This window comes from Macaca nemestrina, chromosome 4 (assembly GCF_043159975.1).
Source record: "Macaca nemestrina isolate mMacNem1 chromosome 4, mMacNem.hap1, whole genome shotgun sequence".
NCBI lineage: Eukaryota > Metazoa > Chordata > Mammalia > Primates > Cercopithecidae > Macaca > Macaca nemestrina.
Window position 1 is genome coordinate 73,892,493 of NC_092128.1, and position 144,179 is coordinate 74,036,671.

Below are 144,179 nucleotides of genomic sequence, written 5' to 3' on the forward strand. Positions count from 1 at the left end.
ACATCATCACAATTCAATAATCAAAAAAAAAAAAAAAAAAACCCTCTATCTCCTAACATCCAAGTACAAAATCTGAACTGGGTTTAGACTAACGCTCTGAGATCGGTCCAGTGCTTGGACCAATAGCTATAGTCAGACGTAGGAACCAGGTAGGAGGTAATCCTGTTTTCTTTCATATTTGGATCTAAGTGGTAGCATCACTTTTTAGCTTCCTGCAAATTCCTTTGATCATTGGACTTCAGATAGGTTCATGTTTGTTGGATTCCCTTCATTGTCTATTCCATTCCTAGCTGGATCAAAATGGAAGATTCAGAAACCTGGACCAACTCACTTCTCTGTACCTAGTTAAGTTGGATCCTTTCCCCTGAAGTGATTTTTTTTTTCCATGTTCACTGCTCACAGATGAATAACTCATGGACACAAACCTTGTTTCATCCCATAGGTCTGTCTGGTCCTTTCCATTATGGTCTATTTTTCTGTGTACTCACTCCAATTGGGATAAATGATAACTTTCCAGAAAATTTGTCAGATACATTAACGACTTCTATCATGCAATCTAGCACTAGAAATTCACCACATAGAAAGAATAAAATATTCAGCACATTTCATCATGCCTATTGGTTTCCCCATCGTTTTACTAGGGAAAGGCTGAAGGAAAGGACTAAAATAAGGACTGAGATGACGAATATAAGTTTTTCTTTTGCAATGACCACAAATAATAAAGAGGATATTTTAAAGGTTAATAATTAAAGGCAACTCCACCCCCTTCCCCTTTGGCAGACGAAGAAAATAGGCAGTGAGATGGTGTAGCCTGCAATACTGTGGTTCTGAAGGAATGAGTGCTAACGTGGCCTCCTCCCTCTTGGAACCAAACCTATATCATTTGGAAAACCTTTATTCATTATGCAGAAGCTAAGAGACACACAATATTCCAGCTGGTTTCAGAAACTAATGTTAACAGCCACGTCACCTTTTCTCACTCCCTTCGTCTTTCTCTTTTTCTCTTTATTTTTCTCTCTCTTCTCTTGCTTATTCCTTTCTTTCCCCTTCCTTCCTTCCAAGTAAGTGAATTTCCAATTTCCTCTGTTATTCTTAGTTCCCATAGCTTGTTCTTGGAAAACTTTTTTTTTTTTTTTAATGAGAGCAACCAAACCTTATTGAAGACATTCAAGAATTGGGCTTTTTCCTCCCAATCAACTTGCTTTGGTGCAGTTAAGATGAAAGAAAATAATTCCTCTTCGTTGGGCTGTTACTACTATTCTAGAAGGTCTGACCTTTGCAGTAATAACCAGGAGACATGGAGTAGAGAGGCAGTATCCCGCTCCTGGGAAACACGAACTGCCAAGAATAAGGAAACTTTCTATAGCCAACTGAGATCAAATTCCTCAAGCTTCTGTGTGGAACCCTATGCCCAATTGGAGGAAGAGGTCAAGAATGTGACCTGGAATGATTGGCCAGAAATAAGAAGGAACTCTATCATTTCAAGATTATGTGTTTGTGTGTATTGAAGATAAATAACTTTCATAAGGATAAAGAAATTTAAAAAAGAGATAAAGTTAAATTCTAGCTAAAGGAAAAAGCATACAAAATCCTGGGATTTATAACTGAAAGTGTTTGTCAGACTCTACAACTATTTATGAGCTTTTAGTCTTCTTAAAAACCTCCCTAGTAATAAAGAGAAAAACATTATGAGTGTCGAGTTTCTCTAGCACAGCTGATGCTGGTCTGCCTGTCTGGAAGCACCAACAGTGGTGACAAACGATTTCAATTTCAATTAGGTTCACAGTTCCACAAAAATATGCTCTCTACAAAATGGAAAAAGAACTAGAATAAGTACCAATGTCACTAAAGATCCTTTGGTTTATCCTTAAGCATTTTAGTGCATTGTTCCTGATAGACTCCCAATAACAAGACAATCACATCCCCAAAGTCTCAACAAGGCCTAACTTGGAACAATACTGACTGATGAATGAATGAATGAATAACATTAGTCACATGATCCAATAGGAAATCAGATGTTGAATGGTCGTATTCTGGAGAATCTGTGCTTTCATTTTCTAGGTTCCCAGGCTTTGCCCTGTGGAGAATGGTCATCTCAATCTCATTTGCTTTGTATTCTCAAAGGAATTTGATGTAAATTTGTTAGATAACGCCTCAAAAACATTTGAAAACAACAGAAACATACATTTCAAAGCACCATGACTCTGAATAACAAAATTAAATCAGAATACTTTTATGCCTCTCAGCTGCCACTTTCATGAAGAATAAAACCAGAAAATGTCATTTTTATACAATCATTCTGGTTAATTACATAATCACACCCTAGATTCCATAAGTAGTTACATACCTAGAAGTTACTGCTTACAAAATATTATTTGCTTCAATACTATACAGAAATAGTCTTTAAGTACTGATTAAAATTTTAGTTTAATAATTATGTACAAGTAGAGCTCAAAAAGAAAAAATGACTTGTTAACTTGATAATTTAAGCTGGCTGTTATTCACCAGTATTCTTTGTGAAGGAAAACAGAAAACTCATCTTTCTCAGAACTGAAAGCACTAAGCACATTAGACTGGAAAAGAGTCTTCCCTCCAAAAACCTTTTGAATATTTACATTAAAATATTCAGATATCTATGATTTTCTGATCATTATAGTCATACATAATAAAACTCTCAATTCTAACAGGAATCTTTCAAACACATGGGAAGGAAGTAACTGCTGAGTGTATGCATTCTACTTTGTCTTTTTGCATAACCATCTAACACTGAAAATAAATGCACAGGTATGTTTCTTAGAGTCACACTTATTCTGAACTCTGAGGTCTCTGTGGTATGAAAGCGTATGAACAGAACTATAATAAGAAATATCTACAATCATACTCACTGGGAATGGTGCCATGCTACCCAAAGCCAAGGGAGTTTGTCTCTAGTCATCAACTCGCATATGAATATTTTATTAGACCAGTTGAAGAGTCAATCACAACTATGAGGGAAAAAATGTCTGATTTTCCTCCTCTAAAGGAAGAATTCCTAATCTCTAAAGGAACTTGGAGATCATCTAGTACAGTATCCTCATTTTATGGATGAGGAAACCAAGACCCAGAGAATTCTATTTCCTTTTTTAAGGCTTCCCTACTCTTCAGTTAGTCAAAGTGACCTGGGGCAAGCAAAAACAAACATACTTTTAAATTAGACTTATTTCAGAAATGCAACGTTTGCCTTAGTAAACATCTCATGCTATATTTAATACTTCGTACAGGAGCTGAGTTTGGGGAAAATGTGACCTGTATCTCCTTCACTGATAATAGACTTTCAATATCAAGTCTAACTACTCAGTTTGGTAGGTTCAAATTGGTCTCATAGAATTTTTAAAATATTAGAGCTCAAAGGTCTTTATGGAAAATTTTGTTGATATCCCTAAATGTATAATAAGGAAGTTGAAACCTAGAGAAGATAAACAAACTATCCAAAACACGAATAGAACTCGTGAATGTGAACATAAGATATGCTGTTTCCACTCTAGAGGCACAGACGGTAATTTTTCAAAAGGGCATCAGGGAAGCCCTCATTAAGATGACAACATTTGAAGAAAGACTGGAAGGAGGAAAGAGACTGAACCATGTGGGTATCGAGTTTTTCAGGCAGAGTCATTTTCCAGGAACAGAAAGGAGGCCAGTATGGCTAGAGCTGCATGAACCAGGTAGAGAGTAGTTGGAGACAAAGTCAGAGAGGTAATGGAAGGCCAGATCATGTAGAGCCTTGGTAGCCATTGTAAGGATCGTGGCATTTACTCTGACTGAAATGGAGAGCTACTTGAGGTTTTGGATCAGAGGAGTGGTATAATATACCTTTATTTTTAAAGGAACGGTCTTGTCGCTATGCTCAGAATAGACTGCAGGAGGGCAAATTTTGAAGCAGAGATTACTCAGAGGCTCTTGTAGTAAATCCAGGCAAGGAATAATGGAGGGTCGGACCCGACCAGTAGAATGAAGTGGTAAAAAGTAGTCAGATTCTGTGTACATTCTGAAACTCCATGGATTGAGACTAGGGAAAGGGAAGAGTCAAGAGTAACTTCCAGGGTTTTGACCTGGGCAACTGGAAGGGTGATGTTTTCATTAACTGGGATAATGAAGGCTATGAGGGGAATAAGAATGGATCTAGAACTAGAAATGCCATTTGACCCAGCAATCCCATTACTAGGTATATACCCAAAGGATTATAAATCATGCTACTATAAAAACACATGCACATGTATGTTTATCGTGGCACTATTCACAATAGCAAAGACTTGGAACCAACCCAAATGTCCATCAATGACAGATTGGATTAAGAAAATGTGGCACATATGCACCATGGAATACTTTGCAGCCATAAAAAAGGATGAGCTCATGTCCTTTGTAGCGACATGGATGAAGCTGGAAGTCATCATTTTCAGCAAACTATTGCAAGGAGAGAAAACCAAACACTGCATGTTCTTACTTATAGATGGGAACTGAACAATGAGATCACTTGGACACAGGGTGGGGAACATCACACACCAGGGCCTGTTGTGGGGTGGGGGGATGGAGGAGGGATAGCATTAGGAGAAATACCTAATGTAAATGACGAGTTAATGGGTGCGGCAAACCAACACGGCACACGTATACATATGTAACAAACCTGCACATGTGCACATGTACCCTAGAACTTAAAGTATAATTTTAAAATAAATAAATAAAAAGAAAATGTGGCACATGTATATCATGGAATACTATGCAGCCATAAAAAAGGATGAGTTCATGTCCTTTGCAGGGACATGGATGAAGCTGGAAACCATCATTCTCAGCAAATTAACACAGGAACGGAAAACCAAACACTGCATGTTCTCACTCATAAGTGAGAGTTGAACAATAAGAACACAGGAATAAGGAAGGGGAACATCACCCACTAGGGTCTATTAGGGGGTGGGAGCTAGGGGAGGGATAGCATTAGGAGAAATACTCAATGTAGATGATGGGTTGATGGGTGCAGCAAACCGCCATGGCATGTGTATACCTATGTAATAAACCTGCATGTTCTGCACATGTATCCCAGAACTTAAAGTATAATAATAATAATAATAATAATAATAATAATAATAAAGAACAAGATCATGTCCTTTCCAGGGACATAGATGGGAAAAAAAAAAAAGAAGAAGAATAGAGGTGAGGAAGGCCAGGAACTCAGTTTTGGATGTCTGAAGTTTGAGCTGTCTATTGCTGTATTATGCAGTTTTTACATTGCTATAAAGAAATACCTGAGGCTGGGTAAGTTATGAAGAAAAGAGGTTTGATTTGATCACAGTTCTGCAGACTGTACAGGAAGCATGGCACCAGGCACCTGCCCAGCTTCCGATGAGGCCTTCGGAAGTTTACAATCATGGCGGAAGGCAAAGGGAGAGCTGGCACATCAGACGGCAAAATCAGGAGCAAGGTGCAGGGAGGTGCCACATATTTTTAAACAACCACATCTCTCGGGAACTCACTCACTATCACAAGAACGGCACCAAGTGGATGGTGCTAAACCATTCACGAGAAATCCACCCCCATAATCCAACTACCTCCCAAGAGGCACCTCCTACAATACTGAAGATTACAATTCAACATGAGATCTGGGCAGGGACAAATACACAAACTTTATCAATTACTATACATAAAGTAGATAAGTCAAGTGTACAAGTCTGGAGTACAGGAGAAAGTCCAAGTCAGATATGCAAATTTGGGAATTGTCCATTATATTTGGCACAAGTGGTATTTGAATCGCTTTTCTTAAGCTAAAGAAATACAAAAGCAACATGCAATACATGAATTATGTTTAACTGTACTTCAGTGTCCACTTAAGAAAACAGTTAACAAAAATATCATGAAATAATAAATCAACCTTTATTAAATTTTAGATTCACTTTGTGCTGGGTTTCTTTGGGATTCTAAATATTAGCAAATATTTTTTTTTTCTGGATGAAAATAACAATCAGTCTACAAGGTATCATTGGGTTGTCTCCTTATTCTTTAAACAATTTCTTTGTGCATATGCATTAGATTGGCTTTTACTATTATAGTCATTATATCAAAGATGACCCCATTCTGAATACTTACATGAAATGATGTTTTAATTTGACAACTAATTATAGTTTTCTTCACATCTCACGATCTGAGAAAATCAAGAGACCCAGTGTGGGATATGCAGAGAGACATGAGACCCTGACTGCCTCGCCAACCGTTAACAAGGTTTGATTTACTATACGTAACATCTTGCCTTTTTCCCAAGACAGCTGTTCAGAAAATACACAAAAGATGTATTTTGTAAGTATATAATACCCAGTAACAAACAATTTAAAGATCAATCAATTAATCATCAAATTTTCCCTATTAGGTATTTTGGGCTATATCTCTATGGTAAAGTCACTAATGAAAGTCACATACACTGCTGTTTCATTTCCCTTGAGAGAATACATATCAAATTTAATTAGCCCCCTTTAAGTATATTTAAATCTCTTACATCTAGAATATTTTAAATAAAAGTTCCCACTTAGGCTTACAAATTCCCCACTTTAAAAAAAAAAAAGAAAAGAAAAAGAAGTGGGTCCAAGGAATACATATTCCTGGAAGGAACATCCCTGTGATGATTTTATTTTAAACTGAGTAAATAAAGAATAAGTAGGATGGTGTTGAAGAAGACACTTAGCATCCAAAGAATCTTTGGGAAAGAACTGAAGTAAGTTAGTTCCACCGCTAGACATCTAAGAGTAAATTATTGTGCTAAGACAGGATTGACTTACTCGGTTTTCTCTGCAAATTCCTTCCTCCCCAGCAAAACATACCTAGGATATAGTTAAAGAGATGGGAGATTGTAAAACAATACTAGAGGCAACACAAGTGGAGGCAGCTGTTGGCTTTATTTTATTTTAGCAGCATAGAAAGGTAACTAAAAACAGAAAGACATATGGAAGTGGGAAAAAAACAAAATTTACAAAGGCATAAGCCATTCAAATGAACAAAAACACACACTAACAATCCAAACACTGTATGCAGAGACCATGATCAGTGAATAAACAATCTGTACATGACATGTGTTCCCCTTTTCTATTTTTACTGTAAAAGACTCAACTGTCATGTCATTCAGTCAACAAATATTTCTAAGCTCCTCCTCCAACCCTGCACGATGCTAGGCATTGAGAACACAATGGGGAACAAGCTCATGAAGTTTTCAGTTGAATAGGAAAGATGCATAATAAACCAGGCAAGTGAGGCAGGATGAATGCTTGTAAAGGGGAACCTCAGACATCTCTGCTTTCTGTCACTCTCTTACTATCACCACCTATCACAAATGGTTCTTTTGCTAGTGTCTGCCATTCTCCCTCAACTCTGCAGTTGCCACTTGATCATCTAAATGAGTTCAGAATTCTACTGTGCGGGAAGGAAAAGGTAAATTTTTCATTTAGTGGTTTATCATTGCCATGAGTTCTCATACAAATCCTTAAATTCATTAAATTCATTCCATGTGTACCTATCTCTTCCTAGTTACAAGCCAAGGAAAGCCCAGAAATAACAAGCCATGTTCTTTGCTCTTATGAAGCTGACCCTCCTAAGAAAAGACAGATATGAACATGAGTCATTCTCACACATATCCATATGATAAAACATCCAAAGTCATGTATAAAGAGCATTGTTTTGAGAGGCCAAGGCTAAGGAGGGAAACAGTCAACACAAATCAAAAGACTACCAAATGAATTAATTATATCTGAGATGGAACATAAACAATGCTTAGAATTTCAACAGGCAGAAAAAAAAAATAAAGGACAATCCAGTCTGTAGAGAAAAAGATAGCCAAACTCACAAATATGGAAAAGTAGGGTGAGATGAAGAGACAACAAATGGTCGAGAATAACTGGAGCATGGAAGGAACACTTTACTTTGTCCGTGTTGTGTTTGCGTTCACTTGTGTGTCAGCGAGTGCTTTTTGTGCATTTCTTGCATACGGACACCCCATTCCTTACCCAAAAGTATTTCAGTTGTGAAGTGCCAGCCTTGGACTTAGAAAACCTAAGATCCAATCCCAGTGACTGTGTGATCATGAGTAAGTCATGTTATCTTTCTGATTTCCTCTTCTTTCTGTAAAGAAGACAATCATATCTTACAGAAGAGTCCGAGTGTGCAATAAGATAATGCCTTTGGAAATATACCACACAGTAAAGGCTGTGGAAATGCTTACAATCTTTCCTGGGACTTAATAGGTGCTCACGAAAGGTTTTGTTGTTTCCTAAGTCAGTACAACTACAGCCACAAATCTTTATTTAATTTCAAGTTACCAGTTTCACTTGACAGTATCATCAGAGATCACTCTGTCACAGCAAAATAGAACCCACCATTATTCTTCTAAACAGATTTAGTCTTCACAAAGGAATGACAGAGATATCAACATCATCTATAATGCTTAACCATATTTTAATTTTTGGCTTGAGATTTCTGTTAAGGAAAGATGCTGTATCACTTTTATTAAAAAAATCACAGCATCTAACATAGCTGTTATCGCTTTCTACAGGAATATTACAGTTTATGAAAGTTCAGGCTAGCACTATAAATTCTTAAAATTAAGAAGGATAAAAAGAAAGTGCAGAGAGGATAAAGGAATAGTTAAGAGGTGATGCAATTTCATTTCCTCTCCATGTCTGGAGGACAACTCCCGGAAAATACACAAGAATTTCAAGAATTGAAATAAGAGATTTACTGTTTTAAATTCATATATAAACATAAACTTAAAATATAGATTTAATAAAGACTCTATTACTTAAATCTCCAATTAAAATGTTTGGGGTTTTATTTTTGCCGAGAGTGCCATTTTAGTATATAAAACATCAGAAATACACAACCACTCTAAGTGTTACATAATAGAATGTTTCTGTGAACTTCTATTATTGCTAAGTGTAAACCAATCTTTTTTGAAACTCAAATTCAAATTGCATTTCAATTTCATGTAATTCTAGTGCTCCCTTCCTTCCACAGTGGCAAGCATACATTATTAAAATGTATTTAATTGTTTAAATTGAGTATTCCATTGAAAAGAAAGGCCTAAATCTTGAAATATACAGTATTTAGTGTGTATAGTGCTATCGAAAAAACTGAACTAATACTACTTGGTATGAGCAAATAAAAGAATCACCTTCAAAACTGACTTGGCTCCTCAAGTATGATGTAAAGACAAAACCCTTGTCACTGGACTTGTGGTGAAATCTGATATGATGTATAATAAATCCAGGTGGAGTCTATGGTGTTTGCACATTAGGTAGAAGGCAGTAAGATGTCATAGAAAAAGCAGTGGTTTGGAAGATGGAGAATCCCTGCCCTCTTCTCAGTTCATATGAAATTGAGTCAGTCATAGAACTTTTCAGGACCTTGTTTTCCTCATTGACAAAATGAAAGGCTGGCTCTGGACAGGGTTCTAAAACACACATGCACAAAGAAAAAAAAAATATTCTAAACATCATTTACTTTCCAGTTACAAATAGGAGGAGCCCCACAGCAGATTCCCACAGAAAGTTCCAGAAACAAAATTAGAAAAAAATCACATCATTAGAACTACAAATCCTCTTTCCCTCATCTTTTCTCTCCTCTGCACCCAGGAATTTGTATGGGGATGGCAGGGAGGGAGGATAGAATGGAGGTGAATTGTTGGAGTGAGGCTCTGAGAGGATCCTGAAATATTTTAGAAAGGAGTAAAGCTATTTGGTTTGCTTCCTGTTTGGTTCCAAGTATGTCTCCAATAGTCAGCCTTTGATGTCTCACTCTGTAGCAGCTGTGTCAGATGGGAGCATGTCTCTCTCTTAGATTGAATACAGTTCTTAAATTGTCTCCACGGTGAGTTTTTCCCGCCTTCATAATTCTCTGAACACTTAGTATATACTGACATCATTATAGGATATTTTTAAGGTATAAATGTTTCTTCTTAGATGGATTGTAAATCACATTTTGAGAAATACAACACATTATATACTCTTTGTTTTTGCATTTGGGACCCATCTAAAACCTTAGTTCATAGAGCAAAGCTTTTCTTGCATGTCTTTAATAAGTATTTGCTTATTAATTAATAAATTAGTATTGTAGGAGGTTCTATAATAGTTCCCAGTGGGAGTGACTTCCCACCTACTGATACCCATGCCCTTGTGTTATCCCCTCTCCTCAACTGTGGACTGGATTTAGTGACTGGAGTCTAATGAACAGTATACAGGAAAAGTGATGGGATATCACTCCCAGATTAGGTTACAAAAAATGTGACTTCCATCTTCTTTGACAACAATCACTCTTTCTCAGAGCCCTTAATCTAGGGGAAGCAAATGATTATGTTGTGAGTACCCCTGTGGAGAAGCCCACATGCAAGAAACTGATGTCACCAGCCAACAGCCGTCAGGAGTGTGCCAACAACCACATGAGTAACTCTGGAAATGGATCCTCCGCAGGTAAAGCCTTGAAGTGACTAGAGCGCTAGGCAACACTTCGATTGCTATACTGTGAGAGACTCTGAGCCAGAGGAACCAGAGGAGCCACATTCAGATTTATGACTCACAGAAACTGCGATTAGAAATGTTTATTGTTTTAAATCTCCAAATTTTGGGACGAGTTGTTACACAGCAATAGATAACTGCAAAGCAGATGAGAATCTCCAAAAACATTTAGAAATGTAGCATCCAAGGATGTATAAGCTTCTTGTACTGATTTGCCTTGAAGGAATATTGAGGGAAAATCCCTCTCCCTAATCTTCCTTACTGTCTACACACATATAAACCTTCAATTAAAATGGGCCACAAAACTGTTCCTGCACTTGTCAGAATTTTTTGTTGGTTCATAACCATATTCATGCTGTTAAAAGATCAATCTTTGAATCAGTTTAAAAATCTTTTGCAAAGCAAACAAAACAAAAGGGTAAAGACACAAGCCACCTCATGGGAGAAAATATTTGGAAATTATATATTTGAAAATGGGTTAATATCCAGAACATATAAGGAACTTAAATAACAGCAGAAAAAAATTAAAATGGACAAAAGACTTTATTAGATGTTTCTCTAAAGAAGACATACAAATTACCAACAGGTACCTAAAGAAAGTATCAACCTTATTAACCATCAGGAAAATGCAAATCCAAACCAAAATGAGTTACTATCTCACTCAAATTAGAATGGCTACTATCAAAAAGAAGAAAGAAAACAAGTGTTGATGAAGATATGGGGAAAAGGGAAGCCTTACACACTGCTAGTGGGAATGTAAATTAGAACAGCTAATATGGAAAACAGTCTGAAGTTTCCTCAAATAACCAGAACTATAGCTAGCTTATGATCCAGCAATCCCACTACTGGGTATATATCTAAAGGCAATGAAATCAGTACATCAAAGAGATACTCGCATTCTGATGTTTACTGCAGCACCATCCACAATAGCCAAGACTTGGAATCAACCTAAATGCCCGACAACAGATAAATAAAGAAAATGTGGTATATCTACACAATGGGATACTATACATCCATAAAAAAAGAATAAAATAATGTTATTTGAAACAAAATGGACAAACCTGAAGGAGATATATTAAGTAAACTAGGCCAGGAAGAGCAAAATGAATACCACATGATCTTACTCATATGTGGAATCTAAAAAAGGGTTGATCTCATAGAAGTAGAGAGTACAATAGTGATTACAAGAGTCTAGGGAGTGGGTGGAGAGGGGAGGATTGGGAGAGATTGGTCAATGGATACAAAGTTGTGATTAGATAGGAAGAATAAGTTCTGTTGTTCCGTTGCACAGTAGGGTGATAACAGTTAACAGTAGGGTGTTGTGTATTACAAAGTTGCTGGAGCAGGGGAGGTGCTGGGTGTTCTTATTATGCAGAGATGGTAGATGCATGAGGTGATGGATATGCTAACTACCTGATTTGAACCCTACAATGTATAGATGTATCAAAACATCAAATTGTATCCCATAGATATGAATAATTATAATGTGCCAATTACATTTCTTTAAAAGAAAGATCAATCCTTGAAGTAAGAAGCAAACAAGAATGGAGAGGTTCACATATAATCTTCACTAATGAAATAATTAAAGATATAGTTCATCCACAGGCACAGTCCATTATGACCCGGATGAAGAGGCTAAATGGCTGTGGCTTCAACTATCCTCACAACCAGTCAGGAACTGAGTGCTTGTGTCCAGAATTCTCTTCTCAGCACTGGTTAGAGGATACAGATGCGATAATGCGAAATGTATCTCACCTCAATTCAATGATTCAGTCTGGACATGTAGAGACATGAAGCTTTACACTAATTCCTCCACTTTGAGTTAAGCCTCTAAGTCCAGAGAGAGGAAAACATCAGGCTTGCTAGCAGTTAGCCCATGGAAAAAGAAGAGCATATTTGGGAGGAACCATGAAAACTCAAAACCTTTAAATACTTTTTGGGAAAAGAAAAAGAAAAAATAAAAAGAGCATCTGGGATTTTCATTAAGGCCAACATTTTCAGAAGGCTGGCCATTCTCTGCAGAGATTCTGCTACTATATGCCAAAGGATTCTTTGTTGTCATTGCAGGGGAGGGTGTGTTTATTTTAAAGCTTTCTCAACTCACTGCTTGTACCTCACCCATCTGGGGCACTTTCTCATGCCTCTGTGCAATATTGTGGAAGTAGTATGTCCAAGTTTCACCACCTTGAAACAAAAAAGCCCTACCCCAAAGTATGGCAACCACGACTTCCTGCTTTCCTAAATGAGCAGGAAGTCCCTGTTTCTCCAAAGTTCCACAACCTAGGTGTGTATAAAAGCCCCAGAAGTAAGAGTCAGGTGCCCTTGGTGCTGGCTGGCTCCTAGAAATCCACACAAGCTGTGTGTGCTAAAAGCTAGTGCAGCTGAAGATTAGCACAACAGGACCAGGCCTTTATGTAGAGATCCACAGCTCAGGGTTTAATGGGCAGAGACTCAAAGAGCATCTTTCTTAGAGGCACAGTTAAAAATGAGCAGTAATAACAGAGGTACTACACAAAGGTCACAGCCCTAGAGAGATATCTCTTTTGCTCTCACCCTTCTATCTTGATTCTTCTTCTCCTTTCCTCCCAACCTATATCTAATCTAATTCAGAGTTTATCCTCAATGCAGCCACTTCTCACCATCCCCACTGTGACCACCTATACCCACATGAATGGCTCCTTTTTCTTTTCTTGCTTAAACTAACGCAAGTTCTCCACCCCTGCCACCATCAGTTACAGTGTCAATGATTGTTCAGAAATATAAATCTCACCTGCTGATAGTTTCCAGACTTGCATGGCTCTTTAGGATCCATTATTTACTCACCTCTCCAGCGCTGTCTCCTGCTACATTCTCCTTGTTCTCTCTGCTCTCTGCTCTCATGATGCCAATCTCCTTCCCTCCTCAGGCTTTGCACTGCTTCCTCCGTGGGGCCCACTTTTACCCACATGCCCATGTCCCTCTTGCTCTGACTTCATTTCGTTTTCTGCTCAATATACTTCCCTCAGAAAGGCTTCCCTGGCCACTCTCTCTCAGATGAACCCCCCATACTCACAGACTCACTCGCACCCTACCTCCTTACCCTACTTTGTTGGGTTTTTTTTTTCTTCATGGCAATTATCTCTACTCGAAATGATATTTTATATGTATTCATTTCTAGAAAATAAGCTCCATGTGGGCAAACATTTTGCCTGACTTTTTACTTTTATATCCCAAGTAATGAGAGAAGTGTCTGGCATATAGTCGATCCTTGATAAAGAGCCTTGACTAAATGAAGTACTGAACAACACTCCAGGGGAGCTGCGCAACCTGATGGTCTCACTGACATATATTTCCAACAGAAGCATTTGCCCCTGCTGATCCCTGTGTCTCAGTTGTTATCATTTCTAACTTGGAGACTTACTGATTTAAAAAAAAAAAAATGCCGCAGGTGGGCCATCTACTCTGTGCTCAAACCCCCTAACCTATAACCACCCACAACAGAGAGGCAGGGCTCTGCCAATTCGTCACAGGCATGGTATTCCCCTCAGTGTGGAGGTGGTGGAATCTTCCTTTGATATTAGGCTCACTCAAGAATGCTTCATGCCAAACCTGGCCTTGATAGTTTTAATATAGCTCTTCAAATTCACTCACATGGCCACTTTTCTCGGAGCTAAGGCTGCTACCAAGAGAGGGGCCAGGATGGACTCTGGTATCAATTGCCACGAGGAACCAGTAGCAACTCTTCAACTTTTCGCTTCAACCCTTGACTCTCAGTACTGAACACACCTGATATACACCCTTCTTCCCAAACTTTGTTCATTCAATTCTCACAAGAAACTCAATCTTTAAAGTGAACAGTTTGGAGCCTGATCATGTTTCTCCTGGGAGCCATGCCTGCTTTTTATTTAAACCTGTGGCATCAAATAACTCCACTGAGTGGTTTCCTAGCCCCATATATCACTGGATATGAATATTTTAAAATTAAGTGACATGCACCTACACAACCCCAGCAAAAGGCTTAAGTTAAAAAAAGTTTTATTACCCATGGAAAAAACAGGACACTTCAAAAAAGCGTGACATTACCAAATGTTCCAGATTGAAGGCCCACTTCATAATCGTTTCTTTGCTAAAACAAGGGGGATATAAAGACAAACAAATTATCTAGTTTGCCCTCCATGAGCTGACCCTATAGTCAGAGAGACCGATATTGTGATATAAGTGCAAACCCAAGTATGAGTTAGATAAAAATTGCACCCCTGAGCAAGGGGAGGGAGAACTGTACAGAGGGGATAGTTAAGCTGAGTCTAAGAGTGGTAGGAGGCTGCATGGTGGACAGGAGTGGAAAGGGCATTTCCAACAGAAGGAACAGCCTGAGTAATGGCCTCAAGGGTCTGACTCCAGCTTCACCTTCCAACACAGCTCGCTCAACCACTTCTGCTCTAACTGCGATGAACTGCACACTGTTCTCTGAATATGAATTGCATGCTCTTTCTCACCTTTGAAAATGGTGTTCTCTCTGCCTGAAGCAGTTTTTCCTTGCCCTCAACTCCTAAGCATCGGTGGAAGCTGAACAGCACTTCTCAACCTTCAGGTCTTAACTTGGATATAACATGTCTTCTTTGACCTCTTCAAGTCCAAGTTAGGTATTACTTCTACATCCCCTGAGACCATGCCATAACTTCCCTACTGTAGCGCTTAATACACTCTAGTCTAACCTCTGTGGATTTACTCCATAGTTTCCTGCAGATTACACATTCCAGGGGGACAAGACTATATCTATCTTGATTATCACTGTATCCCCAAGGTCTGGCAGAGGGCCTGCCAAATAGTTGGCAATGCATGCAGAACGGATCAATTGTTCAAAATTTCCAGGCACAGGATGGGGCTGGAGAAAGGACTGGGATAAGATTAAGATTGAATTTATAGATTAAAACTAAGCCTGAAAGACGACGTGTGCCCTGCTGTGTACATTTGTTATCCTCTCTTCCAGAAGTCATGGAAGTGTTAAACACAAGAGGAGAGTAGCAAGTCAGCAATAAGAAAGCCTGAGATAACAGCAAGGGACTAGGGACTAGAGACAAGACTGATGGCAAAAGATACAGTATTTAAGAAGTTGTAGCTCCAAGACCTGATGATTTATTACAGGGTTAGGTAACAGAGTAGGAAAGAAAGAATGACTCACAAAATTGGTAAAATGGAAGATCTGTGGAGAGTATCTTTATTTTCCTCTTACATGAGAGAAATGAGTAATATAAACAATAGGATGGCCCTGGGTATTCAAGACTAAAATGTATCTGTTGTTCATTACTGTGTGTCTTGATATTGGCAATTCTATAAGCTATGGGGACATTTGCACCCACACAAAATTTGAAGGAACTGCTTCATAATTAAATTAGCAGAGAAATGGATAGAATGCTTTTTTATAAAAATAACACAAAATAAATCATCTTTAAATCTTTAAAAACTGGATAGTAAGTGGAGGTTAAATCACTAAATCTTGACTTAGGAAAATGACAAATTATCTGCCTATTTTTCTCATTACTTCTCACCTCAGATCACAAAGAACTTTCCCAACGTTGCAAACAAAACAACAAAAAGCCAATGTCTTTAAGGAGATGTTTATCTAAGTGGAAACACTGAGGAAACAACACTGTAATAGAGATGGGGAAAGATACACTTGATAAGTGAGAAAAAAAACCTCTGAGGCTGAGAGAAGCAACAGTTTTCAGAAAACACTTTGAAGAGATGAGAAAGGACACAAGACAATAACAAAACACTTGCATGGGGGTGGGAGACAGGATTTTGGAAGAAATCAGAAAATGGAGAGTGCTGAGAGAATAATTCTTAAGAAAGACTGCACAAATAGAAGGGGGAAATGGAATCAAACATGTGGTTAGAGAAAAAAATAACAAATCAGCCCCCCCAAATCTCACCCTGAGCTGGGAAAGACAGAGAGGTTAAAAACAGGATTAGAATACTGTCAGTTCTTTAACTCAGTGATCTAAGTAAGCCTTAGTTTCTTCATCTATAAAGGATTGCATTAGTCAGCTCAGGCTGCCATAACAACATAGCATAGACTGGGTGACTTTAGAAAAAAATTAATTTCTCACAGTTCTGGAGGCTGAAATTTCAAGATCAAGGTCTGGCAGGATCAATTTCTTGTAAGGGCTCTCTTCCTAGCTTGCAGATGTCCACTTTCTCACTGTGTCCTCATATGATGGAGAGAGGGGGCCCTCTGTGTCTCTTCCTATAGGACCACTAATCATATTGGATCAGGGCCCTACCCTTAGGACCTCGTTTAACCTTAATGACTTCCATAAAAGCCTTGTTTCCAAATACAACTACATTGGGAAGTAGGGTTTCAACATACAAATGTAGGGGAACATGATTCAGTCCATAGCAAGGTTGTTATAAGAAATATGAGAAATGATGCAAAGTGCATTATGCCTGGCACATAGCAGGTGCTCAATAAATGCTAGCTAATGTTAGCTATAAAATCATCACTGTAATAGGCATCATATCTGAAGTAGCTTATGCTTTATGTATTTTTAAAGGAATGCTGCAGATGGAAAAGCCACGTGTCGCCTACTGCCCCCCTGAAAACTGCCCAGTTGCTCAGTTAATATGGTTTGGCTGTGTCCCCACCAAATCTCATCTTGAATTGTAGTTATAAAAATCTTTTTGGGTTACTATTATTATTATTATTATTTTACTATTTCACAAGTAGGTAAATCAAAGAGCTTGCCCAAGTTTATGTAACTAATAAATGAAGGTTCGAATTCAACCCATGTATGACTGCAAACACATCTCTCCTTTATGCCAGAATCATCATCATCCTTAGGTTACAGGGACATGTGAGTATGACTAGGAAAAAATGGGTCAGTAAAACACAAACACACACACACACACACACACACACACACGTTGGCATTGATTCTTAAATCAAAGTATTTATTTTCTAATGTCATTATAAGTATTTACTCAAATTCTTTAAATCACCTGAAAAATGTCTCTCAATACTGAAAAATTGCTCTACCATTCTAGTCATATGATAACATAATGGGCTTTTTAGTTCAGATTCTAGAGCAGAAGATCTGGGTTGCAAATCAGCATTGCTACTTCTAAACTGTGTGATTTTGGGTAAATTGCTTATCCCCCCCTTAGCATCCATTCTCAAGGGAGCATTGTTGCTCATGTCACAGGGAAATTTTTAAAATTACATAAAACGCAGCCTGCAAAAGCATAGTAAGCTGCCACATTACCACTCAGTGTCTATATTTTAAAAGTTAATGAAAATTTTGCCAACTTCTCTATTTCTGAATAAGGGTAAGCAAGAGAGACTAAAGATTTTTACAAAGAATTCTAAAGCCTGAGAATTAGGACTCATTGCCATGTAAACTCCAGACATAATCAGAGTTGTTTTCGAGCTTCATTGTTCCAATCTAGTTTATCTCTTTTCTTCCCCAGTTATTTTGATGGGTGTTGCACAAACTATGCAGACTTCAATAACTCACTCTCTAATAATATACTCTGGATAATTGTTAGCTTCATGAAATGCAATTGCCTATACTTTAAGTTATAATTAGAGGAATTACTTAAAGCCTCAAATGGCCTTTGGAAATCTGAAAATGGAAGCTGAATTTATAAACGCTAGGAAAGAATAGGAAATCCCAGAATCCTAAATCACCAGACTCAAATTCATGTGAACTCACTGAGAGATATCCTCTTGCTTTGGTTATAACCACCAGACTTACACTGACATTAACACCAATGCTACAGTTACTAAATGAGAAAACTGAACTCACAGAGATCAGTTTTTTAATGTTCAATATATTTACCAAAGAAAAGTCTTTGTGACTCAGCTGAACAAAGGAAGTGTAGTTTTTAAAACAGACTTGTTGAGTAAGGGACAACTCTAGTCATAAGATGGAAAATTAGCCTCTGTGGCATCTGATTCAATGACAATGGTGAATTTTGCAAATTACATATCTAAGACTTGGTCAGTCTGGGACCATTTGCCTCCATTTCCATCATATTACTGGCTGTTGTTAGAAAGTGACCTGAATAGCCATATATAGAAAGACCCATAAGTTGTCGCTATTATAGACAGTTTGAGCATTGTATCGTTTTCTTCAGAGAACTCAGTAATTTGTCTACCTTTCAATAACTTTGTCAGATGAATTCCATTGCACCAACTATTCTAAAATGAAATTAAGATCATCTCACCCTAAAGTCCTGGTCCAAGCTCTACCTTCTTTTCCATCACTAGTTAAGCTTAATTCTCTACCCAATATATGTATATTAAGATAAACTACTTTTACCCTAACTTTTACCCTTTCTACCTACACATATCATTAAAATGTAAAATATAAGTCTCTAAATACAGAACTAAGCCCCTCCTCCAATGAACAATAGTGTTGGTTCTGCTTTCAAGTAGGTTCAAATTAATACACTAAAAAAATTTTTATGGCCCAAGCAGTGTATTTAGGGTCAGATACACTAAGGTGAATTAGCCAGGAACCCTATCCTCAAAGATGTCTACTGAAGACTTACATAATACCTCTACTTTGTGAAATGTAAATGTAAATGGTTCATACTCTTCCCATTTTCCAATCAAGAACTGTATTTACAGCTTTCCCTTATGTTATCTCTGACTACATTACTGCACAGAACATCATTGTTTTGTCTACTTGTTTTGGTACTTTAAAAAATAAAATTAGAATCAGATTAATAAAGCAGAAGGTGACCTGAGATCATTGATTTCAGACCGTGCTGCGGTCTGAGACTCTCATTTTATAGATGAAGAGAATGAAGTTTTACAATTCTGATAACATGGAGAATTGAGGAAACATGAACCTGTTCATGTTCAGCCATATAGAAATATATGATAAACCAGGATGAAAAAAAAAGTGTTCAATACATAGTCTGCCTCCAAAGAAAGAAAGAAGAATTCCTGGAGCCAACAGGAGAGAGGAATTTATTGTGGCAGGAATGGTAAGCTCCAAGTAACTCTGCCACAGTTCCTAGGGGTTTGGGACCTCACAACTGGCCAGATCTCTGGCTGCCTCTACTGTCTCAGCCACTGTGGCTTAGGCAATCACTAGCTGCACTGGCCATACAGGTGTGTTGCTACGATTTCCTTCAAGAAAACTGTGCTGGCAACTTAGCTGATTATTAGCTCCAGCTGTCACCTTTGGGATTCATGCTTTCCCTAGCTATCCCTAGCCCATGCCTGAGCATAGCACAGGGTAGTAGAGCTAGCCCATTCCTACCTCACACTGGACTCCTCCAACCAACAACCTTTGGTGGAGGAGTTCTCATCAGCCTGGGGTATATCATCTCAGAACTGTCCTGGGGTCTGAGTTTTCCGATCCAACCCTCCCTTTCCTCTCTTCTTTCACAGGTGTCAAAATTGCATTGACATCTCAAGACTCTCGCTACCACATCCTTCCTTCTTTCTCCTTCAGAAGCGCTTTCCAGAATAAATTTCTTATACATCTAATCTCATCTTTCTATCTGCTCTTCCAAGGACCTAAAGTGACACCCAGTCTGAGCACACCATTGGAGAACTTAGGAAGCTCTACACCAAAGAACTTTCAGACATGTGCACAAGAAGACCTATAAGAAACAATGTCCATTACAGCATGGTTTGAAATAGCAGAAAAGCAGCAACAACCTAAATTTTCAAGCATAGAGAAAGGGAAAATTTGGGGATGTATTTACTTAATGGTACAGTAGATAGATATAAAGAGTAAATAAAACCGTAAGTATCAACCTGGATGCATCTTACCAATATAATATTAAGTGAACAAAAAAGTTGCAAAAATACACAAACAATATGTTTCACAATTTGTTTACATTTCAAAACACATAAATAGTACTCTAGATAGTTTTTTAATTACAAGAATTTGGGTAGCAAGAACACACACCAACTTCAAGAGAGTGGTTATCTCTGGGATAGGAAGGAGAGAAAATAGGATAGGGTGGATTTTAACTTTTTCTGTAACATTTCATCCCTTTTTAAAAAGGATAACAACTGTTGTTAGATTTCATTGGTGGATAGATGAGTGTTTGTTATAGTATTTGTTGTTCTTTTCTATGTGTTTGAAATATTTCCAGATATTTCAAATGAAATAACATAAATATATCTTGAAAGAAAAGAAACTGAGGCCCAAAGAAATGAAATTACATGACCAATTTCACATACTTAGTTCGTGGCAGAGCAGCTGGTAGGCTCCTGGACTGGCCCTCTGGCCATCACATTTTGTTGTTATATACTTTTCTAATCCAGAAAACTATGGTCAACGTGTCTTTGGTATCCTTCACAGTGACTGGCACCATTGTGGGTGCAAGAAAGCACTTAAAATGTACTAGAGCAAATTGAACAATTAGCGTTCAACCTTTAATGCAAAATTATTTTATCACTGGAAGTATACCCCAAAAGAAAAAACTTCTTGCTGCAGTTTAACTGCTAAATGTTCAGAAATGTGTGGGCCGTGCACCCAGCAGGACCTAAGTCCTGTGGTCCTAATTCCTGGTCCAGATCTTGTCCAGAAACACCAAAAACTGTGTGTAAGACATGAAGATCAGCCATCTGAAAACTGTGAAAGTGTGCCTGTAGCACATAGATGATTTTGGAGAGCTTACATTCTTCCTCTGAAGATTCACATCTATAAGAGTCCCACCAGCAGCTGTACTCAGGAACCACTTCGTTTAGAATCTGGAAAATTAAACTGGCTCCACTCTCTACACTCCAATGGTGAGGTAGGCCCCTTCTTCTCCTGAACAGAAAATGAGGGGCGTACTACCCCTCTAGTGGTCCTACAGAGTCCAAATGAAGATACACAGTGCCTGCTCTCAAGAGCTACCTAATATACAATAGAATGCAAGGCCAACAGCAGCCAAAACAAAGCACCCTTATATATTTTAAACCTGAATCATGGGCTAAAACCACAAGCAGAAAAGAATAATCAGTATGTACATTTATTAGGGTCATCTTTATGTATTTCTATTGTGAAAGGCAATTATTTTTCTAACTTTAGTAAAATGTGACACCTTTTTACTAATTTTGATTACATAAGAATTTGAGGTGAATATATCCTTGAGGATAAGCTTTGACTTTTTTATTAGTATATTTTTAAAAGCTGGCAAAGGGCTTGGCACATTATTAATGTTTGTCGATTGAATGAAACGATGAATAAATGAATATAAGCGAAATTAAGACATATTTCTTACTGACAGACACTAATGACTAAAAAAGGCTTCCAACAAATGAGCAGAGTTGACAATTAAAGTGTAAATAGGAATCTAATGAATGTTCTAATTGATCTTCCCTGCTTTAAAATGTAGCCAGAATTTTTTAACCTTGAGTTACAATGCTCAGCAAATTAGGAGACTGTCCTTGTGTGAAAATCTCTCTAATCAATCTAATAGTTTGTCTACTCAACTACAGACTTTAAGACCTCTGCCGAATTAGTGTTTTGTTTTGTTAGTCTTAGCAAGAGTTACGTCTCCATAATAGGTTCACATATGAGGTTTAGCTTGGCACTTTGGACTTCTGTGAAAATAAAGAACATATGTTAAATTAAAAAAAAAAAAAGTCTTCAAAGGTAATAAAGCTGAGAGGAAAAAGGAAACTCATTCTTTCTTGGTGATTCTACCTACAAGAAAACAATAAATCCTTAATATCTGAATCAGATTTTAACAAGATTTTTTAAAAATTGATTATTTCTCTTTAGTTGTGCAGTGGCTTCAAGAAAATGAGTGTTAAGCATTCCTTCAACCCATCAAGAAGTTTGATACCATCTATACAAGGCTTGCTAAGAGGTGGCAAAGCAAAAAAAAAAAAAAAAAAAATTTATCCTGACCAGACCACTCCCCTCAAGCCTATAAAGGAGAATAGAGGCTGAAAGGGAAATTGACATTTACAAAGTGGATTTTGTAAGGGAGCTGTTAATGAGTGTTGAGTCCCACACAACTCCCATGGGGAGAAGGATTAGGGGTGTCTTCCTTCATTTCAAGCCCAGGGAATGTGGCTTCAATGGAATGGGACCATGTAGAGAGCTCAAGGTGTGCCCCAGGTACTGACAGAGGACAAAAGAATATGGGAAAACTCTAACTGACTAGTAATTCTGATCTGATGGAAGACAAAGAAAAGCTGACATGAAGAAAGGTAGAAACAGAATTTCCTGATGTAAAGAATATGCATAGTTATATGAATTTAACAGAAAAGAATCAACCTTGAGGTCCTCTAAATATTGCCCAAAATAACTTCCTAGAGGCACACAGTAGCCCCAACACAGGAGTGTACCACTAGGAGACTACCATGTAAGTGAGCAACTATAGTGAGGAACTTCCCTGAACATCAAAAGAACTGCAGACTAGGTACCCTAGTGATTCAGGATTGGTGGGTAGAAAGTTTTCAGATAATGCCCCGAAGTTTGCCAGCAGAAAGCGTCAGCTTTAAACAGCTGCCAAGCCCAGAGAGCACATCATCATTAGCTGAGAGACATCAACTAATTTCAATCGTGATCAACTAATGCCTTTGCTTTACTCTTACCTCCCCTCTCTCTCAGCCCCTTCCAATCCCAAAGGGGTCAGAAACTGCAATTAGCAAGCTGGAGGAGGAGGAGGAGGAGGAGGAGGAGGAGGAGGAGGAGGAGGAGGAGGAGGCACAGAAGCAGGAGGTGGAGAGCCTGAGACAGAGCTCATCATGTTTGCTCTCCCTACTTCAGGCCACCACCTCTTGCAGACCTACGTTAAACGAGATGAGAAGCCTCAACTTTGACTTCTACTAAGGTATTACATAGAAGCAGACATTCTGGGGGCCAAAATAAAACTTTCTGGGTGACTAGAAGAGCACAAAGGATCTCTCATTTTCTGAGAGTGGAGTGATCGAAAAAAGCCACTGTGCCATTCCTGGAATTCATTTAAGAACAGAAAAAAATTTGTCCCACTGAGTGGGTTAAAGAAATAGGGGAAAGATTAAAGCTGTCATGTGATTTCATTCCAGGAGACCTGCTTGTTCACTATAATGAGGTTATTTTCCCACATCAAAATAAAACTTCCAGTAAGTTCTATTTTCTAGTCTTGCAGTAGGTATTCCAAGAACAATGAGGGAATGATTACACTTAATTGTTTGATGTCCATGTAGTCCAGTGGAAGAAAATTTTGTCCAGGTTCTCCAGTCCCTACGTGCTGAAGCCGAGTCCCCAACTAACTCATTCAGGCAGGCAAAAAATACTGTTAATTCATTTTGCTGCCCTGAGTTCAGTACCAGCTGATGTTGGGATGGGTTTGCTCTTCACCCCCTGCCCATCATGATTTTTTCCTCTTGCCCACTATTAACTGACCAGTTTGTTTTCTGATGGTGTAATGGTAACCTGCTTTCCCACAGAGACCTGGATTCTTTGGCCCACATGCCCTACCATGAGCCAGGGTCACCTTCCCGACAGATTCATCTCTTAGACTCTCAAATGCACATCACCTGACATGAAGTTCTGTCCAGCTCTGTGCTTCCTTTTCTCTGCCCCAATGACCAGATTCAACCTCTTTGTAGCAACACCCACCCACATCAAAACTGGTCATGCCACACCCGTAGGGAGGAATCCCAGGCCTTCCCAGTTCTGCCTTCAACCTCTACCTGTCCCATCACCCTTTGCTGCTGAGATCCCAGTATGCCTTGCAATTGAACCCATAGAAAGTTGGAATGAAAAAAAGAACTAGGAGGGACTCATTTGCAACTATTTCTTGTGATGAAAAATGGTGCAACCATTAAAGGAGAAAGGAGGAAGGAAAAAATTGGGGTCTTAAAAAGTACCCTTCAGTTATCATTTAAGACTAGAAAAGCAGCCACAAAGTGTTCTTAATGTTACTCAATGGTTATCATTTCAAATCAGACTCAGACCAGGAAGATGCAAGGATAATCATGAAATATAAGGCACACCGCTGCTGAGCACCAGTTAGTTCCAAATGTGTTCATTTATTCATTTGCAGTAACAGCCTCGGAAATCAGTGGAGTGGTCTCTAGGAAGTAAAGGAATAAAATAATTTTCCAACTCTCATAGTCAGAGGGCTAATTCAAATTTCAAAAGGAACACTAACTTGCTTAAAGTACCATAAAAATAGAGAGGGGGCGGGGAGAGTGGAAATTCCATCCTGTTTTAATCACTGTCCCCTGCAAGTTTCCTTAATGATTTCCAGCTGCCTCCATTTAGGCTGTTGCTTTGACAGAACTTTCATACAAACTTGGAACATTTAATGTATCCAAAAAAAATTTTTTTTACTTTGCCCTCAACTGCATTCTAACCAAAAGCAGATTTCTCTTGGATTATATAATATGATGAGCTGGAAAGGGGCGGAGTGAGGCAAGGAGTCTGCCTCTGCTTTTTGCAGTCTCCACAAACCATTTCACAAGAGGCACAAAGGAAAATGTGAAAATCCAAGGAGAAGCCCACACCCTTGCAGAAAGCCAAAATATGCTTTCACTTCAACATACTACTGCATTCCGAAGAGAAACTGACTATTCAGAATTAGGCTGCCGCAAAATAAAAACCTCCAAATTTTAATATAGTTAAAATTTTAAGAGGGGGAAAGAGAAAGAGAGAGAGTGTGTGTGTAGTAAGTTAGTATGGAAATATTTATAGCCAAACTTGTGCTGACCAACTGGCCTGTGACCCTAAGTCATCCATTTTTCTGCATGGGGAAAGGAGCAGAGAACAATGGAAACATGGATATACAATATCGTAAAAGATTAGATATTAACACTTGAATAAGGAAGTTTATTAAAAATCATGAGCTTGAGGCTTCAAGACCCTTGAAGGTCATAATTTCCTTTCCAACAGGGTTGTATGCTCTTTAAAAGAAAAGAGTAACCATCTCTTAATAATTTTTGTCTTCTCCCACAACCGCTAGCAATAGGATCTTATATACAGAAGGTCTTCAATGAAGGCATGTTAAAGCGAATTAAGAAAAGCTTTCAGAGACTGATGTTAATAAAACGGGGGGATATGTTTGAAAAGAAAATGAAGACTGTTTGCAAGATTAATTGGTAGGCTACATACGGGTGTCAAGCACTGGTTTAACTTACATTGCGTTTCTATCTAGGGAGCTTGGGAAGTTAATTTCTCCCAAGCCATTTGGTGCTGTTACATTAAGGACCTATTTTTAACATATTTTTGAGCTTTAATTCTGAATCCTTCCAAGTTCTCTATATTGTTCTCAAATTCTAGTGCCACAGATTGTACAGAGAAATTCTAATGTGGGCAAACACAGTTAAAAATAAACCAATTCATCAGTTTTTAGCGGCTGAATTTTGCCTATTTGTAGACTCCAATAATTGTACTTGTTTTTTGAACAAATTCATTATTCTTTTGATTCCTTATGACTAATTTCAGCAGAGTGTCACCACAAGCAACCAATTTATTTTCAAAAAAGTGTTATGCAAATGAAAGGAATCAATAATACAGAATGGGAGTATATCTGTATTGAGCTTTCCTTTCTTTTGCCCACTTGTTTTATAAATTGCTACTCCTCATGTTTATTCCAGTATGCCATCTATTAACTATTTAATATATAAAATGTTATTAATAAATATTCCTGTACTGTACTATTCTTTTCTTTCATGGTCCATAGGTCTTATACCTTCTTTATTAGATTACAAATTTCTTAAAGACAGTGCCTAGTCCATTTTTGCATCCTGCTGGCCAGCATCTGGCCCTCTGAAAACATCAAAAATGGTTTGTTGAGTGAATGAGAGAATGCACTGAACCTTGAACCCTAGAAGAAAAGTATAAAATAAATCTTCAAAACTTTTATAAATGAATTCAAAAGCTGTTTCAGATAAACTATTAGTGAGTCCTCAAGTCTAACACTTCTAGAAGGCCCACTAGGGAGGGTCAACATAACCTGGTAAGGGTGTAAACACAGCTGTTGTTCTCTCCTGGATATGCTTACTTTTGATTTATTGCACATGTCCACCTGCAAGGCTTCTCCAAGCACACAGAGTCATAATATCCAAAGTCACCTAGTGACTAGTGAGTCCCTCAGCTCCATTGCTCACTTGGATCAGAAGCTCTCATTTATCTCTCAGGCAGCTCAGAACTGCTCCCAGCCTCAAGGCCCACGAACTCAGACTTTGTCAAATCAAATGGGCAATAATTTACAATATAAGTATCTCTTATAGAATAGTGAGTTATTTCTCTTCTTTGTCATCTTTTTTCCTCAAAAAATAAAACCCTGGAATTATAATTCCACATGTAGATTTATAGTTAGTTTTTCTTCTTAAGAAGGTGTGTCCATTACTATTTCATTGATCACAAGGAAGACGAGGTAGGTAGTTTAAAGGATTTAAATAAATATATCAACACTTGCCCTCAAAAGACTCAGAGTACATGGAATAGTTGCATATGGTGATGAGTTGAAGATTCCAGGAGAAAGGAGGGAAATCAGATAAAACCCAATCTTGAAATTGAAGTAGAAATGTAAAATTGGAAATTTAAAAAATAATCCACAAGGAAAGCCATGCTCCCTGAAGAGTTAAAATGCTAAATCCTGAGATGCTAAATTCTACCGAGGCTTTAAATCAAATCAAGCTACCTTGTACACCCATAATTTATCTCTTTGGTGATGTTTGTTCTTATTTTCAAGTAAAATAATGCATAGGTAAGACTGGACTATGTACAGAGAATGCCATAAATGAAAGGCAGACTGAACTATGTGAGTCTCCAGTGGAAAAGGGTGAGTTATGGTCGTGGTTATTCTACATGAAGAACACTACTAACAACATAGGGTTCCTGGATAAGGCATGCCTTGCAATTAATATTCTCATCAACACAGAATGCCTGTTCCCTTTCATCCTTTCTTAGCAGTATCTGCAAAGGAAGTATTTCAAAACTGTATATACCTGCTGATATAGAGTATGCACTGCCACCCACACAAGGCAGAAAGCAGAAGCAGCTACTGATTTTGAGGTTTCACACGATGATTTTTCTCCGTTACACAATAATAATAATACCTAACTAATTCTATGTATTTGGGAGCAAACTTTATTTGGTGAAACACTCAATTAGGAATGAAAATTTGTGTTCAAGTCTTGGCTCAATCTCTTACTATATATACATGATTTTGAGTAAAATACTTAAGAGCTCTTGCATTTTTTTCAACAATAAAATAAGTGTTAGTGATACTTGCCTTCATCACCGCCCCATATAGTTGAAAGAATCAAATGAGACGATATAGTTAATGTGCTTTGTAAATTCTAAAGTGTTATGCAAATATAAGATACTAATTAAACACATTCAGTAACATAAATTCCTTTCATAGGAATTTCCCTCTCGTCCTATGAGATGAAAAATTGCTTTAAATCTTTCCTATAATAAGAGAGCATAAACAAATGACTATAATGATACAGAAAGAGTTTTCTTGTGACTACAAACCATCTGTACCTACCAAAAACAGCTACTAAAACTACAGAAATAAGCAAATTCTTCCTGGTAGTTCCCTTCTCTTGTTTCATTGAGCTTTGGGGAAATATTTTTTAAGTTATAGTCTATTCCTTTTAACTTGTTTCTGATGCACATATGAAGGATAACTCTCTAGATGCTTACTCTTTCCAGAAAGTATTTACTTAGAGAAAATTAGAATTTAATTTATACTGGATGATCAATATAGACCTTTATGCATGCAATACATCTAATACACTGCAACCAGATTAATTTCCCTAGTCAGTGATTAATTGCCTACTCTGTCCCTGGCACTGGAGAAGGTGCCTGGAATACAACAAAGAGCATAATGGGCAGGGTCTCTGCCCTTCTAAATATCACGTCCATAGTCTTGTTTCAGAGCTCATCTTTCTCAACCTCTGTGATATTTGATTTTGTTGCCAATTTGCCTTCTCGAAACTTTTTTCTCTCTTGATTTTTGAAGATATTATTCTTGCCTAATATAGCAGACACCACTGGCAAAGTGCTCCAACCTGCATTTCCAACCCCTTCTCCTTCGTCACCTTCTAGCTTTCGGTGTGACATGATTTTGACCAATTAGACATAAAGTGAAATCTACCCTACCGTTTCTGCAAATATACAGGCATCACTGCTTCCACTTCCTCATTCTTTCTGCTAAAACATAGACATAATTACTAGAGTTGTAGCTGACAACCTGCATCCATGGAGAGAGGTCAAGAAAATGGCAAAACTTGGGGCTGATGTTGGTAATCTAAGCACTCCTAGTAACTATCCATGTTCAGACTTCTTGCTTTGTGAAAGAACTAATCAAACAAGAAACTCCTTTTGTTTAAGCCACTATGTTCAGGTTTTCTATTACTTGCAGCCAAACACGTTTCTAATTGACATACTCTGTTTCTCATTTACTTATCTGTACAATATTTATTTCCTCCAGAAACGTCACATTTTTTTCTGTCTATTCTTTGGAGGTCAATTTTCAGCACACTTCTATGTATTCTTCCTGGGAAATCTCAGTTCACTCACTCTACTTGTTCTTTCTTTAGTTATTCAACAAATAGAGATTAAAAGACTGCCACATGCCTGGCACTGCTCTGAGCACTAGGGATAGAACAGTGAACAGTAAAGCTTCCACCTTCATGGAAATTACAGTCTAGGAGTAAAATACAACCACCTAATTCTAATTCATTCTGAGTCACAGATTAAGTCTCTGCAGAGACTTCCCCAAACTTCCCAATCTAAATTAGCACATCCTACTAGATATTTTCATAGCATCCTGTCATTTTCCTTTCTATAGCATATATTTTTAGTTATATACTTCACTGTGTATTTATTTTACATCTTTTCCTCCAGTAGAAAGTAAAGTGGTAATTAAGTCTTTTTATAACTATCCTATATTCAGTGTTTCACAGATTATCTAGCACATATTACGTGCTCAGTAAATACATGTTGACATTTGATGACTTCTCTAGACTTATATTTCAAATTACCTTCTGGGCATCTCCACATTAATAATTTGCACTTTTTTTTTTTAAGATGGAATCTTGCTCTGTTGCCCAGTCTGGAGTGCAGTGGCACAATCTCAGCTCACTGCAACCTCCACCTCCAGGGTTCCAGCAATTTTCTGCCTCAGTCTTCCAAGTAGCTGGGATTACAGGTTCCCGCCCCCACACCCGGCTAATTTTTTTATTTTTAGCAGAGACAGGGTTTTGTCATCTTGGCCAGCCTGGTCTTGAACTCCTGACCTCATGATCCACCTGACTCAGCCTGTCAAAGTGCTGGGATTACAGGCATGAGCCACCGTACCTGGCCTGCACTGAATTTTTATCCCTAGTTAATGGCATCACCAAAAACCAAAGTCAGAAACTCCAAAATCACCCCTACCATTGACTCCTCCACTCCCTCTCATCTCCAACTGGTATCTAGGAGCTCTGTTTCTAGCAATCTGATATTTTGTCACTCTCCCCTTCATTCCCATTAGTACTGTCCATCCTTTACAGCAGATTCTCATTTTACCTGCATTACTACCGTATTACTATTACAGCAGGCTGCTCATTCGTCTTCCTGTGTACTTGAATCCCCTCCTTACTAATGCTCCTCAACTAACCAGGTATTATACCCATTTCGCAGATTGGAAAAACTAAGCCTTTAAGAATTTAAGTAACTTTTTCCAGGTCACCCAATTAGTAAGTAGCAAAGCTGGAGTTTATACTGGCCTATACCCCTAATCAAGAGGCCCGGGAGATACTTTCCAGACCTCAGCATGACAAAAACCCCCAATCCAGATGACCTAAATTGTAAAGGTATATTATACATGCATCACCCTCAGAAATCTACATATTTATTGGGAAGAGGTAAAAGGTCTTCTGCACTTCATCTCCCCCCACCTCCCACCTTTTACCCATTCTGCTCCATTATAAGCTATCAAAGGATTTTTGAGAGAAGAACGGGAGAAGGGGGAAATAAAGATTTTTAAAAAAGATGTACCCAAGGTAAAGAAATAAAGGAGGATCAAAGGTAATAAGACCTGAGGGAGAAAGAGATAGGAGGATAAAACATAACTCACTTTGTTTAGACTCTGGTTCAGAAGTTATGCCTTTGAAAAAACTGTTAGCTGGAATTTTGGCTGATGTTTTACTTAGTTCAGCACAAGGAAAATTTCAACTTGGCCTTCTCCCTGAGGAACATTTATGAAGAAATAAGAGTTATATGAAGATGTGAATGAGGAGTCAACTCACATATACCCTTACTCAAAGTGAAAGTTAGCAACTAAGTGCCACCAAGTAAATCACTTGTCTTCTAAAAGCTTTGCCCTCTCCCCTTCAAAACAATTAGAGTCCAAAAACCCACATCAATTTCTCACTTTTTTTTTTTTACTATTTTATGCGCTAAGAGTAATTTGGGACTGTATTTGGGACTGTAGCATCTCCTCTATAGCAACTAAAAGGCTTTCAATCTGATCATTAACCTACCATGCCATTTCACCCAAATAATCTTCTGGAAATTTACCAATGTACTCCCGAATATTTCGTAGGCTGGCTTTGCCTCAGCACCACTAAATCACTCAGGATCATGTTTCTCATAGGCGGCGGCTGAAATAAAATATGCATACTATGTAATTGGAAAAAGATTCTGTCTCATTTGCTCCGGCTGTTCTTCCTTGTTGGCAATACAGAGGGAAAGAAGGCAGTAAGAATATCTTCCTGCTGACAACTTAGAAGACAAGCCATCATCATAGAGCCACATCATCGGGGCAGGCCTGAGTCCTCTGAAAGCATCTGATGGGGCCGTTTGCCCTGGAGACCCTCATCACACAATCCCTTGATACTGAACGGGAGTTTCAATATGGTGTACGATTCCAAAACACATCCTGAGTGCCCTTACTCATTGGCCCTTTTGCCTTGCTCTTGTACAGCTTCTCCAAAAACAAAATGTTTACCTACAGCCAAAGTGCCACATGTGCTGGGAAGGAACACAATCTGTGTTTATTTTTTTATGGGTTTCCATAATCCTTGTAATAAAACATATTAAAATGAGAACCTTCTTCATTAGTCTGGGGTTTATACAGGAGATGATTTAAAATTTTATAAGTTTACAATCACTTTTATTTTCATTTCTCTATTATTCAGAATTTAATTGTTCAATTCATGAAATAATAATAGCTAGGACTTACTGTGCTCTCCATGTTCCAGGCACTGTTCTAAGTGTCTCATGTACATTAATTTTGTCCTCAAAACAATCCTATGAGGCGGGTGCTATTATTGTCACTCCTATCTTTACAGACAAGGTAGTTGAAGCACAAAGGGGTTAACTGCTGAGGTCATCAGATAGTAAATAGTGCCAGTACCATGTACTTCTTTCTTCTTCCTTCTATGTTCCCTTTAGGACCATTTTATCCATGTATTCTTTAAAGAATTCTTACCTTTAGAGAATGTTATTAATATATAGTAGACATGCCAGGAAGCATACCCTAAAATTATGGAACTAAGGGAAATAAAGCAGGTTTAGAGAATCCTTCAGAGCATGTGCTAGAAGCAGTCAGTGCTCCCTGAATACCTGCTGTTCCCTTAATTTCCTAGCTTTCCTTTAAATTGGATGAACCCATGTCACTAGTTCTGAGCAATGGTCTTCGAGCAGAAGTAAAGCCGTGTGAAAAAGTATATTTGGAAGACAGAGTGTTTGACTGTATCAGATGCCACGGATAGGTCAAATAAAGTGAGAATTGATTATGGGGTTTGGTAATATGGAGGTCATCACCAACTTTGAAAAGAATCGTTTTTCTATAGAAATTCATTAGGAGCATCACTGAATCAGAGTCCAAGGAACTACTTCACTAGTGAGTATAGAACTTAGGTCTATACAAATTAGTCAATTACTGACATGGAGTTAGAGAGCCTAGATCCTTCCCAACTCAAACCTATGCTGTTCTCTCACCTAACACACCAAAAGCCTGGTTTGCTTTCCTTGTTCCATTACACATCCATATACATAGAGGTCACATTATCATAAATTTTAATAATTGGCCCCAATTCTTTACTCTCCTCTAGTAGTGCTACACATCTGTAACCTTGCCATGGTCTTATGAATGTGTAGTGTACTGCTGAGCCCCGTAACTTTGTAGTTGGTCATATTATTTACATTGATCAATTGGACATTAGCAAAAACAACCTATGTGGAAAAACTGAAATTTGCTGGAGCAACTGGACTTTTCCTCTGCAAGTCTACATAACCCTGAGTCAGTGTACATACCCAAGATAGTTCACTGGTCTCATAGAGACACCCAAAGCTAACCACAGCCTGGAACCAAGTCTAGTCTACATGAGCCAAACTTCAGTTAACCTGCAGAAGCACAAGTGAGAAAGAGATGACTTTTTTATTAGAAGCCACTGAATTTTGCAGTGGCTGGTATATAGTATTGTTGTGAATATAGCTGATTAAGACACAAGTTGCAGTAGAAATATTTCAAATGTCCTTTAAAAATAAGTAACACAGTTCTTCCTGAACTCTTCTTTAATTACGAGCTTCAGATTGATCCCAAAATGCCAAGTTGCAGTAGAAATATTTCAAATGTCCTTTAAAAATAAGTAACACAGTTCTTCCTGAACTCTTCTTTAATTACAAGCTTCAGATTGATCCCAAAATGCCATGAAGCCACTCCACCCAATACCCATACCACAGTAAAATTGGCCACTCTCCTGTTAAGAATTCAGTCTTTAAGGACTAGAAGGGACCTAAGTAGTCATGCCCAATCACCTCTTTTTATCTCTGAGAACACCCAGGAGGTGAAATGACATATCAAATATCACATTACTAATCACTGAGAACAGTGATTGGAAACTAGATTCCTGACTGTGATTTCAGGCCTATTTCTACTGTGTCACACTGCTTGTCTTAATTCCAAATTGAAGACTCTCAGATTGAAGCTACAGTCAGAAACAAGAAATCTAGAACTAACATTATAAACACTCATTCTCTTGTCACCTACTGTAACATCTTTCTCTTTGTCTAAGCCCCTTTCTCTCCAGGGTCTGAACTACCACCACTAACACACATACACACACATACACACACACAGTTTTGGATTTGGTCTTTAGTCTTTGTTTTGATTATGATTATGCATCCTTAAAAAAATCTCTGTTCCATCAATAATTAGCATACATGTTTAAAATATTTTGCTAGAATCATAGATGACACAAACTACTGGAAAAGTATTCCATGCTCATGGATTGGAAGAATCAATATCACTAAAATGGCTATACTGCCCAACACAATCTACAGATTCAATGCTAAACCTATCAAACTACCCATGTCATTTTTCTCAGAATTAGAAAAAACTATTCTAAAATTCACATGGAACCAAAAAAGAGCCCAAATAGCCAAAACAATCCTAAACAAAAAGAACAAAGCTGAAGGCATCATATTACCTGACTACAAACTATAATACAGGGCTGCAGAAACAAAACAGCATGGTACTGGTACAAAACAGACACATGGACCAATGAAACAGAATAGAGAGCCTGGAAATAAAGCTACACATCTACCACCATCTGATCTTTGACAATGTCAACAAATATAAGCAATGGAGGGCAGGGCATGGTTGCTCACACCTGTAAATCCAGCACTTTGGAGGCCAAGGCAAGAGGATCACTTGAGCCCAGAGTTTGAGACCAGCCTGAGCAACATGGCAAGACCCTGTCTCTACTAAAAAATAATATGCAATGGGGAAAGGACTCCCTATTCAATAAATGATGCTGGGATAACTTGCTATCCATATGCAGAAGAATGAAATTGAACCCCTACTTTTCACCATATACAAAAATTAACTCAAGACAGATTCAAGATGTAAATGTAAGGCTTCAAACTATAAGGATCCTAGAAGAAAACCTGAGAAATACCATTCTAGACTCAATTTTGGGAAAGAATTTATGACTAACTCCTCAAATGCAATTACAACAAAAAAATTGACGTGTGAGACCTAGTATTAAACTAAAGAGTTTCTGCACAGCAAAAGAAGCTATCAACAGAGTAAACTGATAACCTAGAGAATGGAAGAAAATATTCTGAAATGATGCATCTGACAAAGGTCTAATTTCCAGCATCCATAAAAACTTAAACAATTAAACAAGCAAAAATGAATAACCCCATTAAAAAGTGGGCAAAAGACATGTACAAGCACTTCTCAAAAGAAGACATACAAGCAGCCAACAAACATTTGAAAAACTACTCAACATCAGTAATCATCAGAGGAATGCGAATCAAAATCACAATAAAATACCACCTCACACCAGTCAACATGGCGATTATTAAAAAGTCAACAGCAACAACAACAACAACAACAAAAAACAGATGCTGGTGACGGTGCAGGGAAAAGGGAACTCTTATACTGTTGGTGGGAATGTAAATTAGTTCAACTGCCTTGGAAAGTAGTTTGGAGATTTCTCAAAGAACTTAAAACAGAACTACCAATTTACCCAACAAGCAATCGCATTACGGGGTATACATATCCAAAATAAAATACATCCTTCTACCAAAAAGAAACATACACTCTTAAGTTTGCCACAATGCTATCTACAATGGCAAAGATAAAATCAACCTAGGTGCCTATCAACAGTGGATTAGATAAAGAAAACATAGCACATATACACCATGGAATATTATATAATCATAAAAATGAATGAAATTATGTCCTATGCAGCAACATGGGATGCAACTGGAGGCCATTATCGTAAGTAAATTAACACAGAAACAGATAACCAAATACCTCATGTTCTCACTTATACACAGGAGCTAAACATCAAAAACACATGGACATAAAGATGGCAACAATAGACACTGAGGACCACTAGAAGGGGAAGTAGGGGTGAGGGCTGAAAATTTTACTGTTGGATACTATGCTCACTACCTGGATGGCAGGATCATTTGTATTCCAAATCTCAGCATCACACAATATACCCATGCAACTAACCTGCACATGTACCCCCAGAATCTAAAATAAAAGAATTACCAAATAAAATAAAATAATTTTTGGAAGATGTTATAAAAAGTGGTATGCCCAATAGAAGCATAATTATTGAGCTAAAAACTTCATTTTACAGACAAGACAATTGAGCCGTAAAAAAGTAACGTGATTTGCCCAAGGTCATACAACTAGATAGCAAAAAGAAGGAACTGGATCCCAGGATTCCTTACTCTTCTGTGCCTCCCAAACCTTCCCTTTTATAACTAGCCATATATGTATATTTGTGCCATGGTGATTATTAACCTCATTACCTCATTCCTTCAGAAGAAACTAATTTTATATTATTTTTCTATATATTTCTTCTATCTCTCTTTCTAGAATGAAGACAGTTTTTATATTAGAATCTAATCCAAATATTCTTGAAGGATTTCAAAAGTCAATATGACATTAACACTTTCAAAAAGACAGTCTCTCAAGAGGATAGTGAGGATAGCAGTCTTTAAACTGCTGTGCTTTCAAACAAAAAGCTATTTTGCATACTTAGAAAACATCTTTCATTTTCTCATCTGTAGAGCTCAATACTTTAAAAAACAACTCATTAATTCTTTCTTACCTCTTGTATCGTTAGAAAAGAAGCAAAACTTAAACACTCAAAAATTAAGTCATTTGCCAAAGGCTATATAGGAATTCACCAACTAAGTACATTGACTATGAAAGGTTTTGGTATGAAATTCCACATATTGTACCACTAATGATAACTCCTGTTCCAGGCACAGTGGCTCATATCTGTAATCCCAGCATTTGGGGAGGCCAAGGAGGGAGTATCACTTGAGGCCAGGAGTTTGAGACAAGCCTGGACAACATAGTGAGACCCTATCTCTACCAGAAACTTCTTTAAAAATTAGCCAAATGTGGTAGCACATTGCTGTTGTCCCAGCTACTCAGGAGGCTGACATGGAAGGATTGCTTGAGCCCAGGAGGTGAGCCTTGATTGAGCCACTGCACTACAGCCTGGGTGACACAGCAAGAATCTATTTCTCAAAATAATTCCCACAAAACTAGCATTCATTGAAGTTATGCCATGCTCTATGCACCATGATATGGCTTTTGTATGCATTAACTTATTCCACGATAATCAAAATGTTAGTAGGTAATATTATTGTCCTCATTTTAGAGATGAGGAAGATGAATTTTAGAGATATCAAGTAACTTTTCCAAGGTGACACACCAGAATGAATATACCCAATTTCTGGCAAAGATATCATGTCTGTCTTACAAAGTATTACCAAATCAGAGTAAGGAAAAGATCTTGCTTGACTCCAGCACTGAAATAGTGAACAAAATGGGTTCTGAGGTTTTCATGGTGGATTGCTGTAGGTACATTTATTTATTTTTCTGGGGCATAGTGAATCTATTTTTTTTTTTTATGTATTTGAGCTACTTCGTGAAAGTAAATTAGAAATTAGCCTTTAATGTTAGCAGTCAGGATGGTGGTTTCCAGTAGAAAGGAAGGAGTGGTGATGACTTGAAGGGGAGCTCAAGGGTGACATTTAGTGCTGATTGCTTACATCTTGTTGTAAGGGATCACAATACAGTTGTGTTTACTTTGTGAACATTTGTTATGCTGGACACTTATGATTCATACAGTTTTCTTTATGTCACATATCATTAAAGTTCATATTAAAATTACTCTTTGAAAATATCTAAAAACATATTTGAAATAAGTATACTAAATACCTCGAAAAAAAACTGATTACATTTACCAGCTGTGAAACAGGTGAGGCAGTGTAACAGAGCCTATGCTTATAGATTTTGAAGATGATAGGTCTTGTTCATTTCCATCCCAATTCAAGATTTCTAAGCCTCAACATACTTGCCTATAAAAATAAAGGTACTGGCCAGGTGCGGTGGCTCACCTGTAATCCCAGCACTTTGGGAGGCTGAGGCAGGTGGATCACTTGGGATCACGAGTTTGAGACCAGCCTGGCCAACATGGTGAAATCCCGTCTCTACTAAAAATAAAAAAATTAGATGGTCATGGTGGCGTGCATCTGTAATACCAGCTATGCGGGTGGCTGAGGCAGGAGAATTGCTTGAAACCAGGAGGTAGAGGTTGCAGTGAGCCGAGATTGTTCCACTGCACTCCAGACTGGACAATACAGTGAGACTGTCTCAAAAATAAATAAATAAATTTTTTTTAATGAAGGTACTGAGATCAATGAGATCTATTATAGTATTAGCTTTGTCTTGGTTACTTCATCCTCCAGTGAAGGTTTCTGTGTGCCTTGTATGTTAGTGTAAAAAACAGATAATAAGATGGAATTAAATGTGCAATCAGTTTATTGGGGGAAACATCAGAGGAGGCTTGGAGAGATGCCCCACTGCAATGCAAGTGTGAATTTTGTGAAGGTGAGAGAGCAGAGTTCATGGAAACAGATTATGCTTTAAAAGAACCAGGTTTGGGGAGAATGAGATTTTTAAAAAGAATTCCATTTTGATATAATGAGCCTGAGGTATTTTTTAGACATCAGTTTTGCACTGTCATAGAGAAATATGGGTCTGAGGTGTGCTAAAGTTGGACATTTGTGAGTCATCTGCATATAGGCAGTAATGGAAGTCAGAGACATGAAGAGAAAGCATAAGATCATGATACTGAAGAAAAAACGGCCTCAAGCACTGAGGAATTCTGGCATTTAATGTCAAAAGAAAGAAGGAGAAGCTCACAAAGATAAGTCAGTAAAGAGGTAGGAACAAAGCAGAAAAAGATTGTGTTCAGGAAGTCAAGAAGAGTAAGAAATAATCCACAATGACAAATGCCACAGGAAGGTCAAGTAAGAGGAGGTCTAGAAATGCCCATTGCATTCAGAGACACAGCGGCTATGGGTGATCTAGCAAGAATAATTACAGTTCAGTGATGCGTACAAGCCAATTCCCCTATATAATGGTGGGGATAGGGGTGGGGCAGGAAGGGAGACAGAGGTGGAGATGGCATACAAATCTAAAATGCAACTGAATGTGTTAGTGTTACGGAGGATGCAAACAGCTCCTCTATTAAACAAGAGGAAAGGAGAATAAATTAGATACAGATGTAGGCAGTTATGTATATTTGGAAAAAGGAAGATGAGATATCCCAATCTTATATAATAGTTGCTATTTTCTCCTGAAAATATCATCTCTGAGAGCAATGAAAAAGGTAGAAAAGTTGGAGGACTATGAAGAACAGAGAGTTTGAAAAAGTCTTTTCAGAAAATGGGAGTGGGAGTTGAACAAAACATACAGCAATGTAAAAGGTTCATTTGCTGTTGTTGACTGTACATTTAGAGTAGATTCAATGTCACCTTGCACTGTTGGATGCAATCACAGGAAGTGCAGATCACTGGGTTAATCTGGTACTGACCTTATTTCTACAATGAAACATAAGGAGACATGTGACATGTTTCATTGAAGACAATGAAAAGCCAAAGGCAAATGCATTAATGATACTGGACATGATGTTCCTGAAATAATAGTGTGTGGACTCATGGTTGAGTAGTGAAGTTAAGAAAAGAAAGGAATAATGGGTTGGGAGAACGCAGGGAATCCTGGAGAGAACCCCAGTACCTGAGCTTTTTGACCTCCAACATTAAACAATTCTTACAAAACCAATCAATTCAGTTCTCAAGAAAAAGCTTGTTATACTTCTTACAGTCCAAAAATTAGCTACATTTCTGTTGGCAAATACAACCAAAAAACCTCCCTTGCCTTCATGAAGTTTGTGTTCTAGGGAAGTCATATTAACAATACTTATTAGAAAGAAATACTATCTAATAGAAATATAATATGAGCCATATATATAAGTTTTAATTTTCTAGTAGTTACACTAAAAGAAGTAAAAATAAACATATAGGTTTGTGAGTTTTAAGAAAAAACAGGATTATACTTATACTAAAAAGTAATCCTGTTTATCTGAAAATTTATCCTATTGTCATCATTTCTAATGAGCATGTCTGTTTTCTCTAAATTCTCTCAGGGTGTTTTTAGTTTTCCAGAGTGAAACCACCTGGAAATTATTTACTTCACGGTAGAGACCCAGAAGAAGAGTAATGGCAGGCAGAAAGCTCACACACACAAAAAAAGAAGGTTGAAGCTGTCCTTTACCTCGGGGAGAGAATAATCTGTCTGAGTGCAATGTAGTCATTTTTTCTTGCCATTCTTCTTATCTGCTGAAACTGTGCTTTCCTAGAGCATTCATCAAGCAGTACTTTTTGGTTAGCAGAGAGAGCCCTGTATGCATTCTAACTTTGCAATATAATCCATCTTGGAGAGAGGAAAATATAATGAAAAAGGAGAAGGAGATAATTCTCATATTGATATTTACATTTCCCAGAACATACAAAACCGTCATTTAAAATTAACTGCTCACTAGACCAACATCTCACTGAGAAAATGCTGTTTCATTCAGAGAGGAGATTGACCTGGAGCCCCTTTGAAATGGAGACACTATTTTAATTACTATTCTTTCTTTCCTCCCCAAATGAACCCCCTTTAATGGTTCCATTTGTAAAAAGTTCTCTTCCTTTGTATTTTTAGTCTGCTGAAGTTTAGAACTCATTATATCATTTTTAATTAGTAAAGAGGTTACAAGTTCTGACCTGCCAAAACAATAATTTCTTTCCAGTCTATACATGGATGTTTTTCCGATAACAATTACGGAACCAATTTCTAAAGTTTGAATCTACCTGTAGTAGTAAGGTTAGTGCCCCAGTTTGCAGGGGAGGACAGTATAAAAATTGTAATGATCTTACAGTGGTTGGGTAATGTTTGAACATTGGAAAGATGACAGCCGAAATATACTACTGTTAAATCAAGGTTAGCCTAAAGCTGCCTCCTTATACATTTTAGGTTTGGCCTAAAGGTTTCTCTGTACATAGTGAACTATAACAAGTGGAGGTGTAAACAGACCATAGCCTGCTCTTGTGCCTGTCACTGAGTTTGGGCCAATCAAATGTAGCCAACTGCTCAAACTATGTTCAAATAAGACAAACGCCAAGCTGTAACCAATCCAGCTGTTTCTATACCTCACTTCTGTTTTCTGCACCTCACTTTCCTTTTTCTGTCCATAAATCTTCTTCCACCACATGGTTGCACTGGAGTCTCTGAGCCTACTCTGACTCGGGAGGCTGCCTGATTCGTGAATCGTTCCTTGCACAATTAAATTCTTTTAAATTGAATTCAGCTGAAATTTTTCTTTTAACACTATCCACTGGTACTTTATTGAGGCATGGAGTCAGGAGCAATAAAAAGAAAAGAGAGGTCACCATTTAGAATCATTTATTTCCACTACTTATCATTACCAAGAACTAACAAGTTCTGAGTTCTTGAATATACTCAGCACATAAGCACAAATTTTCTCATCTCTTTCTTTTCCTCCTTACTTTCCCAAACTAGTATAAACAATCCTACAGAAACATAACATGACCTAGGATAGAATTAGGATTATGGCTGGAAAATATTCAATTGTCCTTTACCCTAAAAATGATCATTATTAGTTCTCTTAGAGGTACAAAATTGTTAGGATGCAATTCTTTGTGGGTCTCACATTTCTGCATATTTTTCAAGAGAAACACCAATTACTTTTTTATTTTAGGCTATATTCGAAAAGCCTTAGAAGAAAGAAATGGTATATCCCTCTGGAACAAAGGGCAGGCATGCTTCTCATCCAGTAAAAGAGAGATGATGCCTCCCTGCAAGCAAATAAAGGAGAACTTACCACCCAGTGTAAAATATTTGAGTTCCCTAAATTCAGTTTTCCTCTCCTGGAATCCAACCCACTGCATGTGCAAATGTCATTTGACCCATTTTTACATCACTCTATAGGGCTCAGAGAAGTATCCAAAAAATGTTTACTCTGACCGATACTCTTACTGTAAATAATAAACAATCCTTTGTCTCTGACCCAGGAGTCTTGTGTTTTCTACTAGTATTCATGAAACTGTGGAAAGTTTCATGTGGCAGGCTTACTTGTTAGTTTGCAAGCAGGATAAAATCTCCAACCCTTCATAGTTCTTCACAAGAATCAGCAACAGAAAAATGCATAAAGTTACAGACTTTTAACACTCATATGCCTACGTCTGAAATAGACCTTCAAGCTGAGGCTGGAAGTGGTCAGAAAGTGAAGGCTTTCTGGGGAAGTTTCTCAACTGGTCGCAGCACACTGGTGTACTGTTAACTCTTCATCATTGTAGAGTATCAACTCAATGTGCAAAATGTATTTTTGATGCACTGAGGAGATGTACCACCATCATCATATACATCAGATAAGATGCTGAGTTGACCCGATCATGCTGTATGATATAGAATATACCTTTTTGAGGGTAAGAGATGAGAGGTTAAACTCAATTCAGGTTAAACTCAAACTGAAAGGAAAGCTGAGCATTTACTGGTACATGTGAGGATCTCGCTTCATTCATATAAAAGTGTTGACAGAACATTCAAAAACTTGATTCAAACAGGGTCTAAAGCTGAGCGGTGACGAGCTGGAAAGTGTGGTAACTTCAGGAAGTTTTTTTAGTTTTCCAAACTTTTCCCTTTCTTTAAACCTGCTATTCACCTTTTCATCTTTTCAAGTGTGCTTTCTCCCAATCTAGAATTCAAAAAATGTGCCAAAAAACACACCAATAATGCAAACCACAGATATGCAATGTCCACAGCTATGGATTGAGTTGAGGCTGACAATCACGGTAACTGCAAGAAAATCCTCTATGAGGTTGATTCTCACAGGAATTTATAGGTCCCTACAGGGTCTAAACTCAGAGCTGAGCAGATTAGATAGTACCTATTTGGTGTCAAAATTTTACAGTGAGAAAAACCTTCTCTCTCCTTTAAGTTCCTCTTTAATCCTCAAAACTAACACAACCTAGGTACTATATGAAAAGATTCAAAGATGTATTCTTCTTGAGTTTACCCTAGACCTCAAATATAAAACATTACTAGTCATACCTAAGGGGTAAGAGATACATGGAGAGAGAGACTCAGTTCATGAGTCCCTGCCAGACAGAAGCCTCCAGAAAAAGGTCTTGACCTCTGGAGAGAAATGCCAAGATAGGAGAGGAATTCCACAGACCACAAACAAGAAGTGGCATTATGCAGGAAGAACCAAGGACAAGTCAGCTTGACAGAGCCTATCTCCAGCCTGCGCTATGAAGGATGAGGTGAACACTAAAGTGAGTGAGCTCCTTTAATGCAAGTAAGAACACATTGCCACCATCAGACATTTAGGTTTCCTCCCTAATAGCAAGATTTGATTTAAAAAACAAACACACCAGCCTCCATGTCCACGAAGTGCTGAAATCCTGGAGGTTGGGCTATAGAGAGGGTCCTCCTCTGACATTATCTGGAGAATAAAGAAAAAATGATTTATCTTAGGAATAACCTCATTCTTCACCTCTGCTGAAAAGTAGAAAAAAACACAAATAAATATTTTAGGTGGATATGCTACTTGACTGCCTATTATGTTTATAATTTTACTTTGTAAAGGAAAATCCTGCTGTCTTTCTACTTAAAAAAAAAATGCCTTAAATAATAAAGCTCTTCTCAGGAAAGTCCAATTTGAGGATGGCTATATGTTTTAATGAAGGCTTTTGACTCCTGGGAAATATAAGAAGGAACATCCAGAAATAGTGATAATAGATTTTCTGTCTTTTATTCCTGATGGGAAAGGCTATTTTAAAGAATTTCAATTCTTAATGAAGATACACAACAGATGACAGCACTGATTAACTGGTTAAGCATTCAATTCTTCCCCAGCTATCTAGTCAGGTTTGGATTCTCTATTAAAATTCAATACTTAGGTACACCAGTCAGGGAAGGAAGGAAAAGAATGTCTCTTGCTTCAAACTTATAATGGCCTCCAGCTCTGCTGTGCCCAACTTTAAGTAGATTGCTTAGTTTGGCCACTTCTACTGTTTTTTCTGGAAACCACTCACACTTCTTCTGGGTTGCACTCCTAAACCACTGGAAGTAGTCTGGCTGAGAAGGAATTAGAGTCCAAGTATCTTTTTTTCTTTTACCTGTGCCTTTTGAGCACCCTACACTTTAAAAAACATAGAAAACAAATTTATTGACAACTTCTTACAATTATGTCCTACAGGAAGATTTTGTCGTTACCCACTCCTTCTTTCCAAGTTTTACTGCGAAAGAATAAGCACTGTTAAATCCAGCTGGTGACTCCTATGGAAAAGTTTACCACAGAAACATTTGCAATCAGTTAAGACTTTGGTCCCATAATGCTTAGCAAAAGAAGCTGAAGATCATTCAGAACGGAAATGGAATTCTGTGTGCCAAGCCTTAGAGCTAAGCTTTAAAAAGTCACACATGAACGATGTGCACTTTTCTCTTTGTTTGGTGCCTGGCGAATGGAGACAACAATGGCTTTAAGGAGATTTTTATCCACTGTATTTGTGTCTGCATTTGTATAGAACATACTGTTTCCTTGGCAGGTCACCGAGACTTGCTCACATCTGTTTCTGCTTTCATTTCTATTACCCTATTCATTTCTGGCCAGGAGTCAAAAGAGCTCTAAGTTTACAAGTGCCACGAAGGCATTTGGTTGAGGAGAATATATTTTCTTTTATTAAACCTGTATTTCTGTTTTGATTTTTTCCTATTTTTCACTTAATCAGGATTAATCACAATGGAATAGAGGTTTTTACGAATATTCTGGAAAATGACATTTTAAAGGTGCAATTTACAGTGATCTAAATGCTTAGAAATTTTATGTTTCCTACTGATTTACAGACCGTATAGAGGGGCAGCTTTCTCATCTGTATATAGGCGATGAAAAAGAAAATTCAACATCTTTAAGTTGTGAAGATTAACTATAAACGCATGCTAAATGCTTGGGAAAGGGGGAGAATTATCAATGAAGAGTAGCTCTTATTAATACTTTGTGGCAGTAAAATGCAAGGTTCTAATCACACTCAGCAATTTTTTTGAAAGCTTGCTGGTTATCCTCTCTATGAAATCTAATTATTATGTAGTGGTTTTTCATTAGGACCAATAGCACGTCATCACTAATAATAATGGATGCAAAGGCTTACTGAGGCAAAGAAGTTTTATTTGCTTAGCATAGGCAAATGGTCTCGAGGACAACACATTTATGTTTGAGGAAACAGAAACAAATTCCTATAAAAGCCAATACCATAGTGAACATTTGAGAAAAAAATGCAACACTGGTAGATGTGAAAATAAGTCCTGGTACCAGGAATAAGGGAAAACAGTGGTTATCCACTGAAAACCAGATAGTAGACCTAAATAAAATAGACAGTAAGATTAACCAAAGGAAACTATTCTCCATCTCTCACCTCTATTATATTGATTATAATCAGCATTGGTTCTTAATCGAAGGAAAAACCAGACCCCACCTAGGTAAGACCAATGTCAATCTCAGTTAACCACTTGACATGACAAATGGATTTGCCTCAGAATGTCGATTTTGTTTTGACCCTGCAATCAGTAAAATTAAGCAGAGAGACTTATGTACACACATCTAGCCCAATCATAACCGTAAAAGATGCTGAAGTTTAAAATAAAGAATTTGAACAATATTTAAAAGACAACATTTTAGGCGTTCATTTCACTTCTGGAGTCAAGTAATATTGAAGAAGAAATATTGTACTATTTCGATAGGATTTACTCAACCAGCTGGATTTAAAGGTTGCTTCTTCCACATGGGTGATACTGTTTGCTGTATCAGGGGAGATGTTTATGATTCTTATCTTTAAAGCTGTGATTATTTTCCATACTTCCTAACAATTTTTCAGGTACCCCAAAGACAGCCACACTCATCTATCTTTATTCTCTAAAAATGTATTTTGTTTTTTTCTCGCTTAGGTGAGGTTGACTTTCATAAAGGAAGACAGGGATTCTTGTAAACATTGGAGTCTTTTCTTTAATCAGTTTTCTTGTCTCCTATTTGGTATCGCTTACTTCCCTCTGGGTCATTTCAATGAAATTAGACCTCACCATGCCATACCAAATAAAAGAAAAGAAAACTATGAATTAATGAAGTTTGGATAATGTAATTCTTTTAATGAAATTCAGGCTTATTGCTTTAAAGAACCTACGGTAATTAAAACAAGACTGAGAACTGCTTCGTTGAGATTCAAATTTAATAAATAACGAAGCGAGATTTGCAATTAGAATAACAGATCAGGCACCAGCCCAAGTATTGCCAATATTTGCTTATATTGTAAATCTGCTTTTTATTCATCTATTCATTCTTCCTTTCAACACAAACTTATTGAGCATGTATTATTTTTCAGGCAGTATGCTAGATGCTAGCGATAGAGTGGTTAACAAGAGAGAATTACTTCTTTACCTGCTTTATTCTGGTATACTTGGAAAAAATTTTCCTCTAATTAACCTTTTCCTTTATTATCTTATTTATATTATTCAATGTTTTCATATAATCAAAAACTCACAATTAAGATTAAATTAATGAGGTTTTGTTCTACTTTTTATAAGGGCAGAAACTGATCAGCAATTCTTCCTTTTTCTGCAGCTGTGTGTCTTAACAGATTAAAAGCTATTTGAATCTGTTTCTTTTTTCCTGACAACTTGCAGGAAATGGATACTTTTTGGCTAGAAATGACCAGAAATGGCAAATCTTGTCTTTATTTCTGCTATAACATTATTATAAGAGTTCGAACCAACAACAAGTTAAGAGATACAAAGTCAAGGAAATACTGCACAGTAAAAATACAGTGAAAGTAGATTTTGATAAGAAAAAAATGCTACAACCTCCAATAGTGCATAATAATATAGTTGTCTCAGGAGGCAAAATGACCTAGGAAAGTTAAGCACAAGAACGTAAAGCCTTATGGTGCTCAGAAGTATACCTGGCACCGCTGCAGGATACTTTAACCAGAAAGAGCACAGACTTCTGGATAAAGAACTGAATCTAGTGGTCCCAAGTTCTGCTGGAACCTTGGGTCTGTCCCTTTACCTCTTAGGGATACAGTTTACTGGATAAGCAATGGAGTTGCAATCAAAGCCTGATCAAATCCGATTGGGAGTTGTAACTGTGGCCAAGCTCCTTCCCTGAAGGGGCTCTTTCATCAAAATGATGAGGTCAGACTAGAAGTTTTCTAAAGGAAGCTTTGGTGTTGACATTCTTCATTTGTAAAATTAGAGTTAACCAAGAGCTGTTTCCCTAGGTGAAAAATTTATTTTTATTTTTTTTTCTGCATGGCACCTGTTCCACTCACTACCCTCCTATAAATACTCCTTGTAGGACCACCCGAGCATACAGGAAAAGTTGGTAATGCCGTGTTATGGGCTGGATTGTGTCCCCCCCCAAATTCCTGTGTTGAGTCTTAGTGCCTAGTACCTCAGAATGTGACTTTATTTGGAGATATAGTTTCTAAAGAGGTCATCAATTTAAAATGAGGTCATTAGGGTGGGCTGTAATCCAATATGATTGCTGTCTTTATAAAAAGGGGACATTTGGACACAGAGGCAGGCACAGAGGAAAGACAAAGTGAAGACAGAGAGAGAAAATGGGCATCTATAAGCCAAGGAGGGATGCCTAGAAGAATGCTCTTCTTCACAGTCCTCAGAAGGAACCAATCCTCCCAAAAACTTGATCTCTTGAGCTCTACAACTGTGAGACAAGACATTTCTGTTGTTTATGCCAGTGGTTCCCAGCTCCTAGGCCAAGGTCCTTGGCCTTTAACAGAGCCAAACAGCAGGAGGTAAGTCGAGGATGAGAACATTACCACGGCATTAGATTCTCATAGGAGCGCGAACCCTTCTGTGAACTGTGCATGTGAGGGATCTGGGTTGCGCGCTCCTTATGAGAATCTAACTAGTGGCTGATGATCTCAGGTGGAACAGTTTTATCCCGAAACCATCCCCCTCCCACCCCCGTCCCTGGTGCCAAAAGGGTTGGGGCCTGCTGGTTTACATGACCCACTTTGTGATACTTTGTTACAGCAGCCCTAGCAAACTAATACACCCCACTGAGCTAGTTCCAAGAAAGAAAGAAAAAAAAAGAGGTCTGACTATGACAAATATCAATAAACAGTGGCTTGGATCCTAGTCTCCCTGCCCCTTCTAAAGACATACCCCAGTTTGCATGTTTTCCTTTCATGGCATCTCCCTTTTTTCCTGTATCTCCCACTCCCCAAATCTGCCTACAGACATATTTTAACTAGACATAAGTAGGCCAATTCGATGCAGAGGATTTATAACCTAATTTGTCACACTCACCCACCCTACTTGCCTGCCTCAGAATATTTTTCTTTATGGCCTGACTTCCTCATGAGGGCCCCTTTTAGCTACAATATCTGTTGAAATGGATGTGGTAGGTCATCAGTGGCCTCCTAGAGATTCTGAGTAGAGGAATCACATGATGAAAAAGGTACTTTAGGAGATGATTAGTGACCAGAAAAGGAGGATGAGGGGAAGGAAGTAGATGCTGAGAGACAAAAATTATTGTCATTTTTCAAGCAGGTGATATGACCAAGTAGTCAACAGGAGTAGACTAGACCTGTGGTTCTCAAACTTGAGTGAACGTGGGAATGAGCTGGAGGGTTTGCTGAAACACAGACTGCTGGGCCAACCCTTGAAGATTCTGTTTCAATAGATCTGCGGTAGGGACCCAGAATTCCTATATGCGTAACAGTGCCAACTCAATGATAATTGATCATGCAAATTCTATCTTATTTTGTCACCATATTAGCCAGGAATTAGAAGCTGCCATGCCTAAAATTAAGGGAAAATATGAACTGATGCCCTCAAATCTGGCTATAGTCTTAAGTTATAAACGGAGGTGACTAACATTTCTATTCCTCCACTTTCCCCACTCCAGTTGGTAATCACTGATTTATAATTTGCAAAACCCTTACATGTGATTTTCTTTTTAAACATTTTTATTATTTTATTTTTATATATATATTTTTATTTTTCCACAAGTTATTGGGGTACAAGTGGTATTTGGTTACATGAGTAAGTTCTTTAGTGGTGATTTGTGAGACTTTAGTGCACCCATAACCCCAGCATTATATATTACACCCTATTTGTATTCTTTTATCCCTTGTCCCCCTCCCACCCTTCTCTTCAAGTCCCCAAAGTCCATTGTATCATTCTTACGCCTTTGTGTCCTCATAGCTTAGCTCCCACATATCAGTGAGAAGAGGCATCACACTACCTGATTTCAAACTATACTATAAGGCCATAGTCACCAAAACAGCATGGTACTGATATAAAAATAGGCACATAGAACAATGGAACAGAATAGAGAACCCAGAAATAAACCCAAATATTTACAGCCAACTGATCCTCGACAAAGCAAACAAAAATATAAAGTAAAGAACGGATGCCTTTTTCAACAAATGGTGCTGGGATAATTGGTTGGCCACATGTAGGAGAATGAAACTGGATCCTCATCTCTCACCTTCCGTTTGACTTTCAAGAGCAATTGATGAATTCACAAATAATGGTTCTGTTCATCATTCTATTAAATAGGCTTTGAAAATATTACCCCCAATTTACAGATGAAAGAAATGATGAGAGAGGGCATTTCACCCCTCTCTCACTTCTGTTCCTGCCAAGTTTTTAACAATTTGCCCAAAAAATTAATGTCCCAACTCTAGAAGTCGCCCTTAACTATACGATGGGAACAATATTAGATTGATCATTACATTCACACAACTAATTTAAAGCAAAGCACCACCCAATCAGAGTCCATTAAAAACAGCAAGTCAACCTTAACAGACTTCTCATTGATAAATTATGGATTGTGCTTGAATGTTCATCCTATAAAACTGATCAAGTTTCTGGGTTTTTTTTCTCTGTCCTTAGACTTCATGTTATATAAAGAAATGTCAGGCTATACATTCAATAAGTTAGCTCCTTGTGAAGTGAGGAAAAAACAAGCTTCTCATTTCTGATTTCCTTCAAGTTTATGAAGAGAAAAATCCCAAGAACTGTACTTTCTATTAAATGAGAAGAAAGATATGTAATGAGGAAAGAATTTTGTTCAACAATAGCAGCAGTGCCACATAGCTGACCAGCTGGAGTTTAACCTGGTGGTGGCTCTGCCACCCTCCCTTCCAGGGAGAAGCCAGCGTGGCTCAACCTCTCTCCGTGAGGGTGAGAGGCGCCTTCACAGAGGGAGTTTGCCCTCAGCCCTCATCAGAGAAACCAGCCATCCTTTCTGTAGTAGAATGTATGCACTTATAAAACTTTTGTAATCTCTCTCTCTCTCTCTCCCCCCAACTTCTACCTTTTAAGTCAGTTTGGTGGCTTTCACATGAGCATTTAAGTGTATTGGGTCCACCCGGGCAAACCTTGGATTTAAATGAGTTGCTTTTATTTCCTTGGGGACTTAATTTTATTCAAAAGATGAGGGTTACACACTGATGCTTTATGTGAGAGAGAGAAACAGAGAGAGAGAGAGGAGAGAGAGAGGCCATTCTGAGATCAACATTTCAACCTCTCCTTCCTGATTGCTATTTAAAGCACTTATTCCAACTTGGGGAGAATGTAATATATAGTTTCTTAATGTGTTTAGTTAAGGACTTCATGAATCATGTGGATTTCTCCTCAACTTAAGTGGTTATTATGCTGACCCAAGGGTGTGCCGTTTTGTGGACACTTCATTTTTGTGTCCCTGTTTATTTGTAGCAAGCAAGCTCAGTTCTGTAAGACACTGATTACAGGGACAATGGAAGTTGTTATCTACTGTAAATCGCATACAGCAAAAAGCTGCCAAGTGGTGTTCACATAATTGAAGAGGTAGAGCTTTCAGACTTGATTGTGATTTTGGGTTTGGGGCTTCCAATTCTAACTCAGGCTCTCAATAAGGCTAAGACCACTCCTCATCTTGAATTGTTCCTTTTTAGGAACAACATTCTAACTACAGATCTTGGAGATCGCATACAAGTTGTTGCATTTAAAACCTCTTTCTTAACTAAGACAATCTCTTCCTCAGTCTTCCTAAAGCTAACGAGTCCAAGCTGCTTCTTTTGCTTGCTGCTGGATATCAACTTTGCAAGGGATTTTACTAAGTGGAGAGAGACTATGGGGGATGGTAGTGGCAGTGAGTTACTTAGTACAACCCCAGGGCTGGGAGGGAGGGAGATGCTGTGCTTTCTTACCAGCTGTTATACTTCAAGAAGAAACAGGATTTTGTAACCCTTTCCTGGCATACCAGTTTCAAAACAAAGGCCAGACTCAGTTTTGACAAAGATTTTCTTGTGAAAATACACACAGCATAACAGTATGAATGCATTCCTATCTAAATATGATTAATAACATGTGACACTGTTTCTGTGTTTTGGATTATCACAAGAAAGTGTGAAAACAGAGGCATTAAACAGTGTTGGTCTCGTTGACATCCAAATGGCGCAGCTATTTGCATGTCCCTCAAGGAAAGCCAATCTTTTCCACTGAGGAGTAGGGAAAGAAAACACCAATCTGAAAAAGAAAAACTGGAGGGTTGGACCTCCTCTTGGTCAAAGCCCAGAAGCATATTCAAATGTGCTTCACTTAAGAGTTAAGCACAGGCACCTCCCAGGAAATGACAAATGGTCCTACAGCCACAGCTCTGCTAATTTCCCTGCCCCCAATATCCAGACTTCCAGACATCCAATGGTTAGAAAAAGTGTTTAGTTTGAAAAAATTCTTGAGGTTTAGCTTGCCTCACAAACCACATTCTTGTTACTCTTCTCCCCCAGCCCAGTTTAAAAAAAAGGCGGGGGGGAAGGAAAGGGGCATGCGTTGGAATTCTGACGATAGATTTTCATAAAATTGTCCACGTTGCTTGCTGAGGCAAAAAAAAACAAAGAAAGAAAAAAAGAAAATCTATATAAAGTTATGACTTTTTTAGCTGTTGGTCTTCAATTAGAGATATTTGTCTTCTATTTTTACTTCTTTATCTTCTATATTTACTTCTTTACATCTTGAATTTTTTATTTTTATTTTATTTTATTTTTTGATAGAGGACCTAGTTCTATTTCTCAGGCTGGAATGCAGTGGCATGATCATGGCTCACTGCAGCCTTGACCTCCTTGGGCTCAGGTGATCCTCCCACTTCAGCTCCCTGAGAAGCTGGGTCTATAGGCATGTGCTACCACACCCATCTAATCTTTTTACTTTTTGTAGAGACAGGGGTCTCACTGTGTTGCCCAGACTGGTCTTGAACTCTGGGGCTCAAGTAATCCTCTAGCCTCAGCCTCCCAAAGTGTTGGGATTACACATTTGTGCCACTGCACCTAGCCACATCTTGAATTCTTGTTGTAGTTTTCATTTTGCAATTTTTTATTCCGACAACCTAACTGCATATTTTCTGAAGCTCAAGTTCTCTGAATATACCAAAACCCTTGAGTCAGTCTGTGAGCAGTTTTTAACCTACAAATGCATGGGGCCCAGCCTCAGAATTTCTCATTCAGGCCCAGCACAGTGGCTCACATCTAATCTCAGCACTTTGGGAGGCCGAGGCAGGTGGATCGCTTGAGACCAGCAGTTCGGGACTAGCCTGGCCAACATGGCAAAACTCCATCTCTACTAAAGATTAAAAAAATTAATTGGGCATGGTGACACATGCCTGCAATTCCAGCTACTCTGGTGACTGAGGCAAGAGCATCACTTGAACCCAGGAGGTGGAAGTTGCAGTGAGCAAAGATTACACCACTGCACTCCAGCCTAGACAACAGAGTGAGACCCTGTCTCCAAATAAATGAATAAATAAAGTCTCACTCATTAAGTCTTATTTGGGCCTTAGAAAGTGTGATTGGCTCCTCCAGCGGTTTAAATACAGATCTGGGCTTGGAAGACACTGCTGCATAGTATACACCTACACACACACACATACACGCAAACACACATTACTTTCCTTAATGACTACTATCCAATAAGATCAGTCATCATTAAAAGTTCTGTTTGTAATTCTATTGTAGAAGATATCCTATTTTGCCTGTACTGCTAAACTTCTTGAAAAAGTGGCCAGTCTGGCCTCACTTTTCCTACTTCCTAACCCCAGGGCCCACTTTCATTAGATACAATCAGGTTTCCTCCCAACAATTTCTAGATCCATAGTCAGTGATCTCATAATCATGATCTTCTTTAGTCCTCTGCTTCTTAAACATATTTTCAGCATTTAACACTTGATCATCCTCACCTTCTAAAAGCTCCCTTCTTTTTAGGATTATTAAGATCTGCTCTCCCTGGCATTCCCCTAGGTCTCTTCCTCTGGATCATCGTATTCTTTCTGCTCCAGGTCTGTCTTTGGCTATTTTGTGTTCCATCTCCACAAATTCTCCTCTGGCAGGCTTATTCAACCCCGCAGACTCAACTAGCATCTCTTTGCCTATAGGCTCTCAGATCTAGTTCTCTAATCCTCACTTCTTTCCCAAACTCCATTTCTCTTTCTTTATTGCTTGTACAACTCCTTTACCTGGCTCTTCCACTATGCCTCCAAAGTAACATATTTCAAAAAGGAAGTTACATTTTCTGCCATACCCCTGTCCATCTGGTGTTTCATGATTCTGTGAATGGTAGCTCAATCCTCTCAGCTATCAAGGCTCAAGGCTACAATATCATCTCTGACCAGCTCCTATTGCTAGCCTACAACATCCAGATGGGCATTTTGCCCCGTTAATTCTTTCACCAAAATATCTCCAACTCAGTCTTCTCTTTTCTGTTCCTACATCAGACTATAAATGCTATTGTATTTCAAAAATGGGGAAGATTTTTTTGAGAACTAGAGTATTCAAAGAAAGATTGTAAATGCTCACCCTGAAACTGAACAAGCCTGGAAGGACAGGTAGGCTCTAGGAAAGTCAAAGGAGGAGAGGGAAGGAACGTCTTGGGAAGATCAGCAGGATTAAAGGTCCAGATGCAGGAATAAGCATGGCATGAGCAAGTACAGTGAGAATTTGTTTGACTAAAGCCAAGTGTGTATAAAGCAATCTTCAAAAGTTGCTCCCTAATGAACTATGCTTCCAGGTAATGATGTCCTTGTGCAATACCATCCTCTTCAATTTCAGTTGGCATTGTGACTCTCTTTTTTCTACAGAATGTAGTGGAAGTGACACTGCATAACTTCCAAGGCTAAGACAGAAAAGTCTTGCAGCTTCCTCGTTGCTGTCTTAGAACACTCTCTGGGAGCCACATAAGAAATCTTCCTGCTATGCTAGAGGTGCCAGATATAGGCATTTCAGTAAACAGTTCCAGCTGAGCTCAGCCTTCTAGTCATCCCTGTTAAGACAATAGACATGTGAACAAAGCCATCTTGCATCCTTCAGACCAGACCAGCTGCCATCAGGATCCTAAGAGAACTCAGTCAGTACAAATTAGAATAGAATAATTTCCCAGCTAAGCCCTACTTGAATTCCTGATCTATAAAGCAGGAGATATAATAAAATTCTTCTTGTTTAAAGCCACTTATTTTTAAGGTAGTTTGTCAGGCACCAACAGATAACCAAAACACAAAGTCACAGTTTATTGAACAGTAAAAAATAGTATTAAATGTGTATGGTGGTTCCACATTCTGGATAGTCTTGAAAACACCAAACAAAGAGGCTCTTCTTACTGATATAGGATAATTGGAAGCCAGTAAACGTTTTTGAGCAGTAGGTAACTATCGCATTGCTAGTTTGGCAGAAATATACAAAATGCACAGACATTTTGGCAGAAATACTCAAAATGCATAGATAAATGACAAGTATTTGGCAATTTAATTTAGTAGACCTAGAGTTCAAACTTAGCTATGTAATATTGAGAAAGTTACTAGCTTCAGCATACTACCTCAAGGAAGTGTTGTAATGGTTAAATGGGTGACATACATGACAGTACTTTGAAAATTCATTCTAAATACACTTTAAAATAAATTCTTGTTAAACCGATGAAGGAGAAACTAGAAGCATCAGAAGCAGCTAACAAGTTGGGACAGCAATCTGGGTGTGGTAGGATGCATTTCTTGATTAGGATGATTTATTTGGTCCCTTTACAGCCTTATTTTTTGTAACTTTCTGATTCACAATATGTGCTCTGGCCATACTAACTATGAATAGTGGATTCCAAATGCCATACCTTGTACATTTTTCCTTGATTTTCGTAGTTTGAATTAATCACCCTCTCATTGGTGCCTCCACTGTACATTGTACTCTATGAGGATTCTATGTCATATTAATCAGTAGTTGTTGGTTTATGCATTTGTCCCTTCACTAGCACTACACTCTGAGCACCTTTGATTACCTAGCACATGGTAGGGCTTTAACGAATGTTTTTCTATTTATCTGTTAGCTAGAACATTAGGGGTAACAACAAAAGAAGGACTGAAATAAGAGACATCTTAAAGGAAAAAAAAATAGAACTTCATGATTTCCTGAATTTGAAGAATGAAAACTATGGAATGATCAGAGATGATCTTGAGGTTTCAGATGTGTGCAAATACAAGAACATTAGTGCACTAGGAGACTTGGTGGAAATAAGGATTCTAGACATAATGGAAGAATTCTGGAAAGCTGAGATATGAATATGTTGAACTGAGAAAATGGCAAAGCATCCAAATAAAAATATGGCCAAGGCAGGCGGATCACCTGAGGTCAGAAGTTCGAGACCAGCCTGGCCAACATGGTGAAACTCTGTCTCTAGTAAATATGCAAAAATAAAAAAAAAAAATAGTTAGTTGAGCATGGTGGCGGATGCCTGTAGTCCCAGCTACTCAGGAGGCTGAGGCAAGAGTATGGCATGAACCCGGGAGGCAGAGCTTGAAGTGAGCCAAGATCGCACCACTGCACTCCAGCCTGGGTGACAAAAAAAAAAAAAAAAAATAGCTGTGTGTGCTGGTGGGCACCTGTAATCCCACCTACTCGGGAGGCTGATGTTAAAGTGAGCCGAGATCACGCCACTGCACTCCAGCCTGGGTAACAGAGTGAGATTCAGTCTCAAAAAGAAAAAAAAATCCAGCTAGTTGTGTATATAATGCTATCGCTGAGTTCATAAAGCAGAAGTCAAACTTTTTTGGTTGCAGCACTTACATCAGTGATGATATTTGGTATCTTCTTGATAAAAGGTTTTCCCAAGTGGTAGTGTAGGGAGAGAAGAAGTCCATCCTTAGAAACCAAGAGAAAAAAAGAAGTTATAGAGAGAAACTGGAATGAGTCAGCATTAATAAAACTATCCATGACAGTGTCACAGAAGCCAGCAGCTGTTGCCTGCTAGTCAGGATTGTGTTCTGCAAAGCATCCCATGTCCAAATCTAAGTTCAAACTCAGAAGTCTGCCTTTCCCCTCCTTGCTTTGTGAATGACACCATCATCCATTCAATGCTTTAAAGGAAATTTAGATACCATTCTCAATTCTTCCTTTAACCCTGATATTCTATCAACAAATGTTATGAAGCTATCTCTTAAATGTAATTCTTACCGTCTTTCTACTGCTCATCCTTCTACCTCCATGTTTCATGATGCAACTGCTCCTTAGCTGACTGTCTCCAATATTAGCTCCCCATGATCCAGCCCTCCCACTGCCAGAATAAGTGTTCTAAACCACAAATCACACCAAGAAGTGCCCTACGGAGAATTCCTCAATGATTCCTCATTTCTAACACTATATACCACTGCCTCCATGATATGAGCACTGGCGCTTACTTCTTTTCTGATTCTTTCCCACGGCGGCCCACGTTGCAGCCATAGGGAATTACGTGTAGGTATTTCAAATACAATTAAAGCCCTCAAGTTCCGCCAGGATTCTCTGTCTCAGAAATGTTACCACAAGGCAGAAACCTGGTAGTCATATTTAATTCCTTTCTTTTCCTGATTCTCACATCCCAAATTCACCTAATTCTCTTCATCCTCAATTTCATCACCCCCACATCCTACCACAATTCATCTAGCATCATGAAGAGTCTCTTAAGTTCCTCTTACCTGTTCCAATCCATTCTCTAGACCATGGAGTTATGTTTCTAAACACATATCTGATCAGAATTAGAATTACAACGAGGTTAGAGTTAATATTTGGGTCAGGATTTAACACTTTCAGAGAGTTCTAATTGTTGTTAGAATAAATTTCTAACATGCCTTTCAAGGCCCTCCCTAATTATCCTCTGACTAACTTGGAACATACTTGCATTAATTCAACCCCTATCTCACTCATCTTCCTTCCCTCCACTAACTTGTACCCATTTGTCATGGACTCAATATCTGTGTCCCTCCAAAATTCATTTGTTGAAGCTCCCAATATGATGCTATTTGTAAGTGGGGCCTTTGAAAGGTAATTCCGTTTACATGGCGTCATGAAGATAGGGACCCCACGATGGGATTAGTGTCCCTGTAAGAAGAGACACCAGAATGCCTTCTCTCTCTCTCTCTCTGTCTTTCTCTCTCTCTCTCTGTCTTTCTCTTTCTCTTTCTCTGCTATGTAAAGACATAATGTGTCTGCAAGCCAGGAAGCCAGTCCTCACTGGCAACTAAATTTGCTGGCACCCTGATCTTGAACTTCCTAGCCTTCATTACTGTGAGAAATAAATGTCCGTTGTTTAAGCCAACCGGTCTATTTAGTTAACAGTAGTCGGAGCTACGACACTGTTGTAGTTCTGAGTTTGACATTTCCTCGGAGTCCTTCTCTATGTCCCATAACTAGATCAGGACCCCTGCTATATACTCCCATAGCACCCTACGTATTTCCCATAAGATGTTTCATCACAGTTTATTCTGTAGACTTGTTTAATGCCTATCTTTTCTGCAGGAATCCTCTTGCCTTAGGTTCCCAAATCCCATCACAGTGACTGAGACATAGTAGACATAAAATACACACTTAATAGATGAATGAGTGAACCACCTGATTGAACCATGAGGCTACCATTTTGCATATTCCTCTTTACTTCTTAGAATGCCAAACCAACAAATCCTCACCCATCAAGATTGATCTTCTGTTCTTGGTGATCCATCTTAATATTCTCAGGCAAAGCTAGAAGCCTTATTTCTGTTTTCCCACAGAAAGACTTCTATCACTAATCTTTTTCACATTATTTATCTCTCACGCATGTCCACCAAATTATAAGCAACTTGAAGACAATTGTCATCTAAAGCATCCTTCTATCCTTACTGCCTATGATTCAATATATAGTTGCTGAATGAATAAGAAATGATTCACATGAGAAAGAGGTAGGTTAAGTAACATTGAAAAACAGGGATATCCTAACTATTCAGTGATACTAGTTCTTCATTATCTTACTTGAAAGAAATCATAAACATACAAGAAATAATATTTTCTTTTTAAAAAGAAATGTAGAAACTAAGAGTGTAAATGTAGCCATCTACATTAGGAAAATACTTTCATTGAATAGTGAAACTGCTCAGCAAATTCCTTATTATTCCCTACCATACATTTTTAGCCCATTCTTTATTTGTAAAAACAAGTAGTAAAGATTCCTTAATGTCCTTTGAGAAATTCATCTAAAACATTAAACACCCTACAATTTTAAGTTGTATCATGAGTTTCCACTCTGCTTTCTTAAACAATTCTTTTTCTATTACATTTATAATTCTTCTAATTACCACTGTCATTTTCTGGCTTTACTGTCTGCAAATATTTTGGAGACAAAATCTGTAGAAGGAAAACATTAAAGTTCCCAGATTTGGTGAAGTGTTCTATTTCAGACCTCTGCCATTGACAGGTCACAAGACATTGAAGAAGTCACTTTATGTCTCTGGAATAACTCCACTATGCCCCACGTGAAGTGTGGCCATCAGGACTGTAAAAACAGAGCAAATGGTCTCCTAAATCTTTTCTCACTCCCTGCCCCTGCCAGGGGCTTTCATTGCTGCCGAGGCTTTATCCAGACAGTTTCTCCAGTTTGAAGAACATTTTCTATTATTTGAGACCATTATAGATGGCTCATATTGATTTCCCATATTTATACTCATCTTTCCTTCTCATGAGACTCTGTGCTTCTTTTAAAAAAAGTTTTCACATGAAATGTGCATAACATAAACCATCTTAAAAGTGTAATCAACCATCTTAATGTGTAAAATTCAGTGGCGTTTGGTATATTCACAGTGCTGTGCAAGTGTAACCACTATCTAGTTCCAGAACATTTTCAACATCCTCAAAGGAGACCTTGCACCAATTATGCAGTCATTCCCAATTATCCCCTCCCACCAACGCCTGACCACCACTAACATGTTTTCTGTTTCCATATGTTTAGCTATTCTGGATACTTCATGTAAATTGAATTATACAGTATCTTACCTTTTGTGTCTGGCTTCCTTCACTTAACATTATATTTTCAAGGTTCATCCATGCTGTAGCATAGGTATGCACCATATCCCTTTCTATGACTGAATAAAGTTCCATTGTGTGGATATGCCACATTTTGTTTATTCATTCATCTGTTGATGGAATTTGGTTTGTATTCACCTTTTTGGCTACTGTAGGTAGTACTGCTATGAACATGTCAGCTTCTTAAAAACTGGAGTTATATATCTTGACGACTTCTATACCTGGGTAATGGTTACATAAAAAGTCTTGTTGATAATGATACAAACTAAGGTTTTAATAAATATTCAAAGGCAAGTACCACATACATGCACATATACAAATCCTGCTTCTCCTCCTGTCTTCCTCATCCCAAGTAACGATACCAACACCCACTTAGTAGCCCAAGCCAGAATTCTCACCTCTACTCTCCATATTTAATTGATCAGCAAGTCCTGTGAATTCTAGGTCCTAAATATCTCTCTGCTTCTCTCTGTCTTCACGGCTTCAGCTTTAGGTTAGGCCCTCACCATCCATTGGCCTGCACTGTTAATTATACCCCAAGTACTAACATACATATTGTTCTTTCTCAAACATGACTTCTCTTTCATGCCTCTCTTCACTTAGCAAAAGTTAAATGAGTACCAACACTGACTGTAACCGTGCTAGGTTTTATGACACAGTACTGAATAAGACAGGCAAGATCCCAGCCCTTGTGGGACTTACCTTATACAGCAGTGGCAATATTGACATTTGAGGTGAGTAAGTCTTTGTTATGGCTCTGTCCCATGTACAATAGGATGTTTAGCAGCACCCCTGGCCTCTATCCACTAAATGCTAGTAGCATACACCCCTGCCCCCAGTTAATGACAGTCAAAAATGTCTCCAGACACTGCCAAACATCCTCTGGGGGACAAAATCACCTTGGACTGAGAATCACTGTTCTAGAGGGAGATTATAACATTAATTATATAAGTACAAATTATGATGTCACCTCCCACTACAAATATTGTATCATCTTTCCTAGAAAGGGTTTTCCTTTCCTTTCTGTTTCGGTGAATTTCTCCAGGATTCACTTCCAATGTTACCTTCTTCTTGAAGCCTCCTCAACTTCCCCAAGCAGAACTAGTTACTTTTTAACTCCCTTAGATCTTGTTAATACATTGTTCACTGCATTATAAGGAAAAATACCTTTGTTTTAAAGAGCTAATGCATTATTTTCTCAGGTAAGTTATGGTAACCTCTGCCCATGCATGAATTGCCCCTACATCAAATTTTAACAAACAAGGTATTCAGTATATGCAGTTTAGTTTTGTATACTTTTTCTCAACCACAAGAATTTTAGTTCCAGTATATAAGAATTATGAGTTACTCCTTTCGGGGATAATTAGAAAAAGAGGAAATTGGGTGATGGGAATAAAAAAATAAAGGAAGGCAGATGGCATGACAGTAACAGAGGTTTTTGCCTTGAGGCTTTAGGAAATTAGGGAATCTGAGGAGACGTCAACCAGGACCTTAAAATGGAACTCCCACAGATGCAAGGAAGGAGGGAAGTAGTATTTGTGTAAGAGGGGCCTAATGGCATGTACTTTGGGGAGTTACCTCTGGGATTGAGGATGCAGAAGTCAACAATTCCAAATCATGAAATCAGAAAGGCACTACACATTTGGATGGAGAACCAAATGCGGGGGAAAGATCTTTCATATGTATATCATTTTGGCAAAGCAAAGCAAATTTATGGGCATTTTATTGAAATGCCAGAGGAGAAAGACCCTGAGAAATTTCAACGAGCAAGAGATGATAAATGGAAAGCAATTGTACCGTAACCATTACTAGTAATTTAAGATGTGAAAAATGCTACCGATATTCTTTATTTGCATGCTGTCCTGATGGTTCTGTTTTAGAGATAATACAAAGAAGATTTATGCGAGTTTGCTTCTAATCCATCTATAACTGTATTGTCCCCCTAAAATCTTAAGTACCACAAACTGCAATATCTTGTTATCCTCACAACTGGGGAGAATCTACTCTATTTGTAACAGTCTCCTGAGACTGGAATTTCTATCTTATTCCTTTTTCTATTCCCACATCTACATTGGGCACATAATAAGAACTTAATCATTATTTGTTGAACATATAACTCAAAACAAGATGTGGCAGGAGGAATTAACAAAACCTATCCTACTCTCTCAGATGGAGATTCTGAGAGCAAAGTGGAGATTGGGAGCAGGCAGAGCAGAAATGCACTCAGCTGCAGACGATAGACAGAAGTCAGAAGCAGAGAAAGCATGGAGGTAATAAGCCAGAACGGCCATCAGAGAGGTCCTGCTCGAAGGAGTGTAGGTGCTGCAACAAGTGTAGGACTGTAGAGTCCTAGGGGAGCAGTATTGGAGATCCAGGCAGTTAGGTCTGCAACAGTAACTGACATGAATATACAGACATGACACTGAAGTTTAGGAGCAGAACTCCAGCCTCCAGGGTGTAAGGAAGTGGTAACAAATGACTGATTGCCAAGATCATAGCTCAGGCCCAATTTTTTTCTTTCTTTCTTTTTTTCTCTCTCCCTTTTTTCTTTTCTTGAGACAAGATCTTGCTCTGTCACCCAGACTGGAGTGCAGTGGCACAATCTCAGCTCCCTGCAGCCTGACCTACTGGCTCAACTGATCCTCCCACCTCAGCCACCTGAGTAGCTGACACCACAGGCACACACCACTAGGCCTGACTAATTTTTATGTTTTTATTTTTTGTAGAGACAAGGGCTTTCTAGGTTGTCCAGGCTGACCTCAAACTCAGGCTCAAGCAATCCCTCCCATCAGGCCGAATTTCTAACATTGTGTCTTACACAGACAGTAGTAGTTTTGTTGAATGAATGAAGGAAGGAAGGAGTGAATAGAGTGATTGATTTTTACCAATAATAGAGGAACAGGGCACATTATCAAAAGAGAAACTCAAGTGCAAGAACAACAAGAGGGATGATATAAGAATGGACATACAATTTAGTCTGGTTTCAGAAACATGAAGCCCAGACAAAAGAACAGAGCCCCAGAGTGAAATACGATAAACAATGCTTAGAAAAGGCTAGAACTGAGCTTCTTCAATTTATCCTATACAACAGGTCCTGTTCCAAGTCTGGGCAGGAGTATGTCTGCCAGTGTGCATAAATGGCCACAGTTGTAAAATGAGGTCCCTGTCAGAAAACCCAGTAGGGACTCACAGACATGAACAGTGACTTATGTGACTGTTTTAGTCTAGCATCTTGCACATTCTGAAGTTCTGAATAGGAAGATCTATTCTCTTACCTAATCTCCTGGGTACTTCAGAAGGAAAGTCCATTTTTCAAGGCTCCAGAGTGTCATTTTTATTCAAGTGTCAAAACGTGACACGGAAACTACAGGGAATAGAAGCATATGTCTCCGATGTCAATGTGTAAATAAAATGTTTCAAAACATCACCTTGGGCCTCTGAAGGCATTTTCTAGAAGGAGTAATGAGTTTACAGTAAACTATGCATCTTTTTTGCCTCACCAGATCTGCTTAATTACCAAGGGAATGGCACCCCAAGTCCACAGAGTGGTGAATTCCAAAATACTACAACAGGGAGAAGTTAATTGGTCCACGGAGGAGCTGAGGCTACAGCCCAGACTTCATTAGCACCAGGTTTTAACCATTACTCAAATCACATTCAGCTTTCTTGAAGAGTTCATGTATACCCTTCAGTACAAATTTTTTCGCTGTAAATATGTTAACTAAATAAGTTTAAATAGAGTTGGGATCAGCAAAAAAAGGTTTAAAATTCTTCCTTTCATGCTACAAATACTGTAATAAAGAATAATTAATAGCTTTTCAGAATATCCAGCTACCTATCCCCTTGTACTAAGGAGAATCAGGAAAAGAAGGGGCTTAGACAGGCAAGGGGAGATGCTGGCAATGGGTATGAAGTTCCTGTTAGACAGAAGGAATGAGTTCGTGATCTACTGCACAGCATGGTGACTATAGTTAATGATAACGTACCATATACTTCAAAGGAGCTAAAAAGAGAGGATTTTTTAATGTTCTCACCAGAAAGAAATAATAAATATTTGAGGTGATAAATATGTTAATTAGCCTGATTTGATTATTCCAAATGTATACATGTATCGAAACATCACATTTTACCCCACAAATATATACAATTATTATTAGTCAACTAGAAATAAAATAGAATAAAAATAGTATGTAAACAGACATATTAAGGAGAGAGCAAAAAAATGTGAAGGAGGCTTTTTGGAGTGAAGGAGAAGAGAGAAAAGAAGTTATCTTCATAACTGGACTTCCAGATTTCCATTTTGCCCTACTCTATTCTGCTTGAGGTTATCAAAGTAATTTATCTAAATCCAAGTTTAATCATAGCAGTCATATTCCTCAACACTAGTAGTTCCCTAACTGCAGCATGATCAGAATCACCTAGAGGGCTTGCTAAACCACAGATTGCTGAGAAGCCACACCCAGAGTTTCTGATTCAGTGGGTCTGAGATAAGGCATGACAATTTGTGTTTCTAACAAGTTCTAAGGTGATACTAATGTTACTGTCCAGGGACCACACTTTGAGAACCAGTGATCTGGAGAAGGTCTTTAACTTTGAGCTTCAATTTTCCCCTTGTAAAATAATTTTTTCCTTGTAAAACTCTTCAGATTGTTGTGAGTGTTAAATATTAAAAAATATTCCAGACAAATGCTAGATGTCATTTTAATTTAAAGGAAGGAGTAAGAGGCTTGCAGTCAAGAGGCCAGTCCCCTACTTACAGGTCTACCATAAGTTGACTAGTCAAATAACCTCTCTAGGCATGTTTTCTAATTTATAAAAGGAATTAATTCATGCAACTAGCACTTATCGAATACCTGTTGTATACCAGACACTTGTCAGACAATAGAAATACCATAGAAAAACAAATCTTGCTTCCACACATTTATAATTATGATTATGATTTGGACGATATTTAAATTGTCTTCCCACTCTCAGTTATTTCATGACTTTATAATTAATAAAATCAGCTTTTTCCTATTCTTATGGTATTTTATTCCTCATAAATTTGACTTAAATATTTATGAGCTATTAGGTAACAATTAGGTATGACTATTGGGTGAACTGCCTAAAATACGTTCGTGTGTTAAGTAAATTTCATGTGTTGATTGCCACTATATCAATAAAAGAAAGTTTCTAATGTGTGGGTTAAGTAGTAAATCATCAGTGAAGTAAATAACCAGTATTTATATTTAAGTTCCTTATTTTCCAGCTATGTCATGCCAAATCAGTTGTTTATTGGGTAAGTATTTGTTGAGCATCTACAGGTCAGCAGACACTAGGCCAGGATCTAGTGATAGAAGGGTAAATGAAATTGGCATTGTGTCTGCAATAAAAGACCTCACATTCAAGTGAAGCTAGTCAATGAACAATTAGCACTTTTAATTAATTAACTAACAGTCTTGTGGTAGATATTAGGTGTTAGAAGTATAAGCCATTTTGAAAATGTACAATAAAAGGACCTGACCCGTTCTAGGATATCTAGGAAGCCTCAGACAATTCACTTCAGCTTTCTGAGCCTCAGTTGTCTTATAAAACTGAAAAAAGTCATAAAACACACCCCCTAAGACGTAGATAATGATTGTTGGCACTTAGAGATAATTTATTTAAAATTCCCACCACAGTACTTAGCACACTATATAACAGGTAGTTATGACATCACATCATTCACACGCAGAATTCCAATGGTCAAAATCAAATTATAAAGAGTTTATCAGGGCCAGCCACAGTGGCTCACACCTGTAATCCCAGTACTTTGGGAGGCCGAGGCAAGACGGATCACTTGAGGTCAGGAGTTTGAAACCAGCCTGGTCAACATGGCACAACCCTGTCTCTACTAAAAATACAAAAAAAATTAGCTGGGTGTGGTGGTGGCTGCCTGCAATCCCAGCTACTCAGTAGGCTGAGACACAAGAATTGCTTGGATCCTGGGGACAGAAGTTACAGTGAGCCAAGTTCGTGCCACTGCACTCCAGCCTGGGCAACAGAGCGGGACTCCATCTCAGAAAAAAAAAAAGTTATACTAATAACTTAATTTGCCAGTTTTAAAAATAAAATATAAACTGTATTAATTGCACATATAGTATCACATAGAGTTAAGTCTTTATAGTTCTTTTTCTACATGTAATATATGAACCAAAGAGAGATCCTGGATGAATTAATCAATTATCAACACCCAGACTCTTTCTTGCAACTGGAAGTAAATGTTTCCGTATTTCTTTCAGCTACTTGAATTGAAAAATATGAGTCTGGAAGCCAAGCCAACAAAAGTTCTAATAAACCAGAGTGGACTTTTGGAATGCATCAACAGTCTGGTGTTTTTCAACTTAGGGATGGATTTGGAACTGGCTGCAGAAATGTTATCAGCATCTTCTCAAAGAAAAAGGCGAACTTAACTAAAAGTTGAAATTTGTGTGCCCAGATACATCCCTCTGAATTATGGGGCTTGGAATAGACAATAACAAGATACCACAAAACAACTATCTCCATACAATCTGTATAAAAGAATACTCAGAATCATGTGTAAGTAAAGAAGTGGTTATGTATTTCATATTTCTAAACTTGAAAAATGGGGCACTGGAGATTAAACTGGGATTCTCGAAATATGAGATAAATCGACTCTGTCTACACATTTTAAAGGGACCTCATGAGAAAAACTGATGATTCACTAACAAGTTAGGAAAAAAAATCCATACACACTTAAACATTCCTTGCTTCAATACTAAAAAGCAAAGGAAGAGAGGCATAACATAGAAAACCTAAAGAATATTTTAGTGGAAGGCTTTAAAATGGGGGTGAGTGTTAAAATTCAACAGCTGCTTCAAATGGTCTTATTCTAAACATGCGTAATCCTCTTGCATAGTAATCCTAACATCATCCTTAAACTCTATTCAGCTCCCTATGGACTCCTGTAATAGCTAAAATTCCACACCACATGTGTTTATTACCTCACCTTTCCCTCTTCCACTTTTGCTCACCTGGATTTTGTTCCACTGAAACCAGTTATCAAGGTCATCAGTGACCTTCAAGGTGCTAATTTATGTAATCTTTTTAGCCTTTTCTGGACCTCTCAGAAAAACATAAAACTTTTCAACATCCTAAAAAACTATTCTTTCCTCCCTGCAAAACCTGTTTTCTTTCGTTCTGTGATGGGGACATTATGGTTTTTCCCCATCCACAGTGGCTGCTCTTTCTCAGTTGCCTTGAAGATTTTTCCTCTTCTGTTCATTCTTTAATGCTGGACCTCTTCAGAGTTTTGTCCCATGTTTGATTATTTTCTACTTTCACACGCACATATAATCTGGGGGATTTCATCACTCTCATGACATTAGTGATCTGATGACTCCTTTATCCCTAAGTCAAGGCCAAATAGAGATTGTGGACTTGAGGCCTAAGTTTCTAATTATCTATGAGACTTCTCCTCTTAGATGACCCAAAATCACCCCAAATTGAACAGGAATTGGCCTCTTTATCCTCCCCTCCCCACCCCAAGCTGTCTCCTCCTCAAATGTTCCCCAAGTCACTGGATGGCACCTCCAGCCAGTCAGTTGCCAAAGCCAGAAACTGGCAGTGCTCCTTGAGTCATCCCCTTGAGTACTTCCTCTTTCTCTCTTTCTCCCCATTACCAAACATCAGAGTGCTTTTCTTCTACTTCTGAAACATTTCTAAAGCTCATCAACTTCTCTTGAGTTCCCCCACTTCTATCCTAGTTCAGGCTACCATTATTTCCCCTCAGAATTCCTGCTGCAGCCTCCTAACTGTTCTCCCTGTCTCCACTGTGCTCCCCTTCCAATCGTTACTCCACACTGCAGCCCCAGTCATCTTATTCAAAACACTCTCTGGTTTCCTACCTTCTCTGTTTAAAATAATCTAAACACTCCCATAGCACACTTGAGAAAACACAAACACCAGAATACAGCCTAAAAGGTCCTTTTGGATCTAGTCTCTGCCAAACCCACCAATCGTATCTCTAGCTCCTTCCTCTATCCTCCCTCTTTTCCACCACAATCCCATCATACTGAAATGCTCCATTCCTCAGATTGCCAAATTTTTCAGTGCTTCTGTGCCCACACCACTCTCACACCTCTTTTTAAAATTCTGTTTGTATTTAAAGGTTTAACAAGGATGCTGCATCCTCCAAGAAGCCCTCCTTGACTCCACTTACCTGATCTAGATGAGATGTCCATCCTAAATCCTCCCCTAAACATGTAAGCATTCTATTCCTCTATTGCAGTATTCATCACACTCTTCTCTATCCTCCAACAGACTATAAGCCCTCTGAGGGCAATGACCTTGGCATTCTGTTTCATAATTATATACCCACCAACCCAGTAAGTGCCTGGCATAACACTAAATATTACTTGAGTAAACATACATCTTACCAGCCTGACGTGGTGGTTTATGCCTGTAATTCTAGCACTTCGGGAGACTGAGGTGGGTGGATTACCTGAGGTCAAAAATTCAAGACCAGTCTGGCAAACATGGTAAAGCCTTGTCTCTACTGAAAAAATAGAAAAATTAGCCAGGTGTGGTGGTAGACGCCTGTAATCCCATCTACTTGGGAGGCTCAGGCAGGAGAATCGCTTGAACCCGGGAGACGGAGGTTGCAGTGAGCCGAGATCGTGTCATTGCACTCCAGCCTGAGCAACAGAGGAAAAACTCTGTCTCAAAAGAAAAAAAAAACAAAAACGAAAACAAAACATACATCTTGACTCATTGAAATAATCAATGGGAACTGAATATCCTAATTGATATGACACGGAGCAGGAATCTCTATAACTTTCAAACAAATATCACAGAAAGAAATCAGCCCTTGCTGGGCACAGTGGCTCACATCTGTAATCCTCGCAGTTTAAGAGGCAGAGGCAGGTGGATCGCTTGAGCTCAGGAGTTTGAGACCAGCCTGGGTAACATGACAAAACCCCGTCTCTACAAAGTATACAAAAAAATTTGCCTGGCATGGTGGCATGCACCTATAGTCCCAGCCACTAGCGAGGCTGGGGCAAGAGGATCACGTGAACCCAGGAAGTCGAGGCTGCAGTGAACCCAGATGGCGCCACTGCACTCCAGCCTGGGTGATAAAGTGAGACCTTCTCAATGAATAAATAAATACAGAATAAAAAACCAGCACTTAACTCTTCAGCTACCACATTAATTATCAGCAAATACCTTCTAAGCAGTTGTTTGACAACCAAGTTAACTAGAACTGGAACTAGAATGAGATAATGTGGTATTGCTGCTTCTCACAGACTGGATCCTCAATGGATGTTTGAAAGGAGATATCAGTCCGATGTTTAACTTTGATCAAAGAAAGAAATATAAAATTAAGACATCAGGGCCTTGTCAGGCTGTTCTGCATTTCTGTATTAACCAGACTCTCAACCATTTTCTTGCCATATGTAAACATGTGGCGCAGTTTGTAATCAGTGGGTTATAAGGAAGCTAAAGAAATTATCTTTTCTTTCATTGAAAATAATTTGGGAATAGGGACCCAGGCATTAACAGTCTAGCACCAAAGTTGTAGGAATCTTTAGTCTCCTCTGCCTCCCTTCTTCCATCCCTCTATTCTCAGTCTTGACCCCACCCCACTCACTTACTTGTTTTTCCTTCTACTCATTTTCTCCTCCCTCCCTCTCCCTTCTTCCCCACACTAGAACCATCAGGGCCCTCACCAGGGCACTCAGTTCAGGTTCTGGTTCAGCTCTCGCAGCTCTACCAGTCCCACCCCCATCCTAGGAAAAGCTGCTCCTTATTTGGAGTCACAAAAATATTTAACAGAGATCTAACTGACCATTAAAAAATTCCTCCTTTAAAACAAACACCTAATCAACTATTTCCCCCCAAGTTATATGTAAAAACAGCTGCAATTAGAACCTGATTCTCACTTTAAGAAAGAAAGATGCCTGTTTAGTTTTCTCCACTTTCATTGCTTCTTTCTAGGTCCAGGGCCTCCCACCAAATGCTGACGGCTGCCTGCTTCAAACCCTGCCACATCAGCAGGGAGGGAGCCCAGCGGCATTTGGTATTTGCATCAGTTTCCAGGAATGCTTTTCAAGTTATCAGTTCACTCTGCTGCCTTTAGCAGAGACGTTTTTCCTCTAAGTTTATACATGTGTGCTTGAACTTATAGTCCTCTAATTCTCAAAAACTTGCCTAGGATTTTTCTTTTTTGGCTAAAAGAGAAATAATAATCACACTTCTAAAAACATTCTACACTTTAAACTATTTTGACAACCACAACAAAACCTACCATGAAGTGTTTAAAATTGGGGGTATCGATTGCAAATCCAATGATTGAACCAACTTGACCCCCGAAGCATTATCAGATAACCTCACTGAAGGGTATTTGGAGGGTTTCTTTCATAAATCTGTTGCATTACGACCCTGAGTCATTTTGCTCAGAATTAGTTTCTGACTCTCAGCAACACAGGACAAATGCACACATATGCCCTGCAAAGGCAATTCAGCAGAGTGGTAACAATGATACTTAGAAATCATTGCTCACTTTTCTGATATGCAGAAAAAAAAATTGTTATGATGTAGTATTAAAGTTTTTCTTTCCTGATAAAAATGATTTCCACTTTAAAAGATTTTTTGTTAGTTCTGTAACTGCGATATTTCAGGGAAAGGGTAAAAATGTTCTTGGAATATACAATTCAACCTCAGGTCTTTTGTTGCTGTGTTGTTCCTAGAACCTAGAAAACTTCAAACATTGTTACCTAGTTAGAAAAAAATTTGAATGTGGATTGCTCCTTGTAAACCCCCTTCTAGGAATGACCAGACACCCTTTCAAATTCTTTCACTCCCAGTTACTTTAAAAAATCATCCAAAGTTGTCTTCCAAGTCAGTGCCTTTAATTAGAATAAAACAAGGGTTTATTGTTTTTGGTTATCCACTTTTACTTGCATTAACCTTTTTTTTTCTTTTACATTTTGAAAGAGTAACCTGCTTTAGAATAGTCCCTTTTATTCACAGAAGCTGCTGATGGAGTTAACTTCTGCAGAAGTTCTTCCTTAAGGCAAAGCAAAAAAAGGGGGGAGGGGGTGGGAGGAAGGAAGGGAAAAAGATTCTCAAGGAACTGCAGCCCACTCGTTTCTGTTTCTTAGAGACAGAACTGACCTAAAGATGCCCCCTTTGCGATGACTTCTGGGATAGAGCAGCACTCTGACTAGGCCCCCGCTGCCTCATAGGGGCCTTAGGCAAGTAGAGGAGAGGCCTGACACACACACACACACACACACACACACACACACACACACAGCCTTTCAAACCTAGGACCTGGAATGCCATCCCAAGAAGCTTTAGAAAAGGGCACAGGACCTTTGGCCTCCCACCTCAGGGTCAAGGTACCAGCTCCTCCTCTCCCTAGTAGGGAGTGGAGGGTTGGATGGAGGCGGCCAGAGAAGAGGGATGGTGGGTGTTGGGGAGAGAGTTAACATCTACGTTGGTGGGCGCACTGCTTGGGGTGTTACCAGCGAAGACTACCAAGACCCCAAGCTCGAATCAGAAGGCCCTCTGGATGTGCTAGGGGACGTGCTTGGGTGTAGCTGTAAGAGATGGGACAGAGAGTAGGCAGCAAGGTCAAGAGAGACCGGGGGCTCACGGGAGGGTTGAAGGGTCCAGGCTCAGGATAGAGCTGGTAAATCCGGACAAGGAGCCCATGGAGGAGGAGAGGAGAGACTGGAAACCATGAAAGATCTCCCACCACAGCCTTAGAAAGGAGAGACTGAGAAATACATTCTCGGTCTCTAGGTCGGTTGCAGTCGTTTTGGAGTGCCAGATCATCCCCCAAAAGACCCTGTTTGGAATGAGCCTCAGCAAAGGCAAGATAGGAGGTCGAAGGACTTCCCAGGTGACTTGGTCTAGTCTACGGTTCGCAAAGCCTATCCTCCCTGTAGCCGGGTGCCAAGCAGCCTCGAGCCTGCTCCCCAGCCCACCTGCCAACAAAAGGCGTCCTCCGACTGCAACCCAGCCTTCTACAGACAGGACCCCCCTTTCCCGAAGTCATAAGAGAAAGAGAGTGCATCACTGCTGAAACAGTGGGCGCACACGAGCCCCAGAGCTAGAGAAAAGCTGGACCGGGCTGGGGGTGGGGTGCGGGGGTGGAGGGGCGGGGAGGCGGCTCCGGCTGCGCCACGCTGTCGAGTCTTCCCTCCCTCCTTCCCTGCCCCCTCCGCTCCGGCCGGAGCCCTCCACCCTACAGGTGGCCTACAGGGCACAGGTGAGGCAGGACTGGACAGCTCCTGCTTTGATCGCTGGGCTCCCGATCCCTCTCTGGCTGCTCGGCCGCCCGGAGGTCTGCACATTCTGCCCATGTCGGGGCTGCAGAGCACTCCGACGTGTCCCATAATGTTTCCAAACTTGGAAAGGGCGGGGGAGGGCGGGAGGATGGGGAGGGCGGAGGTATGCAGACAGCGAGTCAGAGTTTCCCTTGAAAGCCTCAAAAGTGTCCACGTCCTCAAAAAGAATGGAACCAATTTAAGAAGCCAGCCCCGTGGCCACGTCCCTTCCCCCATTCGCTCCCTCCTCTGCGCCCCCGCAGGCTCCTCCCAGCTGTGGCTGCCCGGGCCCCCAACCCCAGCCCTCCCATTGGTGGAGGCCCTTTTGGAGGCACCCTCGGGCCAGGGAAACTTTTGCCGTATAAATAGGGCAGATCCGGGCTTTATTATTTTAGCACCACGGCAGCAGGAGGTTTCGGCTAAGTTGGAGGTACTGGCCACGACTGCATGCCCGCGCCCGCCAGGTGATACCTCCGCCGGTGACCCAGGGGCTCTGCGACACAAGGAGTCTGCATGTCTAAGTGCTAGACATGCTCAGCTTTGTGGATACGCGGACTTTGTTGCTGCTTGCAGTAACCTCATGCCTAGCAACATGCCAATGTAAGTGCCTTCAGCTTGTTTGGGGGAGACTGGGGAGAGAAGTTAGATGGGAGGGCACCCTGCCCTGAAAAGGAAAACCTGTAACCTGAATTCCAGGCACACTTGGAGGGCAAACTCTTAGGCATGTGGGAAAACGCCGGATTTGATAAGAAACATGGAAATTACTTTAAAAAATGAAAACATAAAAGTCTCGCCAAAAGTTAGGGAACTTTTCTTCTAAGTTCAGAGTGAGACAGTTAACTTGATCTGGATCCTCAGCTTGGTAACCCCCAAAGGGAGCGGAAGGTCTTTCCCTAAGGATGAGATATTAACCACCAATGTGGTGGAGGAAGTCAAGGTCCTCCACCCCACAGGCCCCATAACTGCACTGATGTCCACCTTGTAAAACTTGAGGCCTGCGTTAGAAAGTCCTTCAATTGAGTAACATAAAACTCACCTCCCAAGAGCTTTTATCTTCTGGGCATTGTAAGGCTTGTCTGGAGGAGGAGGATGACGATGATGATGATGGTTATAAGGCGCCCTCTGGAGGAAGGAAAATGAAAGTACAGGGGACAGGGCCTTAAGCAAATGGAATCCCAATTAAAGCTTCTATGGGTTTATACAGATTAATGATTAGCATTTCTGGTTGGAGCCTTTCCCAGTGGCTAGTCAGTGAACCCTGGAAAGAAGAATGGATGCTACTTGGAATGGGTACTTTCTGAAAAGTAATATAAGTGTCTCAATTCACTTTCTAGTCATGGAAATGGTAACATTTTTAAACTCAAATCTGCCCTAAATTTTGTTGAGTCGAGAATTACCCCTTTGACATGTTCCCAGTGATAATCAAAGGTTATGAATGCAGCAAGTTGAGAAATATCAACACTGACAAGAGACTCAAGAGACCGGGGTTTTTCCCATGACTCTGACACCAATTTGCTGCGTGACCTTGGGCAAGTCAAACGGCCTTTTCTAAACTGTGAGACAGAGATTATGGGGACCCCAAGGCCACTTTCCAGCTCTAGGTTTTATGACCAGACTTTCGTATCAAGATAGAATGAAGAAGATCAGTCCGTTTTCATCTTGAAAATGGCTGCCAAAGTACTAGACAAAGATATTGACTAGACGGGGGATGGTATTGTCTGACCACACCCAGTACTCCAAAAAGTTGTTTCAACTACATAGCACGGTGTCTACTACCGCATAATTACTAATGAGTGTGTGTGTGTGTGTGTGTGTGTGTGTGTGCGCGCGCGCGCGTCTGTGTGTGTGTGTCTGTCTGTTCCCCCTTCGTTCACTTTTAGTGTACATACTGTGGATACTAAGGAGTAATTGCAGTGAACAAATTCACATTACCGAGTTCATATTTTTAATGAGATCTGAGAGTGGGAAGAAAGAGTTGGCTCCTAGAGAATAAAATGAAGGCAGACTTAGGGAAATTTGAAGGTACAAAGGCAACTTACCTTCTGATCAACAACCAACCACACTCTGGAATAAATGTTATCAAACACACATTCTTCAAAATGGTCCATGTCTGAGTAATTTAAAAGGCAAATTTCCAAAATCATAGAGGCTTCCGTTAATAAAGTCAGGCATAATTATTCTTCCTATTGATGGACACAATGAAGTAAACATATCATTCTTGTAATTTAACAGTAATTCTCATAAATTGCCCTTAAATGTCAGTGCTGGATGTGGTCCACCCTCCTGAATTGTGACTGTTGCAACAGATGTTCTCACTTCAAATAACGCACTTCTTGGCCACCTCATTAAAGCAATTTTAGGGGTGATTCATCCTATTGCAAGCTTGGCCACACTTGTATCCTGTATTAACCGATAATTTTTATACTGTAGGAGAGGAATTCACTCTTTAAGGACTTATAACAATTATGGCAAAAGGGTGGATAGCACTTTTGTTTATTTTTTCTATTATTTTTCAAGATCTTTAATCCACAGTTTTTCCATTTATACAAAGCTCTTTCTCAGGGACAAAAATGATACATATTGGTAAAATGACCTTACCTAATTTAAGTGAACTAATTTAAAGCAAAATTCAGATGTCTGAATTAATCCATCTTCACAGTTAATAATGTGCAAATTAGACCTTTTGAAAAAGGGTATTAAGAACAGTACAAACTCAATGAAGTACTAGGTAACTTCAATGTTTTATAAAAAAGTAAGTCTACTTCAATGATTTATAAAAAACAAATTTCAATATAGAATTTTAAGGTAGCATACTTTCCTAAATTTTACCTTTTCTAGATATTTAGGTATTAAATATGGATTAAGCTATAAATTACTTCCTCATCAATCTACTAATCTTGTCTTACATTCAGCGATTCATCTGTGCACTTTACCAGCTTAATTGCTAAGTATTCGAAATATCCTTCAGACACATTAATATTTCACAGCATTTATACAATAGTAAATAATTAACAATTTAATTCAAAATATATTTACATATTAATATTGCAAACAAATCACCCTGCTGATCCCTGCCATGCTTTTGGCCTGCATAATTTCCAAGTCATTAAAATATTCTTAATAAAATATATAATTGGTCCTTTAATTAGGTAGCTCAATTTTATAAACTTGTCTCTCTATTTGTTAATTATTGCTATTGATCCATGAGGTGATACTAATAATTATTTCCTATCTTTTCTTTTTTATCTACAGCTTTACAAGAGGTGAGTAAAATTATTTTTAGAATTTTTTAAAAATACTTTGATTCCCTTGGCTACAGTGATGTCTTCTCTTGGAAGGGAAGAAGTTACATTAATATTGACCATCCTAGATTCCCAAGAAAATTGTGAAGAATTTTGATAGTCAAAACCTTTCTGGCAGCCTTAGAAAGTACCCACCCAATTTTCCAAAATAGGCGGGGCTACTGAATAAGACTAAGTTTATAAAATACTCATAAGAAATATAGAGTAAATAATCCAATAGAAGTTTGAGTTTTAGGATCTGCTACTATGAAGCAGAAGATTTCACTGAGCTAGAGAATCTTTTCACTCCTTTAGAATCATTTGCAAAAGCATTTATTGTTAACACATTCTTAGCTCATGAATTGAATTTGAGGCATAATTACAGGTAAGTATTGATATGTATTTTTTGTTCTGTAGGTACATATTTTTATTTGATGTATTGGCAAAATTTTAAATTGTAGTTTGAAATATTAAACTAAGATAATAGTAAATGCATAATGTAATGAATTGTGAAGGTATATTTGTTTACTACATCAAAATGGAAGCTGTTTTAAAATATATATACAATTTTCTTCATAATAATCTTTGATTTCTTCTTTTCTAGGAAACTGTAAGAAAGGTAAGAGTATAATACTTCTCCATAAACATCTAAAATTATCAGGGATAACTTATAATTTAACTAAATTTATAGTAGACTATGGAAGGAAAATATCAAAATTTTGCTCATATGAATATGCATTAGCTAAAGCATAAAATAAAGTAGCTTTGATGTTTACGATAACAAAGTTTAATTATCTTCCAGAATCATCCGTAATTACATTTATGTGATACAAACTGGTGATTTACATACAAAATGAAAAAAATGACTTGTTTTTATTCTGGAGATGGAAAGCATATTATGTTAATTATAGGTAGTTAAAAAGTTATTTTAAAGAGCTTTGACTATATAAATGTGCTGTTAAAAATGTAACAAAATGGTCATTTCACCTACAGTTATCATCTTATTCAAATGCTATGCATAGTATTAACCCAATAGCTGAAGACTGTGGCAGCTTCCAATCCCCCAGCTGAAAAAAATTACGTATAATTACAATTAAAAAATGTACTTTTATCTATTGCATTGTGTCGATTTTTTATGTAGTATCTAATAACATTGTAGTTAGATCAGTCTTACCAACTAATTATTATCAAGAATGATTTGTTTTCACTGGAAATTACTTCTTAGGCATTTATTATCGTGCTGTTTGTATCTTTCCTGTAGGGCCCAGCCGGAGATAGAGGACCACGTGGAGAAAGGGTGTGTAATTTTTGAACTATAAAGGGCTTTACCCCATATTTGAATAGCTACATATTAGAAACTATAGGAACTGGCAACTGGCAATTTATAAGAATATTATGTATCCAGATAATTGTACACCCCTTTAAACAGGTAATGCACTGCAGAAGAAGTGAATGAGCATTATTACATATAATCAATATTTGTTTTAGGTCAAAATTACCGTTAAAAAAGAAAAACTGTTACAGTCATATTATTTGCATGGCCTACTTTCTTTATAATTTACCCATCCAACACATGCATAATGAAAATGTATCTACCTACTACCACAGTCCTCTCTTTAACATATTTGGTTTGCTTTTGAAGTAAGATCCCTTAGGTAGCTTGGAAATAATAGTGAATTAGTAGTCAGTAACATGTTTCTCTGCTCAAATTCATACATGTACAAGTCAGGCTTACATTTTATTTGTGGCATTATTAAATCTCCCTGCAATTCTTATTTGACATTTATAACTGCGTGGTTTTGCATTATATAACACTTTTGCCAATATGTGAATACCTATATCTTATATCTGTTAGGAAGTGGAGACTTACATGTATTCCACTCAAACAATTTATCAGAAATAGAATTATACCAGTTAATTATTTTAATAACACAAGTAGTTAATGATAGTAAATCTGCAGGATTTTCTATTGTATGATAAAGCAACCTTATTAACTGTCATATCAATTAATTTATTCACATGTAACATACCAAAACTATTGAATAAGTTTGTCACAGTCAGAGATCGGCAAATAACAATACAATGTAAGTCCTTGTGCACTGTTAAACATGTGAAGCACACAGAACCATACTGTTTGGCTATAATTTTTATATTTGAATACTGCAGCTTCAGTACAAATTAATATTCAATGGCTGAGATACTTCTTTAGGAAAGCTACCCTGTGATATCTTGAGAGTTATTAACCCTCTTTCTAAAATAGACTCATAAGTGAATGTCAACCAATGACAAATATAGTATATTAAATTTCCACCCTACTTGCACATAGAAAGGTCTAAACAACTGATCTTACCACATATAATTCTTAGGTTTCTACAGGGCCTGTCTAACCTGACCTTATTCATTTTTTACATAACAGGGTCCACCAGGCCCCCCAGGCAGAGATGGTGAAGATGGTCCCACAGGCCCTCCTGGCCCACCTGGTCCTCCTGGCCCCCCTGGTCTTGGTGGGGTAAGGTGTCCTAAGTATTGCTAACTTTTAGCTAACTTCAGTTTCTCTCTGTTGAAAGAAGGCTTATTGTGGAATTTATTTTTAGCAGTTAAGGGATAATTGTTCTATTTGAAAATTAGTATATTTTATTTCATTTATTTGGTTTCTTCACTCAAGATTCTGCTTTACCCGTTCTCTTTGTGAGCCCTTGTCAATTACAGGACTGGTCTTTGTGTGCGCTGAAGTTAGCTGTGGCCATCATTACCATTATTTAATTTGGAGATTTAATATCTTTTATCAGTAAGGCACAAATAAGAGGTGTTACATAATTAAAGAGTTTGATTAGATTGAACTACATACGCGAAATCCCTGATCTTAAGCAATTTCACAAACATCCTACGCTTTTTATTCTCCTTGACTTGAAGTCTGCTGAACCAACATTCAAAGCGGTTTTAGGTTTAATTTGCTTGAAACTAATTTGAGAAAAGTACATTTCCCTTTTTCATTAATATCTTCTTTTAGCTTTATGTCTTTAACAATTGTATGAGTGCCAAATGGCCTCACTGCAGGAAGGAAAACATTTTGCTTAATTGGTTAGCACTATGAATCAGAAGCCTGATTCTAACACCCAACTGTATGCCAGTAAAATAAGACCTTTCTCCCCCGAAGATCTTATTATGATTGCTTATCTATGAAGGGCATTAAAAAGCAGCTTCTTTAATAGAGCTACCACTATAAGAGAGATCTTTAACAGTAAAGTTATTACTGTGAACTAGTTTTTAAAAGTTTTATCTTCCAAGGGGCATTTTAATTTAATTTTCCTCTAAACTTGAAAACTCTTTATATCCTTCCTGAAACTCAGGCAAGAAAAAGATCCCTTAGTCATTTTGTGTAGCTCCGGTGGGGAAGGGCAACAGGTGAAAATGCGAAGATGTCCTCTTGAGCTCTAATTTGTCAGGAGCCCTTAGTAACATTAAAAGTTTAGAAAGCTTCCCTTCCTCAGTGTAGAAGTAAAAGGTGGGAGTGGAGACACTGAGTTAAGGCAGAAGAAGGGCTCAAAAAATAAAGTAGGGAAGTTCTCCATTTCAAAGAGATGTGGGCCAAGTTTTAAATGCACAGCTCTCCTGACTTTTTAGGAATTTAGTTCAATATAGAATTTTAAACTAATAATTATATCAAAAACATTCCCCTCTTTTAAATAACAACAGAAAAATATTGACAAGTAAAATGAGAAAATGAACGACATGGCTAGTAACTAAAAATATTTTATATATATATATATAATATACATATATTTTTTTTTTATTCCTCTAGAACTTTGCTGCTCAGTATGATGGAAAAGGAGTTGGACTTGGCCCTGGACCAATGGTATGCTTATCTGTTTATCTTAGCCAAAAAATTTACTAAATAAAGAATTCATTGTATGTCACATTTTACAATGCCATTTATTTAGCTACCTAAGTTAATACTCAATACTTAGATCATATAAAAACAACTCTTTTTGTCTTCAAATTTATGAAAACATAAGTTAAAGAGTTCACTTTTCTTTACAAAAGTGCCTCATTAAGATAGGTCATATGCTTATGTTCAAGAAATAATCTTTGGATATAGTAATCATAATTTGAGCAAATAAATTTAATTTAAAACAGTAATCACTCTGATTAATTTTTTAAATATTCTTTAGCATTGCTTAGAATTTTAAGCAACACTTAGAGACATAGAACTATTTATTAAGTTCTCTGAACTTGTTGGAAAGGATCAACAAGTTCTAGTCCAGCTAATTCATTTTAAAATGGGAGAGTTTAAGTCCTTTTCTCAAGGTCGTCCAGGTAACTAATTAAATAATTAGAACTAGCTGCCAGACAAGATGTCTAATATTTGATGACATCATGGTTTATGTACCTAGTCCTTGAATAAACCACTCATTTAGTCAATGGATATTAATCAGGTACCTTCAATGGGCCCTAAACGGTATTAGGAACTGGGGAAATTACAAGGAATATGACAGATTCTGATCCCTCCTCAAGGAGTTAACAATATAGGAAATGTTTCTTTTTCTATATTTTGACCAAAAAAAATTCTTTTTTAGTCTATTGATTGTAAATCAATACAGAATAGAGTATGAGTAAAAATCTAGCATTTATGTCACTCAGTACAAATATTCAGCACCATACCCTATCAGTGGAGCACCGCTTAGAAACATTCCCAATATGATGATGATGATGATGACTATTAACAAATGAAGCTTCTAACAAGCATTAGAGATGTTTGAAGGGAAAAATGCTAATATGAGCATGCGAAATGTGTACTAGCATATATGAAATAGAGGGAAAAATTGCCAGAAGTCAACGTGTTAGGTTGATTAAGCACTACAAAATTGAATGTATACACACACACATGCAATTTAGTGATTTTAATTAACTGTTTCAAAACTAAGGTATTTATCTGCCCAAAGTCAACATGGTCTTTAAAATGTAAATTTTACCTGGGCAGTGCACTTAGTGCTCTAGCTTCAAAAGAAGATGTTCTGCTGGAGCTAATGGCCCACAGTAAGCTAATATACTCTAAGGGTGAGATAATATTTTCTGTAGATTAGAACTCTCACTTGAGAAATAATCTACCTTTAATTGATGACTTCTAATTCCCTATTTTTTTCTGGTAATTTAAAATGTTCATATCTGAAATGAAAAAGTAGAGCGTTTATTTTGGCTTTGTTTATATTGGATATTTGAAATTAGCTGTTTCACCTAATGCTGGACATTAGTCAGTTTTAAAGCAGTACCTATATCTCAAGAAGAAGCAAAGGGTGGAAAGTAAAAAGCCACTAAATGTCATTTTTAAAAAGCCCACTAAGCTGGGAAAATTAATATGGATTTCAGATTCCCCTGTTTTTGGAACATCTGTCTTAGGGGCATAAAGCAGAGTATTTTACTTTGAAATATCGGTGAAATATAATTTAAGCTTGCACATCCACACACACACAGAGACATATGTAATCAACAGATATGTGTTTCACAAATAGGGAAGATAGGCAGCAATAAAGTATTAGTATTAAATATAAAGTATTAAAATAATTCTCCATGCTGGAAAATCAATAACTATAAAATCCCACAGGGTTCTTCTCTGAATTAATGAGTAATCATACTGTCTCACAGCCTCCACGAAATACACTACATTTTATGTAAATGAAATTGTTGCAAATACATGAAAAAATAAACAAATATAATTAGAAATTCCTGGTGTCAAAGAAAATTATTTTTTAACATATGCCTAAAAAGCTATTGTGATTGAAAAGTGACAGTTTCTTTTAATGTTGGAGCAATTTCTAAAACCAAATGAATAATTCTTATAATTAAAATGACATACATTCTAAATAAAATCCATGTTATTTCACTCTAGGCATTAATATAGTAGGGTAGGTTTGACTGCAGAGTCCCCACGGCTGATGTCATGAACAAATTACTTGAGACTGGTACATGAAATATTTTCAGCATTATGAGGAACAGACCCTACAGATGAGCTTACACAGACATTGATTACTGCAAAGAGGAGTAAAGAAAGGGTTTTTGGTGTATGAACTAGTAACAGTCTGTTTTACCCTACTTTTGTGCTACAGAAAGAACAAAGGGAAAAACAATCTTCCATCATCTGGGCCATATTTTCAACAATAATATAATATAATAGACTTTTCCAGAAGGCTGTTTCAATAATATCTTATTTTTCCTTCACCCCTCATTACATCCACTTTTGTTTGACATTTTCATCAGTCACCAATAACCCTTAGAGGAGCGATAAGGTTATAACAAACTTCCCTTTAATCATTAAGAAGGACTTTTGATTCTTTTCAATTTATGTCCTTTGTGGCAATGAAAATACCAATTTCTTAGCTAAATATGACATAAGAAGATGACATATGATCAAAAAAATCCAAATGGAAATGCTTCATCTGCTGCATATAAGACAATTGTATATTCTGCACTTGTGCAAAGACTGATGCCCTTCATTGCATCAGAACAATCTCAATATGCCCAATCGTGCACAAGTTTAAGGAACTTATGACTGTCCCATCTAATTCTCACTGATTTCTATTGATTTGGATTGGGAGAAAAGGAAAAGCAAAGGGGCAGAACTAGTGCAAGAAGCTTGAGTCCTTAAATTCTTCCTCAGGAGAAATAAAAACTATGGAATAAAACCACAACAATTCTGTTTGTCCATCACAAAATGTCTATGGCACTGCTAAGTTGGTCATATCTGATGCCAGCCAACACCATGACCACTTATCAGTGCTAACTATTGATATATCTGTTTTCTTTACAGGGTTTAATGGGACCTAGAGGCCCTCCTGGTGCAGCTGGAGCCCCAGTAAGTACTGAAAGTTTATTATGCCTCTTATGTAAAAAGACAGAGAATTAAGAAATAAAGGCTTGTAGTATGACATTCTTTTCTTCTTTTAGGGCCCTCAAGGTTTCCAAGGACCTGCTGGTGAGCCTGGTGAACCTGGTCAAACTGTGAGTACCTTTTTCCACCTCTGTGATCAGTTTTTTTCCTGGGAGTTTATGAATATAACCTTAACGAAATGATGGGTCTCCCATTTTCTTAGGGTCCTGCAGGCTCTCGTGGTCCAGCTGGCCCTCCTGGCAAGGCTGGTGAAGATGTAAGTATTTACTCTTAAGCACTTTCAAAATGCTATTTAAATACTCTTGCCTCAACAAGATTTTCTAGATTCAAATTAAGAATTCTGCCAAAAGCTGAATATGCCTGAAAGAACTCTTAATACATGGGAAATGATATTTTAATGAAACATTAACTAACCTGCTTATGTTAAGGGAAATATTAAATATGTATCTGGATCCACATTTTTATGTGATAACTTTCTCCCCTTTTGTAAAAACCAAGATTTCCCCCATTTTGTCTGATAGTTTACCAAGAAGAAGTTGACTGTACGATGTTTTCATGTTTAGGGTCACCCTGGAAAACCCGGACGACCTGGTGAGAGAGGAGTTGTTGGACCACAGGTGAGACTTTTTACATTGGTAGATAGCACAAACATCATAGGCCTATAAGATAGTTGCTAAAACTAGCATCAATCTAAATGACAACATAGGTGTCACCCAAACTTATGACACGAATCGGAGGCATCTAACAAAGAAAAGAGCCTAGTAAAAAAAATAAATGCATATACATTTTATTCATGCAAATAATGGAATACTAATGACAGCAAGCATACTATAAGCAAATAAATTGTGTTTTCTACAAACACCACATTCTTAGTTACATTAGAGTAGGTTAATTTGTCGTTCCATGCTTAAAGGTATACTAGACTTTGATTCAAAGCTTGAACTTTGATGAGAATAAATACTTTGGAGGGAAGAAGTAACTGTCTTTTTATTTATGGTAAAACATTATTCACCATCTTCTCCATTTCTTTCTAAGGGTGCTCGTGGTTTCCCTGGAACTCCTGGACTTCCTGGCTTCAAAGGCATTAGGGTAAGCACATTCTTTACTCAGATGAGAGAAAATGCCTATTAATTTTTGGAAAAAACTCAAATATGTTTAAAATCTTGGATGACATATATTCACTTTCAAATTCCTGGAGTTTGCCAAAGGGAAGAAAGAGTTAAAGAGTCAGATTTCTTGAAAGTAAAGTGGGGTGCAATTTTTTCAGTCTGTTCATAGCAACCAAAAAACGGGCTCACTACAGAGAAAATTATATGGAACACATATTATTTATTATTTGCGACCATCTGAAAATCATAAAATTATTAAGGATGGAAAAGATGTGAGAGAGCACCTAGTCCTCCATCCTTCTCTCTCAATGGCAGGAAAGTTAAGTGACCTATCTAGGGCAATAGACTAAGTTTGCTGGGACCCAGAACACTGGACTTCTTTCTACTGCAGCAGACGAGATTCACCCAGGAGAGATTAACGGCAAAGATATGCAATTTTTATTTGGCCAAACACTATCATGGAACAGTATTTTATAATAAGGCTTGCCTTTCAGGGACACAATGGTCTGGATGGATTGAAGGGACAGCCCGGTGCTCCTGGTGTGAAGGTAAATATTAAATTAGAAGCACTGTTTTTAAGCACTTGATTGAAATTCCCCGTGACCTCCAAAAAAGTATATTATACTGAAGATTACCCATATTCTAAAAAGTTTTTTTTCTTTCCTGTACTTCAAATCCCTCAATGATGGGGACTATGAGAGTCTGTGACAAAAGGTCAATTATTAATATTTATTTAATTCAATGTCTATTAAACAATTGAGACAAAAATAATATTAATGGTTTCTTCTTCCATTTTCTTTCTCCCCTCTGTAATTTCAGTGTCTCTCTGCAGCCAAAATAAAAGTAAATAAACTTATTATCAGAGATTAGAACACTCTATTATTTTAAACTGTAAATTCTCCTTTGCCACACACTAATTAGATAGGTACATTCATGTCACTATACACTTTTCAACCTCCTTCCTGTGATTTATCTGTGCACACTCAAAAAATTTTTAATTAGGTAATTAAAGTCTCAGAAGTGTGTTATCTCTTGGCTAGGCTCTTCTTTGACAGCGTTTTCAACTATAAAATGTTCTCTTTCCTATTAAGGAGATAATGTGATATTAAAGTGAATACCAACGTAATTACAAATTAATGAGTAACGAATACTAGCGGGACCAGAAATGAACATGAATATGGAGAATCTGTTCTAACTTTCCAGCTGCCACACAAACGGATAAGGTCAAACTCATTCTCCCAAGAGCCCGATATAACAGCTCAGACTACTAATCACTGTATCATAAAATGTTAGAGCTGCAAGGAGCTTTGGAGACCCCCTCATTTTGCAGAGGTGGGAAACTGAGGCTTAGTGAGAGCCATTGACCTGCCCAAAGTCACACATCTAGAGGTTAGAAAGTCATAGGCTAGAAATGATCCTCCCCCTGCCATTTCAATGCTTATTCCCAAATAATAGACTTCACATAGAATCCTGGAAATGAAGGGTCCTTATGAGGTCTCTTAAACCATATTTCCCCTATATCAAAATCAGATTATTTTTAAGAAAAGTTCTTTTACATGTGCCATAGTATTAAATCCCACTACTACTACTAGTACCCTGGTTTTTACTCAGGATAAGAGTATAGATTGGAAATAAACATGATAGCTCTAAAAAATATTATGAAGCTTCAATTTTTCTTTTTTTTTTTTTTTTTTTTGAGACGGAGTCTTGCTCTGTAGCCCGGGCTGGAGTGCAGTGGCCGGATCTCAGCTCACTGCAAGCTCCGCCTCCCGGGTTTACGCCATTCTCCTGCCTCAGCCTCCGGAGTAGCTGGGACTACAGGCGCCCGCCACCTCGCCCGGCTAGTTTTTTTTTGTATTTTTAGTAGAGACGGGGTTTCACCGTGTTAGCCAGGATGGTCTCGATCTCCTGACCTCGTGATTCGCCCGTCTCGGCCTCCCAAAGTGCTGGGATTACAGGCTTGAGCCACCGCGCCCGGCCGAAGCTTCAATTTTCAATTTTTCATGCACATTTTATGAAAGTGGTAACACTGAGTGTTCAAAACAACTTTAAAGAGGATAAATATGGTTACATTGAAAGTAAATCTATCCTTCGCCATCTCTTTTTATGATATTGTTTCTAATATATAACTGATATCCAGAATATAAGGGAGAAATTGGGGAGGAGGTACACCCAACTAACCACATTTCCTTAGAACCTGGACATGTGGTACTATCTGAATAAAAACTCATGTTAGCACATTTTAAAATCTGTGTGTCTGGCATAATTGAAAAACAATCTATATGTGTAAGAAATGTTACGAAGTATATGAATGGTTCAAAGTGAAAAAATAGGGTAAAATTGCACTATCAGGAAAAATAATTGTTATATTTAATGAACAAAAACTCAATCCTTCTTCTCCATGTAGGGTGAACCTGGTGCCCCTGGTGAAAATGGAACTCCAGGTCAAACAGTAAGTATTGATTACTTCATTGTAAATTTAAATGTGTACACTCTTTGTGAGATGGAACTTCTTTAATGTTCTTGCTAATCACTGTATTCTTCAGCATTGTATTCTTTGATATTTTTCTAATAGCCTTCTGATACTTAAAAGAAATCCACTACTGTTTAGTTGGAATTAGAAGGCAACTTATTTATTTTTAGTGTTATTCTTGTACAGGTTGGAAATTGAACAAAGCAAATGATGCCTGTGACATTTTTTAAATTAGCATTCTGGATTTTATTGAAAATATTTCTGCTTCTAGGGAGCCCGTGGGCTTCCTGGTGAGAGAGGACGTGTTGGTGCCCCTGGCCCTGCTGTAAGTGCTTCCATTTCTGTTCAGTTTCATCCTTTTAAAAAATCTTCTAATGACTGTCATTTAAGTTTCCACCTGATCTTCCTCTTTATTTTCTTCCTAGGGTGCCCGTGGCAGTGATGGAAGTGTGGGTCCCGTGGGTCCTGCTGTAAGTTTTGACACTGGGGAATTTGAAAGGAGTTGAGAATGTGGGGTGGGAGCTGTCTTCTTCACTAATCTCTTATGAAATAGCATCATTTCAGACACTTTACCAAATGTTCTGTGAGGTCTTTTGAAGGCTCCATTTGTACGTAGTGTAAGCCATTTATAAGTACCTGAACTTTTGATTGATGTGTAAAGCAAAATCTCCCCACCCTGGATACCATGAATGTCTTGACTTTGATGAGATCCTAATGACAACAGACTGGCTGTCAATTTTTTTTTCTTTACTAATATAAATAGTGTCATGCCACTGTAAGCAACTTCGATCTTCTGTCATTGTTATTGTTTCCTTAATTTACTTGGAAGAAATTTCTTATCACCTTCTGCTTTGATTTCAGGGTCCCATTGGGTCTGCTGGCCCTCCAGGCTTCCCAGGTGCCCCTGGTCCCAAGGTAAAAACACTGGTGACCATTGTCACTACTTTGATAAACTTTTTACTGTGATGTGAAAGATTGGAACTGTGTTTGCAGATAGAGAGATAATTACAAAACAATTACCTTAATTATTGCTTCCCTTCAAAATGGACATAGAATGACCTGTTTTCTCACTCTACGTTTGAAGTAGATCGTCTCTCTGCACTGTACACTGTGCACTGTGCCCATCGATATAGATGGCAACATGGAAATTGATTCTCCCAAGTTAGTTAGGACTGACTGAGAACCAGAGTCAATCACAGAGACAAAAGGAGAGGGAAGGTAGTAACAGTAGCCAAGATGGCAGAACCAGGCAAGGAAAATAGGAAACCAAACTCAAAATCTTGCTGTAATAAAACAGGTAAGAAAAGTAATTGCAATTTTCATAAAACTTGACACCTTAAAAACAGATATGGGCCGGGCACGGTGGCTCACGCCTGTAATCCCAGCACTTTGGGAGGCCGAGACGGGCGGATCACGAGGTCAGGAGATCGAGACCACAGTGAAACCCCGTCTCTACTAAAAATACAAAAAATTAGCCGGGCATGGTGGCGGGTGCCTATAGTCCCAGCTACTCGGGAGGCTGAGGCAGGAGAATGGCGTGAACCCGGGAGGCGGAGCTTGCAGTGAGCCGAGATCGCGCCACTATACCCCAGCCTGGGCGACAGAGCGAGACTCTGTCTCAAAAATAAATAAATAAATAAATAAATAAATAAATAAATAAAACAGATATGCTGTTTATGCTGTTTCATTATTTGCTGGTTAAATCCTTGGTTTAATTTCCTCTTTTAGGGTGAAATTGGAGCTGTTGGTAACGCTGGTCCTGCTGGTCCCGCTGGTCCCCGCGGTGAAGTGGGTCTTCCAGGCCTCTCCGGCCCCGTTGGACCTCCTGTAAGTAACCGTTGTCTTTAACCTTTATTGAGTAGAAGAAAACGAAGGTAGAGTAGGGAGAAGAAGAAGAATGAAGGTGGGGTCAAAGAAGAACAGAAATATTCCAATTAACTGATATCCTTCTCTTTTCCTTTTCCTCATAGGGTAATCCTGGAGCAAACGGCCTCACTGGTGCCAAGGGTGCTGCAGTGAGTATATCTGTGTAGCTAAAATGTGCCGCTATGATTTTAAAGGCATTTAATGTGTACTGCCTCTACAGCCCATCACCTCCCTAATGGACCACACTGCATTTTCCTTCATAGGGCCTTCCCGGTGTTGCTGGGGCTCCTGGCCTCCCTGGACCCCGCGGTATTCCTGGCCCTGTTGGTGCTGCTGGTGCTACTGGTGCCAGAGGACTTGTTGTAAGTGGTCATGACTGTGGGTTCTCATCATCCTGAAATACCAGCTCTGCCATTATTTCATCACTATCTAGACTTCCACTTGTAGTTTTATTATTCCTATTTTTCTCTTCCTTAGCGTTTTTAGTTTATATTTCTTATGTAAGTGTATGTATATACACTCCCGTCTGCTATTTGCACACAGACACTCCCCTCCTGTTATCTTCGATCATTACCTCAAGGTAAATGAGGCAAAGTTCTACAGTATCAGTTTTGTCCCTTTGACCAATACCATTCCCCTGTAGGCAATTTAAATATGAACTGGGTACATTTCTTAGAGAACTTGAGCTTCTCTTTACCTTGACCCACAAATATTCTAAGAGATTTGTCTGCAAGAGAGTTTCAACATGTTTGTCATTTGACCACTGTTCTGTATTGAACCCTAGGGTGAGCCTGGTCCAGCTGGCTCCAAAGGAGAGAGCGGTAACAAGGGTGAGCCCGTAAGTAGCTCTATCATCACAATTTTATAAAGTTAATTGTTTTTTTTTAATTCCAGTTTCTCCAGCTGGACATAGTATAAAAATTATTTTTTTACTCCCTCTTCTTTTGTTGTTTTCATTAAACAGGGCTCTGCTGGGCCCCAAGGTCCTCCTGGTCCCAGTGGTGAAGAAGGAAAGAGAGGCCCTAATGGGGAAGCTGGATCCGCTGGCCCTCCAGGACCTCCTGGGCTGAGAGTAGGTTTCAAATGCTCCCAACATCCAAACACATCAGAGGCAGATAATGACACCCCTTCATTGGGAATTGGTCAAAATTACTGACTCTATTTTCTTAGGCAAAAAAAGCATCTGCTTTCCATCTGCCTTATTAAATCAGTGACTCTCAATTTAATATGTTATAAAATGGCCTGGAAACAATGTTGACCTACTTTTGCAGGATGCTCATCTAAGAATTCCTCTAGGGGTTGGGTGAAGTGTTTTGCATTGGTTTGTGTCTGTATCTCCCCTGTAAGGAGATCATGCTATTTTAACAAACTCTACCTTATCAAAGTCCAGAGATTTCTTTAATTCCCTCATGTACTTTCTTGCAGGGTGGTCCTGGTTCTCGTGGTCTTCCTGGAGCTGATGGCAGAGCTGGCGTCATGGTAAGCTGTCCATCACTTACTTCCTAGAAAGGAACTTGATGCTTCTCGTGGTGGTTGTGTCATTAGCTTTAGCATCCTCCTCCTCTATCTCTTTTTTTTTTCTTTTCTTTTTTTTTTTTTTTTTTGAATAGGGCCCTCCTGGTAGTCGTGGTGCAAGTGGCCCTGCTGGAGTTCGAGGCCCCAATGGAGATGCTGGTCGCCCTGGGGAGCCCGGTCTCATGGGACCCAGAGTAAGTTTCAGACTGATTCTGAGCAAACCACACCTGGCATTACTTCCTTCTTTAAAGGGTTGGTTAATATTGAAGATAACAATAAAGACATCAAAAGTAAATTTGTTAGTAGTCTTGCTGACAGTCGCATTTTTAACTTAACTTTATCAAAGCTCAGTAGATATTTTCATGTATTTAATTAGTTCATACATTTTCTATTTATTACTTGATACAATGGCTATGAGGTTTTTGGAAGAACAGATCTATTTTAATATATCCAAATGAGGTTGGTTCTCCTATCAGCATGAATCTTTTATCTTAATTTGTGAGTTTTATATAAGGTGTTCATGAAATGTATTAGGACTATACATTATTCGTTTATTAGATTCATAAGTGAAGTCATTTTCCCAGCAATCACAAAGTGCTATAATGTATTCAGCATCACACTAGCTATGGAGAAATAACCTCTAGGTCCATAGACACACTAATCCATAGCAATAGAGTAATTTTTTGCCTCCATAATCTCTTATGGGTGAATATCAACTGTAATTGTATCATAAACAAGCAATAGGGACACCAAATACAGCAATAAGAAATCCACTTCGGAAATTGCTTGCTAAAAGTATTAGTTTTTCTATTATAAGTTAAATAACGTGATACATTTTGCCCATGTAGCATGTTGCTTAACAGTTTCTTGAGATATCTATAAATGGGTGAGTTGCACTAAATTTCTGTAAAAGGAAAGCCACAAAAAAAAATAGAAGAAAAATTTCAGAACTCTTCACACTTCCCAGCTAGTGGCTAATATTCCTAATGATTTACTTTAGGCAACAAACAAAAAGTGGAGGGAAAAAGTGCCTTTGTTAGACTTCAGTTAATCTGAGGCTTGAGTATGTAAGTTAAAGTGCCAATATAAAAGCATCTTCATTTATTTTATAGGGTCTTCCTGGTTCCCCTGGAAATATCGGCCCCGCTGGAAAAGAAGGTCCTGTCGTAAGTATTGCTAATTTTCCATTATATTTTCAAGGACACTTATTGCACCCTTATCAAGTCTATTTTGTGGCTTATTTATACATGAACACATTGAAAATAAATATCAGACACATATATCATCTGGGAATGCAGAGTAATAGATTGTAATTATGGAGTCCAAATGAATGCAGGACTGAAAGCAGAGCAGGGGAGAGAAAAACATGGCAGGGAAAATTGAAGCAGGTGACAAGGGGATGACAAGAGAAGGGAATGAGGGAAATTGCATACATACGAGATTGAATTGGCTATGTGTGTACCGACATCCTAGTTAGAAAAGGAAAATGGATTCATAATTTATTGACTCTTTATACAAGAAGCTCTACGCATTCAGAAAACTATTCTGTTTCATCCGTGGCAGCATCATAAGCTTGAGGTTGTGAGAATATGTTGACACTGAGTAAACTTGAAATAACTGCTTTCAGGGCCTCCCTGGTATCGACGGCAGGCCTGGCCCAATTGGCCCAGCTGGAGCAAGAGGAGAGCCTGGCAACATTGGATTCCCTGGACCCAAAGGCCCCACTGTAAGAATCATCACAACTTTCTTACCCTCAGCACTTTTTGTGGCCACATTTTACCAAACTCTAGTATTTCTCTCCTGCAAATCAGTCCAGTCTCAGGGAGTTTCCTTTCAACACAGGAAAACTGCAGGCCACTATCACATTAAGAGTTTACCTCCAGTGTATTCTTATATCCCTGCTGAAAATCCATCTCCTGAGCCCCATGCTTCCCCAGACACGGGGACATCTTACTGTACATGGAGCTGCATGGTGACGGATCATCCTTAGATAACAGAATCCACAGACTAAGGAGCCCAAAAGGACACAAAAACAAGCAGGAAATCAACATTCCAAAATCATCATGGTTAATTTGACATTAAATGTATAAGGCTGTTTTTTGTTTTGTTTTGTTTTTCATTTTTTCTATAGGGTGATCCTGGCAAAAACGGTGATAAAGGTCATGCTGGTCTTGCTGGTGCTCGGGTAGGTGCTAACTTGTGTACAGATCTATTCACAGCATTCATCTAAGAACCACACTTTTTTTTTTTTTTACATCATCTCATATCATTTTGTCACTTTCTTTTCAAGATGGCATCCCCAGGGGTCCTTTTACCATCATAAAATGCCTTTTTTTAAAACCAAATTTATAAAACAGTGAGCAAAAACAAATCAGAATATCCATTAGGTCAAAAATACAGAAGCCCTTGGCTTTTATTTTATTCATTTTGTAATTAAAAGGGTATGAATATGTAGTAGCATTCTCTGGCCTTTATAAATTGCCTTGTATCTACATACTTTGCTTGATTCCTATCAAAAGTTAGTAGGCAAACCCATAAACATATATACCTACTATGTACCCACACAAATTAAAAATTTAAAAAGTTAGTAGGCAGTATTTGGGCTGTGGTGGGAACCCACAATGAGTTTAATTCATGCTAAAATGACAAACTTGTTTTAAGGAAGTAACACATGAGGCTTTGAGACATCTTAAACTACCTGGCTTACAGGTAACCATCAGCCTTTCTGTTAAACATTTTTAGGGTGCTCCAGGTCCCGATGGAAACAATGGTGCTCAGGGACCTCCTGGACCACAGGTGAGTATTCCTCCCACTCTTGTGCTCTTCTGCACTAGAATGTGTATAGTCTCTCAAACTGACCATCTCCATTTTTCAATCCAAAAGTTATATAGCTAGATAACAGTGGTGACAGACGTTGCTATTTATGCTCTCTTTCCTGTCACTTTCAGGGTGTCCAAGGTGGAAAAGGTGAACAGGGTCCCGCTGGTCCTCCAGGTTTCCAGGTAAGTCAACTCAAACATACACAATACTGCCTTTGGTCAGCCTATTCAGCTATAAGTCACCATACCGTACCTCTCTCCTCCACCACAATAAACATGATTTCAGGACCAAAGAAAAGAAAGGTGCATTTTTTTCAAACAAACTTCTGTGTCATGCTTTAATAACACACAATCATGCTCATACTGGTATTTGGTAGCCACCACCCTGAAACTCAATTATTAGCAAATCTCCTGAACATAGCCATAGGATTGAGATTTGTATTTCTTTTCATTTTTAGGGTCTGCCTGGCCCCTCAGGGCCAGCTGGTGAAGTTGGCAAACCAGGAGAAAGGGTGAGTAAAACAAGTAATAGTAAGTGGTAACTACTAAACTTGAGAATTTCCCCCTGTTTAATACCCCACTGCTATGCAATTATAATATGTAAAAGAAAATTTCATATTTCATATGTTAATGATAGTGTTTTACATATGTTGGTGCTGATGGAGAGAATGAGCCAAATTACTTTAGTTCTGATTACTTTGTTTTACAGATTTAATGAAACATCACCTTATGAAAGTAAAATCTATCAATGAATATTTTATTTAATAGCCTTACTTTTTGTATTGTTCTTGATAACATTAAGATACAAATTATTTCCTTCCCCATAGTGAAAAAGTAAATGCACAAATTTTCAATCAAACTAGATCCTGAAAAATTGCTTTTATATTTTTCTTGGCATTCAGACGTGACACTGCTATCCACAATCAGGGCATGAGTTCTGAGTCATTTTCTCTCTAATTGTGATGAATGTGCCTCAATTTAGTTACATTCTGTGGCCTGGTCTCCTTTATCAACAGTGGGGCGCATTAAGGAGACAGCTGGTCAGTGATAAAAGAGATACACTTGGGTATACAATTAACTAGGTAATGTACAGAATATGATAATTTCTCTTAAGAAGACGGTCTGTCATATAGCTAAAAATAGGCAACGTCTAATATTATTCATTATTATTTATCTTTTTATTGAAGGAAACAGTCTGTTTTGTCACTTTTTAAAAAAGCAATAAACTAAATAATGGGAAACAAATTTTTTGATACCAAGTTCTGGGATGGATACATTTTTGTCACCAATAAAATTCTCTCTTTCTGTATCTTTCCATACTAAAAGTTGTTCTTATTAGCCTGTATACTTATGCACTCATGTAGATAGTGCCAGCTTTATTTCACTCTTTCAAAATTTTTCAAATATCTTAATCATAAGTGAATTTAGAGATCACACAGAAATTTCGTGTTTTATTCTCATGCTTTGTCTAGGGTCTCCCTGGTGAGTTTGGTCTCCCTGGTCCTGCTGGTGCAAGAGTAAGTGTTACTTCATTACTTTCATAAACTCTAGCAATGTGTTTTACAAAGTAGTAGTGCTTTCTCCTTAAAGCCACTGATGACCCTGCAACAAGTCTCTGATGCCCTTCTACAGTCAGACGTAATCTGTAGAGAGAATTAGATTTCTAAGTTGATAGTAGAATTTTTTGTTTCATTGCTCATATTTCCTATCCAATAATTACATAGTTATAAGAAACATAAATAAATCAATATATATATGTTATCATCAGTGATTTATATAGACAACTATGCTACATTTGTGACAGTGGCTCAACTTGAGCTAAGGAAAAATAATATCTTACTAAGATCTAAAGTTAATTTTGGCAATGTGTATTGATGTTCAAAGCCTAAAGCCCAAATTATGAGTAGTCATATAAAGAAAAAAATACTTAGTTTCTCTGTGGGTATTAGCATCACTGAAACAATTAATCTGCCCTGAAAGTATCCCATCATGTCACTAGTTAACACACATGTAGAAAGCTCAAAAAACCAACTTATAACAAGGTCCTTTGAAACAGTTACAATGTGGACCTATGTGATAAATATTTTGGGCTACAGAATGCTATGTTCTAGTGATATTTAGATGTAAATTGGGAGATATTTAGATAGGCATAGATTACATATACAAATACATGTATCAAATATAATACATATGAATATTATAACTATTACATCATTATTACACAAGGTTATAAAAAGGGGGCACAGATAGGAGAATATCTGATCTTATCTACATCTGCCATTGCTATTCAACTAAAATGACACAATCTTTTCCTTTAAATAATACACATAACTGGCATCTGTTTTTACCTATGGATTTATCACAGAAAAGACTCCCCCAAAAAGGGGAATGAATTGCAAAAGTTGGATATTATACTCTAGAAGCAACAAATTCTGGAGTTGTAGTCATGGGACATTAGAGCTAAATGACACTTTAGAGAATATCTCATCAATCTCTTCATTTTACTAGTAGAGAAATTAGGAACAAAAGAAACTTTAATTGGCTAATAAATGCAGAACGAAGATTCAGAAGCTACACAAGTGTAAACTCTCATATGTAAAATAGTATCACTGAAAGTGATGAATGGTGCAACACTTCTTCTAATCACTTTTTTCCAGGGGGAACGTGGTCCCCCAGGTGAGAGTGGTGCTGCCGGTCCTACTGGTCCTATTGGAAGCCGAGGTCCTTCTGGACCCCCAGGGCCTGATGGAAACAAGGTAAAATCTTATGTTTTACATATTACTGGTTTGGCCCAGTCTGCCTAGAATAAGTAGACCCTTTAAATAGAAAGATAATTGCTTTTCAGATTTTTATTTATTTCCAGTTCTGTGATGACTTCCCTCTCAGTAAAGAGCAATCTGATTCCAGTGGACCTGAATTATTCTAAGCAAGCAAACAATAGGGAGAACTGTGGGGGAAATTCTGTGTTCCCCAAACATAAATGAATTAGTATGGGTTGTCACTCTTTTCTCATCACACTGTTTATACTTTCGTTTTAATCTAGAAACATTGTATACATTGGACATTATTTTCAGAGAAAAAAACTTTTTATCTTCTTAACATCTCATCCCATAAAGTAAAATTTCAAAAAGTAGTCTGAATTCTAATAATAAGAGTTTATGATGATGAAAATTCATTGTGCAATACATTCACACCAAAAATTTGTCTGGAAACTTGTGTTCCAAAATAGAATCTGTGGTTTCGATTTTAAAATAGATTTAATATACATTCCTGAAAAAGTGATTACCTTAACCACAATAAAAAGAAGACAACTCATATTATTTTAATTCTTAACTCTAGGGAAAAAGTGTAAACATCAGTTGCAAAAAGCTATTTTAGTGTATGGAAGGATGTTCTTGGGAAAAAAATAAAAAACGTAAGAGGGAGAGAGGAAATAAAGAAACTTTGGTATTGTGAGGTAGTACTTTCAAAGGGATCTATTTATCTCAGAAGCTAGTCAACAGGTTTTAAGTACGTGGAATTGTAGGGTTTTATGTGAAAATGGAAGATACGGTCTCTACTCTTAAGGAGATTAAAACATAAATGTCTCCTCAATTGACAGGGTCTCTTTCCATGTTTTCTATCTGGGCTAAGAGACTTATCCTTGAAAAATGTCTGTGGGTAAACATTTTTTACTCTCTGCTTCCCATTGTCCTATCCTCTTCTTCTCCGTGCCTGCCATCCTTAAGAGTATTGAAGCAGGTTATAGAGGAATCACAGCTGTGCACTCCCACTACCCTCATCTCTTCAGTCACCGTATCATTAACAGCATCTCTCTCTGCTACATTCTCCCTCCTTTCAATAGTCCAGACCTTCTTTGTGTTTCAAAGCAGGCAAGAAGCCTGTCTAGATAACTGTTTAAATTGGAATTCTTCAAGAGTTTGATTCTTCATTTTCTTCTTTCTCCACTAAAATTGATTTCACATGTGTTTGACTCAAGGGTGAACCTGGTGTGGTTGGTGCTGCAGGCACTGCTGGTCCATCTGGTCCTAGTGGACTCCCAGGAGAGAGGGGTGCTGCTGGCATACCTGGAGGCAAGGGAGAAAAGGTACCCTCCTAGTGTTTAACTCTATTACGTATTGTTGATGAACTCTAGCGAAGAAGGCTGCACAAGGATGCCCAAGTTTTCACAATTCTCGGCAGGTGGTCTGGTAGCATTTTGATATCTATCTATATACATTTCCCTCTGCCACCTAGCACCTACACATTTCTAAACTCACTAATCTGGCAAAATTCCTTTCTACCATGGAATTTCACACAAACAGATGGTGTTGAGTAATACATGAGGCTCATTTTAATGCCACTAACAATAATGCCTCATCCTGCCCTAATTAATGGGAAGAAGCTATATTGAACAGCTGTCAACCGTGCTGCTGCATTAGTTATGCCATAAGAGTGATCAGGCGCTGCAGCCCATTGTGATGTTGCCTTACAATTCTGTCCACATGAATCTGTACCTTGCTTGATTATGCTTCAGGAGAGTGTACGGAAATTAGAAAAGATTGTTTAACAATAATCTGGAAATGGCCTTGAATTATTTTTCCTCATTATTTTTCTCGATTAACATTCTACAGAATGGTAAGGAATCGAGACATTGCTAAAAATCTTAAATGACTGAAGGTATCATAGCCTCTTCTGCAAAAAAGAAAAAAATTTTATATTAATTTTGATTCAAAATTTTGGTCAGAAAACAAAAAGTTGCTCTTGCTTTATGCTTTCAGGGTGAACCTGGTCTCAGAGGTGAAATTGGTAACCCTGGCAGAGATGGTGCTCGTGTGAGTAGAATTTTGTTTGTATGTTTGTTTGTACTTAGATTTTTTTTTAACGTTTGACTTGAGAAGTTTTCCAAATTAGAACTACACACACTTTCTTTATCAAGTTTAATAAAATAATATTCCTTTCTCTCCTGAGTCTATGACTAATAATATCATTTTACATGTTTCAAAGGAAAAATTCAATGGGTTTTAACCTCTTTAAAAATAATATCCTGAATTTTCTAACTTCCCTAGCGTCAACGATACCAAGTACAAATGATAGACCAAAAGCTTTAGGTTTAATAGAACATTAAGTGATTGTTTCAAGTGATACCAGAGATTTAAATAAATAAATAAAAATAACTCTCTTATGCTTTAGGAAGCCAGAACCTCTAACAAGGTTCTATAGTGATTCAAACCTACTTCCTAGAAATTTATCACCCAAAGAGCAGCCCCAAAGGTTAGCTGTTAATGCCATGAAGATGCCGAAGATAGTCCCGTGACAGTCTAATTACCTTATCTAGGGGGTCAGCCTCATAGGTCTTCCAGGCCACAGTTGGCCTGGATTCCTTTATTCACCTCTCCTTCGGAGCTGAAAACTGACTATAGCACATCTGTAATAGTCTTTCTTTTGAATCACATAGTTCTAACAGTTTCAAACAAGGCTGCTCATTTGCTGCTCTCCAGGGAATTTTATAATAGCAGAAAGTTCAGATCTCCCAAATTTCTGACCTGCTATTGACTTACACATTTCCATGACCTTTATTACTCGAGTACCCTCCTTCTGAGAGTGGCTTCTAATAGTCTTGATAATTAGAACCAAAATGCATCAGAGGCCTTCTTGATGTCCAACCAGAGTGCAGTAAAAGTGTTCAGTCACTGTATAAGCACAGTCAAAAAGAATGACAAGGTTTACTCTTGATGATACAGGGTGTTATTAATAAGACATGTTTCCTTTTTGGTACTAGGGTGCTCCTGGTGCTGTAGGTGCCCCTGGTCCTGCTGGAGCCACAGGTGACCGGGTAAGCATGAATTTTCACTGAGCCAACAGCAATATCTAAAATTTCCTGCCTTCCCTAGTCCCAAAAAGCTCCAGCAATTCATTTTTATGGCTTGGTATAAAGCCTACTTATTTAAAAACCTAGCTATTGTGATAGGGCAGCAGGAAACAAATGCTGTGTGTTTAAAATTACTTTTCCCTTCCCTTCCTATAGCTATCTGATCTATTCTCTAATCCCTAGCATTTGTTTTAAAGTCTTTCCATGTTGTGCATTAACAATATCCTAATGTACTGAGGCTTCTCAAAGCCTTCAATTATTTAAAAAAAAAAAAAATCAATATAATACATAGTGTGCCCATTTCACATTGAACAGTCCACTTAAAATAGATCTTATTTATTGTATTGCAAAGATTGCCACAAATAGATCAGCCCCATGTCCATCTAAAAATTAAAATGTCCTCCTCCTGGTATTGCGGGCACTGATTTATAGTGTTTTCTCAAGTGTACAAGCCATACCACTTAACCCCCAAAATGAATATAGCATTAAGTAAAAATCCACTTCATTTTACTCTGTGAAATGTCCATGAGTTTTCTCCTCCACGGCAACTACAGACTCTGACAATAGCCCCCTGTCCACCACTATTGTCTCTGCCTCCCAGTTTTTGAGCATCTATGTCAGGCACATTAACAGACTCATCTTTGGTCCCATTATAGGGTGAAGCTGGTGCTGCTGGTCCTGCTGGTCCTGCTGGTCCTCGGGGAAGCCCTGTAAGTAAGAACCTGGGTCATTTTGGATACTCACACCTCACGATGTTTAGACATTGATGAACCTAGGATTGATAAGACATTTTTAAATACTTTCTCCCACCTAGGGTGAACGTGGTGAGGTCGGTCCTGCTGGCCCCAATGGATTTGCTGGTCCTGCTGTGAGTATCACATAATGAAGATTAATCTGAAAATATCCTAATTTGGGGAGTAGAGTGGGTCGGAGTACCAGAGCTCTAACTGTTTCTTTCCAACAGGGTGCTGCTGGTCAACCTGGTGCTAAAGGAGAAAGAGGAGCCAAAGGGCCTAAGGGTGAAAACGGTGTCGTTGGTCCCACAGGCCCCGTTGGAGCTGCTGGCCCATCTGTAAGTTGAATTCACTGGTGGTCCACACAGCAGCCACCCATTAGATCTTACAATTAAACATATATTCGTCAAGTGCCTACTATGCAACAGGGAATACACCAGATAGAAGATGGAAAATAACAGAAGGGTTAACATTTGCATGCTGTTTTACAATGTATAAAAGTTTCATAAATATTGTTTTATTTTAATTCTCTGATAACTTCATAAGGGTGGTAATATTGAAGAACATTCTGACACAGATAGTCATTTTTTATTTCCACATTTTTTTCTAAGAGATGTGGGAATGATCCTCTTGAAGAAAAGAGTAACATTTGTAAGAGTTTGTTTGTGATTTGACCCCACTTTTTTCTTTGCATTTAGGGTCCAAATGGTCCCCCTGGTCCTGCTGGAAGTCGTGGTGATGGAGGCCCCCCTGTGAGTATTTACAATGGACTCTCACCACTTTTCTTTCTTCAGAATCTATTAAGGACACTTGAAGGTTTTGACATTTTTGGTAAATTTGGACTACCATGAGGAAACTTTTGAGATTCAAGTTCATTCTATTCAGAGCAATTCCGATATCGATGTTAACTTGAACTCAGCTGGAACTCAGTGTATGTTGCTATCACCTCACTTGAGGTAATAACGAAGGTGGGCCCTAGGCAGTTTAATTGTAAAGTAGGAAAAAATATTTCTTTGGTGTCTTTCATCTGTTTATTAATATGCCCCTTCTTCTGCCTGACCATGTCCTTCCCCTTTGCAGGCAATGCTATGACAACAATTCTTTAGAGACCCAAAAATGAACTTTACTGACTTCTTCTCTCACTGGACAGTGCTGAATGTTCTAGGTCATTTGTTATTCTTCTGTTCATGAATACCATTATTTATTAAGTGCCCATTTCCTTACCACTCAGCCAGGTGGTAAAGATAGTTATTAACCTATACACATTAATGTGTAATAATGACATAGTATCTTAGCATCATACCTTTACAACCATAAGATAATATGTCAGCATTTCAGAAAGGACCATCCAAACCTTAATGCAAAATATGGGTATTGCAACTGGTGGCATGCTGGTAAGGAAGATGTGTGGAGAAGGCAGGCCTTCAGGGTCCTGGCTAAAGAATACCCTATATAAATCTGCCTACCTCCTACTCCTTGGTCTATCCCTGGTCACATGTACTGATTTTCAAAAAAAACAAAAAAGAAAGAAATTCCCATCTTACCCAAATTCTTGGAGTTGATGTTGACTGTGGAATTCTAATGTGCTTGGTTCTTAGGGTATGACTGGTTTCCCTGGTGCTGCTGGACGGACTGGTCCCCCAGGACCCTCTGTAAGTAAATCACTCCAAACATGTGTCTTCATTTACTCTAGCCAAAAGACCTGGCTTCTGGTTGAAAACTGGTAAGAAACTCTTCATGAAAACACATCACTAATATTTACTATTACTCTCCTGGTCTGAAATCAGTTCTTCTGAACCATTAAGATGGTACCATCACACATTATATTTTATAATACCAGTTTTAGAGGCTTTTACTCATGTGAACCCCAGTCCCCTTTCAGGGGCATGGTCTCTTTGGGAGAAAAAAAAAAAAAAAAAAAAAAAAAAAAAAAAAAAAAAAAAAAACCGTTTTAGCCACATATCAGATATTTCTATATTTAATTACCCTTTATGGCTAACATTCTGCCACCATTGTTAAGGTATAATTGTTCCTGAATTTAAAGGTGGTTTGGCCTCTAATTTAATTCTGAGTCAGACTCTCCTGTCAGGACTCAAGAAAATTTAATTAATTACCAAGGATTAAGTCTTCTGGTTAAGGTTTCAGGGGAAAGAAATAGCAAAGATGTTGATTTCTTGGAATCCTTTTACAGGTTCATAACAGAAAAATATTCATTCCCTGTAGACATTTAATTAAACCTAGTTGAGAGCGTGTGTGATTCCTCAATTATGAACAAAATGCCTCTATTGGTTTTCTTTAAAAAAAAAAAAAAAGAAAGAAAGAAAAGAAAAAAGAAAAGGCAGAGTCCTTCAAAACTCAGAGTCCCATTCATTTATCATTAACTCCTATCATTCTACATAGTTCTGATTCCAATATGCCAGGGTACCAGTGGCATGGCATTGTTTTTCCTCACAGAAATTTGCCATAGTCTCTCCTCCATTATTTGGTTTGTTACAGCCTCATGAAGGAAGACAGGAGTTGCTTCTTTCTGCAAGAAAGAATGTTAAAAACTATAAATATTTCCCCAAAATGGCCAGGGTATTATTTTATTGCATCACATTGTTTGCATCTTAAGATCTAGAATCTTTGCCTCTCTCTTCCAGGCCCTTGCTGATTAACAGAAAGAAAATGACCTTGTACATTTGCTCATAGGGTATTTCTGGCCCTCCTGGTCCCCCTGGTCCTGCTGGGAAAGAAGGGCTTCGTGGTCCTCGTGGTGACCAAGGTCCAGTTGGCCGAACTGGAGAAGTAGGTGCTGTTGGTCCCCCTGGCTTTGCTGGTGAGAAGGGTCCCTCTGGAGAGGCCGGTACTGCTGTAAGTGATTTCCAACTCCTCTTTCTTAATACTTTATGTTGAATTAAAATAAAGCCCCTACACAAATCTTCAAGTGGCATCAATTTGTTGATGAGTATTGTAGGCTCTCAAGTAGAGCTCAACTGAGCCAGGAAATCTGTCCAGCACACACTGAGGGGCTGTGGCTTCCTCAGATGCTCACAAAGCACAAAATTGGGAAGACAATAAATGAGGGAACTCAGTTTTATCACAGCGGCCCTTTAAGCTATTGAGGGCACCTTACTGGTACCAGGATTAGAACAGAGTCCCATTGCTGTGGCCATTCTACTACAAATTAATCAATCTCAGTAAGTTACCAATTTCTTAAACATACACTGTCCAGTACTAGTGCTACTCTGAAAGGTGTCCCTAGTAGACCTTAGATGCCAAAGTCAAAATTTGCTTCCTTTTGAGATACTGATTTTACTGATTCCCTTTTTGTTTGTTTGTTTGTTTGTTTGTTTGTTTTGGGATGGAGCTCCCCTGTGTTGCCCAGGCTGGAGTGCAGTGGCACGATCTCAGCTCACTGCAACTTCCACCTCCCCAATTCAAGCAATTCTCGCCTCCCAAGTAGTTGGGACTACAGGCACACGCCATCATGCCTAGCTAATTTTGTATTTTTAGTAAAGACGGGGTTTCACCATAGTCAGGCTGGTCTCGATCTCCTGACCTCAGGTGATCCACCCACCTTGACCTCCCAAAGTGCTGGGATTACACAGGTGAGCCACCCCACGCAGCCTGATTTCCTTCCTTTTGTGTATATACCCAGCAGTGGGATTGCTGGATCTTATGTAGTTCTATTTTTAGTTTTTTGAGGAACTCCTCTTACTATGTACAACTATAATGTATCCATAATAATTTAAAATAAAATTATTTTATTTGTTTCCCTGCCTCGAGGCCATAAAAACTCTGTTTCACCACCCCAAGTGTCTTTATAAATCTCAACCACATATTTTTAAATGTTGTGCCATTGGTCTCAAGGATGAATCAAATACAGAAGTATACATGCCAAGATGTAAACTCACTGTCATCACTAGAGAAAAGATATCCAAGGATATTGCCTAGTAATATGAGGTCATTAGCCTTTTTCTAAGCTGAAGACAGTTTATTCTCACAATCTTCAAGCCAACCTGTGTTATCACCCAGGCTCTTACCCATAATACTCAGTATTTTTTCTCCATTTAGGGACCTCCTGGCACTCCAGGTCCTCAGGGTCTTCTTGGTGCTCCTGGTATTCTGGGTCTCCCTGGCTCAAGAGGTGAACGTGGTCTACCAGGTGTTGCTGGTGTTGTGGTGAGTGCTTGACAATATTCTGACTCCATTAACATAAGAAAAGATTTTAAAAGCTGCCACTTCAAATGTGACAGATTGATCACTGAATAACTTCACTTAAGATTTTTATTCATGGCATTTTCTTTATACAGATCACATGTCACTTGTCTAAGAAGCTTTAATACCACCTTACTTAGACACACACTATAAAGACACAGCTTAAAATTATGCAGAATGATTTTTGTTCTTTCGACGCGCTTAAGAACGATACAATCTCTAATTGCATTTACTCCTCTGCAATATGAAATGCTGGCATCATTTATCCTGTAGGAAGAATGAAACTCTGGAAGTTCTGAATCATTCCATTAAACCTTATACGTGACAACAACTAGAAACCATCTCATCTCCATAAACTCTATCAACTTTATGAATTCATTTCATTTGGGATACTAAATGACACGAGGCTCACTTTTTACAGAGCAACATCCCGTGATTACATAAAGCTGGCCATCTACATGTGGAGAAGGAGGGCAGGGATGATACTGATGATACTTCTTACCACTGTGTGACCCATTCACATTCAATTTACCTTCTTTCTTCAACTAGAATCTCCTGAATAGGGTTGTTTTGGAGGGGAAGGTTAGCATTCTGTCAAATGAGGGGAATGTCATTTTATCTTCTCTGCCTATTTAGGGTGAACCTGGTCCTCTTGGCATTGCCGGCCCTCCTGGGGCCCGTGGTCCTCCTGGTGCTGTGGGTAGTCCTGGAGTCAATGGTGCTCCTGGTGAAGCTGGTCGTGATGTGAGTCCAACACTTGGTTTGTAAAATAAAACCGAGCAGGATTTCATTGTGTGAAACTTTATGTCCTCAGCAGAGGTTCTCTTGTTCCAAATTTCTGAACAACATGGTCAGCTTCTCCATAATATCTACACCTAGTATTGAAAATATGAAAAACTGCTTAGGCCAAAAAATGGGCTTTTCAGTAGCACACTGCAAAATTGGGCCCAAGTATTTAAAACATCTCTAAAAAATATCTAGGTTGGCAGGTTTTTATCCCTAGTTTTAACAGTCTGAAAGAGGGTTCATTACTACTGAGCACTGGAAGTGATGAAGACAGAGTAGCCACAACATAGGGGCTGGTAGGCAGCAGAGCCTCGCCAACAACCTTAATTTGTGTGGTGTCTTCACAGGGCAACCCTGGGAACGATGGTCCCCCAGGTCGCGATGGTCAACCCGGACACAAGGTCAGTACACTTTTCATCTTTCTCTAATTCAGTAGTGATTAAAATACAACCCAGGCTGATGCTAAGCTTCATTTTGCCTTTGATAGGGAGAGCGTGGTTACCCTGGCAACAATGGTCCCGTTGGTGCTGCAGGTGCACCTGGTCCTCATGGCCCCGTGGGTCCTGCTGGCAAACATGGAAACCGTGGTGAAACTGTAAGTTTGTGAATATCATTCCCTCAGTGCAGCATTCTCGTGGGCTTCGCTTCTGACTTCCTCACACTTGGGGATGGTGGGAGAGTGGGGAGAGGAATCTTGGGCCTGGCTAAGTTGTGTTTTTCTTTTCCATTTCACAGGGTCCTTCTGGTCCTGTTGGTCCTGCTGGTGCTGTTGGTCCAAGAGGTCCTAGTGTATGTACATGCTGAAGATTTCTTTACAAAATTAAAATTTAGAGAGAATCAGTCCAAAACATCCATTAAGAAAATAAACAATATTTCAGCTAGACTTAATATTTTTAAAACATTTCAGTCCATGCTGAGAATTGATACAAATAACTTGAGCTATTTTAAATCTCTTCTGATTGTTTGTATTAAAAGATTACAAGGATCTAGCCACTTTACAGATAGCGCAACTAAAGCAGATTACTAGCAGAGGTGAGAGCTTAGCTAGACCTTTACATGTCCTGAGTTACCTTTGTAAATGAATTAAGTAGTATTTGTGGTGAAGTGAGTATCATTTTTTTAAAACGGTAAGTCTTATCCATCCTTCTCTTTTTTTATAGGGCCCACAAGGCATTCGTGGTGATAAGGGAGAGCCCGGTGATAAGGGGCCCAGAGGTCTTCCTGGCTTAAAGGGACACAATGGATTGCAAGGTCTGCCCGGTCTCGCTGTAAGTAAACTGTAGCCATCTCGCACATAAACTGACCCTGAAGGCCTTCAGCTCAGAAGGATTTTCATATTTTCACTGCTATTGTTCCAATATAGCCTATGTAATATCCATTTCCCATTCTCTGGCTAACTCCATCTCACTCTTGGAGATAATGCTATTTCATCCCAACATGAAAGGTGAGGATTGAGGGAGATAGAAATATACATACATTAAAATCTCCTGGCAACAATGTCCTTCAACCCCACTTAAAATAAACATAATTAGAGGAATGACTAATATTGCACTGCTGAAATAGGTTGTGAAAAAAATAATTGAATATAATAGACATAATGGGAGACAAGAGCCCCACTTTACATTTTCAATTTTCTCAATCCGGAGTCCATTTAAACTAAAGTTTCCCATTCAATTTGGAAAAAAAAAAAAAATCTGTCTCTTGAAATGTGCTCTGAAAGTGTGATTTTCCTATTCTCTGTTTAAAGGGTCACCATGGTGATCAAGGTGCTCCTGGCTCCGTGGGTCCTGCTGGTCCTAGGGTAGGTAGACTCAAGAGAAGACAGTTCATCTCTGAAATAGAAGCTAAAGCGAGCAGTGAGCCCCAGGCTGCTGCTCCCTTGGTGGGATTCACCAGCTCACATGCACTTGGTGTCTGTCTTCCTTAGGGCCCTGCCGGTCCTTCTGGCCCTGCTGGAAAAGATGGTCGCACTGGACATCCTGGTACAGTTGGACCTGCTGGCATTCGAGGCCCTCAGGGTCACCAAGGTCCTGCTGTAAGTGTGATTTGGGGAAATAATAAAGAAGATCACTGACCTGAGGAATATTTTCTTCAGACTAAACCAAGACAACTATGACAACCCATTAAAGTTAGCCCAATTTCAATATATCCTCTAAAATATCTGGAAATTGTCTATATGCAATGGGCTCGTTAAGCCCATCCCTGCAAGTATGCCTGGGAGCACGTTATTTATTTATTTGAATTTGATTATTTTTTACTTATTAGAACATGCTTCCGTGTGAAGCTCAACGAAAATCTGCCATGGATGTCTCTCACTGTAACAAAGTACAAAGCCTCTCCTCTCTCACTTTCACCTTTGCAGGGCCCCCCTGGTCCCCCTGGCCCACCTGGACCTCCAGGTGTAAGTGGTGGTGGTTATGACTTTGGTTACGATGGAGACTTCTACAGGGCTGACCAGCCTCGCTCAGCACCTTCTCTCAGACCCAAGGATTATGAAGTTGATGCTACTCTGAAGTCTCTCAACAACCAGATTGAGACCCTTCTTACTCCTGAAGGCTCTAGAAAGAACCCAGCTCGCACATGCCGTGACTTGAGACTCAGCCACCCAGAGTGGAGCAGCGGTAGGTCAAGATGTCCAGACCAAACTGACCCTTCTCACAAGTTGAGCTTTTCAAAATTAGTTTCCATTGACATTTAGAGTGAAAATGCATTTGGGTAAAGATTACATTATGTGAAATCACACACAATTAATGAAGCATCATCTTCTCCCAACCAGCACCCAACCTCATTTCTCTTAAAATGTATTTTTGCACTTTTCATAGTAATAAGTACCCTGATTTGATTTTTCATGGAGGAGGGGAGGGAAGGAACTGTCTAATCTTAAAAACAGCCACTCTCTTCTTCTTAAATGTGGGGTAGACAATCAAAAATGTTACTTACTAGAGTCAGTATCTTTCATTAGTTATTATTAGAATCTATGTTCTGCTCAATGAGAAGTTTCATGATCTGAATGTTATTTTCTTAAAAGGTTACTACTGGATTGACCCTAACCAAGGATGCACTATGGATGCTATCAAAGTATACTGTGATTTCTCTACTGGTGAAACCTGTATCCGGGCCCAACCTGAAAACATCCCAGCCAAGAACTGGTATAGGAGCTCTAAGGACAAGAAACACGTCTGGCTAGGAGAAACTATCAATGCTGGCAGCCAGGTGAGGAATCCCCACAAACACCTCTCCTTCTGCTAAATAATATTTTGGTAGAACTGTTTGTTAATTATCTGCATTTTAATCTCTGACAAAAATGGGCTTATTAAAAAAAAAAAAACCTGTTCATTTCCTGGGTTCCAATTTTGTCCTAAATTGCACATTAGAAGATGGATTGATTGGACACATCCATGTAATTCAAAGTTATTATTCAAATTTGACTTAATTGGTAGTCATTGAAAAAACTGACTAATGTCATTTAGTGTGAAGGAGCACTGGCCAGCATATACCCCACACTCATGCATATGCATTTTCAGAATGTGAGCAGCTTTTCTGAATTTTTAATCAAACCTTTTCACCAACTTTACTGAATGCCTACTGGAATTCCATAAATTACAAAATTACAGAAAAAGAAAAATGTCAGAATTTCTACCTCCTCATTCTCTTATTCTAAAGAAGAAAGCATATGCAAAAAGGATTAATTGGAACAGATAATGTTTTTAGATGACCTTGCCTCAGTCTACTAGGTCTTTTGTTCATCTGGGTAACTGATATTTCAAAGACAAGTGAATTAAGTTTTCTTTGAAAGTACCCTTTTCCTAAGCTTGGCTCTGAGTCCACTCTTCCTGAGATTTTTTTTTTTTTTTTTTTTTTTTCACTCTTAGTGTCTGAGTCCTTCTCCAATTAACTGGAATTTCATCTTATTTTCTGTAGTTTGAATACAATGTAGAAGGAGTGACTTCCAAGGAAATGGCTACCCAACTTGCCTTCATGCGCTTGCTGGCCAACTATGCCTCTCAGAACATCACCTACCACTGCAAGAACAGCATTGCATACATGGATGAGGAGACTGGCAACCTGAAAAAGGCTGTCATTCTACAGGGCTCTAATGATGTTGAACTTGTTGCTGAGGGCAACAGCAGGTTCACTTACACTGTTCTCGTAGATGGCTGCTCTGTAAGTAATAGTGAAATATGGGAATAGCTTTGGGAAGTGGGATGGGGGGTTCTAACTTAGACCCCCCACAAGGAGGGGTCTAAAGGGAGGGTTAAATTAACAGAAGAATGAGAGAACTATCTTATTTCATCTTTATTTCATAAGTAAATTCAGTTTTTGTATGTATTTTATATTTATTTATTTATGCATATTAATTTCATATTTAAACTCAGATGATAAATTCAGAGTATTCTTATCAGATAGTGCCTTCTGAAATACTGAAATGTATGCTATGTCCATGCATTGTTTTTCCTTTAGCATAAGTTTTTTAAATGATAATGTATGCCCAGAATGTAAAATTTCTTGAGACTCCAGTGGCTTAAACTATAATTTATAGTTATGTGTATTTTATTTTACTTATTAGTATGGCCTACATTTAACTTTTTTTTTTTTTTTTTTTTTTTTTTTGAGACAGAGTCTCGCTCTGTCGCCCAGGCTGGAGTGCAGTGGCCAGGTCTCAGCTCACTGCAAGCTCCGCCTCCCGGGTTCACGCCATTCTCCTGCCTCAGCCTCCGGAGTAGCTGGGACTACAGGCGCCCGCCACCTCGCCCGGCTAGTTTTTTGTATTTTTAGTAGAGACGGGGTTTCACCATGTTAGCCAGGATGGTCTCGATCTCCTGACCTTGTGATCCGCCCGTCTCGGCCTCCCAAAGTGCTGGGATTACAGGCTTGAGCCACCGCGCCCGGCCACATTTAACTTTTAATGCTTTCTCTACAATATGCTATAAATATAAGAAAAATTAAAATTCACTAACAGCAATACTACATACCCACCCAGGTCCTGCTCTCAAAGACACACATAGACGACATACACACAACAATCCTAAAAATGACTTTGTAGACATAAGTCATTTGGAACGTGCGTTGAAATGTTGTGGGATTTTTTTGGTTGGTTGGTTGGTTTTTTGTTAGACTGATAGAGAGCCCCTCCCACTAAAGACACCCTTGGTACTGTTATTTCAAAAATGAACTCGTTGATCTGGGACAGACATCTTCAGAAGGACACATGCCAAACAGTGGTTCTTATGAAATCAAAGGTTCAGATGTTATCAGATTCAGAAATAGTGATGATTTGCGTATCTATTTTCTTCTCTTTAAACAGAAAAAGACAAATGAATGGGGAAAGACAATCATTGAATACAAAACAAATAAGCCATCTCGCCTGCCCTTCCTTGATATTGCACCTTTGGACATCGGTGGTGCCAACCAGGAATTCTTTGTGGACATTGGCCCAGTCTGTTTCAAATAAATGAACTCAACCTAAATTAAAAAAGAAAGAAATTTGAAAAAAACTTTCTCTTTGCCATTTCTTCTTCTTCTTTTTTTAACTGAAAGCTGAATCCTTCCATTTCTTCTGCACATCTACTTGCTTAAATTGTGGGCAAAAGAGAAAAAGAAGGATTGATCAGAGCATTGTGCAATACAATTTCATTAACTCCCTCCCCCGCTCCCCCCAAAATTTGAAATTTTTTTTCAACACTCTTACACCTGTTATGGAAAATGTCAACCTTTGTAAGAAAACCAAAATAAAAATTGAAAAATAAAAACCATGAACATTTGCACCACTTGTGGCTTTTGAATATCTTCCACAGAGGGAAGTTTAAAACCCAAACTTCCAAAGGTTTAAACTACCTCAAAACACTTTCCCGTGAGTGTGATCCACATTGTTAGGTGCTGACCTAGGCAGAGATGAACTGAGGTCCTTGTTTTGTTTTGTTCATGATACAAAGGTGCTAATTAATAGTATTTCAGATACTTGAAGAATGTTGATGGTGCTAGAAGAATTTCAGAAGAAATACTCCTGTATTGAGTTGTATTGTGTGGTGTATTTTTTAAAAAATTTGATTTAGCATTCATATTTTCCATCTTACTCCCAATTAAAAGTATGCAGATTATTTGCCCAAAGTTGTCCTCTTCTTCAAATTCAGCGTTTGTTCTTTGCCAGTCTCATTTTCATCTTCCATGGTTCCATGGAAGCTTTGTTTCTTGGGCAAGCAGAAAAATTAAATTGTACCTATTTTGTATATGTGAGATGTTTAAATAAATTGTGAAAAAAATGAAATAAAGCATGTTTGGTTTTCCAAAAGAACATATTGAGTAAAATTCCTTGCTTCAATGCTCTTTGCAATATAAATATGCATCTCTACCAGCCATTAGACCAAGTGCCTCTGATTAGATAGAAATTATGCAAAAAGGGCAGTTTGGTGTGGTAGAAAGAGCAGAGAACGAGGACCCAGGAGAGCTGAACTCCAATTCTGGCTCTGTTCCTTGTGGCTGAGTGACCTGAAACTCTGAGCATTTCCGTTTCCATAGCTATAATATGAAAATATTCCTTTTCAGCACTATTAAGCATTTGCCCTACTCAAAATATGTAATACTTAAGCAAGATGGCATTTTCGATCTAATTTTACTATAACCAAATGTCCATAGAAACTTTTGGTTTATTATGTATTAAACACTTTGTAACAGTGGCTGAAAGTTGGTCTATGAGCAATTAATACTATTAACTAAAACAGTTTCAAATATTCAGTAAAAATGCCATACACTTAAATCTGAGGCAACTGAATACAATGCCTGTTAAGAGGTAATGTGTGTGCTGTCAATCAGGATAGACAGTTGTGGATAATAGTACCATGAACACCTACCTGCCAAATCAAGTTCATTTTCCTCCCCTGCACCTTTCAATGACATCTTTAATACACTTAAACATAGTAATGTGTCAAGTAAAATGTTAAGATTCATTTAGAGCTTATTTCCTGTTGCAGAACATAATTGTGATTGTAATATTTGCCTCATGTTATAAGTCATCTCAAGATTCAGTTAGTTTTAAAGGCAAAAGACTGAACATGGTAAAAATGTAATATTAACCCTAAAAAGTTAGCATGGTCTCCTAACCAAAATGCAGATTCCTGGTCCTCATCTGCCAAATTCAGATTTAGTAACAAATTGGTATTCTTATGCATCCTGTGAAATTCTGATGTGCACCAATTGAAGAACCATCCAATGAGGTTACTGCCATAGTCCTTTGTAGTTCTAATATTCTGTGTCTGACAAGAAGGAATATATATACCTGACCAAACCATATAAAGAAAACTCCTGGGATCAGAATGCTGGTACTCCCTGTAAATTAGTAATTAAAATGACCATGCAAACTTACGTGATAAAACAGTTAGAAATCTCTGGATCAAATATGAACTATGCCATCTGGCATATAGCAAAAGAAATAAAATAGCATTTATTGAGTACCAGCTAGAGGCAAAAACCATGCTAAATAATAATAATGACCTTTGTCAAACTGAATCTGAATTAGCAGATTTCCTAAGCCAATGCTCACTTAATAATCACTTAATCATCATCGGTGTGAGACAACTGAAAATAGGCAAAAAAATAATCATACACCTAATAGATTACAATGAGGAAACAAAACATGGTATATCCAGTAAAAAACAATGAGGAAATAACTTACAGTATATCTAATAGATAATGATAGGATGAATAGTGAAATAAATTTTGGTATCCCAATAACATTTATGATGATGACTGAACAAAAGAAAAACTTCCTAGAATAAAATTTTCAATCTTGAAAATCTAATATTCAAGAACGCTGTCATTATAATTAGATATGTTAAACATATATGTAAAAAAATGCTGAGAGTAGGCGCATTTGTGTAGAAGTTTAAGGATAATTTTTAGGCCTAAAATTTTCAAATTTGCAATAATGTAGCTATATTACTTTATTATTTACAACAAATTTACTCTTAAAATATTATGAAAGAAGATAAACAGTCAAAAGTGAAAATATTCTGGTTCAGGAGTAGCCATCTCCAGGGAAGGAGTGGTCAACCTCCCATCCACCTGTTTCCTGAAGAGAAGGACAAGCCTGGCCTAAGGGTCATCATCCACCATGGACCAGCCACCCTGAGAGAAGCTTGGGAGGGTGTACAAAGCTCTACCAGGCCACAGCATCCTCAGGTAGCTCAGGGAGCTTATAGTTCAGTTCCAGAGGCAGAATAAAATAATGTGTGAACAGAATTTTAAATGACATATCCTCTGAGGATAACAGAAGACACTATTAATTAATTAGAGGAAGTGTTGGGAAATTAACCTTTGTCTCACACAGTAACTGATATTTGGATTGAACTAGCCTCTCTTGATAGAGATCTCATTTCACCTGCAAGCTCTCTGTCTGGCTCAATGCTTCTTCTCTGGAAGTCACATATTAGAACAGGCTGGTACTTACCAAGCCAGGAGGTCCACTGTGAGTGTTCCCAGGGCCTGGGCTCAAATGTGGACATAGAGCAATGGACTGAAGACTTGGCCCTTCCACGACCAGCCCACTCTTTACAGGCTGATCACCAGGCCCAAAGCATACTCCTCACAACATTTCTTGACCCTTGGTCGAGTGAAGGTCAGCCACCTTTAACTTGTAGGAGTGCGAAAGGGAAGAAAATTGCACGTGAAAGAGAGAAGAAGCAGGTAGCCAAGATCTGGGGAGGGGACATTAATCAAGTCTAGTAAAAAGGGTCATTTAAAATTCTAAAATCAATACAGCTAATGCACTGGCAAAGAGCAAAGATACCTGAGCAATGCTGAACACATTTATTATCTTTAATGCCAAAAGACTTTTTTATGCTATTCCACTTAATATCACTGAAAAGGGAGTTCAGAAATTGGATTATATATAAGAAAAGTTGGAAATGTCATTCTGGGTCAGAACAACAATCCATCTAGATGAGTACTTTGTCTTTGACAGTGGCACCAGGGGAAATTTGGGAGAAAGAGCAGTTGGCACTTCTCATGAAGCCAGCCTCAGAACTCCCATTTAATAACCCATTGTAAATCTTTTTTGTACATAGATGTATCTAAACTCTTCCAGAGTCCTCTATCTGTTTTGAAATATGTTGGTATTACAGTACCAACAGGAGAGAGCTAATGCTGAATTGTTAGCTCAGCTTCCTAACTCTCTGATCAAGTAGCTAAAATATGTTTTCTATCCTTGTGCCTGGATCAGCCGTGGATTGGACAACTCCGTATCCTCAGGGAGCACTAGTAACTGCAGCAATGGGGCCATAGACAACCCATAATGATTGACTTATCCCTGTTGTTCAGTGAAATGAGCACATAATTTGTGGTCAGCAGCCAAGGCTAGGAGTACTAGCTCTACCATTGACTAGCCCAGGGCCCTTGGGAAAGTCTCTTAAGTTTTTTGAGAATTTAGTTAACGTGCCTGCTCTTAGAGATTTCTATTACCATACCTATCATCTCACAGAACTGCTCGGGGGACCAAACCAGGCATGTGTGAAAGTGCTGAGTAAAGTATGGGCAAATAGACTTGTCATAACTAGGTCCAAAATTTCCGGGCCACCGGTGGAAACCTCTTGATTTATTTTCTGATCACTGGCCCTCTAATTTAAGAGGAAGAGAGTGTAGAATTTACACTTAATTAGCACCACTCTCTAAAGTGGTAGTCTATCAATTTTGAATTATGCCTCCTTATTAGTAAAAATTTGAGTTCTTACAACAAATTTACTTACGTATATATAAATGTTATGCATATATTATGATGCTAGTATATGCAATATAAAACCTCTACAGAAAAAAAATTTGTAAAGACAGAAAATAAATACGCATAGAAGGGTCCATAGTCCAGTGGATCATTCTGCATGCCCCTGGGATGCATGCACCACCCCACTTCCATTTTAGAGAGTATTGCACTAAACAAGGATGGTCTTCAGGGGAGGAGGAGCATCAATGAACTCCTGAAATCACATGTTACATACATTCGGTGGGTATGTACATTTTTCTTGGAAGAAAAGTACACAAATTTCATCTGATACTCCTAAGGGTTCATGTCCCAATAAGATGCTATAAGCCACTGCACAAAAGAAGCTTTCTCCACATCATTAAACCCTGGACTTTTCTGAACTATTACTTTCTTTCTTTTTTTTTTTTTTTTGAGACGAAGTTACACTCTTGTTGCACAGGCTAGAGTGCAGTGGTGCGATCTTGGTTCACTACAGCCTCCACCTCCTAGATTCAAGCTATTCTACTACCTCATCATCCCTAGTAGCTGGGATTACAGGAATGCACCACGCCTAGCTAATTTGATATTTTTAGTAGAGACAGGTTTTGCCATGTTGGTCAGGCTGGTCTCGAACTCCTGACCTCAGGTGATCCACCCATCTCGGCCTCCCAAAGTGCTGGGATTACAGGTGTGAACCACCGCACCCGGCCTGAACTATGACTTTCATATCTCATCTTAGGTGTCTTATTCAGAACATGCTACTTCTCCTATCCTAAGACCTGAGAGAACCAGTCCAAATTTAAATAACGGTTTGTCTTTTATTCTTCCACTTTTCTGATATGAGTCCTCTGTCCTATGCTTTAACAAGGCTTGACATATATCTTATGACCTGTTCTTGTACTCTGCAACAAAAAAATGCACCAATCTTCAGAACCTTTTTAAAGAAGAGCAAACAAACTCAGTAATGGGGGACAATTAATTGAACTATGCCTTTTAGGTAAAATGTGAATGTATTCGTTTTTTAATTTTTAAAAGTGACAGAGTTTAACCTAAAAATTATTGCAATTCCTGGCACTGTAAAATGTCTTGAGGACAATACTGTAATTGTTTTCCAGGGATCCTCAAATCACCTCATAGAACCAAATTTTTTCATCTGATTGCTCCAAAGCAAACCTAATATTCTGAGCTCCAGACATAGGAGTAATTTTGGCCAAAATTAACAATCCTACTGGAATCTAGAAAGGTATCCTTAAAATTGAGATTCACGATAAATTTAAAGAAATTTATAAGCAAAGCACACAATGCATTTTACCATCAAAGCGAACGTATTTTTGTAGTGCGGCATTGCTCTTGGTGTCCCATGGCTTAATTAACCACAATAATGATGAAAGAAAAGATAAACAATATCTTAAAAATGGAATCTATTAATGCTAGGCAGAGTAAGAACACCTACTGCCAAGTGGATGGACCTTTCTATCTCTACGGAATGTCAATTCGAGTTCAATGCTCCCCCTGCTGGCTGAATAACAGAACACCTCAGTCCTTTAACAGTACCACGGGCATACCATTGGAGAATGAAAATTCCAATTTAGGAGGAGAAAATAGAACAGCTTCCTGTGCTTATATCCTGTTAACTCCAGACACACAGACTTCTCCTCAACTTCCATAGGGGTCTACCTTCATGTTCTCAGTACTCCCTATTTTACTTTCCCTCTCTGATCTATCTTTAATATCACTCCCATGGAGCCAATAAATGGAAGCCACAAAGAGACAAACATAAGCTCAAACAAAGAATGAACTTTTGGATGAGTAGAGCTGTCCAATGCTACAAACATTGCCCCAATATAAAGTGAGCACCTTTGAGGATTTAAGCAAAGGGTGGGTCTATTATATGGAACAGAGACAAGAGGGTGTGGTAACAAAGAATCAGTGTTTAGGAATCCAGAGCTATCTGGATTTGTATGCTGTCCACCATTTCCTAATCTGTTAAATGGGGATAATAAAAACACTATCCACGGGACTGTCAGGATCAGAGATGTGAATGCATAGCAGCTTGCAAGGTTGGCCGGAGGTAAGCACTCAGGAGCATTAGAACCATCACTATCATTATCCCCTCAAGCCTGAATCCTCCCTAAAAGCCTTTAATTCCAACGCCAAGAAAAGTAACCACTTTTTCAGAAGTACTATCTTCTCTAACAACAGTAGCCTAAGATGCTAGCGCATCTACAATTCAATTATCCTGCAATTTCCCTTACCACAGATAGCTTCCAGCAAAGTCTCAAATACTCACAATTTTGGTGAGTCCTTCTCCACAACCCAATAGAAAAGCATCCAGTTTTTATTAAAAGTATAAAAATCTCTCCAATGTTTTGCAAAAGTAAACCCACAATTCCACCTTCACAGTCATAAAATAAAATTGCTGACAAAAAGAACAAATTTGCATTTAATATTTGACTGGTCTGTCCCCTATGCCTTAGGTGTCCAATTTTGGAGGAAAAAAAAAGATTTCTAAGCTTAGAAATGGCTCCTTTGCTTACTTGGAAGTCAGTTCTTCTACACAAATCGACTATAACTCATACATGTTAAATTTGCAAACCTCTGACACTTAATTTTTACAATTTGATTTTATAAAACTTTGTGGCTGGCTGTAAAAATTCTAACTCAAGAGTTTACCAGCGTAAGAAATAATCATAATTATTAATGTCCTCAGAGAAATTTCTTGCCCTACATGAATTTACTAAAGGGCTTTAAACATTTTAAATCACCTATTATTGCCAGTGCTTTGAATGTTTATGTGAGTCATATTATAAGTGGATCCACTTCAAAGAAACATGGAAGAAGCTTTGATTATAGATATTTTCAAAATGGTTTTTCTAACACTGATTATAGATCTACTTTCCCTTATAATACAGAAGTTTGAAATCATTTCTAAAACTTTATCAATATAACTAGAGTTTCTAACTGCTACTTTGTTCACCATGATAAGGTTTGTTCCTAATCAAAATAATTTAAAAAAAAAAAAAACCTTCCTCAGATAACATCTGGAAAATTGCCCATTTAACCATTTCTCTGAGTTATTCTCAACAAATAGGTACTTTTATTTATAACTGGGCATGCTTTTAAAAATATAGTGAATTTATGATCAGTTTTAACCTCCACATGTTTTCTTAGACTTTCTTCCACTAAAATATCACAATAAATGGTCACCTTGACACTGTAAATTATAAAAAGAGCTTTGCTTTCCTTCTCTCAAACTTGGGAGGGCTATGTATCAAAAACAGAACAAAGTCCACAGAATCCTTTGAACCTTTGAAGAGAGAAAGACAAATCAATGACAAAAATGATGTACCTTCTCACCAATACACAAATTAAACTGTGTATTTTGTAAGATGTATAGGGTTATTGGTCTTTTTGTTATCACTTTTGTGAGGTATCTGCCAAGTAAGTCTAATTCAGTAAAATAGATTGATACATTGAGGAAAAATCTCTAGTCTGCCTCCTGGGTTGGGAAGAAAATCATGCAGACTGTTTAGACATCCTGTACCACTCATGTTTTTATCTAATTGGTCTGAAATATTATTTAAAACTCCCTTGTTGATTGTAATATGCAGGAAGTCTTGAGAAAAACTGTATGAAACTAAAGCCACAAGGTTCTGAAACCCTCCCTTAAAGTCCTGGCAAAGTGGGAAGTCTGTGCCTATGTGCCTTTTTCTAGGAAGACAGAGTATATTGTACTTCTCTAAGTTTTTCCAGACCCCACACAATATTTACCAAACCAGAATTGCTAGGGGTGGACCCAAGATATTTCTATATTTAATTAGTACACCAAGGTGGTTCTCATATACTCTCAGAGTTTGAGAACCACTGGTATATTAACATCATCATATTTTTAAGTGATTCTATATCCCTCTCTGCAAAATGTTTAGGACTACAGCTCTCAAATAGTGAGCTCTTTAGGCTGTTTTAAAAAGAACATGTAATGGCTCATTGAACATGTGAGCAATTAATTTGGGAACAGTTGCAATATTACAAATGTGATTACTTATTGCTAACCCAATTAATCCAGTCAGGAAGAATGTTAATTACAAAGAAGTGTGGAAATTAGCATGAGTGCATGACTAAATGCCTAAAATCTGACCTATTATATTGTCTGTCAGGTAATTTACTTTAAAAATACTTCCATAGGAGGTTTTATGCATATATGTGCATGAGGGCTGTAAAGTAACATTAATCCACACTTCAGGACTGATTGAGTAATCTTGGACATATCCTAATTAGGAAAATCCATAGCTTTAGAAATGGCTACTCTGGCATTTCAAATACCATCATTAAAACCTACACCAGAGGGTATGTTAATTAGCATAAAAGATGTCAATAATAATTTTTCATAGTTGAAATATGGTCTTGAAGATATATGGAGAATTAATAAATATTTGACATAATGAAACTTAGGCTAAATCTTGCTCTATTTGTGACATACCACTTGGTAGCAAGATTAATGGGGAAAGACATATAATCCTATCTATCTTCAATCACCACAGACTACTTATATTTACCAAAAACTCTTGAATTACTAAATTAGTTCAGATCACTTCAAAAAACGGCTCAAAAAAATGGGAAAATGGTAAAAGATGGCCAAGAAAATGACACACAAAGCAAAACTGTACTGAATTGATTTAAAAAGCGAAATGAAATAATGCTCCAAACAATAACAGCATTTCTCTTATGAGCAATGGAATATCAATCAAAATGAATCCAGATATAATAGAAAGCAATCGGGAAGGATGCCAAAGTTCCAAAGAAATCATCTCTCTTTCTATAGGAACAGCCAAGATTTACTAGGTGCTTTTATGGCCCTTCCCCTCTGGGAATTAACTGAAAAGCTAAAGGAAGAGCCTTAGCCAAGCTGAGCCACTCAACTCCTCTCTTTTGAAAATTTAAAAGTTGCAGTGGAGAATGGCAGAGAATAATGGAGGCGTGATAATGACAGCACTCTACAGATGACTGTGAACTTTTGCAGATGAGGTCACAAAACAGTACTAGATTTCTGGTTGTTCTTTCAATTATGAAATAATCCAGTATCCTTCTACTAACTTTCCTTTTTGCTTAAGTTAGGGAAAGTTAATTTCTGTTATATATATTTAAAAAAAACAGTTTTAACTAATATACCTAGTAAACAGGATATGGCAAAAATGGAGGAATACAGCACCAACTTAAAGGAGAAATAAGAGTCACAATTTTGAATGGTCTATAAAGTACCCAGAGAAAGAACATTGTTGGAACACAGTTCATGGATGTTTGGCATTTCTGCATGTTTTGCAAGCAGAGACACTGATGACCTTCGTTCTGAAATATCTGTTCAAGGATGTTTGTATAATGATAGTGTGCAACCTTGGAAGAGAGAATTAATGTCTCCTTCAGAAGAGAGGTTACTGTCCACTATAATCAAGATAATAGCTCCCTGCAGGGCAAATGTCAGGCAGGTTTGCTCCCAGCCCATTGTAGTTTTGGGTTCCATATGCTGGTGTTTCTCAATTGCAACACATCCATTTGGATTGCTCAGCATTTTCCCCAAGGGACTTGGGGAAAGGGGGCCTGAAGTAAATATAAAGCTTTTAGTTCTTTGCCTTGCTGGAACAAAGTCTTTTGTCTCTGTGACCCAGAAGCTGCATGCCTTCTGTCAGCATCTATCAAACTGCGGCCGGCTAACATCTTAGCTTTAAAGTAGAGAAAATTCCAGATCCTTCAGAGTTCTTGACAAACATTTCAAAGAAGAATTTATAACAGAATCAAGCTGCATCCGTTCTGTATTCTTGTCTTTCAAGTTGCCTAGCAACTAGTTGGTCACCATTGATCTGACAATCTGCAGTAATGAATGACCACGCTATATAGAAAAGTGTAATTGAACTACATGCTTCTAGATGGCAGATTGTCTGATTCATCTCTGTATCTCTATCACCTAGTCCAATAATACAGACTCTAGACTTAGTGATTTTATTGTTGCAGGATTTTTCTTTAGTTTAGCTAATGACAGGGTTCTTTGTTCCATGGCCACAAAAATTCAGGCTTGCAAACAGTTTGAATGGTTAGTAAGACAGGGTTTTACTGGGTGAAAAAAGAAGAAAAGGGGAAACAGGGACTCTTCCCTAGGCCAGAGTCCCTGTTAGAGTGCTTCTCACCTGGCCATTTGAATTCCAGTTTCCACATAGGAAGAGGAGGGGCCAGGCTACTCCCCCATGCAAACAGCACGAACTTCTGTGTCTCCACCCCTATGCACATTCCTCCTAGTGTGCAGGCTGGTTGGAGTTTTTCCAGGGACCCCCTCCCACCTGGCTATCTCATTATGTTGAACAATTGTTAAACAAAAAAGGAAACTATAAAAATGACTGCTGGAATATGTATAGAGTTGTAGTAACTAAGATAGTCCAAAATCTGTATCACAGGTACTTTACCTTATGAGCATCTTGTATCTTCAGGTTTATTTAAGCAAAACTAACAGAGATCCACTCAAGGAAGCTCAAGTGGCAGGGACATACATAGAGAAATAAGAGCAAGAAAGGTAACAGCCTACTGAAATTGGAGCTGCAACATGGCTGCCTCTCTATTTATTTATTTTTTTAGAGACAGGGTGTTGCTATGTTGCCCAGGCTGGAATACAGTGATTGTTCACGGTGCCATCATAGCACACTGTGGCCTCGAGTTCCTGGGCTCAAACAATCCTCCTGCCTCAGCCTCCCAAGTGGCTGGGACTATAGGCTCACACCACCATGACAGGCCTGGCTCTCTATTTAAGGCGGCTTCAGAGATCTCAGGAGCAGGAGTTTGTGACTTTTTCAACTCTTTCTTCTACAGCTTCACCACTAATCTGGTTCATTCACATTCTGCATGTTTTTTTCATATCTGCTATTAATTGGCTTTCATTATTATTATTATTATTATTTGTCATTCTGATTTCTAAGAGAGAGATTCTGATATTGTTCATAAATCTCTAGACAGCCTAGTAAGTGCTGACGTTTGGGTAGGTATCCCATAATGAGAGTCGTGTGATATAAAACATAGCCACCTAGACATCAGAAGCTCTGTGTGGGCAATTTTTAAAGAGGGCAAGGGTATGAAAGACCATAAATAACATCTCTATTACAAACTGCATCACAAAAGTTTTAATGTTCTGGATAAAACAGAAACTTAATTCAAATACTTTGTATTTGAATGCCTGCTTCCTATCTACCCATCTCACACTCTTCCTAGCACTACTTTCTCCTTGAAAATATATATGTTGGTCAGGCCTGGTAGCTCATACCTATAATCCCAGCACTTTGGGAGGCCGAAGCGGAAGGATCACTTAAGCCCAGGAGCTTGAGACCAGCCTGGGCAACATAGTGAGACCCTGTCTCTACACAAATTAAAAAATTAGCCAGTTATGGTGGTACATATGTAGCACAGCTACTACAGAGGATGAGGTAGGAGGATTGCTTGAGCTCAGGAGGTAGAGGCTGCAGTGATCATGCCACTGCATCTCAGCCAGGGTGACAGAGTGAGACTCCATCTCAAAAAAAGAAAAGAAAAAATATCTATCTATCTATATATATATATATGTTTCTTAATACAATTTGAGCATTTTGCTTTTAGATAAAGACTTAAAATATAAAGAGTTCTTAGATATCAATTTTTTTAATGCTTGTACAGAAAAAAAGAGGGGGTGGGGGTGACAAAGAACATGAATAACAAAAAACAAAAGGTCATTAAAATGCACAAAGGATGTTCAATTCCTTTAGAAATTAAAGAAACACGAAGTTAAAAAGCTCACTTCATCTCTGGCTATGTTTCTTTTAAAAATAATAGGTTGATAAGTGTTTAGACAAAAGATCACTCTCATCTACAGTTGATGTGGTATAAATTTGTACAAAATTTCTGGAGAGAAATTTATCAGTATGTATCAAAAGCCTTTAAAATGTTTATATCTTGGACAAGGAATGAATGCTAATAAATTAATATTAGATTTTTCTAAAGACTTTGACCCAGTAGAGTCCGTATGAAGGGTTCTCGTAAAGTGTGAGACTCAAGTTTTCTCTCCACTGCACAAATCAAAACAGCACATAGCTTTCCCCCAGTGCAGCTGTCCGGGCAACCTAAACTTGGAGGGAGAGCTGTGTGGGTCTGAAGAACAAGCACGTGAATCACAGAAGTCTTCTAACTTTGGGAAATACCATGGCTATTTGCAGCGCAAAGCTGACAGAAGGAACTAGAACACTGCAGTTCTCAAAAAGCCATGCAAAAACACTCTTTGAACTGGTTCACGTGACTATGTGCAAATCCAACCCTCTAAACAGGAGTCATGGAAAGGAGTCTGCAAAAAACACGAAAAGATTATATTTCTAAAATCATGTTTTATTGCCTTCTCTTCCAATGAAGGTAACCCCTAGCTAGTTATTGGGAAGTCACATCCCCCTTCTTCCTGTATCTTAGCATGGGAGTGGTAAAAGTGCCTGAAAGAAAGACACTACAACAGCATTAAGTCCATGTGCAAATATAATGACTGACCCTCATATCATATCTCAGGCACAACAGTTGTCATGGCTTTATTTATAACAAAACATTGGAAATTAACCAAATGTCTAATGATAGTGGATTGGTTTAAGTAGATATGGTGCATCCATTTGATGGATTGCAATCCCGTATTTTAAATGTTCTCAAAATATACTTATAGAAAAAAATTAATAACTATTGCTAAAATAAAGAAGTAGATTACAGGGGAGTTGCATCCCATGCAGGAAGTTAGGTTTTAAAACTAGCACATAATGGAGAAAAAGTTTTGCATAATCAACATTACCCTTGAAAATCTCTAGGTTGGAGATCAAATACCATAACTTCCACACAGTTTTCCTTTTAGTATTAGAATAGTAAGGGCTGTTTTTGTGATTGTGCATCAAAATTGTTGGCTTGAGTATAGCCCATGTTATAAGAAAAATATGTATTTTTACCATCAGAATCATAGTCACTGTAGCAAGTTTCACACACCATGTGAGACACACAGAAACTGAAATTGACTAAGAAAAAAGCAAATTCCTATCCCCTATCTCATGCTTATATTCATGCTATATTCATGAGCTAAATGAAGAGGAATTTTAAAAATTTAATTAAGTTACTGTTTCTCTCACATACACAGAGAGTAAAATTCATCTAAGTTAATGTGTGTAGTGATTATCCACGTAAATCATTACATACAATATAAGTTCAAGTTTGCTTTAAAATTTTTATTTTTTATAGATATGCATAAAAATGCAGAAAGGATGTAAGTAAAAATATTAATAGCCATTTTCTCTAGTGAGGTGATGCATATTACCCTGGTTTTTTCTTTAATCTCTCTGCATTTTTCAAAAAAAAGAGCATATATTACTTTCATTATCAGAAGAAAGTAGGATTATTTTTAACTAGCATTCACAAAACATAGATGGTATATTTAAAACTAAGCTTTATTGTGTTACAAATGCAGGCTACATGTAGAACAATATATAGTTTTGATGTACAATTTCTCATTCAAAAGAACAAGCATTTGGTTAAATTACCGCTAAACATTACAGAAACATGAGAACACATTATGACGCAGGATGCTTCAATCAACAAAATTTTATTCGTCTCCCTTGGTAAAGCAGTTGTTATTAGGGACTATTGAACAGAACACGGAGACAGCCTCCTTATATTGAACTGAATGTTAAAATACACTTGTCAAGAAAAAAAGGTTCTGTCTAGATATGAATTATATAAATATACATACAAAAATCTATAGAAAATTGCCCTAGGCAGTCCTTTCTGAGTGTTCGTACATTCCTAATCTTTCTGTGCTTCCCTGATATATTGTTAAAATATCTATTACAGCAATACTTTCTCTGCTTCATTCTCAAAAGATGCATAGATGCATTCAGGTAATGAGGGAAATTTGTTACTGAAACACATATATCGCTCTAGTAAGCCTGTTTTAATGATTGAAAAAAATATGTCTCATATAGAAGGATTTAAAAGATAGGTTAGTTGAAATGGTTCTTTGATTATGTAAAATCACTGGTGGTTGATTCATTGTGTCAGATGTGAAATGAGATTAAATTGTAAGAGTAAGTTTTAAATTCTCTGCATTAAACTGAATTAATAAATTGAGCAAAGACATGATTCAAATAGGATTGAAAGGTTCTGCTAAAACCAGACTGTTTAGGTCCATTAGCAACCAGCTAAGAAAGAATATCTTATCAGAAAATAGTGTAGGCTGTGGAAAATTAATAGTGCTAGACCCAGTCTTGGTGTAGAATTACATGGAAAGGATTAGGAAGTGAGGGGAAGGTAATTAAGTAGAAAGAACAGCCGGAAAGAACTGAAAAGCCAAAGATCAGATGGTCCTCAAGTTGAGCCCCTCACCATCTGTTGGCAATCATCAAAATTTATTTGATCTTATTGTATATTTACTTTGTGAAAGGAAAAGAATAAAACCTCATTCTAGTGAATGAATAGGTGAGACGCAAGGAGAATACCCATTATAACAGAGCTCATTATTATAGCAAGTAAAATCATTCCCATTGCAACATAACAAATACAATTAATATAACCTAACTGTTCCATCTTTGTCCATGTCCCTAATATCAGCTTCATAAAAAGACTCTCATGTTTTCCTGGGCTTTTGTGATTTATTTGCAGCATTGTGTTTATAATTTTACTGTCATTGTTTATTGTATGTTTGTCTATACAATTGCTCTTACAAAATTTCTGAATGACTGCATGTATCCATCAGGAAAAGTAGGTCAATCAGCCACTTAATGTTTCCCCTTCTAATCTGCATTAGCACCTGTGATTTCAGTATCAGTTAAGGGGGTTACTACTATTTACCCAGTTATACAAAACAGAAAATACAATTCTTTCCTCTCCTTTACCTCTGGTTCTCACATTCAATCAACTGCCATATCCTCCTAAATGTTTTTCTATAACTTTACTTCTTTAGCCTTTGTTTTTGGGGCTTCCTCCCTTCTTTTTCAGCTGTACTGCAACTTTTCACTTCAGTCTTTCACCTTAATAAGTTACTACCTGCCTCTTTTCTCGTTCCCCTCAAATCCATCTTCCATTACACAGAGAAAACACAAATCTGACCTTTCAACTCCCTGTTAAAAGATTTCTGTTTCCACAGCACTTGCAGGATAAAGTCCAAAGGCGTTTGTGTAGTATAGGAAACCCTTAACCACAGTGTCCCCTGACTATTTCAGCTCTCTAACTCTTTTCTCCCATCTCACAGTTTATGCCCTCCAGCAAAACCAGAGAGTAATTTATAAAGCAACCACTAATAAATAATTAAGCAATTTTTATTATAATCAACTCATGACATGCCTCAGAGATGAGTATTTCTATTCATTCTTAGGTCTGTGCTTTGCGTTAGTATTTAAAAATTAGGTGCTTGAGTTTTAGACTGTGAGCCTTGCAAGGAAGGCAACCCAAACTATATAGACAGCTGTCACATGGGAGCATCTGTGCAAGAGGTCTCCATACAGCTCAGCAAAACAAGCAGATACATCATCATATCTCTGAATACATATTAGTATTGCCCACCAGTCAAGCAGTATGCAGCTGCACAGGAGAGCTGTATATTTTCCTTTATTAAAAAATGATTGAGACTGTCTTTCTTTGCCTGGTGTCATCTTTCACATGCCTAGCAGCACACTTTTAACATGCCAGATATTTGAAAGCTTTATCAGAAAAGGCTGACTGCCTCATATCAAGTGTTTTATTTAATTTAGTTCTGAAGTCACTTGAGAAAAATGAATTGATGTCAGATTTTTAATTTTAAAGTTACATTTGCATTGCAGATGGACTATTTAACAGTTCACATAATCAATAAATTTACTACTTCAGCACAGGATATGTTAATGAGAGACACTAGGATCTAAATTAGTGGTTTCTTTTGAAAATTCACATCATGCTTTCTTGGTTACTTGCTTACTTAAATCTGTTAATCATAAGAAATCACCATCTTGTGATGAAAAAATAAATAGCTGAATGTTTCCACAAAGTAGTCAGCTTCTTGGGCATGATATTCATTTCTTTTTAGGGACTAACATATCTTGATAAGTAGGAATATTCTACCCCACTCACCCCTCCCTACCAACCTTCCAAAGAATATGCAGATCCAAACTTCTAAAACCTGTTTAAAATGCTATTTCATTACTGTGGAAATGCTAGTGAAGAAATATTTTTAAATGTATTGGGTATTGCATTAAAAGTAATTAATGGCAAAAACTGCAATTATTTTTGAACCAACCATACAAATGGGTACTGAGCTAGTAAAAAGTGAACACTTTGTGTTTTAAAATTATTCATGTTTCTTTTTATAAAGAATAGGTAAACTTGTTTTATTGGACAACATTTATACATTTTTATCAGCTTTATTGAGATATAATTGACATAAACTGCACATATTTAATGTATACAATTTGATATATATGAGATAAATATATGTGTATGCTTCATGATTTCTAGTTAAAAAGTTAGAAATGAATGAAGAAGAAAACTATCCACTATATTCACAGTACTATAATCACAATTAAAACTTTAGAACATGCCCTTCCAAGTTTTTAAAATCTATTCATATACACATATGAATAAAATAGAAATGTGCTTCCATTTCTATCAAATTGTGAGCAAGCTGCATATATTAGGTTGTGTTTTTTTCTGTTTTTAACTAAAGTTTTCATAAATGTTTTTTCATATTACTAAATATCTTTCTAAAGATAATTTTTAATGTATACATATATCACATACATTTTTGTTTATCTGTAGTAAAATAATCACAAAATGAATGATGTAGAAAATAGTCATCTATAGCCACCTATAACCTATAACCACTACTTAAACCATAAAAACATAACCATATAATCAAACATGCATATAATCACTATTAAAATTCTAAAATATCTTTTAATCTACTTATATGAATTTTAAAACATATATATAAGTATACATGCACATATGCTTTTATTTTTACTAAAATATTAATCAAACTATATGCATTATTTTATACCCTGATTTTAAAGAAAATTTAATAAGCAGTTTATATATTTGCAATTTTTTTTACAAACTTTTAAAAAATACAGAAATGAATGAAACCAATTATCACCAACAACTCGAGTAATACAGATAATCACTATTTAAACTTTGGAATATATCCTTCTGGACAGATATAGAAAAAAACATTTTATTATTAAATTCTATTTTTAATTTAAATTTTATATGAGCATTTTTCCATGTTATTATATATCTTCTTAAGAAATAATTTTAAGCAGCAGAATAGTTTTATAACATGAAGTACTTTTGATAACATTAGATATAATAAAATAGTTTAAATCTTGGCCAATTTTATAGCAAAACTTTTCATTTTTAAAAAACATACAATCTTTTGATTAGTATTGAAATTAAATGTGTTTTTCAAATGCTCATAGACCCTTTTAAATGATGTCTTATTTGTTTTTTCTGTTCTGTATGCTATAAATAATTTTTCCATTTTATCATTTCCTTTTATGGCAATTTTCATATACATATGTTTTGCTTTATATTTTTTCTTCATAATTTTTTTCTTTGCCTTTTTGCTTAAGCTAAATATTCACTTACATGATTATTTTTTGTTTTTTTGTTTTTGTGTTTGTTTGTTTGTTTGTTTTGTTTTGTTTTGTTTTGTTTTTGTAGAGATGGAGTCTTGCTCTGTCGCCCAGACTGGAGTGCAGTGGTGCGATTTCTGCTCACTGCAACCTCCACCTCTCGGGTTCAAGCAATTCTCGGGCCTCAGCCTCCCGAGTAGCTGGGACTACAAGTGCACACCACCACACCCGGCTAATTTCTTTTGTATTTTAGTAGAGACAGGGCTTCACCATGTTGCCCAGGCTGGTCTCAAACTCTTGAGCTCAGGCAATCTGCCCACCTTGGCCTCCCAAAGTGCTAGAATTACAGGTGTGAGCCACCGTGCCCAACCTCACTTATCTGTTTTAAAGTTTACTTAATTTTGAATTCGAATTTTTAACATCTGGGATTTATTTGTTATATAATGTAAGGTGACCAAGCACCTTTGCACATGGATTTGAAATTACATCTTTATCACATAATAAATTCTTATGTATGCATTTGAATTTAAAATTTGTGCTAGTGAAGTGATGAAAGCTGCAGTTCAATCTCTAAGCTTTTGTTCCTTTGTATCTGTTTAGTTAAATGTGGCATTGATTTAGGGTGATACTTTTTCTTTTTTAGCACTCCATAAAGCACCAAAGATACATTTCAATTTATATACATACATATACCTATTTTTCCTCTTTAGGTTTATATTTTCTTTTAAAGCAATACAAGCTTTCTGTAGGAAAAACGTAAGTAAAAGTGTAAGGAAGCAAAAAAATTATTTTGATCTCTTTTAATCAACAATAACCACTGATAACACTTTGACATATTTAGTTTTACAACTTTTTTCAATTTTCCTTCTTTGTGGAGGCTACAAGAGATGTAAATAAAGGTCTTTAAATGGTTTCATAATGATTGTTTTATGCTTCCAGTACAGCATTAACTTGATTTGTAATAATGAAATTTTTAATCCTTCTAATGGGATTTGAAACATATTTATTAAAGAACCTAATACAAACTCATATTCTGAAAACAAAAAACAAACGTTTTTCAAAATTACTCATTAAAATGGAAATTCTCTATTTTCACCAGCGGGTGGCAATCTCAACATATACACTGTTTGGTATTTTCGACAGAACTGTTTTTTGCAAAGGGGAAAACTACCTAAAATGTCTGACAACTGTAACTCCAGCAGCTGTTGTTGCCCTTTAGTTGTTGCAATTAGAAAAAGAAAAAGAGAAACCTGCAGGACTAATCACAAGTAAGAACATTACACACCAAGGAACAAAATTACCCTGGTTTAAGTGGGCTTGGTGAAAATAAAAGTTATGTGTTAAAATACTATTCCTCATGGGCTTCTAAAACATCTAGTGTTTTAAATATTTCTAGAAAGGACTGAAATTTACATCAAATTTCCTACAATTAAGTGAATTTTAACTATTGCAAAAAAAAAAAAAAAAAAGGTTATGGAGGATGTAACTGTGATGTATAAACAGCAAACTTTAATGGTTAGCAAAGCATCCAAAACACATAACTAAACCAACATTATAGTTAGAGGCATTCAGGTAGTAGAAAGCTTTAAAGAGTAGGTGCATCCACATGGGAAAGACCTGCAAATAGCTGTCTGAAGTTGTATTATCTCCTATTTTGGAAACAAAAACAAACATAAAGCTAAAGTAATTGGTTTTTTTAAGTGCAAAATCCAATAATCCCAAACATCAGATCATGAAAGAAAGCAATTTAGTGCATTTCACTGATGTTTTGATCTACATATTTATGTACTTAGTCCCCCATTTCAAATATAATATAAACGTGGTGATTTTTTTTATTTTGCAGATAAACTATATACTTTCTTACAGTGGTAATTAAAACCAAATGGCAAAAATCAATTGAGAGAGAGAATCCCCAGAGTGCAGGGCAATCTAAAACAGAGGGTACAGTTGGCGGTGAAGTTACAGAGTTTGTCTTCAAACCAAGAGCATGCTCTCAGACAGTTAAGAGCGTTGAATCTGCTCTGTCCAACCCAGTTTTCTCCCGGTGATTATGATACCTGGCCTCTTGGTTATTTGCAGTATGTTAGTTTCATTTGTTTCTATTCCATTGCTCTAGAGTCTACTGAGTCTGGGGGACAGGGCATAAAGTGAGTTTGATTCGGGATTCAGCAGTGCTTATGCCCCCCTGGCAAACTGGTAGGAACTCCCTCAAGAAGCTCAGTTAAGTAAAAACTAAGGAGTCTTTAGGGAGAACTAATTTTATGCAAAGAAAATTGCAAGGATGACAAAATTGACTTAGAAAAAAAGTCATAGTAGCTGCAAGAGTAAGGATACTAAAGTGTGGTGACTTTTGTTGGCAATTACCCCTAAAGCAACCTCGGGAATACGTATTAAAGCCTGACTATAAATAGAAATCTAAAACCTGCAAACCTCTCCAACAACATCAAAGAAAGAGAAATTCTCATCTGCTGCATCATTCAGTTCTTTAAACTATTTCTCACATAATGCAAGTTTCTAGACCCTTCCATCGTAATTACCCTCCCATGATATCCTCTTGTTATTAGTGCAATTTTTAGGGTATAGATTTGCATAAATAAACCCAATATGCTAGCAATGAGGCACAAAGTAAGGCTTCTATAAGCTGTACACTTATCCGCCATTAATAGAACACAATATTCCTTGAGCTTTTTTAGTAGTGACCTAGAGCTTTGAGTAAATATTTATCAGAGGTCAATTTTATTGTGAACAGCACTAAAATAGGCAGTCTACTCTCTTACACACTGTTTAAGCCATCTTCAGCAATCTGTGGGGGATTAAAATCACCTCAATAAGGGAGATGAAGGAATTAATGCATGATCAAGTACCAAAATGAGCATTTCAGATTCCAAGAGCTCTAATAGTTCAGAGTCAAGGAGTAGTTACAAGGCAGACAGGACCTAGCAGCTAACATTCACTGAGTGTTTATTTGGTGCCAGACCTTGTTCCATGTATTCCAGTAGCATGAGCTCATTTAATCCTCACATCAACCCTGTGAGTTAGATACTATTACTATTTCCATTTTACAATGAGGAAACTGAGGCTTAGATATGTTAAATAACTTGTCCAAAAGTACACAGCAAGTAATTGGGAATATCTGGGTCCTGAACCTAGACAGCCTGACTCCAGAGACACACATAACTCCTCTGCTATGCATTATTCCTACACAGCTGTGGCACCATCAGTCTCAGTCATGCCTGAAAAATCAGAGGTGTCTCATTTAGTCTGGTTCATGGTCACTGCTTTCTGATCTTCAGGGACTGGCACTTCCCAGCTCCTTCTTTAATGTGAAACCAGGCAAACTGGCCGAAATGAAACAGTCTGAAGCTTCATCACATCTGTGTCTACTGCATTCATGAGAATCCAGCCCATGGTGGCAGGTGAGGGCTCCATGAAAATGAGCAGCATAAACATAAAATAATCCGTAATAGAAGATTTATGAAAAGAGTTGATATTCCTTCCCATTTTTGATTTGGGAATAGTAACAGATAATTCATAACTATTTACATCTTTTTCACTCAAGTAACAAGCAAAACGATGCAGATTGTCAGCTGGACATTGCAATAGATACCGTAACTATTCAGTACAGGGCTTTAGGAGATATTTATAGCTCTTTAGAAGCAGATACACTTTTTAAGATTTTTCACTGTGACTTAAATTTTGAATTCTAACCACGCAAGGCTATACTGAGAGAGGTGAGTATGAAAAGCACAACACAGCGGCAAAAGGAAATACACAAAAAGTCAAAAGGAAGAAAGACTGCCCCCCCCAAATTAGTTGAAAATATGTATACTAATTGAAAGCCAATAACTGCAGACCAAATTTGATAATATTCATAACCCCAAGGGAGGATGCTTTGAATAATGACAAATTAGAAGGAATTCATCCTACAGATTTAAAATATTTCTGTACTGTTCTTGGGGGGAAAAGCAAAACAAAAAAATTTGTCAGCAAGCATATGAATAACCTCTATTAGACTAATGAAAAGTGAAAAAACTACCAAGAAAAGGTGATCTTATGTCCTTTGTGAAACAACTTAAACATTTATCTAGACAAGTACTGTATTTAAGGAGCCAAATTCTGCCTCAAAGGGAACCAGCTGGCCATGAAATATAATCTCTTTAGCTGGATGGAGGATAAACAAAGTTTAGTCCTTCGTGCAGAACATGCAATGAAGATAGAAAGCACATTGCCCTGGGATTTGTCCTGAGCAGGTGTCAGCAGCCTCTGTGAGATGGCTGCCAAGTCTTTCTTTATTCACTCTCTCATGAACTGGAAGAGGGAGGGCTTCCAGTATCTTTAGGTCACACATACGCCCAGAAGTGGATGTACTTTGAGGCAGCAAGGTTACATCTATAAGCCAAAACCCTTGAAAAATACCTGGATCGTGTTTGCTGCTCCACAGAAAATGTGGGGCTCAGGTGTCCCGCCTCCCCCAGGAACCTCTCCTCCCGCAATCCCAGTTACTGTTCCTGAGGTTTATTTAGAGTCCTCAATAATTTCCTTTTATAATGCAAGCACCCTTAAGACAGATGGCACCCATATTTATTTTTGCAAAAGTCATAGAGAAACTGTGAGCCAGGTAACACTCTAGACTAATTATGACCTTAAGGGAAGAACAATTCAGCTCAGTGTGTTTATCCAGTCCTAAGAGTCTGCGTGTTGGGGGCACAGCGACAGGGAAAGGTGGAGAGTATTGTTGGTTAAGAAAGCTAGTGGAGGCTGGGTGTGGTGGCTCATGCCTGTAGTCCCAGCACTTTGGGAGGCTGAGATGGGAGAATCGCTTAAGCTCAGGAGTTTGAGACCAGCCTGGGCAAGATGCGAAACCATGTCTTTACAAAAAATACAAACATTAGCAAGGTGTGTAGGCCCGTTCCTGTAGTCCCAGGTACTTGGGGGACTTAGGAGGATTGCTTGAGCTCAGGAGGTTTAGGCTGCTGTGAACTATGTTCTCACCACTGTACTCCAGTCTGGATGACAAAGTGAGACAAAAAGAAAGAAGGAAAGAAAAAGAAGAAAGAAAGAAAGAAAGAAAGAAAGAAAGAAAGAAAGAAAGAAAGAAAGAAAGAAAGAAAGAGAGAGAGAGAGAGAGAGAGAGAGAGAGAGAGAGAGAGAGAAAGAAAGAAAGAAAGAAAGAAAGAAAGAAAGAGAGAGAGAAAGAGAGAGAGAAAGAGAAAGAAAGAGAAAGAAAGAGAAAGAAAGAGAAAGAAAGAGAAAGAAAGAAAGGAGGAAAGGAGGAAAGGAGGAAAGGAGGGAGGGAGGGAGGGAGGGAGGGAGAAGCCGGTGGCCGCTTATACTGTTGTTTTAGTTTTCTATTTTTATCTGTGTTATGGCCTCAAAGGAAAGGTGTTATAGATCAATTCTGAGGCTAGAATACTATACTACAATAATAGTTTACATATATTTATGCTACTGGATAGGTCTGTAAACAAGAATAATTGAGATCTGACCAGAAGCAGAAGCAGTGCACTGTATCTGGGATTTATGGAATAATAAACAATATGTTTGGTTTACCTCTAGTTTGTCAGCAAACAGGAGTTTTTACAATTATTTACCTATTCACTAGAGCTAAATGGAGCAATGTAATTAAAGTTTTCCAGGTCATCGTAATAAATAAAAACAGTCTAAAGTGCACTTGAATTAATTAAGGAAACATTTCCTTTTTCCTTTTTGTATTTTACTTTCTACATATTTTTCTTTTTTTTAATTTGATTCTAAATAAATGCTCTTTAGTCTATAAATAAATGAACAGAAATATTATGTGAGATTGATGACAGAAGACTAATTAGAGACTTTTACAAACCTTTATTATTTTATAATAAAAGAGAACTCAAAGCCACTTTCAGATTCTACGATTGGGAGTTAAAAACCTCAAAGTCTATTCTCTCTGTGTCTTCCATACTCAACCATATCTATGACATTTGTTGTTCTTAACTTCCCAATATCCATTGCCTCCTTTTTAAAATAAAATTGCACAAACTTCGTTGCAGAACTATTTCTCCACCCTCAACTATCAATCCATCCTAGTTCCTGGCCACTTAGAGCAATAGATCCCCCCGCGGGGCGCGGTGGCTCAAGCCTGTAATCCCAGAACTTTGGGAGGCCGAGACGGGTGGATCACGAGGTCAGGAGATCGAGACCATCCTGGCTAACACGGTGAAACCCCGTCTCCACTAAAAAAAAAAAAATACAAAAAACTAGCCGGGCGAAGGGGCGGGCGCCTGTAGTCCCAGCTACTCGGGAGGCTGAGGCGGGAGAATGGCGTGAACCTGGGAGGCGGAGCTTGCAGTGAGCTGAGATCCAGCCACTGCACTCCAGCCTGGGCGACAGAGCGAGACTCCGTCTCAAAAAAAAAAAAAAAAAAAAAAAAAAAAAAAAGAGCAATAGATCCCCCAAGAGATTGGGTCAGGGACCACATGACCCACGTTGGTCCCATTACAATGGCTCCCAGGATTTTTGTAGAAACTGCTGGAACAGACACTTTCTCTTTTCCTCTGGACTTGAGCCTTGGAGAAGTCAGGCCTAGAGTTAGCCTGAGAATGAAGCCAACACAGGAAATATGAAACTAGAGCGATGTGGCAAAACTGGTGATATTCTAAGTTCTGTGTCAAACCTTTAACCTTTTTTTTATGGACACCAATACATTCCTTTTCTTAAGTTGTTTGGAATCAGGTTTCCTTTTCCATGCAGCTAAAGGAGACCTATTTCATATAGAAACCAATCTGATCGCTTCTTCTTATTCCATGACTATTGTGTCTATTTTGTTTAGATTCTCTCATTCAGTATTTTATGTATTTAACAAAACCACCATGTTTTCTCTTTTTTTAAAATTATACTTTAAGTTCTGGGGTACATGTGCAGAACATGCAGGTTTGTTTCATAGGCATACATATGCCGTGGTGGTTTGCTGCACCCATCAGCCTGTCATTTACATTAGGTATTTCTCCTAATACTATCCCTCCCCTAGCCACCCACTCTCCGACAGGCTGGGTATGTGATGTCCCGCTCCCTATGTACATGTGTTCTCATTGTTCAACTCCCACTTATGAGTGAGAACATGCGGTGTTTGGTTTTCTGTTCTTGTGTTAGTTTGCTGAGAATGACGGTTTCCAGCTTCATCCATGTCCCTGCAAAGGACATGAACTCATCCCTTTTTTATGGTTGCATAGTAGTCCATGGTGTATATGTGCCACATTTTCTTTATCCAATCTATCACTGATGCTCATCTGGGTTGGTTCCAAGTCTTTGCTATTGTGAACAGTGAGTGCCACAATAAACATACGTGTGCATCTGCCTTTATAGTAGCATGATTTATAATTCTTTGGGTATATACCCAATAATGGGATTGCTGGGTCAAATGAAAAATACCATGTTTTCTTGACTCTAAAACATGCCTTTTCACACGTCATGTCCAAAAATACTTTGAGAAGTAAGTAGTGATGTAGCTGGCATTGCCTGCACATTAACAAACTTATTCAAGTAAAGAAGAAATCTTTACTTGGATAGAAGAAATTCGAGTAAAGAAAAACTTCTGTTTGCTCTCAAACTAGAGGTAAACAAAATGGCATTGGTTTGTGACCCTGTTATCTGCATTGGTTTCACACACCATATAGTTCCACATTGACTTAAATTCACATTCCAAATTTTCACAATTTTCATTTAACATGCTTTCAGAAGATATTATGAAGTAGCACCAAAATAAAGTGTTATTGTGGTAGCAGAAGCTAAAGATTACCCTGCAGGAGCCAGGTGACACAATTAAAGCAAATAGAAATTGCCAAATCTTTTTAATAGATCCTCAAAATTTCAAAACTAGCAGAGATTGGTCCAAATGATACATGCTTATAAAGAATCATAATCAGGCTCCCAAACAGCTGTCAAAAATCTCTGACTGACTTTCAAGAGAAGCTATTTAACTTCCAGAAATACTTAATTCAATTAAAGATAAAACAAAAGTGTGAATTTAATCAAACATGATATATAGACAAAATATCAGTGTTCTTCCATATTATAGTATCAGTGTATTGATCCTAAACATGTTAAACAATTTGGTCTTCCAGGAAATATGTTTTCCATATAGTGCTGTACATGGATGAGAATGATTCAGAAAAGTCTTTAGGCTGCAAATATGAAGAAGAGTTAGAGTCAATCTTTATGAAGCTACAGACATAAAATGTCATTGTTTATATAAATTTATTAACATACAGGTATTAAATTTTATTTATAGATTCTGGTTCTAAGATTTAGATTAAACCTCCCTACCAAACCAAAGGAGAAGATAAAAGAAGAAAGATAAGGGAAAGGGAAAGGGAAAGGGAAGGGGAAGGGGAAGGGGAAGGGGAAGGGGAAGGGGAAGGGGAAGGGGAGAAAGAAAGAAAGAAAGAAAGAAAGAAAGAAAGAAAGAAAGAAAGAAAGAAAGAAAGAAAGAAAGAAAGAAAGGAAGGAAGGAAGGAAGGAAGGAAGGAAGGAAGGAAGGAAGGAAGGAAGGAAGGAAGGAAGGAAGGGAAGAAGAAAGAAAGAGGGAGGGGAAGGAAGGAAGGAAGGAAAGAAGGAAGGAAGGAAGGAAGGAAAGAAGGAAAAGAAAGAAAGAAGGGGAGGGAGGGAGCTAAAGGAAGGAAGGAAGAAAAGAAAAGAAAGAGGGAGGGAGGGAAAGAAAGAGACAGAGGGAAAGGAAGAAAGAGAGAAAGAAAAGAAAGGAAGAAAGAAAGAAAAGAAAAGAGGAAGGAAGGCAGACAGGCAAGAAAGGAGGAAGGAGCCTTAATAAGGGAAGAAACTTAGTGGGCATGAAGCTGTGAGTCGTTGCAAAAAGACTGGCAGACATAGAAGTGAACCTAAACTACAGCCATAGACTTAGAAGGCATCCATTGTGTGGGAAGCCATCATAATTGAAAGTTATTATAAGCAGGAAGTGTTGGAGGCCTTTACATCTGGAGCATGTCAGAGCTGCTGTGCTGAGAAGTCAAGACAACCATCCTGAAATAAAATACTACCCTTGCCATAGCCATGTCATGTTCTGTAAGGAGAACTACATTATTCCTACAAGGATTCAAACTGGATCCCGTGTGGGAGAATGTTACAGACCAGCACATATCCAGGAGAATTCTGCTATAAAGATAAACAGCCAAATAAGACTTACCAACCCATGGCAACACTGGGAAAGATTGTCAACACACTCAGCCTCTCACCTCACAAGAAAGAACTTACACCTGCGTTCTTACAAGAGTTAGAATTAATACAAAGGATTTCAAAGAATATTTAATACTATAAGAGAATTAAAGCAGAACATGTAATCAAATAATAAAATAAGAACAAGTGGTTATGAAACAAGAATAAGTAGTAATACAAATAATCAGCTAAAGGTTTTAGAAATTAAAAATATACTTACTAAGGCGGGACGCGGTGGCTCTCACCTGTAATCCCAGTACCTAGGGAGGCCAAAATGGGCAGTTCGCTTGAACTCAGGAGTTCAAGACCAGCTTGGCCAACATGGTGAAGCCCCGCTCTACTAAAAGTACAAAAATTAGCTGGGCATGGTGGTACATGCCTATAATCCTAGCTACTCAGGAGGCTGAGGCAGGAGAATCGCTTGAACCTGGGAGGCAGAGGTTGCAGTAAGCTGAGATCGTGCCACAGCACTCCAGCCTGGGTGACAGAATGAGATTCTGTCTCAAAAAAACAAAACAAAACAAAACACATATATATATAAATATACACACACACACAATTTAGTAAACTGACTGAATAACATGGTATTAATAGATCTGCTAAAGAGTAAATTGGTACCTGGAATATATTGTTGAGGAATTCTTCCAGAGCGTAAAACAGAGGTAATGAGATATAAACAGTGGAGGAAATTGTAAGAGACAGAGCAAATAGATCCAGTAACTCTATCTTGACTTAAGGAATTTTCCTAAGAGGGGACAAAAAACAAAAAGAAATAGCTATGTTTGGAGAAATAGAGGCAAAGAATTTTTAAGAACAAAAAATGATGGGATTCCTCTGTCAAAAGCGTTCCTCACTGGCTACCATAAAGTTAAATTCAATGAGAAAAAAATCCAAACTAGAAACATTAGAATAACATTTCAAAACACAAAGGATAAAGAAGAAAACACTTCTATTCCTCTTCATTTTAGTCTACCTAATTGGTTTCCTAACACCTCTTTCTTTGGAGTCAGCATCATGATCAAAGGCAGGCATGGAGGTGAAGGGATTGTGGGGCAATGGGGCCAGCGAAGGACTTAAGGCAGTAGCGGTGGAGACAAGGGCATAGGGTGGGTAATAAAGGGACCATGAGGAGTAATGAGGGAGCTAATTGCCAAAGAGATACTACTGTGGTCAAGAGATTAGGTACACACAGGAGGCTTGAAGAAAAAAAGAAATATAGTCGTATCCCTCATAACGAAGTTTCCATCAACAATGAACAGAATATAGGAAGATAATCCCATAAGATTACAACAGAGCTGAAAAATTCCTATTATACCTTATGATGTCATAGTGGTTGAATTCACATGCTTGTGGTGATGCTGGTATAAGTAAAGCTACTGTGCTGCCAGTTATAGAAAAGTGTAGCACATACGGTTAAGGACAATACATGTAGCACATACAGTTATGGACAATACATAATAGTTGATAATAATAAATGACTGTGTTACTGGTTTATGTATTTACTACATTATACTTTTTCTTGTTATTTTAGAGTGCACTCCTTCTAATAATTTTTTAAAAGTTAACTGTAAAGCAAGTTTAAGCAGGTCCTTCAGGAGGTATTCCAGAAAAAGGCATTTTATCACAGGAGATGGGAACTCCATGTATGTTACTGCCCCTGAAGACCTTCAAGATGTGGAGGTGGAAGACAGGGATAGTCATAATCCTTCCCCTGGAGTAATTTTTAACTCATTTGACAGCAAAATATAACTTAATCTGAAATTATATAGTAGCTACAGTTGATCTTAATTGACAAGATGTCATATAAAGCCTTTATTTATTCTATTCAGTGTGGATATTCATGTTCGTGGCAAAAAAAAAAAAAGTGTGTTTAACTTAGCAGTGCTGCCCCAGGTGCCTCTGGAAGAAGTTGCATAATAAATCCACATCTGTGATATGAATTTACATTACTATTCTAAAATACAAAAATTTTTGCACTCTAAAATATACATCAGACTTCAAGTGGTTTGGATAAGAAATTCTAGGCCAGTTTAGCATTTCTTCTGTATTTTGAACTAAGAAAATCAAGTAATGAGAACAGCTTTTTAGCTCCAATATTTGTTTTCTACCTCCTAAAACTTCCCAATCAAACATTTTTTTTCTGTGGCAAGACACCAATTTTGTGGCTATTATAATATGCAAACTAAAACTATTTCATTTTTACTTCCTTCATGCAGAGAATGATGGAATACAAATATTTTCCCTTGCCTCGAGGCAGAGTTCAGATATTAAGAAAAAGAACTAATATTTTGATTGTTAACGATTCAGCCTCTGTGGGTAATGAGCCATCAAGGTTTATTGTGAAAAGAACAGGAGAACTGAATTTGAGAAAAGAGACAGTGCCTGTGTTGGAAATCTGAATACGGAGGAATGATTTTCCTTGCCTCTCCCATGCTTGGCTAAGAGGTAGCTAAGAAGAAGTGAATAAAGGAAAGAGGGTACCAGAAGGAGCCCCTGGAGCTCATGAGCCCAAACAAGGTAGAAGAGGGTCTGCTGCCTGGAAATAAACAAATGGATGGACCTAATTAAGGGCTACTGCCAAGAGCACTATCCTGTGCCCAGGAATTAAATAGAAGATGAGTAAGCAGGAGTCTTCACTTGTATGAGAATGTCACTATCCCAGTTGAACCTCTCATTAGCAACAAGAAGGACTTAATTAGAATGCACTGCTTCATCTATTGATTTTGGGCAGGGACGATGCCTCCTGGGTTATAAGATTTTACCAAGTTCTGTCTGAATACCCTATGGAGAAACTCCCCTTCTAATTATTATACTTCAGAAACTCCCTCAAGCCCAAGATAAGAGAGATAAAATCCTGGATATCTAGTGCAGTAGCAATGATGGGAAAATCACTCTGCATTTTCTCCACAGGGGAAGGGGTACAGAATTGTGCCGAATTTTATTTTGTAAGTGGCCTAGGAAACTGTCCTGCATCTGAATGATTTGCAAATATATAATTGTTTATGCTTCTAGCTATTCCACTCCCTCTTTTTTGATAGTCGTTATCAGAAATGTGGACAATTTTAGTCACTAAACCAATCCATAAACTTTGAAATAAAGAGTTAAATAAGGAATCGCGTTAAAAATGATTGCAGTATATGCAACAGTTTTAATGCAAAAATAAGCTTTGTATAAGCACTACTAAAACAAACAATAAGAAAATCTGGAGCAATCTTCGTAATTTTGTAGACCTATTTCCTGTGTTGAGTGGATCTATATTTTAAGCCTAGGGAAGGAAGCAGGCTCATCTTTCCCACTTTCATTGATCATCATTTCACCTTTTGATCAACCTAAATTCCATCTATATCTGAATGTATATATGATATGAATTATAATAATTTCCAAAAAAAAGTAAAAACTTGACTCTCATACAAATGTATGATGAACACATGTCAAAGATGTTATTAATTGATTGAGAGACCTATTCAATAGGTTCAAAAGAGACCCCATAGAAGACAAATTTATGAATCTGAAATATTGAAATGAATTTGCAAAACTGACTTTTCCACAGGAGAAAAGGTGTTTCCCCTCATAGATAGAATTTCTTTGCATGTCTATAGGCAAGAATTGTTTGCATTGCTACCTGTTTTCTACAAGTTAACTTTACTGTATACAGAGTAGTGAAATACTTAGCTAAAGACAAAATCGCATATCCCTACATGTTCAATAACCCCCAAAGGCTCTAGCATTGCATTGAATTTATATACAGTAATCTCATTTGTGCATCCCAAAATCTTAAATTTTCCCTTATAAACAACATTTGTATATAATCTTTAAGTTTTCATAGCTACTTCTGCGATTCTGTAAGTCAAGCTGAAGCTTCTTTCTTAAAGGAAATGTTCATTTTTCATGCAGATAATAATAAAATGTTACTCCTCTTGATAATTGTCCAAGTATCAATGATAGTGAATAGGCAAAAATTATTTCCTTTTCTGATATGTAATAGCTATACTTACAGTTTGCAAAATCTTAAACAAGAGTAAGAAAGAGAAAAATAATTAGCCAATTTTTACTTTTGTTGAGACAAGGTCTCACTCTGTTACCCAGGCATGAGTACGGCAGTGTGATCTCAGCTCACTGCAACCTCTGCCTCCCTGGCTCAAGTGATCCTCCCACCTCAACCTCCCGAATAGCTGGAATCACAGGCACACGCTGGCTAATTTTTTGTATTTCTGGTAGATATGAGGTTTCACCATGTTGTCCAGGGTGGTCTCAAACTCCTGAGCTAGAGCAATCTGCCTGTCTCAGCCTCCCAAAATCCTGGGATTACAGATGTGAGCCACTGTGCCCAGCCAATCATTACTTTTAAAATAATGTTTAGCAGAAGCAGCATCTTGATAGTCATCAACAGCAATATCAATAAATATTTTATATGCTAATATTTTTGGATAGAAGTAAGATTAATAAAATAATACAATTCTTAATAAAGGTTATTTAGATAAAATGTAGCAAGTAATTTAACTGTATTAGAAACCTTTTAAAAAGAACTGGGCCACTCAAATTATCATTCCTTAATTTTATTTTACATTCTAAGATAAAAATATAATAAACTAAATGCCAATAGTAGTTGATATATTAACAATGGAGCTAACAACACTTAAGTCTCTAATCCATCTTGAATTAATTTTCGTATAAGGGGTAAGGAAAGGATCCAGTTTCAGCTTTCTACTTATGTCTAGCCAATTTTCCCAGCACCATTTATTAAATAGGGAATCCTTTTTTTTTTTTAATTTATTTATTATTATTATACTTTAAGTTGTAGGGTACATGTGCCTAACGTGCAGGTTTGTTACATATGTATACTTGTGCCATGTTGGTGTGCTGCACCCATCAACTCGTCATTTACATCAGGTATAACTCCCAATGCAATCCCTCCCCCCTCCCCCCTCCCCATGATAGGCCCCTGTGTGTGATGTTCCCCTTCCTGAGTCCAAGTGATCTCATTGTTCAGTTCCCACCTATGAGTGAGAACATGCGGTGTTTGGTTTTCTGTTCTTGTGATAGTTTGCTAAGAATGATGGTTTCCAGCTGCATCCATGTCCCTACAAAGGACACAAACTCATCCTTTTTGATGGCTGCATAGTATTCCATGGTGTATATGTGCCACATTTTCTTAATCCAATCTGTCACTGATGGACATTTGGGTTGATTCCAAGTCTTTGCTATTGTGAATAGTGCCACAATAAACATACGTGTGCATGTGTCTTTATAGCAGCATGATTTATAATCCTTTGGGTATATACCCAGTAATGGGATGGCTGGGTCATATGGTACATCTAGTTCTAGATCCTTGAGGAATCGCCATACTGTTTTCCATAATGGTTGAACTAGTTTACAATCCCACCAACAGTGTAAAAGTGTTCCTATTTCTCCACATCCTCTCCAGCACCTGTTGTTTCCTGACTTTTTAATGATTTTCATTCTAACTGGTGTGAGATGGTATCTCATTGTGGTTTTGATTTGCATTTCTCTGATGGCCAGTGATGATGAGCTTTTTTTCATGTGTCTGTTGGCTGTATGAATGTCTTCTTTTGAGAAATGTCTGTTCATATCCTTTGCCCACTTTTGGATGGGGTTGTTTGTTTTTTTCTTGTAAATTTGTTTGAGTTCTTTGTAGGTTCTGGATATTAGCCCTTTGTCAGATGAGTAGATTGCAAAAATTTTCTCCCATTCTGTAGGTTGCCTGTTGACTCTGATGGTAGTTTCTTTTGCTGTGCAGAAGCTCTTTAGTTTAATGAGATCCCATTTGTCAATTTTGGCTTTTGCTGCCATTGCTTTTGGTGTTTTAGACATGAAGTCTTTGCCCATGCCTATGTCCTGAATGGTACTACCTAGGTTTTCCTCTAGGATTTTTATGGTATTAGGTCTAACATTTAAGTCTCTAATCCATCTTGAATTAATTTTCGTATAAGGAGTAAGGAAAGGATCCAGTTTCAGCTTTCTACTTATGGCTAGCCAATTTTCCCAGCACCATTTATTAAATAGGGAATCCTTTCCCCATTTCTTGTTTCTCTCAGGTTTGTCAAAGATCAGATGGCTGTAGATGTGTGGTATTATTTCTGAGGACTCTGTTCTGTTCCATTGGTCTCTATCTCTGTTTTGGTACCAGTACCATGCTGTTTTGGTTACTGTAGCCTTGTAGTATAGTTTGAAGTCAGGTAGCGTGATGCCTCCAGCTTTGTTCTTTTGACTTAGGATTGTCTTGGAGATGCGGGCTCTTTTTTGGTTCCATATGAACTTTAAAGCAGTTTTTTCCAATTCTGTGAAGAAACTCATTGGTAGCTTGATGGGGATGGCATTGAATCTATAAATTACCTTGGGCAGTATGGCCATTTTCACGATATTGATTCTTCCTATCCATGAGCATGGTATGTTCTTCCATTTTTTTGTGTCCTCTTTTATTTCACTGAGCAGTGGTTTGTAGTTCTCCTTGAAGAGGTCCTTTACATCCCTTGTAAGTTGGATTCCTAGGTATTTGATTCTCTTTGAAGCAATTGTGAATGGAAGTTCATTCCTGATTTGGCTCTCTGTTTGTCTGTTACTGGTGTATAAGAATGCTTGTGATTTTTGCACATTAATTTTGTATCCTGAGACTTTGCTGAAGTTGCTTATCAGCTTAAGGAGATTTTGGGCTGAGACAATGGGGTTTTCTAAATATACAATCATGTCATCTGCAAACAGGGACAGTTTGACTTCTTCTTTTCCTAACTGAATACCCTTGATTTCTTTCTCTTGCCTAATTGCCCTAGCCAGAACTTCCAACACTATGTTGAATAGGAGTGGTGAGAGAGGGCATCCCTGTCTTGTGCCAGTTTTCAAAGGGAATTTTTCCAGTTTTTGCCCATTCAGTATGATATTGGCTGTGGGTTTGTCATAAATAGCTCTTATTATTTTGAGGTACGTTCCATCAATACCGAATTTATTGAGCGTTTTTAGCATGAAGGGCTGTTGAATTTTGTCAAAAGCCTTTTCTGCATCTATTGAGATAATCATGTGGTTCTTGTCTTTGGTTCTGTTTATATGCTGGATTATGTTTATTGATTTGCGAATGTTGAACCAGCCTTGCATCCCAGGGATGAAGCCCACTTGATCATGGTGGATAAGCTTTTTGATGTGCTGCTGAATCCGGTTTGCCAGTATTTTATTGAGGATTTTTGCATCGATGTTCATCAGGGATATTGGTCTAAAATTCTCTTTTTTTGTTGTGTCTCTGCCAGGCTTTGGTATCAGGATGATGTTGGCCTCATAAAATGAGTTAGGGAGGATTCCCTCTTTTTCTATTGATTGGAATAGTTTCAGAAGGAATGGTACCAACTCCTCCTTGTATCTCTGGTAGAATTCAGCTGTGAATCCATCTGGTCCTGGACTTTTTTTGGTTGGTAGGCTATTAATTATTGCCTCAATTTCAGAGCCTGCTATTGGTCTATTCAGGGATTCAACTTCTTCCTGGTTTAGTCTTGGAAGAGTGTAAGTGTCCAGGAAATTATCCATTTCTTCTAGATTTTCCAGTTTATTTGCGTAGAGGTGTTTATAGTATTCTCTGATGGTAGTTTGTATTTCTGTGGGGTCGGTGGTGATATCCCCTTTATCATTTTTAATTGCGTCGATTTGATTCTTCTCTCTTTTCTTCTTTATTAGTCTTGCTAGTGGTCTGTCAATTTTGTTGATCTTTTCAAAAAACCAACTCCTGGATTCATTGATTTTTTGGAGAGTTTTTTGTGTCTCTATCTCCTTCAGTTCTGCTCTGATCTTAGTTATTTCTAGCCTTCTGCTAGCTTTTGAATGTGTTTGCTCTTGCTTCTCTAGTTCTTTTAATTGCGATGTTAGAGTGTCAATTTTAGATCTTTCCTGCTTTCTCTTGTGGGCATTTAGTGCTATAAATTTCCCTCTACACACTGCTTTAAATGTGTCCCAGAGATTCTGGTAAGTTGTATCTTTGTTCTCATTGGTTTCAAAGAACATCTTTATTTCTGCCTTCATTTCGTTATGTACCCAGTAGTCATTCAGGAGCAGGTTGTTCAGTTTCCATGTAGTTGAGCGGTTTTGATTGAGTTTCTTAGTCCTGAGTTCTAGTTTGATTGCACTGTGGTCTGAGAGACAGTTTGTTATAATTTCTGTTCTTGTACATTTGCTGAGGAGTGCTTTACTTCCAATTACGTGGTCGATTTTGGAGTAAGTATGATGTGGTGCTGAGAAGAATGTATATTCTGTTGATTTGGGGTGGAGAGTTCTATAGATGTCTATTAGGTCTGCTTGCTGCAGAGATGAGTTCAATTCCTGGATATCCTTGTTAACTTTCTGTCTCGTTGATCTGTCTAATGTTGACAGTGGAGTGTTGAAGTCTCCCATTATTATTGTATGGGAGTCTAAGTCTCTTTGTAAGTCTCTAAGGACTTGCTTTATGAATCTGGGTGCTCCTGTATTGGGTGCATATATATTTAAGATAGTTAGCTCTTCCTGTTGAATTGATCCCTTAACCATTATGTAATGGCCTTCTTTGTCTCTTTTGATCTTTGATGGTTTAAAGTCTGTTTTATCAGAGACTAGTATTGCAACCCCCCCTTTTTTTTGTTCTCCATTTGCTTGGTAAATCTTCCTCCATCCCTTTATTTTGAGCCTATGTATGTCTCTGCGTGTGAGATGGGTCTCCTGAATACAGCAGACTGATGGGTCTTGACTCTTTATCCAGTTTGCCAGTCTGTGTCTTTTAATTGGAGCATTTAGTCCATTTACATTTAAGGTTAAGATTGTTATGTGTGAACTTGATCCTGCCATTATGATATTAACTGGTTATTTTGCTCATTAGTTGATGCAGTTTCTTCCTAGCCTCGATGGTCTTTACATTTTGGCATGATTTTGCAATGGCTGGTACCGGTTGTTCCTTTCCATGTTTAGTGCTTCCTTCAGGGTCTCTTGTAAGGCAGGTCTAGTGGTGACAAAATCTCTAAGCATTTGCTTATCTGTAAAGGATTTTATTTCTCCTTCACTTATGAAACTTAGTTTGGCTGGATATGAAATTCTGGGTTTAAAATTCTTTTTTTAAAGAATGTTGAATATTGGCCCCCACTCTCT

General features: G+C 37.9%; 1 protein-coding gene and 1 long non-coding RNA gene across 2 annotated transcripts; one reads left to right on the forward strand and one right to left on the reverse strand.

Moving 5' to 3' along the window:
* Positions 1-42,718: 42,718 nt before the first annotated feature.
* LOC112425538 (uncharacterized) lies at positions 42,719-68,676 on the reverse strand. The gene is made up of 6 exons (XR_003016661.2): positions 68,602-68,676; positions 67,886-68,014; positions 67,099-67,217; positions 61,957-62,045; positions 55,439-55,513; positions 42,719-42,786 (listed from the first exon to the last, which is right to left on the reverse strand). It is a non-coding gene; the product is annotated as an uncharacterized lncRNA (long non-coding RNA).
* A 2,726-nt stretch (positions 68,677-71,402) lies between these two features.
* Positions 71,403-108,283, forward strand: LOC105475526 (collagen type I alpha 2 chain). Its single transcript, XM_011730850.2, has 52 exons — positions 71,403-71,595; positions 74,248-74,258; positions 74,881-74,895; positions 75,538-75,573; positions 76,693-76,785; positions 78,079-78,132; positions 81,082-81,126; positions 81,219-81,272; positions 81,365-81,418; positions 81,726-81,779; positions 82,198-82,251; positions 82,766-82,819; positions 84,679-84,723; positions 85,016-85,069; positions 85,170-85,214; positions 85,606-85,659; positions 86,473-86,571; positions 86,715-86,759; positions 86,874-86,972; positions 87,395-87,448; positions 87,575-87,682; positions 88,036-88,089; positions 88,221-88,319; positions 89,238-89,291; positions 89,753-89,851; positions 90,257-90,310; positions 90,868-90,921; positions 91,074-91,127; positions 91,403-91,456; positions 92,417-92,461; positions 93,602-93,700; positions 94,924-95,031; positions 95,705-95,758; positions 96,706-96,759; positions 97,452-97,505; positions 97,610-97,663; positions 97,760-97,867; positions 98,228-98,281; positions 99,128-99,181; positions 100,221-100,382; positions 101,586-101,693; positions 102,366-102,473; positions 102,863-102,916; positions 103,003-103,110; positions 103,251-103,304; positions 103,676-103,783; positions 104,263-104,316; positions 104,443-104,550; positions 104,878-105,136; positions 105,544-105,728; positions 106,437-106,679; positions 107,821-108,283. The coding sequence occupies exons 1-52, from the start codon at positions 71,526-71,528 to the stop codon at positions 107,965-107,967; spliced, it is 4,101 nt and encodes a 1,366-aa protein (XP_011729152.2). The 5' UTR covers positions 71,403-71,525; the 3' UTR covers positions 107,968-108,283.
* Positions 108,284-144,179: the final 35,896 nt, after the last annotated feature.

Bases quoted from the DNA above. Each gene is read 5' to 3' on its own strand.
- LOC105475526 (XM_011730850.2), top strand. From the start codon at position 71,526: ATGCTCAGCTTTGTGGATACGCGGACTTTGTTGCTGCTTGCAGTAACC. The intron at 101,694-102,365 runs GTGAGTGCTTGA...CTGCCTATTTAG, and splicing joins CAGGTGTTGCTGGTGTTGTG to GGTGAACCTGGTCCTCTTGG. The intron at 103,111-103,250 runs GTAAGTTTGTGA...TCCATTTCACAG, and splicing joins ATGGAAACCGTGGTGAAACT to GGTCCTTCTGGTCCTGTTGG.